Source organism: Xyrauchen texanus, chromosome 8, assembly GCF_025860055.1.
Source record: "Xyrauchen texanus isolate HMW12.3.18 chromosome 8, RBS_HiC_50CHRs, whole genome shotgun sequence".
In the NCBI taxonomy this organism is placed as follows: Eukaryota; Metazoa; Chordata; class Actinopteri; order Cypriniformes; family Catostomidae; genus Xyrauchen; species Xyrauchen texanus.
This window is the reverse complement of record NC_068283.1, coordinates 26,782,072-26,925,796: the sequence shown is the minus strand read 5'-3', so window position 1 is coordinate 26,925,796 and position 143,725 is coordinate 26,782,072. Positions and strand designations below refer to the sequence as shown.

The following is a 143,725-nucleotide window of genomic DNA, read 5'->3' as shown; positions in this document are numbered from 1 at the left end:
TAGGAGCACTGCAAAATACTACAGCAACAGTGCACTGCTGCAAGCAAGAACTATGTGTAGATAAATTGGGTTAAGCTAAGGAGCGGCCAAAGTAATGGTAGCCGTGGTTTAAATCTGTCTATGTTAGTAAATGCTTTAGTAGTTGAGTAATCACAATGACTGTAGAAAATGTGTAAAACTTCATTAAATAAAATGGAAAAGATCTAGAAAGCTGTAAATATTACTTGTTTGGAGTTATTAAACTGTCACATTATGCATATTTTAAATGAGTTTTGATATATTTAAAAAAAAATTTTTTGTATCTTTTATAATTTGCAGCTGTGATTTCTGTGTCATTATTTTGCAATTAACTGTTGCTGAGAGGGTGTGTTTGGAGCAGCTAATAAACATTATGCACTTATAAATCAAAATTCAGGATTGGACCAGCTTGAGTCCAAAACTCTTTTGGGTCATAGCATATTTATCAGTACTTCTTACCATTTCAAATATGTTACTGAATAAATTAATGTATTATTTTTGAGTAATAAAGAATCAGTTCTTTTCATTCTTTTTTTAGGATGTGGCAATCCACTGCAAATACTGTTAATTATAAAAATGCTAAATATTATAACCAAACATTTTGAACTATTTGCAAATAAATAATAATTTACATGTTCTTACATGAACTTTCAATTTGTTTTCAATAAAACTGACTGATTTCTTTAAAGAAGTTCCAAATTTAAGTTTGGGAGACCTGCCAATCATATCCTAAGGATATATAAATAACATCCAAATCCTCATCTCCACATTTATATTTTATAACACCTGTACAAATAATTCAAAATGTTCTTGCTTTAGTCCAATAGTCCCTGAGTATCTGGAGCCCCTCCGCTTGGACAGCACACCAATTATATGCTTACCTTACTATGCATCAGGACTATATATTGTAACTAAATTCTCGTGAAAGTTGTGTGTATGACCATGACAACACAATAAAGCCATGTTAAAATAACACTGACATTTATTCCAAATTCTATAAAACATATATTAAAATTGGTTTCAAGCAAATCTGATCACATTAAAAAAATGTGAAATACTTGAAGAGCCAAATTTGGTCTGCAAAGGCCTGGTATCCCCAAAAGCTTTAACAGAATTCTACATATCTTCATTCTACTATGCAGCTTTTTCATTATTTAATTATTCACACATCTTCTACATGTCCATTTGTACATGTCTTCTCTCATTCCATTCCTCTCTCTCTTAATCTAATTGCTCTCCAGATCGCTTACTCGCTTGGTCAATTGCTCGACCATCTCTCTCAGTTCCTTAACATCATTCTGCAAGGCCTGCACATCCTGTAATAGACAAAGAGGTAGAGTGTAGTTTAGAAAGAAGTTCAGTTTCATGCACAGCTCACCGTGGCAAATGCAAAGGATTCCTCTATTCTCTTACCGCACTGTCAGACTGTCGGTTGCTTGAGGAGGATGTGGACAACAAGCTTTTGATGACTTTTAACTCTTTATTTTTGGTGGTAGCCACAAACCCATCTTTCAAGGAGATCAAGATTGGTTCCCCATCTTTACCAGCAAACCAATCATCTGCCTCCACTGATGGCTCTGGACCAATCGTGTCAGGATAGAGGTCCTCTTGAAACAAGTCAGACTAAGCAAGAAAATTATAATGCTGGATTAAACCAACAGTGTGACACGAGTGGATTCGTATGTGAGCTGATTTTTTACTCTGAGTTAGCTCTCAATGCAAAAAAAGCATTACATTTATCTTACCTTACGAGGCACAGTCATCACAATGGGTTCACACTTCCTCTCATGGAGTTTATAGAACCTGAGGAGAGGTATTATAACAATATTACAATACTAAAAAATAAACAACTCAGGATTTTCAAATCCTACTGCATGCTGAATTAATCACAAATCTTATTGTATGTTTTTGGGTGAAATTAATTACACTGTAGAGCTGTCTGAAGGGCTGCATGTGTATACCTTGCAATCTCACACTTGTTGACCTCCAGGCCTCTCTTAGGCATGTTCCCCATGCCCTTCTGACTCTCTTTACTGCTATACATAGAGAGATAGTGAACGTATGGGGCCTCGTCTGTCACCTCAAAGTATCGGATGCTGCTGTCACCCTGTCAAAACATATTTATAATAATTACATTTTCAACAGCTGAGGTAAATGGAAAGTGATTATATTTAACATGTACAAAATATGTTCTGACCCGTGGTTTAAGATAGGCTTGCTCTAACATTCAATGCCATGTCATGTTTTTGTTGGTGGCTTTCATATCTGTCTAATTTTGTGAAAATTTTTAAGTGTTAATTTGGTTGTGACTTAAGGGGATAGTTCACCCAAAACTGAAAATTCTCTCATCATTTACTACCCTCATGTCATCCCAGATGTGTATGACTTTCTTTCTTCTGCTGAACTCAAAACTTTTAGAAGAATATTTCAGTTCTGTTGATCCATTCAATGCAAGTGAATGGTGGACAGAATTTCGAAGCTCCACAAAGGACATAAAGGCAGCATAAATGTAATCCATATGACTCCAGTGGTTTAATCCATGTCTACAGAAGAGATATGAAAGGTATGGGTGAGAAACAGATCAATATTTAAGTCCTTTTTAACGATAAATTCTTCTCCCTGCCCAGTAGATGGCGATATGCATGAAGAATGCAAATCACTAAAAATGAAAGAAGAATGGAAAGTGAAGTGAAAGTGGAGATTTATAGTTAAAAAAAAGGACTTAAACTATCCATTTTTCACCAACACCTATCTTATCTCTTCTGAAGACATGGATTTAACCTCTGAAGTTGTAAGGATTTCTTTTATGCTGCCTTTATGTGCTTTTTGGAGCTTCAAAGTTCTGGCTACTCTTCACTTGAATTGAATGAACCAACAGAGCTGAAATATTCTTCTAAAAAACTTAATTTGTGTTCTGCAGAAGAAAAAGCCATACACATCTGGGATGGCATACAGGTAAGTAAATGATGAGATAATTTTCATTTTAGGTGAACCATGGCTATAAAGCACTTTAATGAATGTCCATAGGGTTTTGACTTTAAATGCACGGGCCGACACTGGTTCTGACTGTGGGAAGAATTTGTAAGTGGAAGTGTCTGTGTTAGTCCTTCACCTTGCCACAAAGGTAGACAATGCCAGTGTCTGGGTCAAAGAAAGGCAACAGCACTCCACTGCTTGTGTCCAACTCCTGTAGAGTCAAAGGCTCCTCAAAGTTGTTCTGCTACCACAAACAACACACTTTTATTAGTCATTTGCCTGTTACAGAAACACATTTTCTTTATGAGTGCCTCAAATGCACTTCATAATGCACTCACAGGATCCCACAGTGCCACCTGCCGCTCACACATGCGGCTAAAGCCAGTGGTAAGGATCTTCCCGTCCGACACATACACAGCTCTGACTGGCCTGGAGCCTTCATGAGTCTTGTCCTTCTCCTGAGACACATGTAGACACACATCTTCATCAGGTCATTTGAGTAGTGAAAAATCACAACAGCACACATAGTGGCCCCAAAAATATAATTGATTTAGATTACAATACGGCTGCAACAACTAATCAATAAAATCACAAATTATTGATAATAGAATCATCGACAACGAATATCATTATCGATTAGTTGGATATATGCGGTGAGCACAAAGAACGGAGCTCTGTCGATGACATCACTTCACAGCCCAGTGAAAAATGTGTTGCATGATGAAACTCATTTTAAAAACAACGGAGACAAATTGTTTCTACAAATTTGAAAAAACAGACTCAAGTTGTCCAGCACACGAGAGCACTTTATAAAAACCTCAGAGAAGATCATAATAACCATACAGTTTAATGTGGAGTGGTTGCTGCTTCAGGTGTATTGACAGAATGATTGTTCTGTTTGAAGTACTTGAGTTGTTTCTCTCCCGTGCATGACTTACATTTTAAAACTACTTAAAATTTTTCATAATTCATACTTGTTATGAATTCAAAATCAGGCATGTATTTCCACGTATTTTGCAAAACGGTTTGTTTTACCACATGATAGTCCCAACAATAGGCTACCAATATGAATATATGATTAGGTTGAATTGTGTTGATGTGGTGAGCTTAGTGTATGGTAAGAGCCTTTCTCACTGAAGGCAAGTCATTTATTTGGGCTTTAGTGGGGTGGTGTAATTCCAATTTTTTATTTTTAAGTGTATTCATAATAAACTTGGAATTGCAGGTGCGGTATGGCCCTGAATAATGCTAGCTGCTGTTTCTTCATACCTGCATCTTTACATCTGTTCCAGCCTGTTGTTTCATCATAGTCACTAATTTGTTTTGCCAAACATGTTGCACTATGTTTGTCTTGTTTCTGCATTGTACGGCGCAGTGTTAAATTAAAGATGTTGAAAAATACCTAATAAGTAACATAAGTGTGTACTGTATGTTGTTACAGAAATGAAAACCCACCAGACGTATACATACAAACACATTTTTATAATCAGTGCTGTCCAAATAAGAGGGATCTCAAATGAGTTGGGCTCAGGTGCATTCAATAAGGCAGATAAAATACTAAAATGTATGTAATCAGAGACTGTGTATAATCATATGTATTTAACATAATTATGTATTTTTCAGCTGTGTAGAATTTGTATTATTTCTGTTCTGGTGTCAACATTGCCCTCTGCTGGGCTGATATTTTTGTAACACTCCAACCCTGCTGAATCATTTTATTCTTTAACGAACAGTACTTTTTGTTACATTTTACAACTAAAGGAAAGGAACTATTTTGCATATGTCCTGAGAGTAATAATAATAATAAATTCAAACGTAACGTGAGACTATAGAATCATGTATTCAGTACTGTAAATTGAACCAAATCCATATGCCCTTTATTATTTCTGTTGTGTGTGTTTTTTTTTGTTTTTTTTTGAAAAATCATATTTTAATGAAATACAGGAAATAAAAAAAAATTCCAGATTAATCGAAGATTAATTGATTATCAAAATAATCGTTAGTTCCAGCCCTAGATTACAAAATATCAAAACAAGTGGCATTTGCAAACAAATTATTGTAGACATTTTCTCAAAGCAAACTTCACTTTTCCAAGTAATATTTTGCAATTACTTTTAACCAGCTGGTGGTTTTAAGTGGATGTATGTAGTCAGTATTGCTCAGGTATTCACACAGGTTTCCTACAGTTAACTATAAAAAATAGAACTATAGACGTGGTCCAAAAAATGTGACAACCAGAAAGTGTCCAAATACTTTTGCCTCAGTTTTGGACAGTATATACATTATTATAATATATTTAAGTTTTATCATTTAAACATTTGCTTCTGTTATATTTCTTTGAAATGTACGCCACTTGGTTTGGTATTTTGTTATAGAATGCAAAGACATTTATAAAATTGTTGTTTAATGGATAAATTGAGAAAAAAAAATTCTCTCAAGATTTACTTTACCTTATGCCGTCTTAAACACGTATGACTTTCTCTCTTCTGCAGAACACAAACGAAGATATTTTGATGAGATATGGTGTGTTGTTGTCCACACAATGCAAATCAATGGGGTCTTACAATTTCAAGCTCCAACAATAAAGAAATGCAGCATAAAGGTAATCCATACAACTCGACGGGTTTATCCATGTTTTCTGAAGCGATAGGAATGGTTTAGGGTGAAAAACAGACCAAAATGTAACTCTGTCAGTATACTATAAATCATGACATCTGCATTCTCCTTGGAGCAATCATGATTTGAAGCTTAATTAGAATTCTTCACGCTTGATGCGTACGCTTTTATGCTTCCTTTATATCCTTTTTAGAGCTTGAAAGTGTTGGACCCCGTTGACTTGCATTGTATGAACAAAAACACCTCAAATCTCAATCAAAATATCTTTGTTTGTGTTCTGCAGAATTAAGAAAGTCATACAAGTTTGAGGTGGAATTAAGGTGAGTAAATGATGAGATAATTATAATTTTAGGGTGAACTTTTCCTTTAACTGGCCAAATAATTTTATGGCCACTGTAAGCTGAAAGAAGGTTGAGAAGAGACACAAATTAGCTTTGAGGAAAAATTAACGCACATAGATGACGGAGCCCTTGCGGGGGTCTAAAATGCGTAGTTTCTTGTCCTTGCAGGCAGTGAGGATCTGAGAGCCATTTCTGTTCCAGCAGGCGCTGTAGATCAGATCAGTGTGCACTGAGTCAATGCGAACCACCGACTCTCCGCGAGCCACGTTCCACAAGATGACCACATTATCACAGCCTGCAGAAAGAAAACAAAAGAGAGAGAAAGAAAGAGAGGGGAAATAATGTAAATTAAGTTAAATGAAGTAAATGGGGTGTGTGGGGAGGAAAAAGGTGGAAGACAGAGAGAGAGAGAGAGAGAGAGAGAGAGGGAAGGGAAGATGGCAAGGTGCAAAGGATGAGTGTAAAAATAACAGCAATTTTAAAGCTGAAGTGTGTAATTTCTGCACCTCTAGCCTCACCAAACGAAATTGCGGAAAAAAAAGACTGATTTCAAACAGGTTTCCCGAACACTGCCCCATCTGTCATTGGTTAAACAAACAGACAGTCCAAGTTCAAACACACGCCATTGATTGAGCCAATGTTGCTATGTCAAGCTGGTCAGGATGCTTGATAAATTGAACAATGTTTTGATAGAGCCACAGAACCACACTGCTTGCACTTTTTGAGTGAATCAACCTTCATAAGGTTAACTTATTGTTGTCTCTGAATATTAAGATGAGATTGGAGAGAGTATAATAACATCAAAATAAAAAAGCTTTAAATCAAAAATATGAGGCATAATAGTGTGTGTAAAGAACCAACAGAGGGCGCCATCATTCCATTTCAACTGTGTAAGTGACCTTTTTATTGGATGAGTAAATGCATGTTTGCATAATGCATAACCATCTTATTTAGGATTACTGTATGTGAATGCCGTTGGCTACATTTGGGAATGACTGTAAGGTGGATACAAGATGTTAGGTTACCTGCACTCATTAGCACATTATGGGCAGTTGGGTGCCAGCTGAGGATGCCTACACGTTTCGAGTGTCCATCCAGCTTCACAACTGGGTCCTTCAGTGGCGTTACCAGACCCCCGTCTGGAATCTCCCAGATCTATTAGATTGAAACGACACTGACCTTTTTATATGCTTATACATCTTAAACATTAGTGTACCTTATTTTAGTAACTAGTTATGCAAATAATATTAAACTGCAACGTAATAATTGTGGTGATAGTTATTTATGGATGGATAAAGAGGTAGATACAGTATAGGTGTCACTGGGCCTATGCATGTGAATTATATAAGCATTTTCACTTTTTTTTTAATCCCCTTTTCTCCACAATTTGGAATGTCCAATTCCCACTACTAGTAGGTCCTCGACTCCCAGTTGCCTCCGCTTCTGAGACGCATTTTATCACATGGCTCGCTGTACATCACACTGCAGAGACTCACAGCATGTGGAGACTCATGCTACTCTCCACAATCCACGCACAATTTACCACACCACATTGAGAGCGAGAACCCCAAATCACAAACACGAGGAGGTTACCCCAAGTGACTCTACCCTCCCAAGCAATCGGGACAATTTGGTTGTTTGGGAGACCTGGCTGGAGTCACTCAGCACGCCCTGGATTCGAACTCGTAACTCCAGTGGTGGTTGTCAGCATCAATACTTGCTGAGCTACCCAGGCCCCTGCATTTTCACTTTTTAATAACATCTTCTCTCAGTTTGGTTGACAGTAACTGCTGAGCACATAGACATACATTTTAGGGCACAAATGTATTTGGATCAAAACCAAAGGCCTATTTCACTCACCATAACACTGCAGTCTTCAGAACCACTGGCAATGACGTTGTCATTATGTGGGCAAAATTCAATGTCCAACACAGGACCAGTGTGACCACAGACAGTGGGAAGGGACATGTCAATGCGACCCGTCTGAGAAACAGAGCAGGGGGAGGAAACAGATGGAGAAATGGGTCAACATATATGAATAAAAGAGCAGCAAACACAAATTTACACACACATTTAAATAGATACACAGGTAGTTAATTTCAAATTACTACATATAAAATATAAAATCCTTGAAACTTTTATAAATATTCTGGTGGGGCAGAAAGAGTGCATGTAGGGAGAGAGCTCAGGCAGATGAGTGGAGCTTTGTCAGCTGATCCCAATTTTACAGCAATGCCTTCAATTACACCTAATAACGACTAACCCATTTATAGAGGACTGCACGGTGCTAACACTGAGATCATTCACATGGTCAAAATTGTATTGTCAAATAGGATTGTGCAAGTCCTTCAACAAGGAGCGTCCATAAATGATCACTCTCTTACAGGAGGTGTACTACAATTAATAAAAATTGTTAAGACTGTGCTTAAGATGATTTAATCATTTTAATTTGACAGCATGGTGCATTTCTACTTTTTCTATGTCCTGGTAAGTTCTCAAGATAGCTTGGAAAAATAGATATCTAAAGAACAAACTTTCTCAAGTCACCCAAATGAAATGAAAGGGCCTGACTGAAATTCTCGTGTTCATTAGAAAACAATTGCTGCCACTGAGCAATGATTTTCACAGTAGATCAAAGATGGCAGAACTCCCATTAATTTTCTCCTATAAGACCCAGGACCGCAGACACAGCAACTGATAGAAACAGAGGGCCAGAGATGATGGATATATATGATTATATATGATATATATATGTGTGTGTGTGTGTGTAAACAGAACAAAATGGTGTTTGATATATATTGTTCAATACAAAATGGGGGAACAGAAATTTATTAAACACATCTTTTTTTGGAGATGCAATTTTCCTCTGATCCTTAATTTATTAAAAGTTTGCACTTTTTGATCATAACGCTTTATGAAACACAACATGCATATAAAAAGTTTGACCTTTAGCTGATCACATGAAGCATGCATGCACATCAAATGTGTTTCACTTGAAGCCTGAGTGGCAGCTGTCTTTTTTCTCACAGTTTTTTTCACTCTGTCAAACTGCAAGTTGTCACCACATCCTGTGCAGAGCTGACAGCAACGCACTCCAAATATGGCAAAGAACAAGATGTAAGAGAGCAGAAAGAGAAGAGATGCTAGATCTGATGATATGTAACAATGAAACCAACCTTGAACTTCCTTATTTAGACAAATACTTCATTGCATATCTAGAATTCAAATTTCAAATACTTAGAAGAGCACTCGAACGAGGTAACACGTTAAAACTACTGCTCGACTATCAGTCAAAACTGTCTAAGCTTGAAGAGCTTTGGAAAGAACTCTACTGCAGTACTAAACACTAATATACATATTAGCTGTTTACACTTATGTTCTGTATATACATTTCTTGAGGGATTGCCTTTTTAATGAGATCAAAATTTACGGTATAAATTTATATGAGCGTATATGGGGATGTGTATATTTTAGATGCTGTGACCTGTCACCACTTGTTGTTTTTACCATTTTCATTACCTTTTTGCTTGCATTGGTTCATTTGAAATTATTGCACAGTATGAAATTGACAAATATGCATGCCTAATATTTATATAAGCATTAGCATTGCTTTTAAAAATAGTTTTAGATGGAGTATAGGATGTCACATCACAGGACATGTCAACTTCCCAAAAAATACTATAATGTCTACTACCCTAATGCAAATGAGTTTATTATAGCTCCAAGGGCTCACACAATGCCTTATTACAATTCACAGAGTAAGACAATGCTTCTTATCTCCCTGTCATCTCACTCAAACCGCTGTCAGTGAAAGGTTCCACCAAACTCCTGTGCATGATTTAGCTTTTCTAGAGAAGTTCTTCATACATTACATTGTAGAAGATGTACATGCATGTACTTTGTTTTTGCACAAGTATTTTCCCTCTCAGCTCCTTATTTCACTCACAACTGATACTTCTTGAGTTGTCACTCGTTCAGGTTTTGTTTCATAAAGACTTGATTAATTTGAGCCTTGTGAGTGTGACATGTTATCAGGATGCACCTTGTTCAGAGGCAGGACAATGAAGGCTCCTCCACCGCTGGCATCCACAATCATGGCCACGAACTTGGGGTTAACGGAGCAGAAGTTGCTGTCCCAAGTCATCTGGGAGATCCTGATGTCATCATAGCACTGGTCTGCCTTCACCGCCTGGCCAAAGACATGACGGAACTTACTGCTCCTGACCACCTTCCTAGACATGGTGACCTGAAGAAGGGGAGACAAAAGGATGGATAAGGCAGGTGGGGTGACAAATACAGGGAAAGGTGACAAATACAGGGAAAACATAAGCATATTATGGATTTATTGTTCTTTGTTTAGACTATTTTGTCAATTAAGTTAGTGCTTCAGGTTTAGCTATTTGTGAACTCAAATTCTTGCATTTGATTCTACATCCTTGATGAGGCCGATATGTTTGCACTCAAGTTGTATTCTTGAATTTGAATCAATACCAATGAATAGTAACAGGAAACGCCCTAAGAAGCATTTGCTACTAAAGATGGTATACAGCAGAAGATAGAGAGAGAGTAAAAGTGGGAGAAAGAAAGAGAGAATGTATCAGGTCAGTAGTTCTTGTTATTCTTTCTATGTTTAAAACTGCATGTAGGCAATAAGCCTCAAGAAAGAGGAAGGAAAGAGTAAGCTAGTATGAAATGAATCAGAAGGAAATGCTCCGGCTACTTCTCTATGTCTAATGCCATGTTGTATGCAGTTTATGGTAATAAAGCATATACAGTAAAGCACTAAATCTGTATAACCCCCTCTCTTTTTCCATCTATTCCCCTATATGTGGCTCTCTTCTTTCCCTTTCATCACTAACAGTCACATGTCGATGCAATGAACACATGCGATGTGCAGGCTCACAACACCTGGTAAAATAATTAGAAAAAAGAAAGATGCAAAGAGTGCAACCATTACATAGAATGAGAGGGAACACACCACAACAACTGTGGGAGCACAGGAGATGTACAGAACTTCAGTTACACCACATCCTTCCACACAAACATGGAAACCACTGAGTTCCCTTGCGATTCAGTACACTTGACATTGCATCACTAAGCTGATGCTATGGGGGGAATGTCCTTATACATGACCTAATTGAAACCTTTCTACAATAATTCCAGGATTGGCTCTGGTGTTTAGGCACGAAGTTGTCCGGTATAAAAACACCATTCCTCAGAATATTCTTCCTTCAAGACAGCGATTCATCTTGCATCTAGAAGCCTTCTAGAACTTCACCGTCGACATACACGAGTCAGTGGGCAGGATCTTCATCGCAGCAAGGAAACTCTCCGCTCACTTGCAGTATTCCGACGAACATTTACTCCGCCTTGCTTGAACGCTTTATGGGCCACTTCAGCATCCTGATTCCCCTCAGCATTTTGGCAAGAGTTTTGTATCCTTATAAGCTATTGTTGACACTGTGTGTATATATATATATATAAAACTAATGGAGCCACTTACGTGTTCATGTCTTTTTAAAGATGTTGTTTTGTAAGTGTTCCTTATGGGAGGGATACATCCCACCGTCAGATCAGCATAAGAGCTGCATTCACTGTCTGGGCTGCGTCCATGCAGAGACAACTCTCACGGAGACAGAATGCCCTCACTGTGAATCTCCCTCATTCTGAGACATGATTCAGCCTCCCGCGCCCTCCCACCCAAAGAGCACGCTCTCCCCGAGGACAGCTCCTGCCTTCAACTAGCATGGTGTCATGCTGGGGCAGATTTTCAGGTGGAAAGCGGTGACCACAGATGCTTCCAACACAGGTTGGGGGCGGTGTGCAACAGATACCCAGCTTTCAGCACCTAGAAAGGTGCACAGAGGGCATGGCACATCAACGACCTGGAGTTGTTGGCTGTTGTCCTAGCCATGAAGCCTTGAAGTCCGTAATAGCAAATTGTCATGTTCTAATTTTCTCAGACAACATGACAGTTGGGACGTACATAAACCATCAAGACGGAATGCGTTCCCTACCAATGATGAGACTGACTTGTCACCTCCTCCTGTGGAGCGAGCGCCATCTCCACTCCCTGCAAGCAACATATGTCCCAGGCCGTCTGAATTACATTGCGGACCTGTTGTCATGGCAAGGGGTGATGCTGGGCGAATGGAGACTTCACCCTCAGACTGTCCTGAGGATTTAGGAAATATTCGGCAAAGCAGAGATCGATCTATTTGCCTCCGTGGAGAACGCCCACTGCCCCCTCTGGTACTCCAAGTCCCAAGCTCTGCTAGGAGTTGACGTAAATAAGCATTTGCCGAAGTGTGCCTCCTTGACTCTGTCATATGCAAAGTCCGAGAGGACAAGGAAATGATTAAATTATTTGCGGCAAACTAGCCTTAACAGTTCTGGTTTCCAGAAATGTTAGGCATTTTGAACGGCCCTCCATGGGAAATACCGCTGAATAGGGATCATCTCTCTCAAGCGCAGGGCACAATCTGGCATCCCCAGCCCCAGCTGTGGAACCTGCATGTGTGTCCCCTGAACGGGGCATCTAAACATAACAGAACTGACTCAGTCGGTTATTAACACAATTTTACAGGCTAGAGCGTCATCTACAAGACGCCTCTATGCACTGAAATGGAATCCATACATCCATCCATCCATCTTCAACCGCTTATCTGAAGTCGGTTCGCGGGGGCAGCAGATCCAGCAGGGGGCCCCAAACGTCACTATCCCGAGCCACATTAACCAGCTCTGACTGGGGGACCCCGAGGCGTTCCCAGGCCAGTGTGGTGATGTAATCTCTCCACCTAGTCCTGGGTCTTTCCCGAGGCCTCCTCCCAGCTGGACATGCCTGAAACACCTCCCTAGTTAGGGACCCAGGGGGCATCCTTACCAGATGCCCAAACCACCTCAAATGGCTCCTTTCGACGCAAAGGAGTAGCAGCTCTACTCCAAGCTCCTCACGGATGACTGACTCGTCATCCTATCTCTAAGGGAGAAGCTTCTGAGGAAACCCATTTCCAGCCTTGCCTTCCGGCTCAGCTCTCTTTTCGTGACAACGGTGCGATAGAGCGAGTGCAATACCGCCCCCGCTGCCCCAGTTCTTCAGCCAACCTCCCACTCCATTGTCCCCTCACTCGTGAACAAGACCCCAAGGTACTTGAACTCCTTCACTTGGGGCAATACCTCCTTCTGTACACGTAGCTCGCAATGGAATGGAATGTGTTCACTAATTGGTGCATTTCACACGGCAAAGACCCAGTGAACTGCATCATACCTGAAATTCTCACATTTCTTCAAGAGTGATTGGATGCAAGGCTAACTCTGTCAATGCTTAAAGTTTATATGGTAACTATATCTGCGTATCATGGACCTGAAGCCGGCACCTCTATAGGCAAACATGATTTAATCATCAAGTTCCTTAGGGGAGCGAGGCGGCTGAATCCCCCTCGCCCGTCTACAGTTCCAACTTGGAACCTAGCTTTGGTCCTAAAAGCGCTCACGGTGCACCCTTCGAGCCTCTGGACTGGGTAAACAGGTTTTGCAACCTAGATGTAACATCTCTCTCATTGCAAGTTCTCTCTGTCAAGAGCGCTTACTATTTCGTTGGCCAAACATTAATTTATGCCCCTCTTTCAAGTACACGCTCCCTCTTATTTTACACAAACTGCATTCAGGCTGTTGTATCTCCTAAAGTCACAAGCACTATCATTATAAACAAAACTTCCATTCCGACTTAGTTTGTGAAAGGGTTCATTCATACTACATGACCATAGTTCATATATTTAATTTGAGTGTTTCCCTCCTGGTTCACCATAAGGGTCATTCACTTGCTGAATACTTGTGTCAGTCACCATCCCGTGGGACTGTGGTGTCATGTTTCCTCTCTGGGAAGGTTATGTCATGTTGTCTTGATTTGAATCTGTTCCCCATAACGTCAGCTTAGTGATGTAATGTTAAGTGTATTGAATAGTAAGGGAACATCTCGGTTTCATACTGTATGTAACCTGGATTGCCTGAGATGAAGGGAACGAGATATTGTGTAAGTTGGCCACACTACGGCTTTGAGGTACGAGCAATGCGCTCTTTGTCCCTCAGTCAGAAATTTCCAGAAATGTATGGGCCAGCTTCACACCTAAAAGTGCGGGGTTTAAACACCACAGCCAAACCTGCCGTTATTGTAGAAAGGTTTCAACTACGTTGTGTAGAAGAACACTCCCCCAATAGTGGCAGCTTAGTGATGCAATGTCTCGTTCCCTTTATCTCAGGGAAACGAGGTTCCATACGTGACCGAGATGTTATTTCTTTGTTTCACAGGCACTGGCATAACACCCAATCTGCTAATCATGTTATCCATACACCTCCTTTAAGGCATATTGAAATGAGATTTAAGACTCTGTTTTCTAAACTCGAATTTCAATGCAATTTCAATGCAACACTTGCAGTCGTGTGAGTTCAACAGAGTGAAGTACTAGTTATTTCAGCTTCATCTTTATCTGGAAATCCTCTTTAGTTCTCTTGCAAACATGTTGTAACATACTGTACATATCAACTTCCTCAAAAGTTTAACTTTACCACATATCAGAAAAGCACAGTTTGACTTTATAAACAATGACAGTTCTTGTTGAACAATATTAAAATAACTAACATTACTGCACCAAGTAAAAGTAAATGACTGAGGTTAATACATAAGTATGGGGCGTCAGTTTGAAGCCTATTTAGAACGATCCGCAGACTAAGACAAGGCTGTGGCTCAAAATCTAATGAGCTACCTAACAAAACAGCATATTTAGTGATCTGTGTGAACGGCCTAATAGTCACCGGAGCTGTAATTTTCGACGTGCGAGGCACCTTCGAGCACAATAGGTGCGTTTTTTTCGAGAAAAGACAGACCCAAAAAGCTATCTATCACTAGGTATTTGAGACGCAGCAAAAGAGGAGCAAATCAATGCATGATGTCAATGTCATATACTGTCACTGGACTCTTGGCTCAGTAGCATCCTATACACAATTGCACAATATAACGGGACGGGGCACCGTACCTGAGAACTGTGGCTGGGGAGGGCTCTTGAGGTGAGAGGAAATGCGTCGGAGTCTGACAGCGGATAGAGATAGAGTTGGTGAATGTCAACGGTTGTGGCCAGAGCTCACTCTAAATCATGGAGGATGTGAGAGTTTGAGATGTAGATGAAAATGGGAGGTGTCTTCGCTTTATGTTTCCTTTTAAAGCGCTTTACGTTGCATGAAGAAAGCTCGCTGCACCTCACTTCACGTGCTTCCACTACATCAAACGTGACGTGCACGAGGTTGGTGGTTTTACAAACAAGTTTTACGTTTGATTGTTAAACTTCGTTTGTAATGCTTCACAGCCTGTTGCATGTTTTCCCATATTTTCTGTTGTAACATTAATGCCAAAGTAGTTAAATGCTATTATACCCTAACAAAAAAAGTGGTCCATGATAAACTACAGTGTCTGCAAAATACGTTAGCCTACAGATATTATTACTATTATAAAACTTTGGTAACTAGATATAAGCCATCACTGTCATCAAAAAAGAAATTAAACAAACTATTCCAAATATTTGATAAACACAATTTGAAGGAGATTCCATTTAGTTGTATTATTAGTAGGTATTATGATGTGGTAGGCAGGCCTACATGTGGTAGCAGCAGTACGATTGTTTGCATTGTGAAATTGTTTTTAGATGGTTTAAAGGAAGAAATTTGACGCTTATAATTTTTATAAAATCACTTATATTAATAAATCGTAATTTTAGGGTTTGTTGACATAAAGTCGTCATGGCAACACAGTTGTAAAACTGTATTTAACGTTACATAGAAAAGATTAGTAAGCATTGTATCATATTCAAATCACGTTAACATGAATATTGTTTATATCTTGTGGCTATACGTTTAATTGTTTTAAAGTTTTCGGATTGCCCATTCACTTCAAGATAAATGCCTCACTGTAACCCAGATTTTTTTTATTTTTAAAGTAGAAAAAGTCGAAATTAATGTTTATAATAATAAACATTATGCCACAAATGCTGTCGATTGAGCTTTTAAACTTGTATTGAACTCAGAATGTTCCTTTAAGCACTTAGAACGTTTTACTTTTATTATTCACATTGTTTTCAATGATGGATTTCGCCTGTAGAACTGCTGTACACTGAGCTTTTAATTTTTTTAAATAAAATCAGATACAATTATGTCAAATGTAGACTATAAATACAATTTAAATGGCATAACGTTAATGAGAATTGGGTGTAAAATGTGCGTAACTGCCATGAAAATAAAGTCAAAATGTAAAAAACGTTAATGGCCCTAAAAAATAGCTGTATTTTCTATATGCAAAATATTACTTGTTTATTTTTTGGTTTCTTTTGATTTTGGAGTAAATTAGGACAAAGACATTTTCTTGACAGGTTTCTTTAAATCTCCCCCGTATTAGTTGGCAGATTTAATATAGCCTGTTGATGAAGATAATAATATACAGCTTAATTTCAACACATACTCCATATTATTAGCAAGACCGTGTATTAGCCATGTGTTCCCTGAAAATCAACACAGGTAACAGGAATAAGTTGGAGGTCAGAATACAAGTAGGCACATAGACTAGGAATATAAAGACATCCAAGAGACACATTTAAAAATATAAACCTCAATTTATTGCACAATCGCTGCAGGAGACTGTGGGGTTTGGAAGATCTGTCTGTGAACAAATGTTACCGTGGACAAACAAATAGACAGAGAGAGAAATATAGGTCCATAAAATAAACCAACAGAAATATACACTTATAGATAAAACCAATTACAACACGAAATGTTTATGTAATACCAAAGTTATGGCAACGTTTCCAATGAATGAGTTTAGACGACCCAATAAAACAACAAGAAATATAAACAATCAATGGAGCTCAACGAGTGACTTCGCTTGACTTCTAGAAGGTCAGCATGATTAAGCCAAACATCATGTGTGCCGTTATCGACATACAAGAACCACTAAAGAACTTTGGCCACCAGATGGCACAAAACAACTAAATTCCACAGACATTTGCAAGCGTGAGAACAAAAAAAAAGACAGATCTTTCAGAGACCTCCTATCACCCTATGTGCATTAGTATTCTCAGCCTTTGTACGTAAATTAAGATTTTCATTGATAGTGGTAATCCATCTCAGAATAATAGTAATAATTACGACAATATTTCTATTGTCATAATAATGTGAAATGTAACTAATGATGAATAGTTTGTAAATTATATTTAACAGGCTATCCAGCACCTGCATACAATGAAAAAAAAAATGTTATTATAGTTTCGTACATCATGTCATTTTTTTTTTTTCTCAATTTTTTTTTTTTTTTTTACCACAGGACAATAGAATATACAGACAGGAGAACGTCATTCATGAGAACATCATCCATGCTCCTCCTAAGAAACATGTGATGCAATCCATTTCTTTTTGGGCTCCAGTGTAACATGCTCAGCACATTCTCACAACTCTTAACAAACTACATGAATAAACACATTCTTGATTAGTATATGGACACACATTCAGTCCCACAAAGGGAATATGCATCAAAGAAGATGCATGACCAAAATGCCTGATACCTTACAAACATATTACTGTCCGGCCACTATTCTGGCAGTCCTTTATTTTAACCACAATCTATTGAAGAAGACATGACAGGATGAAAAGAAAACTGGCCCAAAATCAGTTGTTGAGGTCACTCAGTACAAGTGTGTACTGACAGGGAACCCTGAGAAGAGGAAACCCCAGGTTGGCATGGTAAAGATACAACTCTGAGCAAAATATGTTGGTGTAAATACACAGATTTGTTTACTTTCAGGATTGGTACATTATTAATTATTATTCACATGTACAAACATGTCTGTGTATAGATATATATGTTCATATTTTGATATGCATAGTTATCCAGTGGGTTTCAGAGGTAATTACATATCAAGACCCCCATTCTCAAACCAAAACATAAATATTGCCAGCTCTCCAAGTCTTTCATTATGTAAAAAAAGAGATTTTGCCAATGTTTTCTAAACTGTCAAAACCAAGACCACATCATAGTTTTAAAGACTGTTATAATGTTGCTGCTGACCCTCCTAGAGATTGTAACAGCATTGTTAGCTAGCTCCCCTGTCAGACCTCAACAATTGTCACTGGCATTGTGATATCACAATTTTCGCTTTTTGAAGAAGACTTTTAAACTGCTCACTGAATAGTCAAATCATGAATCTGTACTGTCTTTGAGAAGAAATTGGACAATTCATATTGAATGTTACCCTCTGAGATGAAATACAAAAACATACATATATTTTCTAGAATATTGTTGCTTTATATAATATACAAAAATGTCAGTATGTATGCTGCTTGCATTTTAATGCATATACAGTCTACATACAGGTATTTACATTACCTATATGGACTTTAAATTCTTAAATGGTTTTACTTCTATTCAAAGCCCTTTTGCTTAAAAATAAACCGTGCAGTTAATTATCTGATATGGTTGTATTGCCTCTGGAATGCTTTCTGTTTCATTCCCTTTCATTAGACATACATTTGATGCATTAGCTCTGTTACTGCACGTTAAGCACACATGTTAGTGGTTGCAATGCACAAGCATTAGAAACTCCTATGTTGTGTTTAAGGGGTTTTACCATTGTTCCATCTACTTACATGCACTACTTGAAGTCCAATGTTTGTGATAAATATTTTTATAACATTTAAGGGGTTGGGGTAACTGTGCCCTGTTCTGAGGGACTGTGTTAAAAGTAAATACCAAAATATGCCGTGTGTGACCCTCATCTGGTAAAGAACAAGACCATCATGTGCAACACCTGAGGTCCTAACACAGTTAATTTGGCATAGTGTGTTTAAGTTTGCATTTGTTTCTCAGATACAACTGAGCAACATGCTATCTAACATGCACTGATTCTACACTAATAAAACTGACCTCTACTAAAGGTTGGAGAGTGCTGTGGTTGTGCAATGTGAAGATATGTTTGATTCAACTGGTCAAAATTAAAAATAGTAGTAGTTGGTCTCTTTTGGCATTCATTCAAATAAAACATTACATTTCAAATAGCAAAACAACATTATAAACATTACCTCATTACATAGACCTCAATTATCTTGATTTTCAAGTTACATTGTGATATGGTGACTGAACCTATCACATTCTGTTGTTTGTTTTTCCACTTGTTAAAAAGGTTGGAAGGGTTGAAGGAGCCATCCTTGGTTTGTTCTACACAGTTGTGCATATGTGTTCTAAAGTAACACATCCAAATTGTGTAAAAAATGCTGTTGCCTTATAATACAGCCCAAAAACATCTCCATAATTGTTCAGCATTAGTACTGTAAACAGCTCTGTTAAACCAGGAGTCTTTAGTCAGCTAAACTTAAATCAGAGAGACCATTCTGAAATGTATTCAATCATATTCATCCCATAACCAGGGGCAGAGATAAATAACACTGAGAAGTTGCTTCAGTGATGTATATGGCATACATTTAGCACAGGTGAGTAGTACCAATGTTATGACAATGTTATGCTAGTCTTAAGTGTCCCCACTTCATAGTCTAATAGTATGGGCAATACTGCCCCATTGCAGAGTTTATTATTCCTCTGCCACATTTGATGATGAGGAACATCAGGTGTGCAGAGTTCGAAGATAACTAGCACAGAATTAACGCCTTTGAGCAAACAGCCCACCATTAAGAAAATAATTTGCCTAGTCTAGAATCCGAGTTTACACAGATAATTGAGGTTAAAGGTAAAAAATAAATTAAATCTATTTTAGAGCAGTACAAAATCCAATCTTCCAAATGGCAGATTAGGATATTCAACCATGAGTGTACAAGATTTGAAAGGACTGTTCAGTAGCATAGCAAAGAACTTCTTCTGCAGGTAACATAAAACCTTTCCATGTTAAAGTCATGCTACTGCAAAAAATTGCATTAAATAAATGCCCCTTTACAGGTGCTAACAAACTTTCCTGACTAAAGTCACTAAAGGGCACTCCGCAAATGTAATCAGCCAGTAAACATATCAATGGCAAGTCTACAAACCAAGGAATGACCACTTTTGCCCATTAATAACAGTTAACGGACATGAATAAATAAAAACACAAATAGAGACACAGTGTGATAACTCATACTCAAGTATTTCCAGTAAATCTTGCTGTGTTACTGGCCCTACAGTACATAGTGTATGTGTGTGCGTGTGTGTGTGTGTGTGTCATTAGTAGGCATTGACGTAACAACTGATATGCTGCATAGTCTGCAATAGAGTAGCTTCTGAAAGTTGGAGGTCTAATTCAGTGCACTCATCATTTCTGCACTGGTTTCCACTTCACCAGCAAAATTGAGAATACAGATAAACTTTAATTCATTTTCACAAAAGACATGCTTTCAAACTACTATTTTGAGCAATTGGTTTTAGATTATGTGATATGGTAAGTCTTGCTTTTTACAGCCAATCATTTGAGGGCTCAATCTTGCCTTTCATGTTTTTTTGTTTTTGTTTGTTTGTTTGTTTTTCAGCTTAACAAAAGGTTAGAGGCTGTATAATAAATGTTTTCAGTGCTGGTGTATATATATGACATCAAATAATGTCAGACCCCGTTTGTGTGTATGCATATAAATGTGAGTGTAAGCCTGTAGAATGTGTACATCTCAAAACAAAATATATTCTGACTAGATCTAAACAGTGCCATGCACAGACAATGTTGTTTTTTAAACACAGATATGTACATTCTGGCAAATGATGGCACAAACAAGCATGTGTGTCGAAGCTGGCACTGGTGTCTCCTAAAAAAACATGTAAAACACTTATTATGGACTTTCGTGCACATTTATATACAAAGCACAACTGCCCCCTCCCTCCAACCATTAATCTACTAAAAGAGGTCCTCATGCCCTGTAATCCAGACCAGCAGAGCCACTGTCAGTCTGAGGGACAATCATGGCTGTTGATCCACAGTAGGTCGTCCAACACCCCCCAGTGCAAGTACAGTATAGAAACCACCACCAGCACATGCATGATCTGATGGCTGTTGCACCAGTAGTCAAAGAGGCCAGGACGAAAACGCTCGGGAATCCGGGTGATATTGATGATCCCGCCTAACACTGCTAGTGCATCCATAGTGACGAAGTGACGCAGTGAGGTGGGACTCCCGCCACCCACACCCACCCAGCGCAGTAGGAAAAATGAGAAGCGGAAAAGTGCCTGCCAGGCAAAGGAACGAAAGCGTCGTACTCTGCTGCATGCTGTGACAGCACAATAGATTGCGTAACTGGACAGCAGAATGTACACCAGCAGAGCCACTGTGCGGGTGAAGGGGTAGCAGAGTAAAGTGATGTACACAATTGGCAGAGCTCCTGTGAACCAAAACATGACATTACTAGGATGACAAACTCTATTATTACCCCACATACAGGCTGTTGCACATCATTCAAATAAGAGTGAATTTCAAGTATATTTGCACATGCCTCACATTGCAAGCTTGAAAAATGGCTTCTAGATAAATGTGCTGTTTACAGTAACAACTAGATGGGTATAGTTTGTCAAGACAAACTTTGATGTTGGCTTGACAATGCCTGTCAGAAAGTCAAAAATAGCTTTAAAAGTTTCAAGTATCATGGTTATACAGAAATTGCATTAAGACAAACAGCCAACTAGCTAGATAGTCAGATAGACTGTTAAATATATAGCCATTCAAGCAGTTACTTACATAGTCAAATAAACTATCATACAGACAGACTGATAGACAGACAGACTGATAGATAGATAGATAGAGAGAGAGAGAGAGAGACAGACAGACAGACAGACACAGGCAGACAGACAGACTGTGGGAAATTGTGGAAAATCAAAACAATCTAGCAAGTAATACCAAGACTGATGTCTAAAATGTCATACTTTCAGCAAAAAAGAAATGTAAAATGCTGGTTAACTATTAGTCACCTTATCTTGCCTGGTGACAAATTATACTTTTAAAAAGACAATTAATGTAATTTTATGGTAAAATATTTTATAGGAAATGTTATTTTAGAAGTAAAAAGTCAGATTTACCTTATAGTTGATGGTGAAAATTTGTATTAGGTTTAACAGGACAATACATGTTTTTTACTGTAAACTTTTGTTAAGATCACAGTAAAAAACAAAAATTGGTTATTTTGTGTCACGAACCCCGCTCCCTCGCTCCGCCCCTTCAAGCTTCCTCACACACGCACACTATCTCCCTTCTCACACACGCGCACTCCCTCGTGCTTACTCGCTCGTTCCGCCCCCTTCGAGTTCTGACGCTCGCATTGCTCGCTCGAGCCCTCACGCCCACTATGCTTCCCCTAGCTCTCTTGCTCGTAAACTATCTCCTCCCTCTGGCGCACTCGCCTCAATCAGCCTGAACATTATGACCACCTGCACTCACGCACTTCCAATCCCCACACATTAGTTTCACCTGCACTCGTCTCGTCACCTTCATTGTTCACACCTGCACTCGCCCCTATATAACTCACTATCCTTTCGTTTGTTTGGGGTTGGTTATTGTATTTAGATTCCCGTGTTTTGCCCCTCACTAGTCTCGCCTAGTTTTGTATTCCTCTTTGATTCCCTCTTAGCTTGCCAGCCCCCTATTCCTCTTGTTCCCCTGTCTTTTGCTCCCTCTAGTCCCCTCTTGTATACATCCTGTTTACCCCGGCTTTGACCCTACGCTTTCCTCGACCATTCTCCCTCTGGATTTTCCCTACTGTACCTTCGCCTGCTTTTTAACTAATAAAAAGCAGTATTTTGACTTCCATTGTGACTGTCTCGTCTTGTGTGTGTGTGTCCTGGTTACATTTTGGTATTTTTGATATCAGTTATGGTACCTCTTTTTAATTCCCTTTTACTAAACAGTAAACTAATTCACACAGGGCAAGCTTATGTTAGCTGGTCAAACTGGTTCTTTTCAAGAGTACCAAAAACAGGCAAATCTAAATGGGCAATTTTGAATTAACCTATTTTATTTAGTTCTCTCTGTCTTTCCTCTGTTGCAGTATTGCTTGTTTAGAGCAATATGACCACTTCTCATGTGGTTAATTGTTGCTATAGTCTGGAATATGACAGTATACTGTATAAAGATAGAGGCGAAACACAAATTTCCCAAATTATTGGGCTATTTTGACTCAGGTTTCTAATGCACTGCAAGGGAGGCTAAATGTGATTTTTGGTGAAAATAGCTAAATAAGTCTTGATGACACATCACTTCATCAGGTGATTCAAAACATGAACAACCTGTACAAACATATCAGATTATTGAGTGTAAAAAAAAGCCTTGAATCAGCAGAGGAAGAGAGAGAACAGAAAATAAATAAAAACAAGATGTACTGAAAATGAGGTGATGGAGCAATCGAATTGATCTGACATAAGTCCGAGATGCTGACCTAGCGTGTTGATCATGCAGATTCCACACATATCAAGCGTGAGCAGGGTTTTGTAGATGGGCTCACCACCCTCATGGTTCATGAAGAGATGGTAGACCACTGAGCCCAGCTGTGGAGATAAACAGGCCAAGAAGTGCACCACGCCGAGCCACGTCACACTGATCTGCGACCAGGGAATGTTGAGTGGGAGCAGCACCAGGAAGCAGAGTAGAGGGATTCCTGCATGGAGAGGAATCAAGGATGAAACAAAGAGGTTCAAGAGAGGCATTGTGTACATAAAACACGTGAAGTGCTGTTGATACACACATTGCCTGAGAAGAGAATGAGAGCGTCATTATTTGCCATTACACTTACACAAGCCCTGCAGTGTTTTTTTATCACTACAGCCCAAAGAACACATGGATTTATGGAGGCCCTGGGTACGGCCCAGTACAATGAGGGTCTCAGTTGGCTTTGCTGTTGCTAATTTTAGAAACAGCTGCCACAATGCAAACTACACACAAAGATCTCTACATATCTTTAGGATTAAATGACTGGAACCACAGGCATTTCACTAGTGGCTCAAAGAACACAACAGGATTATTTCAGATTTACACAAACTCACATTTGTTTTCTTGTTTGGCTATTTTTTCTTTCTCTCTTGGCACCTTAATGTCACTCAGTGTCAAATGATTTGCCCTGGTCAGGTAAAAGTGATATGCACATCTATTTTGAGTGAGTTATGAGTTATCTCTGTGGATTCAACTCTAGTATTATCTGACAGAGACACTATAGATAAACAACATGCACTCTAGCACAGAAATGTGTGTGCATTAGTTTGGCACTTCCAGTATGTACAGTTCAAGTCAGAAGTTTATATACACTTAGGTTGAAGATATTAAAACTCATTATTAACCACTCCGCAGATTTCATATGAGCAAACTATAGTTTTGGCAAGTTTTTAGGACATCTACTTTGTGCATGACACAAGTAATTTTTCCAACAATTGTTTACAGACAGATTGTTTCACTTTTAACTGACTTTATCACAATTTCAGTGGGTCAGAGGTTTACATACACTAAGTTAACTGTGGCTTTAAGCAGCTTGGAAAATGACAACAAATTATGTCAAGCCTTTTGACAATTAGCCAGTTAGCTTCGATAGGTTAATTGGAGTCTATTGGAGGTATACCTGCGGATGTATTTTGAGGCCTACCTTCAAACTCAGTGCCTCTTTGCTTGACATCATGGGGAAATCAAACAAGTATCTATATCCACAATAAAACGAGTCTTATATGGACATAACCTGAAAGGCTGCTCAGCAAGGAAGATGTCAATGCTCCAAAACGCTACAAAAAAAAAGCCTGACTGTCTCAAGACATCAGGTCTTCCAAATGGACAATGACCCCAAGCAGACCTCCAAAGTTGTGGCAAAATGGCTTAAGGACAAAAAGTCACGGTGTTGGAGTGGCCATCACAAAGCCCTGACCTCAATCTAATAGAAAATTTGTAGGCAGAACTGAAAAAGCATGTGCGAGCAAGGAGGCCTACAAACCTGACCCAGTTACACCAGTTCTGTCTGGAGGAATGGGCCAAATTCGAGCAGCTTATAGTGAGAAGCTTGTAAAAGGCTAACCAAAAACATTTGACCCAAGTTTAACAATTTAAAGGCAATACTACCAAATACTAACAATATGTATGTAAACTTCTGACCCACTGGGAATGTGATGAAAGGAATAAAAGCTAAAATAAATAATTCTCTAATATTATTCTAACATTTCACATTCTTGAAATAAAGTAGTGATCCTAACTGACCTAAGACAGGCAATGTTTTCTACAATTAAATATCAGGACTTGTGAAACACTAAGTTTAAATGTTTTTGGCTAAGGTGTATGTAAACTTCTGACTTCAACTGTAAGTAGATGTGCAAATAACTTTTCACATAATTTTTCAAATCACAGACAACAACTATAGATAATTTTTCAAATCAAGATTAAGAAGTGGTGATCTGACCATTTAATACATTCTAATCAAAAGTGTTTGTGGCTGAAATAAATTGTTTAATTTGTGGTGTCTGTGCAAGTACAAATAGTTTTATGGACCAGTTTACTACACATGGCTTGTGGGTTTTAAGAGAGGCCCACAGACAAAAAAAAGAAATAATGTAACGCAGTGGTTAGAACAAGAGCATGTCAGTCATTATTAGTCAACTCAAGTGTCAAAAGTTAGGAATGTGGACTATAAAATCTTTCTCTACACAGTAGTGTATTTTACTGTACAAACTGACTTTACACTCAGGCAGCTAATATATGTATTACCTATAAAGGAAATAAATGTGACTGTGAAGATGGAATGCAAACATGGGACAAAATTGTGCAAAAATATCATGCAAAGTAAAGCATGTTCAATTCTTGTGTTCAAATGCAAGAATGGAAATCCTCCTATTAAGGTCTTGTGAGTGCAATGAACCAGCTACAAGTGACAATGTCTACTTGGAATCTTCATTTTTTCAATCCAAACAATAGTGACAGAAAATAGGCCATTGGGTTTCAGCATACATAAGGACAACCTGGTGAAACATATATTTCTAACTTCCTACAGCAAAGTCATCATTTGGGTCAAGTTTAGCTGTGTCACTCACTTCAAACCCCTGGTTTCTGCTTACTTGACAACATCATAACATTCTCAAATGTACTCTGCACTGTTCCGCTGCTTTGAGAGAGACCACAGGTACAGGTTTTTTTTTTTCATGTTTTGTTACCACTCAGTAAAATGGTCGGAGTTTAATCTGAATGCTCACATAATGCAAACTCCATTCATGGACTTTATGAACTTTATTCTCTTATTTGGACAGTAAAATGTGATTGGAATTGGAAGTGCACAATAATCACGGTTATCTCAAACTGTGCTTAGATCAAATAACCGAGATCAGTCATTTATTTAATGATCAGAAGCCTAATATAATATGCTTTATTCTACATGGAGAGGGTCCCCTCATGGGGGACCAGTCGAATACCACTCGATTATGCTGCATTCCATTTAAAGTCCCAAACTACTATGAAAAGTGCAATGGAACACCTTCTGAAGTTGGACTTCCAACTTGGAAACTCATGTGGAAATCTTCAACTCTGATTTTGCTGAGATGGTGCGTGACATCACACAAACATGTCAGCACCCAGGGCGATTTACAGAGTCATAATGTTTGTAATGTCCATCATGAGTAATAGTTCCTAATGTACATTACATGAAAATAAAAAACTGTTTAGACTTTGCATCACACTTTGAATGGAATGCAGCATTAATCTTTGTAACCCTGTTATTGGACACTTTTACTCATGGATTAAATAATCATGGATTACTGTGAATAGTGAATTTCTACAATTACTTGCTTTGGGAACAATGTCTGCATTTGAATGATGCTGCATCCATGCCCCTAGATGTCAGTGTGATTCCAAGACGACATAAACAAAAAAATTACTGAGTGTACTTTTAACACTTTACAGTTGTGAATGTGTCATTCATCATCAATCATCATCAAACAATAAAACAAACTAGTGATAAAGTTTAACAGTCCACACAAACATTTTTTGAAAGTGAAAGGAATGTATGGCAGGACATCTGCAGGCAACCACAAGACCCAGCATGATGATTCCACATAGGACTACACTTGAGCCTACATGTTTATGAGCGTAAATTCCTTTGGAGCAAACCTTTCCCAACTTTATGCCCGATTATACATTTCTGACATTTCCACTCTGTAACCAGTGCACCGAAATGTTTCATCTATGCCACTTTCGGTAGCTGCAATACAAAATTACATCACACACCAATTCATTATAATACATAGTATTTAATGTAAATAACACTATATTAATTACATAGAGCAAACAGCAGCATTTAGCCTAGTGATGTAAAGCAACATGGTGGGATAGAGAGTGTGAATTGATGGAGATCTTTGTATGTCAAGGTGTCAAAATAATCATTCATTATTAAGAAAGAGTTGTTGATAATGCACATTACTTAAAGGGATAGTTCACCCAAAAATTAACATTTTCTCATCATGTGTATGACTTTCTATCTTCTGCTGAACACAAACAGATTTTGAAAAGAATGTTTCAGCTCTGTTGGTCCATACAATGCAAGTGAATGGTGACCAATCTTTGAAGCTACAAAAAGCACATAAAGGCACCATAAAAGGAATCCATATGACTTCAGTGGTATAATCAATGTCTTCTTAAATTATCTAATTGGTTTTGGGTGAGAACAGACCAAACTGTAACAAATGTTTCACTGTACATATTGCCATTGCAGTCTCTAGGCCTGATCATAATTGCAAGCTTGATTACACTTCCTAATACTTGAAGCATGTGCAGAGCGCTAGATGCCGCTAGGAGTGTAATCAACCTTGAAATCATGATCACCAAGAATGTCAAGATTTATAGTAAAAATGAGTTATATTTTGGTCTGTTTCTCACCCAAAATCGATTGGATCGCTTCAGAATACTTGGATAAACTTCTGCCATTTTATGGATTACTTTTATGCTGCCTTTATGTGCTTTTCTGGAGCTTCAAATTTTGGTCACTATTCACTTGCATTGTATGGACCAACAGAGTTGAGACATTATTCTAAATATCTTTGTTTGTGTTCTACAGAAGAAATAAAGTCACACATTTGGGATGGCATGAGGGGGGAGTAATTTTCATTTTTGGGTGAGCAGGAAATGTAAGCGCAGCGTTGTTCTAGCAGGAAGACTAGCAGCTTTACATCATTGCACCAATAGCTGGGTAATTCCCAGACAATAACATGTAAGCCGTTGCTTTATAAGTCTGCTCACAATCTGTCACATTGCTGTTTCAGTGTGCTAACATGGCAACCTCCACCACCCCACCACCACCAGTTGAGTCCCATCCTGCATGGGGGTAGGCTCCTCGCCCCTGCCTTCTATCTCCGGCAGGATATGACGGTTCCGAGTACAACTTCTTCGGACCGTCAGACGGGGCCTACGCCAAAAAAAAAAATTACTTTTCTGTTTTATATTCATCAAATAAATGTCATCTTAAATTTAACTCAAGTCTGCAAGTCTTCCTGATAGATATATACTCCCTCTCACTGATGATATTGCAACGCTGGCCATTTAAATAAGGTTTAGACTATAACTATGAATGAGTACTACAACTGCAAATATTGGAAATAAGCAAGGATGAGTAAAGCTTGTACTGACATGATAGAAGTAAGGGAAGAAAAGAGTAATATAATGACACCAAGTGAAGCAATACTCCGTAAAATGCATTTCAACATAAAGAGAGATGGGAGTTTCATCTTCCTCTTTTGAAATGAAGTACTGTCACACGTCAGTCCCGGACTCACCATGTGTGTAGATGTTCCCCAGCTCATTGTGCAGATAGAAGAGACTTTTGATGCACTCCTGGACGGAGGAGATGGGTCTATAGCCGGTCAGGACGTATTTGTTGAACTGTAAATGTGGAGGAGAATTCGTCCAGTCCAGCAGTCGGGGGCCGTTTAAAAATGCCATAGCAACCAGGAACTGTCACGACGACGACGCCAAAATAACTCCACTATACATCTACACGTACACGTACGTCACAGACTAAAAAAAGATTTTGGAAACACTATACATTAGTCTGAGCAGTCCGGTCCGGTCATATGCAGCCAGCAACATGGCTAACCGACTTGCTTTTAGCCAAATGTATATATAAAAACACTTTTGTCTCAGCGACTGCTTGTTTTCGCCCGCTGTTTGCTTTTGAAAGGCGCCGGCGGCGGAGGTGTCATCCGCACGGGTTGACAAAGAAGTTGCAGGCTCCGTTCATTGTGAGGCTCGATAATATATACAGTGCTGCACGTAACATAAGGAAGTGCGTTCACAACCTGCTCAACTCTTTCAAACAAACTCCACCAGCTTCTGTCAGCTCGACTTCAGAGGCGATCCGAGGAGAGCTGGCTTTCCTTTGCAGCTCATCAAACAGCCGTTGGGTAATTTCACCATAGGCCTTTGAAGAACAGGGGTTTCAAAAACTTCCTAATTTTTTCCTGTTGAGTGAATCATCAGCCCGTCAAAATGCTTTGGCATCCCCTTAAGTCAGCTAATGCAAATAATTGCCACAAAGACTTTTTGCATTTAACATTTAAACCTGAACGAAGCATGTGTGGTGATTGGTAATCAAATACCAGTATATAGAATATATAATAATGCGTTTATATTGTGATGATATGACTGTTTGGCACCGACCCTAAGTACACTAGTCTTTATCAAAATATACAGTGCAATGCCAGAATCGACATGTTATACTGTGGGTTTTAGGGAGATAGCATTGAGTTTTCTGCTAGCATGAAAAGCATGCAGATGTGATATGTAATATTACCAAACTTTCATATATTGGTACGTCAAGTTTTTTTTTTTTTTTTTTTTTTTTTTTTAGATATCAAGCATCTCCTGGCATTCCTCATACGCTGAACTCACATCATCATCATCGTCAGTGACGAGCACTATTATCCAATGTGGAAGAAGAGCACCGTGCAAAGCTAAAGTGCACACTTCTCACGTGCTTTTCCCTTTTTTTTCCTCCAAAGTAGACATTTAAATATCAAACGCATTCAGTGCGATATCATTTCCCATTCTCGTACTGCCCGCATAGCTCAAGAGCTAACGGGCTAGCTCCCTTCACCTTGATTGCGCTGACTGCAAAAACACATGAGCTCCACAGTCACAGTTTTATCAGAGCAGCTTACACAACCGGTTATCCCAAACAGCAGAAATTGCATTCCTGTATTTTCCGCTACTTCAGCTACTATATCTATATCAGTAGGCTTGGCATTTTTCATCCAGCACATAGAGGAATGTACGCGGTGGTCAGCTCACAGGAACACGTCTCCCTCAATTGCCAAGTGATGTTGCTGCTAGCTTGCAGTGATTTCAACCAGTGGCGTTTCAAACGAAAGCTTTGGTATGGAACTCCGTTTCTGATGAGCGGCAATGCCAAAAAAGGTTAACATTCCCCTACATTGCCTGCATCGGCGCATTTCTTCTCTGCTCTGCGATGCCGGTCCTGTGTGTTGGAATGTGAGGCTGGTGGAGGGGCGCAGCGGCCCGGCGTTTACTCCCTGTCATCCGCTGATGCTGCAGCGCTCTCATCCAGTCTGGACCAACGAGGGACGAGCCGGGGGTGGTGCGAGGACGGGAGAATCTTTTTCTTTTTCTTTTTTTTTTTTTTTTGCCCCATAAACACTCGGTTTATTTATTTTTTGTAATTATGATTATTATGATTGTTATTATTATAATTCAATATATTATAATATTTTTCATTAAAAATAGTAATGTTCTTTTTTTTTTTATGTAATACGCCTATTGTATTTTACAGAAGGAAAAAAAAAAGGAATATAAAATGGCAAAATACCCCCAATTTTATTTTTTGCTTATTTCACGCTTATGGTATATTTAATGATAAATCAGGAAGAAGTCATTGTTGAGCCGAGACCAAAGTCAAATGTACTCGAACAACGTTCGTGTTGGCCACCTGTCTATTTGCACCGATTATTTCACAACAAAGTTAGAAAAAACACACTTCAATTAGTGACTGCAAATCCAGCAAATCTGTATTTGTCATGCATATTGCATCACATCTTTTTTGGATGGCCACGCCATGGCTCAACCAATAGAGTATGACTGAACTGGGCCACACTAACCCTAAATAGGGGTGAACAGGTGGCATATCGACCTAATTGCAGTGTTATTATGACTGATTTTTTTTATAATGGTGCAAATATACAATAAGTAGTGAAGTGGAATTTTACTAAAATGGTTATAACTTTTGAATGGATTGAGATAGTATCAACAAACTTGGTACACTTATGTAGGGGTCATTCTAATGACACACACAAAAATGCACGCCTCTGCCTCTTGGTGGCGCTATAATAATTAAAAATACCACAAATGGCACTAACTATGGAACGTTGGTCCTCTCGACTTGACATTTTGCATGTAGTGTCTTTGTCCAAGGTGCCATAAAAAACTTTGTGGAGAGTCGCATATCTTGACAAACATATCCGCCATCGACCAATCAGCTTTTAGCAACAATTTGAAAAGGTAAAAAAAAAAAAAAAAGCATATCGAAACAAAACATGGTAGGCCTATTTGTCTCTTGGCCCCAGATGTCTATGCAAAATGTTAAAAAGTGGCTACCAAGAGGTGCACTCCACCAATCAGGCCTGTATGGTAGAGTAGCCAGACAGAAGCCACTCCTCAGTAAAAGGCACATGACAGCCTGCCTGGAGTTTGCCAAAAGGCACCTGAAGGACTCTCAGACCATGAGAAACTAAATTCTAGTCTGATGAAACAAAGATTGAACTGCTTGCGCCGAATGGCAAGCATCATGTCTGGAGGAAACCAGGCGCTGCTCATCACCTGGCCCAATACCATCCCTACAGGGAAGCATGGTAGTGGCAGCATCATGCTGTTGGGATGTTTTTCAGTGGCAGGAACTGGGAGACTAGTCCGGATCGAGGGAAAGATGAATGCAGCAATGTACTGAGACATCCTTGATGAAAACCTGCTCCAGAGAACTCTGGACCACAGACTGGGTTGAAGGTTTATCTACCAACAGGACAACGACCCTAAGCACACAGCCAAAGCTGCATCAGGACCCGAACCAGCCGACTACATGACAGTTTCTTCCCCCAAGCAATCAGACTTCTGAACACTTGATCTCTCACGATCAACAATCAGCACTGCACTTTATTAATCATCATCTTGTATCACACACTGGACTGTCAAATATATTCTCCCCAATTCAATGACTGACTGTAAATATTTTTTTATATACCCTTACCCATATTTTTTATTTTTATTGTATGTGTATTCTATATTGTGTGTATTGTTTACTGTACATTGTATATTGTGTTGTGTAAATATGTTGTTTATTGTAATTGGTACTGCTATGTTATTCGGAACTGCACACAAGACTTTCACCTGTTGCACTTGTGTACACAGTAGTGTGACAATAAAGTGATTTGATTTGAAAGGAGTGGCTATGGGACAACTCTATGAATGTCCTTGAGTGGCCCAGCCAGAGCCCAGACTTGAACCCGATTGAACATCTCCGGAGAGATCTGAAAATGGCTGTGCACTGACGCTCCCCATCCAACCTGATGGAGCTTGAGTGGTCCTGCAAAGAAGAATGGGAGAAACTGCCCAAAAATAGGCATGCCAAGCTTGTAGCATCATACACAAAAAGACTTGAGGCTGTATTGTGCCAAAGGTGCTTCAACATAGTATTGAGCAAAGGCTGTGAATACTTCTGTACATGTGATTTTTTTTTTTCTTTTTCGTTATTTATTTTTAATAAATTATTTTTTGAAAGATTTCAAGCAAACTTCTTTCACATTGTCATTATGGGGTATTGTTTGTAGAATTTTGAGGAAAATAATGAATTTAATCCATTTTGGAATAAGGCTGTAACATAACAAAATGTGGAAAAAGTGAAGTGCTGTGAATACTTTCCAGATGCACTGTATATGATGAAGTTCAACATAAGTTTTAGTGTAAGTTTTACACTAGCACACATGTGACCTATGCAGCCGAATATGACTGCTACTGATTAGTGCCGTACTCTCTCATAATGCCCATTTAAACATATAAAAGTGTTTTAAAAAAAATAGTAAGGTTAACACATACACCACAAAACTTTCCAACCACGTATTGGTAAAAAGATGCTGAGTCACATGAGTTCTTACACCCTTCCAAACCCTATGCAGACCTTTTATGAGCAGCTATCAGGCAAAATGGAACAAAGAAATAAGAGTAGGGGGCAGTTGATTCACATGTGCCTGTGTTCAGGGCTTTTATGTTGGAAATCTGCAAACAAACTGGACCTGTCGATTCAACAGAACTGGAATCAGTGCATTGAGATAATAACACTATTAGAATAATTTTTTTTATAGAAAACTGAATATGAGAAAAATACAATCAAGGATGTTGTATTACAACTGAAGGGTGAGGGTCAAAATCCCTTGTCTCTTCAGATATATCAATACATATATATATATATATATATATATATATATATATATATATATATATATATCCTTTTATATCAATATCTATCTGTATTCTGTTGCTTAACTTCTTTAATAAAGTGATGAATTAACTATATGCATGATCACATAATCAATTCTGTTTTCTTATGCATAACTGAAATATACTTTGAATCATATGTGTGTTGAATGTAACTAGTCTCTTTTAGGAACATTCCAGAGTCTTAATCTCTGTCCTGCATGTAGGCTGAAGGTCTTTTGGGGATAAGCTTATCTGTAAGGCTCCAGTCTCTTCGGGGGCAGGGAGAATGCATTAAACATAGGTTCCAGATGTATTCTGTGTTTGATTGTTACCTTTCCATGACTAATTATATGGTTTAAAGTCCTATGTAATAATACCTGAATAGTAGAAGTGTGATTTTCTCTTATTATTTCTTTAGGGAAGAAATGTATGTTATTTCTACCCCTCTCCTCTGCCCGAGGAGTGAATATTTTATCTCTCTGTTTTGGTTTAAATGGCCTGATAATGTGGTGCTCTGGCTCTCTTGTGCCCAGAGAAGAACTGTCGTTCGTCAGTGTTTTGTGTGTGCATTTGACTTTCTACCCAGGTTTTGAACCAGGGGTGCACACCAGGCCGACTCGAAGACGCCCCGCGACCATCTGCGAGGTCACTTCTGATGTAAATCTCGGGCTCGGAACGACAAGTGCGCTGATTAATGTTGATAGGCCGCATAGCTGTCTACATGTTGTGACTTTATGGTCTTTTAGCCAATCAGGAGTAAAATAATGGAATGTACGTCCTTGCAAATGGTATAATTGATGTAAGATTTTGTGTAAGGTACGAGTTGGCTTTCGATCTCCTCGTGAGACTTTGCCGCTGGCTCTACCAATTTCACTGCAGACTATACTTCAGTAAATTTTTGATTCTTTAATTGAACTTCTCGACTCCTGGTCTTCTTTCTCCATATCTGGTCAGGGTCATGACTGTTAAACCCCTAACACAACGCAAAAATGAAAAAGAATGGTAAATACAAAGAACTGTTTTAATACAAGTAAGGGTGTTTAGTTATTTAGTGGAACAATGTTCCAAAGTTTAAAAGCAGAAAAATGCAGTCTCTCCACTATTTCTCTCCATCAACTGTCTTAGTGGTAACATGTTGCATATTATTTCATTGATGTCAGAATATAATGGAGATTCATTGCTTTCAAGTGTTATTTTCATTTCTTTACATGCACTTAAAACTTAACATGCACATGCACTTAGCATGAGTTTACAAATATTATTTTATGTTGTAATTGTTAAATTTGATTTAATCTGTTTAATTTAACGGTGAATCACATCACGGAACTCTTTTCACCCACATTCAAACCTTGTACACATTTTTTCTCGTCAGTGACAGCCAAGTGTTAATGTTCTTTTACCTGTCCATTGCACTGGTTGGACATACGGTTCCAGTATGTATAAATATGAGCAAAGCTTGGATTCTGCATGCTGCATTCATGAGAAACTTAAATTGTAGACATCCTGAAAAGAACTTCCATGTAAGTAAAAAATGTACTACTTTGAGAATCAATAGTTTATGCCTGATAAAAGCAACTAAAAACTTGAATATCTTAATGTATATAATAATATTATAGCTATTTTTTTTGTAAAATTATTTAGATCATGACGAAGCATTAATTGCAGAGAAGTCGACTATGAGGTAGTGCGTATGGATAAGGTCTCGTAAGATTTACCACCTCAACATACTAAAACCATGGAGAGAGGCGGTCCTCGGATCCTTGGCGACGGTAGTTCTGGAGAGGGAGGAGCTTGGTCCGGAGGTGAGTCTAAAAGCCAATCAGTTCACTCCTGTCCCTTGTGGAGACCACCTCTCGCTGTCACAACGTACGGAGGTCAATAGTATCCAGCTGCAGACCCACAGCACCACCAGTTTCAGAACCCCAGTTTCAGAACCCCAGAACCTGAAGTGAGGGGCGGAGCTTACGTTCTAAACCGAGTAGCGACACCTAACGTTTTGGAGAGTAGGCTACACCACCAGTTTCAGAACCCCAGCACCAGAACCTGAAGTGAGGGGCGGAGCTTACGTTCGAAACCGAGTAGCGTCACCTAACGTTTTGGAGAGTACTTCGCTTTTATTACAAACGAAACATCATACTTTATACGTATGTTATAATGAGTCTTTAAGGTACAGTACAATAAGCATTTTAAAACATTGATCTTGTGTAATATAATTGTATATAGTTATCCGTTTCATTGTATTATGAGAGTTATTTCCTGATCATGATGGTGAAAAAAAAATGCTTGAAACTTATGGGCATTTTATATAAAATATACTTTATTTCTTTAGTTCTGGCGCTGGGGTTCTGAAACTGGTGGTGCTGCGGGTCTGCAGCTGGATATGTCTCACGGAGGTTGCCAGATTGCAAAGAATTTCTCTGACATGCTCTCGCATCTCCCCGGCAGAACTAACCTCATAGAACACCACATCAAGATAACCCTGGGGTAGTGGTACGTAGTCGGCCCTACCGCATACCTGAACACAAGAAACAGGTAGCACAGTAATAGTAATAGAAGAATCTCACAGTGATTGGGCCAGCCCATTGGTTCTGTTACCTAAGAGCGTTGGCTCTGTCCGATTCTGTGTGTATTATAGAAAAGTCAACGCGGTGTCAGATTTTGACGCACATCAATGCTTCGTAGCCTATTGATGAACTGCTCAGTCGATTGCTTTTACTCGACACTGGATTTAACAAAGGGTTATTGGCAGATCCCCTTAATGCCAATGTCCCATTGAGAAAACGGCCTTCTCCGCACCGTTTGGATTACACCAATTTGTTAGGTTTGTTTGGGGCCCAGGCTATGTTTCAGCGTTTTATGGACAGACTCTATAGCGTTAAATGTTGGACAAAACAGCGCAAGCGCATAAACAGCGCGCAAGTGTATTACAACAGTGTGAGCACCATGACACAGCTCGCACGTAAAATGTAAACCTGCAGAACTTGCAAATCCCAAACTCGAGCACAAAAAATATGATTGTGCACACAAATTAACAACTTGAGAGCAGAAATAACAAAACCGCGAGTCATGATAGGTCTTACACACGCGCAGCTGAAATCTTTACGCACACAATTCGGCTTTGACACTCGGGCGGGGGCCAATCCTTTCTGTTAACAAATGCTATTGGCTGCTGACCAAATCGTGTATTGATTGGCTGCATCTCGTCGAATCTCTCCTGATTGGCTGTTGTTGGACGAAGACAGACAGAAAGCGGGACGATTGGGAAGCGGATGATGGCAGAGAGTAAAGAGATTATGGTTTCTTTCTAAATTCCTCCTTAATTTCTTGTAGCTGTAATATGTTTTGTGTGTGTATATGCACACATATGTAGGCTATATTGTGCCTGAAACCTTTTCTTCAGGTGAAACTGGGTGGAGTTGTGCAATCTGTGACAAGTGTCAGAACATATATGGCTACTCTGCAGGACCTTAGTACAGATGAGGTCAAAACATGTCTGGACGTAGAGGCATCAGCAAGTGTAGGGCGGATTTCTGTGGACACAGCTTTCCATCACTGAAAAAGACCAATGGTCAGAAACTGAACAAGGACAGTTTTGCTCACAGTTTCAGTGACAGGTTTGTGCAGTAAGAATGTGGTCCAAGACGGGTTTTCAAATTCTCTTGCGAAGGACCCCTAAAGGCAGCTATGTAGCTGTATGTATAAAGGCCCTGTGTTTAAAAAAAAAAAACTGGGGAAAAAAAAAAAAAAAAAAACTGGAAACTATAAAAACTGTAAGTGTGATTAAATATTACATAATGCAAAATTAAATAATTGGCTTTTTTTGTCAACAAATTAGTCAAAATAAATGATTAAAACATTATCTTGAAAATGTTTTCTTTGTATTCATTCGACAGTGTATTTTGTTTCTACCCATTATTAGAGAAATGTTCAACCTTCCATCCAAATCACATGAATTTCTTTATAGGCTCTTCACACAAATTTGGTTCCAATGAAGTGTACAGGAAATATTGTCTTATAACCCCTTGTGAGCATGCTGTAGATGACAGTGGTGAGGAGAAATCACTGTATTGCAGTCAATAGAATAAAATGATTGCAATTAATCAAGTCTTTAAAAACAGATTGAAACAGTAATAATGTCAAATTCAATGTCTTTCAATAAAACTTTGAAACTTTTTATTTAACACGCTACAAATTACATAAAGCACAAGATCTTTTTAGGGGAGACTTTAGAGTGATTTGGAATTGAAACTCACCATGGGTATTCTCCGATGCAACACTTATTTGACCGTTTTCCCATTCTTATGTATTTTGCTAAAGTTTATAATGTTCTAATTACTTTTCTTCTGCACATTGAACTTTAGATGTGATATTGATATGTTGATTCAATGTTTTTTGATAGTTTAATGAATGGGTTACCTTTGCAATATAATGCTAATAAATGTCCTACAAAATGTTTGTAACATGTGAATTGCTTTCACTTTACAAAGAGGCTCACAAATACACACAGTAAAAACTTTATTATCATTATTTATCATTAATGAAGAGTCGGCAAACAGTAACACATTAATTGATGATATTCAAAGGTTTTTCACTTTAAAATAAGGTTCACAAAACTCATAATATATATATAACAGACATGTATGTAATTAATATATATGTAATTAAAGGAATATTGTAGCTCAATTGACAGTATTTGTGGCATAATGTTAATTACCACTAAAATTAATGTCGGTGTAATGTAGTTCAATGCAAAGGAGGAGGCGAGAACCGGCTTGGCAATATAAATAATAGTTTTAATGATGGACATAAACATAAGACAAACACACACATGACGGGCATGTCTGTAAACGATCTTTCTCTCCCAGCCGTCCTCCGTAGTCGGCCTTTATCACTCTCAGAGGCTTGATTAGCCTGATAAGGGAACAGGTGTGTAGAATCACGACCCGGCCCCACCTTCCGCCCTGCCACAGTCGGTTTTATAAAAAGCAAAAATGAGATTACAGTGACACGATTACAATGGAAGTAAATGGGCCCAATTTTTGTAGGAATTAAAGGCAGAAATTTGAAAAAAATTTACATTCATTCTTCTGTTAAAACTTGTGTAATATTTGAGCTGTTAATTCATTAAATTTACATTTTAACAGTTATTTTAGGGTTTGTTGACATTACATCATCATGACAATGAAGGTGTAAAATAGGCTATAACTTTACACAGAAAAGGTTTGAAAGTGATTTTGTTACATTAAAATCATGTTTCCTTTATGTCTTGTGGCTATATTTTTGAAACTGAGTATTTTACCATTAAAAAATTGGCCACATTCACTTCCATTGTAAGAGCCTCACAGTAACCCATATTTTTGCTTTTTTTATAGAAAATGAGGGACGAGTCCAAATGAATTAGTGGTAATCAATATTATGCCACAAATGCTGTCGATTGAGTTTAACTTGTATTGAACCATATTCCTTTAAGTAAAATATCACCCAGGAGCATAGGTGAGTAACCAAGATTAGTAAATGCTGTAAATAAGTGTTGTTCATTGTTAGTTTATATAAACTAATGCATTAACTAATGCTAACCAAGACATCAATTCATTTGAACAAATGCAACCTTATTTTAAGTGTTACCAAAATAATGAATGTTTTTAATCAGATTTTCAATTGTTCACGCCATTAGTCGGACAAACAGAAATCCCCACCCCCATATCATACCGTTGGATGAATGTGTCAGGCAGTCAAGACACTCAAACAAACAGGAAGGTTTCGAAAGCACCACAGAGACACAGTTATAACACTTTTTGGAAAAAAGTAAAATCAGCTTTCAGATATCTTACTACTAGTCTCTGCATAGTAAACTGTAATGGTAAAAATCATTTTAACATAAAAAAATGACACATTTTAGCTTTAATTTACCATTTTTGTTCATTGTTTTATTTTTGTTCCTCTTTATGAATGCATTTGTTATGACGTCTGCAGTTACAAAATTTGCTTGCATAAACTTGTCTAAAGTGATTTCATATGTCAATCTTGCTTGTCAATTTGCCAAACCGTTAAAAGTGTGTAGGAGACTGGATATGTGTAATGCCGCAAAAGGAACAAAGCCCATTGTGAGTAACAGCAATTCTGAGGAACATTAACGGTTTAGTTAAGTTTTGATTTGACTGGTTCTGCGATATAGAGTCAGGGTCTGAAGCTCCCCATCAGACGTGCTGTGAATTTTTTTTGACAGTGCAGGTCAATGTGTAAATTAATGCTCACATGTTCCACTGATATGCTGATCAACCCGCCTGCTTCACCACAGAAGTGGCCATTTGAGACCACATGATTCATCTGAACTGAAACCATACCCTAACTTACGTGTGTGAATGTGTGCCTGTGTGTCAAGCCAGTAAAGCCCACCCACAAATTTACATCTCACATAACCCTCTCACACACTCACAAACGACACTCAGACACAACAAGTAGATCAAGGTAAGAAGATAATTTTACATTGCCTTTAAGAGAATGTGGGCAGTATCTTTGTAGTGTTTTTGATGTATGATGTGCTTGTTATGCTTTTTAAAGGTGATGTAATGCTGTGTAAATACACAATAAAATGTAAACTTTATAAATTGTCTCTCAAATTTTATAATGCATCCTAACTATAGGATATAACCATTCTCCCGTCATGGTCATGCACACCATGCCATTATTAGTAATAGTCTTACAGAACATCAAAGCATCATTTCTGTTATTATAGTCCAGTTAAAATTTCTGAATTAGTCACATTTTAGACCAGAGCTAAAGCATATGTTTACTTGCTTCGGAAATGTCAGCAAAACTTAATTTAGTAAAAACAAGTTACTATCTTTTCAGCTGTATTACAACAATATTAATTTTTACATTATCATTATAATAATGATATCATTGTACACCATTATTTCAAACATTATTATTGTGATTTAATCTTGGAACTCATTGTTTTTTATCGAGATGCAAGAAAGGTGCCTCAGATTGTTCCTGGCCGGGTACTCAGCTTTAAAGGCTCAATATAGTTAGAATTAGGGTGGGGGTGGGGTTAGGGCATCTGCTGCCTTCCAGGAACAAACAGAGTCACCTTTATACAATGGGCATTTCAAATCAATAAATCATTGAGATAATCATTTTCACACTTTTGAAACAAAAAGCTATTCATTTTTTATGGTTTATGATTAATATATTCATTTACCTAACAATTTAATCTGTTTACTTTTTATGTGTTTTCCATAGAAAAGAGGAGCATCCATCCACCTTCAACTCAATCCATCTCAAAATACCTGTTTCAATGATGTGGGCAAAGCTTGTTTTTTACCTCGTTCTACCTGTTGTGCAGTCATGCAGTAAAGGTAAACCGAGTGAATGTGCAGAGGTAAACTTTGCTCCCGGGTCCAACCTGGCTGGTGAGGGATACGATGTGACTAAGATGCAGCGCAAAGGAGCCTTCGTCATTAACACTGAAATCTGGAGGCAAAAGGACAAATCATGCACCATTTGCAAGAATCCCTACATGGATGGGGAAAGGCAAAAGCTTCCGATATCAGTGGTGGACTGGAGACCCAGTCAAAAGTGCAGCATGAAAATATCAAGTTCCCTCTACCAGTCTAGTGAGGAACTGGTCAGCTCGAGCATGTCATCTGTTGAGAACAACTGGGGTTTAAACTTGGGGATTGATGTTCGACAAAATCAGGGTTCGTTGATTATGGCTGGAACTAACTCAAGGCTTGCAGAGTACTCAATGGAAAAGACCAAAAAGGACAAGTTCAATTTTGCCAGTCAGAGTATTTCTTGTGCCTTTTACAGGTAAGATTTATCCCTCCCATTAAATTTTTTCTCAGTATAACAGGAACACATTAGTCATTATGCAAACTTGACAAACCTTGTCTAACACAAATCTATGTTTTCCATGTTTGCCTATAGCTACAGGGTCTCTCACAAGCCTGTGCTCCATCCTGAGTTTAAGCGCTCTATGAAGGAGCTTCCCAAGGAATACAATCTTGATTTCAAACAGCGCTTCTATAAGTTCATCAACACCTATGGAACCCATTATATCACTAAGGTAATTCTTTTTTGACATCCCTCAGAATGTATGAAGTGTTGAGAGCCTTTTAGAACCATTTGTATTGAATCATTTGTTTTGACTGGACTGTAATGGCCCATAATGACTGTTTTCAACAATGGCCGACACATGAATTCTCATTGTGAAAGTGACTCTGCAAAAATTGGTTACCATTTAAATCAACTAGTTTTATTCAAGTCAAAAATATTGTTTAACATGATTTAATCAACCTGAAGACATTAAGATACTCCAAGGAAAATAACTTTAAGGGTTAGTAATATCCTTAAAGTAAGAAAATGCACATATTCACACTTTTTACAATGTGCCTTTTTATTATTCCAGGTTAGTCTTGGTGGAAGTGTACACTCTGTTACCAGTATCAAACAGTGTGAGACCGCTCTACAGGGTTTAAGTGGGGATGAGGTGAAGATATGCTTGGAAGTGGAGGCAAATGCCAATGTTCTTGGCAAAGCTGAAATGAAGGCAGAAACTAAGCACTGTAATGAAGACAAGAGCAAAACAGAGAGCAAGAGCAGTTTCTCCAGCCGCTTCAATGACAGGTGGGTTTAAATAATGATTATGCTGTATTTCATGACTAGTTCTACTTAATAACATAGATGTATTATCCTTGCTCGCACTGATTGCCACACTATTTCAAAACATGACATCACATTTTTTAAATGAAGTTGAACATCTTTCAATTTCAAAAGGTTCACAGAGGTCACTGGTGGTCACACTACAGAGCCTGAGCTTCTTTTCTCCGGAAGTAAAGACCCATCAGCCTACAAAGAATGGCTCAATTCTGTGCCGCGGAACCCAGATGTGATTTCTTATTCTCTGGAATCTCTGCATGAGTTGATCCCCACCAAAAATCCTGTGCGCAAGCACTTACGCAAAGCCATTTATGACTATATTCTGGAAAAGTCACTCTGGAGGAACTGCTCTGAACCTTGCAAGACCGGCATTAAAACCAACCCAAAAGACCCTTGTGTCTGCATTTGTCACAACAATCCAGGCATTACACCAGACTGCTGCCCATCTAAGCGTGGACTTGCTCGGGTCAGGGTCACAATTGTGAGGGCAGAAGGCCTGTGGGGTGATCACTCCTCAGCAACTGATGGATATGTTAAAGTGTTTGACAAAAACAATTATCAGGTCGGACGCACCAACATGATCGTGAACAGCAACTCACCCCGCTGGACGAGAACTTTTGATCTGGGTGATATTGTGCTGGCTGAAAATGACAAACTAAGACTGGAGGTGTGGGATGAAGATAATAAATGGGATGATGACTTGCTTGGAAGCTGTGAAGTACAAATCAAAGCAGGTCAGATTGAGAATTTATGCAATTTGAACCATGGTGTGCTGTTCTACAAAACGGAAGTGACATGCGGCCCAAGTTTGTCTGGCCCCTATTGTGCAAAGTATGTGGGTTCCCCCATGAACTTTCACTTGGAGAAGGCGTATGTGTCACGAAATGCCCGGCCTGTGCCAGCAGAGATGCTATTGAACAAGGGAGTGCTTTTAGATAAATTGTACATACATCAAAAGACAGATTACAATCTTAAAACTATTTTGTAGTAAGTAGAGTTTTGGTGAAGTCTGGATGCTTTGGTTAGGATTTGGACGAATCATTCTTAACGGTGCACTCAGTTTTTGTTCATGTCGTCACAGACTTGGGTGAATGGATGAAGCATCATTCAAATGCAAAAGTTTTCAGTTAAAGATGCTGTTGTAGAAATTCACTAATCGCAGACTGCCATGATTAATTTATTTAATGAGCAGTGGTTACTGAGATTAAGCAAGTAGTATTTGGCTGGACATGTAATCCCACCATGGCCACTCCCATGAGGGGTCCCGCTCCATGTAGAAGAAAACAGCTTTTATCAGGTTATTGAAATGACTGGAGACTTTAGCTTCACGATTAAATATGTATGTTTCAAAATTGCAATAAAATTTTTAGGAGTAAAATCGTATTAATATTTATTGAATAATTATTGAGTGCACTTTTAAAAATAAAAATCTTAACTCTTAACTGATATTTTCTTTTTTCTGTATTAAGGAAAAAAATATATCAATATTTTGTACTTACACCCTGTCTACAGCGGGCGCGAGCTGCGCGTCGCGTCAAAAGCAATAGAACCCCATTATAATCAATGATGCTGTCCACAGTGGAAGCGTCTGTTGCGGCGACATTAAACGGGTGTCGCCTTCCATTTTGCGCTACACGCACTGGACGCTACTGAAAAATTAAACGGTTTAGAACGTTCGTGAAGACGCGTCCAGCGTTCATTTATTAGAAAGGGGTTTTGTTGCTTTTGACGCGACGCGAGCGTCCGGTCCATACGGGGTGTAACACTTGGAAACAATCTTATGAACTTCTTATAATGTATCCTTTGATCTTTCTGATTTTATTTTTTCTTAAAAACATCTTCATGCATCTATCACCTCTAAAGGGTTCTATTTAATCTATTTAGTCTTTAGCATTTCTTAGCTGTAGATGCCATGTTGAATACTTTTTTATTGTGTGATGTTTTTATTGCAGGATTTTCTTAGTGCCAAAAGAATGAAAAAGCAAAGGCATGAGATGTGCAATTTTTCAAAAACACTTAATTAACAATGTAATTGTATTGTTTTATTATACTTTCAATCTGCACACCAAATTAATTACAATATTTCCTTTTTTAAAGTAGCCTAATTTCATAACATCCATCAGTAGTTTTCTGACAGTTACTATATGACGATAATGAATTGTATTCACTAGTTAATATGTGTACACAAGTATTTTATGACTCAAAATGAATGCTTTGCAGCACTGTGATGTAATCATTAAAAGCTCAAATGGCTTGTCAGCTTGTTTCTTTTATTTTCTTTATTCTTATGACCATTCTGCTTTGTTAAAATGAGAATTGTTCAGATTTTTTTAAAGTTATTATTATTGTGTCTGTGTCTGTTGACACAGGATGCTTGTTGTGTGGTCTTCCTGGAAACGGATGAGAACTGAGAACAGTGTGCACACACATATGCAAACTTGTGAGATGATGCACGTGTTGCTATATACTCTACCATATAATCAGTGTCTGTCTTTGAGACATTACATAATAACTTTAATTTGATGAGACTAAAAAGGTTAAAAAATGTTATCACACTACAAATCAAATCATCATCGTGTTTTAGGTTTTGGCCAGTAGGCTACATATTCAATCCCAGATTAGTAGATATTAAAAGTAAAAAACCTGTGTGAATCAGGCCAAGCTCCAAATTGGTCATTTTCTGACCAGTGATAATCAAACCAACCCAGTGACATTAAGCAGGAAATCATCTTGCTGTTTAAATATTTTGAATTTTGTCATATTGATTGGAGAGCTGAAGCTAAAAAGCATCCTCAAAATATCACATATTACATCATACATTTCTTCTGAGTGGTTGAGGTCAACATTTCTTTCTTTAAAGGTCATAAGGAAAAAGGATGCTAGAATAATTTCACTCACTAATGTTTTATAAGAAATATACATATTTCACTCATGCTATTTATCTTTCCTTTTTTTCTCCATGGAACACAAAATGAGATGTCAGGCAAAATGTTAGCCTCGGTCCCCATTCATTTTAATTGTATGGAAAATAGAGCAGCATCAACATTCTTAAAAATGTCTTCTCATGTTCCACAGAAGAAAGAAAGTCATACAGCTAATAAATGACAAGACAACCGGCTTTTCATTTCTGGGTGAACTAACCATCTCCATTTCTTGTAGTGACAAAGGGTAAAGAGTAAGAATCTGTCATAAGACATTTATCATATATTTGTTTTTCACAAGCAAACACAAATGAGACCGATAGAAAGGTGGAATATTTAGTGTTTCATAAGTATTACAAAGGCAATAAAATGCTTAGCATGTTTTAGTAAGATACAGAGATACACAAGGGGCACACAACACAAGGCTGGGGAACAGACTGGGGGAAGAGCAACAACACAATAAGGAACATAACCATCAACATTTAAAACACACACACACACACACACACGGGCAATTCATATAATTAATTATGTTATGAAGTATATGAAGCATTATGAAGTAATGCTAAAACAATATGTCAGACAAAACTATGTCACAAGCTGCACAATGGGGTGAAACATTAGGTAGAAAGGGGCCAAACACAGTGAAGGGGTTAACATTATGGCTTCAGGAATCAACCAAAGAGGATGAGATGGATGAGAAAGCTAAATGAGAGGGGGATGAAACAGTATGAATTAAATAAATACTGTAAGTAAAAGATACAAAATGATAAAGAGTTAAGGGACAGTTCAACCAAAAATTGAAATCCAGTCACTATTAACTTTCATTGCATCTTTTCCATATATTGTATACAATGAAATTGAATAGTGACTGAGACTAACATTCTGCCTTACATCTTTGTGTTTAACATAAAAAAAAGAAACAACATGAAGATGAGTAAATTATGAATCTCTTTAAGAATTCAGATCTTCAGTTACCTTTGTGCCATTCCCATAAATGCCACTAAGGCCTGATTTGCTTCCATCCTTCTTTCCTGTAGCAGAAGAATTGAACATGCTTACTAATCAGAGATCTCATAACCTGTCAACTTGTGTAATTAGAGATGCATCAGTACTCACCAGCATAATGAGCCTGGCTGCCAGTAATCAGTGCTGCTGCATAGTCTGCACCTAGGCATGATCGGTTTGGATTCTATTTATTTGTCTAAGCCATTTATATGAAACGTTGCATCTTGGCATAATAATATGCAATGTGCAATCACAGGTGTGTGTTTATAGTCATTTTACAAGCATTACTAATCTAGTCAAAAGTGTCAGAACAGATGGTCAGATCATAACAGACCCATACTTACAGGTGAATCTTTTTGAAATACGAGGGTTCAGATATGTGGTTTTAACATGCGGTTCAGACCATCAATAAAAAAATGTCAGTGCATGCAAATACTGCATGTATCCTCACCATATATGGCAGTTATCTTTGTTGCATCAGCTCCCAGACTGAGTTGCTCTGCACCATAAGGAAAGCCAGCATCCCCTGTGGGTATACAAATTTACAGCTGTCTCGCAATCAGGGAATCTATGATGTTCTCCATTTCTCTCTTTTTTCTTACCAACTTAGCATTAATTCCACCTGCAATAATTGGTGCATTGTACGGAATCTGACCAACACCGCCTCCCACTGTATGTGATAAAGAAGGTTGCGTTAGATTATCACAAAGTGTGACTATGATATAATAAAAATATTTTTTTACTAAAACACTGTAATCCACATTATTAGCTGCATTTACCTGATAAAGGTTCCCACGCTCCTCCAGTAGCAGCTGAAAGAATGACAGAAGATCCTGAAAGACTGTTATATAGCTATCTGATCTTAATAAACAGCTACATTGCATATACACTTATGGTAGACACTTTCATTGAAATCCAAAGTGCATTTAAGGTATACATTTTTTCCAAAGTGCATTTAAGGTCTATATTTTATCAATTGGGAATCAAACCCAAGATTGCGGCAGTACTTGAGCCCTTCTCTACCAGTTAAGCTCCAGGAATCCATTTGTTTATTCATATACTGTATTCTCTTTTTAAGTTCCTCTCTCTATTTCTCTTTTTCTTACAGGTGTGAGATATTCAAGTCAAATACTCAGGCAAAGCATCAGGAAAGCCAGAAAACTGAGTTTTGCATGTTGCATTTGAATAACAAACATATGCACTGCACGAACCCAGGCCAGTGTTAGGCCCAAGGTTCTTCCCTTGAGGCCTGGTTCTGGCTGTGGCTACAGGCTGGCCACCGTCGGGCAATGATCCAGCAGCACCAAGTACAACACCTGCCGCTTCAGACAAATCATATGTATTACAGAGGTATCAAGTAACCACAACTATACAAAGTGCAGGATTAAAGTGACATTTAGGGTAGATATACTGTAGATACAGAAGAACAGGCATCAGCTTGATTGCACAGAGATCATATTGGTTGAAATGTTCATCCCAAAAGAGTGCATAAACTGTCAGTTGTCTTATTCTTACCATATTTTCTAGACTTGGCAGGAGTACCCAGACCAATGTTCATTATCAGCTCTGGATCTCCAAGGCCTCCAGCTCCAAGACCTGCTAAAGGAACAGTTGACCTTGTGATTTCACTTGTCATGTAAACCTCTTGTTAAATGGTGCCTCTAGTTAAAGGATTTGTTTATCCAAATACAAAAATTCTATCATAATTTTACACCCTTACATCTTTACAAACTCATGATTTTCTGTCCTCAGTACAACACAAAAGGGGAATTTTTGAACAATATCCAGGCCAATTTGATCATAGAATGAAAGAATAAGAATGTCAGGATTTTGAGAGAATTACAACTGAAATATCTCTCTGTTCCTCTTATAAATATTTATGGTTTTAGAAGACTTTAATATAGCTCACTTTGAATATAGCGCAAAAGTCATTTGGATCAGTTTAATGGGGCTTTTTGTAATTTTGGAGCTTGACACCCTAGTCTACAATGCACTTGCATCATATGGAATATAAGTGACCAGGGTATACTACAAAAACTCATCATTTGTGTCCATGGAAGAAAGACATAGAGGTTTGGAACAACATAAGAGTGAGTAAAAATGACAGAATTATCCCTTAAAGGTCTGCAAAAACACTTGGCTTACCATTTACTCTAGTAGTACTTTTACTATCTGCAAATTGCAGTCAAATTAATAAAGTGATAAAAAAAAAAAAAGCATTTGCATGGTAACATCTGTTTTCTCTAGTGGTTAAGATATCTTAAATTACCCAGATAAACCAGTCATTGTCACAAAAGGGATAGTTCACCCCAAAATTTAATTTCTCCCATCATTTCTCACACTCATGCCATCACAGATATATATGACTTTATTTCTTCTGCAGAACACATATGAAAAAAATAAATAAAAAAATATCTCAGCTCAGTAGGATCTTAAAATGCAAGTGAATAGTGATCTGATCTTTGAAGCTCCAAAAATTGCAGAGAGTCAACATAAACGTCATCCATATGACTCCAGTGGTTGAGTTAATGTCTTCTCAAGCAGCATGGTCACTTTTGGTGTGAAAAATATAAATATTTAAGTACTTTATAACTACAAATCATCGCTTCCAGTCAGCAGCAGAATGCTCGTTCACGTCACGAGAGGGCTGAGTTCACACAGATTCTCATGTGACGAATTTGTGTTTGCATGTTATGTATTTAGTAACAAGATGGTGTGTGTGTGTGCGTGTTGTTTTGTTTTGTGTATTAACTGTTTTTTGTGTCGTACCGGGAGCTCTTTCACCAGAGATGAGCTCATGAGCATAAGGGGTACAACTCCAGAGGACTTATTTCCTACTTTTCTTCTCCCTACACTGGAAATTTTGGACATTCTGGTCAAAGGTGCGCTCACCTTTGCTCATGCAGTGAAATGCCGAAGGAGAGGAAAACGGGCTGGTGCGCTTGTGCGTCTTCGCCAGCGAGGATTACGCACACCGTTACCGGGAATATTTCTCTCTAACGTGCGTTCACTGCCCAACAAACTGGAGGAATTACAACTGCTGTTGAGGAAAAACAGGAACTTTTCTTCATCTAGTGTTTTGTGCTTCACGGAGACATGGCTTTGTGGATTAATACCGGACTCTGCGCTGCAGCTGGCAGGCTTCCAAATTTACAGAGCGGACAGAGACACAGAACTTTCCAGCAAAACTAAAGGTGGAGGAATCTGTTTTTACATCAACAGCGGTTGGTGCAACGATGTGACAGTGATACAGCAGCACTGTTCTCTTGACCTGGAATCTTTCATCATAAACTGTAAGCCTTTTTATTCACCCCTTGAGTTTGCTTCATTCATTCTGGTCGGTGTTTACATCCCGCCGCGGGCCAACGTGTAGGTCGCACAGCGCATGCTCGCCGACCAGATACTGTGTGTGGAGCGGACCAACCCAGACTCTTTAGTTATTGTCCTTGATGACTTTAACAATGGAAACCTCACTCATGAACTCCTTAAATTCAGACAGTTTATTAAATGCCCGACCAGAGAGGAGAACATCCTGGATCACTGTTACACCACAGCCAGGAATGCTTATCATGCCGTCCCCCGTGCTGCACTGGGAAAATCTGACCACGTCATGGTCCACCTGATTCCTGCGTACAGGCAGAATCTAAAACTCTGCAAACCTGGAGTGAGGACATCAAGGAAGTGGACCAGTGCGGCTGTAGAGGATCTCCAGACATGTTTTGACACCACTGACTGGGATGTGTTCAGGACTGCTACAAACAGTCTAGATGAGTACACAGAGGCTGTGACGTCATATATCAGTTCCTGTGAGAACGTGCCAACGTGAATATGAGCCATATGGATGACATTTATGATGACTGTCTGTGATTTTTGGAGCTTCAAAGGTCAGATCACCATCCACTTGCATTTTAAGGACCTACTGAGCTTAGATGTTTTTAGATTTTTCTTCAAATGTGTTCTGCTGAAGAAAGAAAGTCTTACACATCAGGGATGTCATGAGGGTGAGTAAATGATGAGAGAATTACAATTTTTGGGTGGATGTAACACGGTTAAGGTTGGGAAAGGAGGAGGCGGGAACCGGCTGATGAGTCAAAATAATATTTAATAAGAACTTAAACAAAAAGACACACTTAACACAAACACACAAACAGGGAGCCCCCGGCATGACGGACACCCCCTGATGTTCTGGCCCTGCATGTCAGCAGGCTTTTACCCACCTCTCTAGGGCTAGGGAGGGGGATGAAGGAGGAGAAAAAAGAGGAGAGGAAAGGGCAAAGTGGAGCGAGAGAGAGAAAGAGGAGAGGGAGGAATAACATGGTTATTACCTGGTTAGCCGGCACCCAGATACGCTGTCGCCCAGCCCTCAGCCACTCCCCAGTCTCTGGCAGACGACAGCCGCTCCTCCCCGGGTGGACCGGAGCAAGTCCTCTGATCCCTGGCAGATGGAATGCCCCTCCACATTCTTGTGGCCAGCAGGGAACTCCTTCGCCCCTGGCAGTGGCTCCACCGCTCCAGGCGACTGGCAACCATTCCTCCGCTTCCAGGCGGTCGGCAGCAACTGCTCCTTTGGGTTGGCTGGTAGTGGCGAGGACTCCACGACAGTGCATCCCTCCTCCTTCCTGGGTTTCGGCACCAATGTAACATGGTTAAGGTTGGGAAAGGAGGAGGCGGGAACCAGCTGAACAGTCAAAATAATATTTACTAAGAACTTAAACAAAAAGACACACACAACACAAACAAACACATGACAGCTGCATGTGTCTCTCTCTCCCGAACTGCCTCATTCGCTGCACTAATCCCGGCCCTGCCCTCCTCCTCATCACAGTGACTAACTAATCCTTTAAAGGTTTGGTGACAAGAAATCTTATGAAATTTCATTGTAGGTACTTAAGCCAGAGTATGATCATTTCAATTATTATCACACAACAGAGTGAATTAAACAGTGGGATGTGTTTACTTTGGTTCAGGTGATTGCATTTTTAGAATGCTTACATTGGCAGACTTCTCTCTTTAATGTGAATGCAATGTTTAATGCATTGGTTAACCTGATAACCATCAGCCTTACCAGCCATGCCATTCAGGCTAATGTAATCAGCTAACACTGATGGGAAGGTAGGCCATGTAAGATACTGTAATTATAATTGTCACTCAATTATAATTATGTCCATGTTAGTGTGTCCATTATAACAGGTCAATAGGACCTGCCCTGTAACCGTCCGCAGTACCAGAAATGTCAGTGCCATATCCATTGCTGTAGCCTACTGAGAATAGAATAAAGAAAATCTAATTGAAAAACTTAAAGCTTTGTTGGAAAACAATGGTGGTGTTTACATGATAAAAGTAACACAGGAAGTGACTTTCTCAGCGAAGGCCGACCACTTTGACACCAAGATGATTTGGTGAAAAAGAGCAAAACAATAGTGTGAAATTAAGAGAGCTTCTTGCACAAACATGCATGCAGATATCAAACTATCTGAAAGACTTTGAGAAGAGCTTTGCCTCTTGAGCTGCTTGTCTTTGTGCTGAACCAGCAGGCTGCTAATCTGACTCAGTAACTTGTTATGTGCTCAATAACCCGGCACCAATGTTAAAAAAGGTTTCACTTCAGCAATAACAGAGAAAAGGATGGAAAATAAATGAAAGAAACATATGGAAATGACTATGGTGATTCATTGTTTATGGATGACTGTTCAATCTTGGGAAAATTTCTTTCAGCTCATTTTAAAAGGAGAAAAAATGCTTTTAAAAAGCATCCAAGTTTTAAAGGATAGATTAGCTAGAGAATGTGTATTGTGCGCTTTAATTACTTTTTCAAAATGTTTAAAGTGTCGAAATGCTGATCACCATAACACGTCATTATTATTGCACACAATAGCAAAAATCCACTCCATCACACACTATATCACACACAATAGCAAAATTCACTTGAGGGCTGATCAAGGCCAAAAGCAGATGATTATTTTAGAATAATTTTTAATTGAAAAATCTTCTGTGTGTATATATATATATATATATATATATATATATATATGAAAAATTACTTTACCAATCTGCTTTCCACCTCAAACTCCCTGTGGATATCCACCTGCCCCAAGACCTGCATCAACAAAAAAGTAAAGAAGGTGTCTGCTATTTGGGGGCCTAGGTAGCTCAGCAAGTAAAGTTGCTGACTACCACACTCGGAGTCGCAAGTTCGAAGCCAGGGTGTGCTGAGTGACTCCAGTCAGGCTTCCTAAGCAACCAACTGGCCCGGTTGGTTGTTATGCTACAAATGCTGTCGATTGAGCTTAACTTGTTTTTAACCCGTAATATTCCTTTAAGAAAAATTTTAGCCATTCAATTTCAATGTATGCAAAAAAGATGCAATGAAAGCGAGGCTAACATTCCGTATAACATCTTCTTTTGTGTTCCAAGGAAGAAAGAAAGTCATACGGGTTTGAAAAAATTATGACAGAATTTTCCTTTTTGGGTGAACTATCCCTTTATTACATAATTTTGTGTATTTGATCATTTAATTCAGTTAAATGCAGCAATCTGAAATAAAGAAGAGATTACAGGAACAAAAGAATGCAGCAGTCCCCCTTCCTGAAATTTAAAGTGGGAATGTAGATTACATTGATCAGTGGAAGGAACCATTTTTTAATGCTGAGAGGTTACATACCACGTCCAGCGCCAGGGTATACTCCTGCACTGTAACCTGGCAACAAGACAAGAGGGATGTCAAGGTTAGATGAAGAAATAAATGCCTGTTTAGCCAGACACACATGGTATTTTATTTGCACTCATAGTCGGCACATAAACTCCCACTCCCACACAACTTATTAAAAAAGTAAGATACCAAATCATGGTGTTGTAGAAATTTTGATACTCATTGATCAGTGATAATCATTGCAGGGGAATGCCTCTGTGTCTGAGGGATGCAGAGGGGGAGGATCTGCTTTTGTTGAGAAACCTTGGGATAAAAGAGTATAAAATACAAGTCAGCCCTCCCCTCTGGGTCCCACTCACGGCACAGATTAACTCCTGTGTAATGACCGGGTCCTTCTTGCAAGAATAAATAATTTTAAAAGACTGTTTGAGTCAGAGTGTCTCTTACACAGTGATAATGGTTGGTTGATAATTTTTTGCCACAACAATGGCAAATGGAGAGCATATATAACTATATGTGAAACAATTTAATCATCGCACAAGGTCAATTTCTGATTGGTTAGATCAGATTCCATCGGCTACACAACCTTCAGGTCAGACTGAGATGGCATTAAAGTGTAATGTGTCATATAATGTTTATTGATTAGGATACACCCATAAAGAATTCATGTTTCTACAGTGCATAAATACTTACCCAGCTGGGCCCCATTGCCATTGTATATTCTAGAAAAAAATAAATTAGATATTAATAAAAATAATTTGCCATGACTGTGGCAAGAGTAATTACTTACGCTGAATAAAAAGCTCCAAGCTTTTTAACACAAACACACAAACAGGGAGCTTCACAATCCACTGCCTAGTCCAAACCCTGTTCCAAGTCCCAGTCCGGTGTCCCCAAGGCTTGGTCCAAGGCCAGTCCTAAGATAGCTGCTAGAAAAAAAACAGCAAGCCCACGGTGATACAAGAATAAATCCTTTAGAGATGATGAAAAAGATCCAAACTGCCATCTGCATCTGTTTAGAAATGACTGAATGTTGTACCTCCATAGCCGAGTGGTCCTCCATATCCTTGTTTTAAAGCTCCTCTGGTCCCAGTGGGTCTAAAAGCTGCCCCTAAGAGATTTCATACTCATTACACACATTGCATGGACAGTGAGCCGTATGCACACAACATTATGCTTATGACATGCTGCTCAAGCATGCAAAATGCTCAGATGTATTTTAAATAAAAAAAAAAAAAATTAAACTCACCTCCAATATAACGGCCTGCTGTTTGGGGAAAATAATAATAATATAATAACATGTTAGTCTGCATAAAATAATATGAATGGACTGTATAGAAATAAACATCATTGCAAATGGTCTTGCTGTCAAAGAAACCCTTTTCCAAGTCAGTTCTGTGTAGTTTGCCATGTGTTTATTCAAAGATTATACATTTTTATTTATTCTAATTCTTATTTTCATCTCAGCTACATCAAAGTTTTATTATACTCACCACCTGACTTTCCCGGCTTGCCCACCCCATAGCCTCTGTGTCCAAGAATACCGCTCCTGGACATACCAGCTGACTGTTGACACTGAGTAAATAATTAATTTAATTCAGTATTTCCTATAAGATTCATGCTTCCTGGCTTCCCACCCAGACCGGGACTTAGAAAGAAAAGTAATGTGCTGATCTGCACTCCTAATATCTCACAGATGCACCACAAATACAGAACATATTAGTGCAATATACCTCGACTTGGTGCCATCCTTCCCATGGCTCCAGTCTGTGGCCTAACTCCTGGTTTTAAACAAGGGACATATACATTCAAACTCAGCTAATAAGAAACTAAGAACAGCAAGTTTTTAACTTACTGTATATAAGATGTTGTGATTTGACCTATTGGTAATCTCAACATTTAAACAAGCTCCTATTATACCATAGTTGAGTTATTTTTGGACACTGTACCATGGTAATACCAATGTATTTATATATGTGCTATGGCAGTACTTGTTTTGGGGCATGTATCATGTTAGTATGGTAATGTAAATACCATGGTTCAAGAATATGGTAATCATTTAGTTCCATGATTCAGTAGGCTATGTCAAAGTATCAAGACAATAACATCTGATACCATTACTGTATGGTACCATGGTATCGCCACATTATATTTTTGTTCATTCAGAGGTCATGAGAGTCGTAATTGCAATGACAAAAAGCAGTGACAGATGTCTAAAAAATATTTCAACAGTAAGACAAAATGGACAGCCTGTGTGCAGGTCGTATAAGTTGCCACTGACAGAAGGTTAACAAATTTGGACCTTCCCTGCCATCTTCAGGCCCCATGTTTTGTAAAGCCATGACTCACTGTTTATTTGTGTTTATTCTCCATTTATCAAAGCTGTCAAAAATGTAACATGAAGTTTTTATGTGCACGGACAACAATAAATCATATGGCAGAATACAGAAACGTTTTGCATATTATTACTTATGTTAGGTTTCTAGACACCTGTTAGAGTAGGCACTTTTAACACAAACATCCTTGTCTGTTGGCTGAACATATGATGCAAGACCATCACCGTCATACAGGTGGACTGTCAAGATAACTAAGATGATGCCGCACTTTAATGCTAGGTTCACAAGGTGCCCTTTCATAACACCTCAGTCTAGGATTAACAGTAATTACTCTAAACACAAATCAAAATGAATCCTAGTTTTTCAGTTAAGGTGCACTCAGTTAAGATTAGCATCACACAAGAGCGAAAGTTCTCAGTTACCAATTCCATTGTAGAATCCACTATTTGCAGTCAGCCATGACTGTTGCTTTAAATTAGGTCATGCAAATAATGGTATGTCGTTATCATTTTAAACATGTTTTTTCAAAGTTAAAAATATAGAAATATTTCAAAAATATTTTTAGTAGCACAATAAAAATGTTAAATCCATAATTTATGGGCTAGGTGAGGTTAAATACAGTAGGTTTGTCAGAAAGCTATCATACTGACAATGTACATACAGTACAGTAGTTTGGACAAGCAATCTCCTCTAACTGATACAATAAGGTGTATTTACTTTTTTTTTATAAAATGGAACTTTTTTCAGTGATACACATTTTTACGTGCCGTACTGTTTTAATTGCCCCTCAGATAACATAAATGACTTTAACACTCACACTATTTATTTCATTCGCCCTTTTAATATTTATCCTTTTCCCCTGGAAAATTTCTCTAGCAGTATATACGAGGCATACATAATGTAATAAAATAAATATATAAATGTCCTTTTCTCATTTTATAATTTTTTTTTATGTCAAATTAGATAATAGGTTCAATATTTAGACTAGAAATTGGTTACAGAACAATAAAAAAGTGTAGTTATTGTTATATACAGTAGTTTTCTAAGATTGTAGAAAATTTACTTATCTAAATGGTGGCAGTTAGTCTAGATTGTTTACCATTCGATGTGATGTTCTGATGGAAAACAGATTAGAAGGTCTCTACACATAGTGGTGCATATTTACTCCCAGCCACTCACAGCTGTACTTGAGTGAGACCTCAGTGACTTCCCATTTCATGGGTCAACCCTACCTGGGATCAAACCTGCAACCTTTGTGTTGCCTGATAGACTCCTTCATTAAAATTGGGCCTGTCTAAAGTTAATCAGTTTTATTTTTCAGTCATAATTTCCATTATGTGACACAACACATCTGCTGAAATATCACAACAGTCCACAGTTTCTCCTGCACGTTTTAATGCATTTTTTGAGTTCACTAATCTGTGAATTCTCTTTCTCATCTGGCTGTGTTAAAATCAGCTCCCTAGTTTAGTAGTCAGGGCCAAAATTGTTCCAGTGACCCAATGCTCAGTGGATCAGTACCCTTGCCCGTGCCCGAATTAGTGCTCATGATATACTGATTCATGACACAGGGAGGAAGGAAGCTGATTAAGAAACACCCTATGTTTCCATCCACCCTCAAACCTCTCGAAAAAAAAGAACTTCAGAAGACATAGCTAACTTACCTTGTTGTATGGTGTTCTGTACTAGCCACAGGACCAGTGAGGTCTGCAGAAGGGCCCGAACCAGCATGTTGGCAGAGAGACCGACAGGCTGACAGACAGAAATGCAGACAGACAAACGGACAGTCAGACAAAGGGAGAGTCAAGTGGCCTAAATTGAAAGCAGCACCACTGGCAAATCTGCCCATCTGGCCTTTAAATATTCTCTAGATGCCCATGTTTTTCCCCAGACCATCCCTGCCTTCTATTGTGCTAATGGTCACCCCCTGACCAAGCACCTGCTCTCTCTCTCTCTCTCTCTCTCTCTCTCTCTTCCTTTCCTCACGCTTTACCAAGCCTGAAGAGGACAGTCAGGTCAATGCAGAAACATCATGCACATTCCAAGCTGTCAAGTACCTTAACAGGTCAACATGAGAAGACAAGAGAAAAAGGGCAGACATGGATTGCAGCCATGAACATAGTAATGGATTAGAGACAGAAAGATGGGAGAGGACTATGACATTGAGGAAAACAATATTTTAATAACATTTAAATTCTGTTTAACCTTTCATTTTGTATTAATGATATTTCGCATGACAGCACTGGGACGCTTCACTGTTGGTATCACAGCGCTTTTACGTGTTTGCAGCATTTCAGACAGGCTATCAGTCTGTGCGTTGCACTGTGAGATGCAGTAGTTGATCTCGCTTTGGCTTACTTTGGAACTATTTTTGTTAGTGGAGCAAAAATGTGGTGTATAAAATGTAAGTTACTCGAAAAGAAGTGCTTCTGTTGTATAAAAGCATTATGCCTAAATCAATAAGACATTGCTTAATTATAGTGTAGATTATATTATCATGTTAAAAAGACATACAAGAACAAGAATACTTGGTGCCTAAATTGCTGAAGGAGACCATCTTTCCCATGCCTGCTTAATCTCAAACTAGGGTTTGTAATGAGAGAGCTGGACAATAAAGAAGATCCTTCTTTGTTCCACAAACTTAAACCCTCGGCATGACCTTCTGAACTTCCGCATAGAGCTAAAGCAGGTTTCCTTTGAAAGGTTTCGTTGTGAGATCCTCATGAAATTCTCATTATTCTGCAAATAGCAGCTAAAAAGGAATGAACACAAAGTTCCAAAACTTGTAATTTAACCCTATAAAATATAAACCATACATAGCCTTGCTAGATAATTCTGAAAATGACTCTATGAACTTTGATCATTTGTATAACTGACAATTTAATGATTATAGCCCGATGTACCTTTTAAAATATGTGTTGTGATTTGTAATCACTTATAACTAACAAATTGATGGTAATCTTGTGTTATTCATGTCATTTTACTAAGAATGGTAACTATTCAGGATAAAACACCTCATGTTTAATATCGTTGAAATTCTTTCTGCATTTCAGGAATGTTTATGTTATTTATCTTATGTTACTTATTAACTATGTGTATTAATCTTTGATATATTCAGTTGTTTCCAAGATATAAAAGTTCATGATTTAACATGCGCTATTTTGAGCGGGAAGTTGTAAGAATCCTCCACACAAAGGATTTTAAATCAACTTTGAAATGGACAGTCGAACATGTGACTCTGAAAAACCACTTCTGACTGTCTCACCTTTGGTGTGCGGCCAATTTCATTTCAAAGCATTCCTATACAAGGAAGAACTCTCTCTCGAATCCTTCTTCTCTCTTGCAACTCTCTCTTGGAACCATCGATCGGTCTCTTCTATTCGCCTCTCTTGCTTCTTCCTAATCCTCCGTGCCATGTAGAGTCTCAGGAAAACTCAGGACACAAAAGTCCAGAGGAAGCCTCTCACTCTCTGCGCTATGGTTCACACACCCAACGGGAGTAGTGAGTCGTCCTTGTGAAAGGCCTCACTTCAAAGCCCACTCATCATTCATCCAGAAAACAACTATCAACGATCATTACAGGGTCCAAATCACAGACGGAATGAACTTTCTACAAATGCCAAAGAACCAAGCAACACCAAGAAATGAAACGCAAGGAAACACAATGACACGCAAGTACGTCTCCAGACTTTTGCTCAAAGTGATGGTGTATTAAATAAATACTTTGTGTAATCCGATTGAAAATCTATTTAGACTCCAAGAAGGATAAATGGTTCTTAAGGCATTGTCACCAGACTCCATAAAATTCATTCTCTCTGTATTGATCTTTTATTTCACATTCTGTCACTCTTCTCACCAACCTGTCTCATGTATATATGAGTTAGATTAGATGTTTAGAATAGCAACAAATAGTTTGTCTGTATTCAAATATAATTTGACTGTGGTATATTTTGATAAATAATCTCATCCCTGTTTCTAAAATATTTCGCTTTAAAGCTGTACCTAAATATGTGTGATGTTATTTTCAATAAGCCATGAGAATAATATTACTCCAATAAGTGAATTAATCATAATTCCCTTATTAAAGCTAATTCCTTACAATAGAAATTGTGAGCGGATACAACAAGACGTTATATTACGATTTTAATGGTGGAGAATTTTATTCCGAAACATAATCCAATTATTTGTCATTTATCTTGCTCATAATGGTTGTTGAACACAACTAATTCCATTATAAATTTCCTTACATAATGATGTAGAATAAGGACAGTTTAAATTAATTCCTAGCTCACACATACTGTTTCCTACATATAATGGTGGAGAATTGTGGCACTCACATCAACTGAAATTTGCTACAATTGTGTAAACACGTCCACACATAATTACAGTTTGCCCAAAGAACAGATAAGGTTAGTGGTGTACAACAGTCTGCTTGCTCTGACACTCAAGACAGAGCTCCACCTCACACTGAGAACCAAGTGTCATAATTTACAGTTGTAAAAACACCACATGAGTCACTGCACTGGCTTTTGTTTGCAATGATTAAAAAAAAAGAATATTTACAAGTTTACAGGAATTCTTTTGGTTTTCATTAACTTTGTCTTTAAATGTTCCATCGCTTCCCATTTGAGCCATTAAGATTCATACTTCAGTTACCCCTGAAGTTTAAACTAGTATTAATTTTTCTTCATGAACATTCATGCGAGTATATTACAACTGGAATGCCAGAAAACACATAAGAGGAAAACTTAATATTGACAATATTACGGGTTCAATGCAAGTTAAGCTCAATCGACAGCATTTGTTGCATAATGTTCATTGCCACACAAAAAAAAAAAAAAAACAGCGAAAAAATCAAGGTTACAGTGAGGCATAAACAATGGAAGTGACTGTGCCAGCCATTGAGACTATCACAAAGTATCACAAAGAAGTTGTAGTGGGCATTTGTCAAACACGTTCTTATTCGCTCGCGGTCAGAAAAGTGTACTCACAAAAGCAACGCGGTCAACCAGGCGCAAGCCAATCCAGAACAAGCTAAAACTAAGTATACCTGGGCCTTAAGCCATTCATGGGTTTATTTCTCCCCACAAAAATGTAAACACTGCAGAACAATCACAATATTGCTGTTTGCTAGAGCATTGCAACAAGCCCAACAGAGCAACATTGTATTGTCCAATGGTGTGAGTTTTTCTTTTTTAAGCAAAATGTTACATGCTAAATATTTCTACAGTCTATAATAGCAAAGAGTGAGTGGGCAGTTCTCTTATGGGTTAGATTATTTAGAACAGACAGTCCATCTCCTGTGGACAAAAGAGGCCTTTGAAGGAAGACCAGTCAAACTCCATTGTGGATAAAGTTAAAAAGTTATTACCTGGCGTTTGCAAAGGCCAGACAGGTCTGCTTATTAGCTTACTGTAAACTTAAGTGACAATTCCCCATTTACACACAATGAAAATATCATGCCAGTGAGGATTTGTAAATATAAACGTGGAATAATACAAACCAGTGTAGGATGTGAGCATGCAAAGTTCCACATTAAGCATTTTTAAAACTTGGTTTTCCAGTGAAGTCATATTTGAACAGCAATTTAGAGCCGCCGCAACCTCAACCACCTCATCAACATTTTGTCAATGTTTTCTGTTTACTTGCATTCATTCTTTTCTACCTTTTTTTTCCAAAAGGCATGAAGTAATACAGAGGACTAGGGCTTGTGTTAGGATCCCAGTAGCCAGGTTCACACTTTCCACTCACCTTCTTCCCCCTTCTTTGGAGAATTCATTTACAAATGTTCATATTAACAATATATACACATAGTGTAGACACCCATCAGAAAAAATACAGACATAAACATGTGTGAAACTGTAGATGAATAGATGGTAACAACTTTTAACCATCCTTTCATTCCAAATGTTACACATTGTTTTGTGTCCATTCTCTGAAATGGGTGTCTGTATGTGTTTGTGCTGATTAAGTGAGATTAATAATAAAATGCTCACAAACTCTCAATATGTTTGTTTGGACAAATTAACTAAGTATCCCACTCTGGAAATGGACTTCAGTCAGGTTATTTGTACAATAATATTAGTTTTTTCTAGTATTAAGCTAAAACCTTTCTATGTAGTTAGATTTCTGCTAACAACAAGAAAAAATCTTTCAAAGATTTTGCATATGCCCACCTTAAATTAGATATATGATACGTATGGCCGCCAGTACAGCGAGGAGGTTTTTGACCCATAACTTTTAATTATACTGAGGTGATGCCTCAGCACTGTTGAGTGAATTGTGATTATTATTATTATTAATAATAAGTGTCCAGAGATTATCTGCACGGAGCAGCAGGAGGCGGGACCGCAACTGAATGCACGGGCGAAATAGACAATTCGACTCAGCTGAGCTACCAATCAGAATATTCGTTTAAGACGCGACTGGATATTTTTTAGCCAATCATGTTTTCCGTTTCAATTAGGGGCGGGGCATTTCTAGTGTCTATACTGCAGCGCTGCAGTCTCCATAACTATTTTGCCCTGTATTTTAACTTTGCTGCTAAAAGTGAAATATAAATATAAATATTAAATAAAAACTTGTGCTATTAAATTTTGAGTGTCACAGAAACAGAGCTAGTTTTTTTTTATCCTCTTTGCAGATGACAAGTTGTCCCGTAATTATATCAAATTAAATGCTGTCAGTGGTGCTTTTTTTTCCTTGTGATATCAAATCATCTTAATGTATATTTTTTAATAGGAAAGATATTTTACAATACACAGATATGAAATTTGTACACAAATGAAAAAAATAGCCCAAAAAGATAAGAAGTAATATAAGATAAGATATAATAAGTAACATACAATAAATGTTAACATGAACATTACTACACTCAGTTTTTACCTATACAATTTTTTACAGTTTATTTTGTATAAGGTTATGTTGGTAACACTTTACAATACGTTAGTTTCTGATGTGGCAATCATTAATGAATGGCGTAGTTAATCATGAGTCATATATTAACTCAATATTATCTGTGCATTAGTTAATGCTTATTAATGCACCTGTATTGTAAAGTGTTATTGTTATGTTTGTATTAGTTTATTAATGAAAGTATAATTTCACTTAGAGGATCCTCGATAAAATCACAGTATCCCTTCAGTCACTACTACACCACTGCCTAGGGGTGCACCGACATACACTAGGGGGGCACCAGAAACTCCACCAGGTGCCCTTTCTCACATGTTATACGTTATTCACAGTCGAATTCTGTGGCAATTCGCCTCACACTCGCACTTTCTCTTCGCGTCTTCGCACCATGCACCACGTTACCAGGGTAAAGCCATGGTACTGAATGATTGATCATTGTCATATTTCATGATAATGTCATGGTACACCAAGGTACTTTAAAAATACCATGGTTTTACTACATGCAAATGGGGTTATCACAGACAATGTCTGAAAAAAAGTGACAGAATAGGCTATTATTTGTGATGAAGAAAAAAGATTATGTACAGTATAAAGCCTACATATACACACACGCACACACCTAGGAAATTATAAAAAAAAATTATATATATATACACTCCCCTAAAGGATTATTAGGAACACCTGTTCAATTTCTCATTCATGCAATTATCTAATCAACCAATCACATGGCAGTTGCTTCAATGCATTTAGGGGTGTGGTCCTGGTCAAGACAATCTCCTGAACTCCAAACTGAATGTCAGAATGGGAAAGAAAGGTGATTTAAGCAATTTTGAGCGTGGCATGGTTGTTGGTGCCAGACGGGCCGGTCTGAGTATTTCACAATCTGCTCAGTTACTGGGATTTTCACGCACAACCATTTCTAGGGTTTACAAAGAATGGTGTGAAAAGGGAAAAACATCCAGTATGCGGCAGTCCTGTGGGCAAAAATGCCTTGTTGATGCTAGAGGTCAGAGGAGAATGGGCCGACTGATTCAAGCTGATAGAAGAGCAACTTTGCCTGAAATAACCACTCATTACAACCGAGGTATGCAGCAAAGCATTTGTGAAGCCACAACACGCACAACCTTGAGGCGGATGGGCTACAACAGAAAAGACCCCACCGGGTACCACTCATCTCCACTACAAATAGGAAAAAGAGGCTACAATTTGCAAGAGCTCATCAAAATTGGACAGCTGAAAAATGTTGCCTGGTCTGATGAGTCTCGATTTCTGTTGAGACATTCAAATGGTAGAGTCAGAATTTGGCGTAAACAGAATGAGAACATGGATCCATCATGCCTTGTTACCACTGTGCAGGCTGGTGGTGGTGGTGTAATGGTGTTGGGGATGTTTTCTTGGCACACTTTAGGCCCCTTAGTGCACACTTTAGTGCACACTTTTAAATGCACACTTTAGGCCCCTTAGTGCCAATTGGGCATCGTTTAAATGCCACAGCCTACCTGAGCATTGTTTCTGACCATGTCCATCCCTTTATGGCCACCATGTACCCATCCTCTGATGGCTACTTCCAGCAGGATAATGCACCATGTCACAAAGCTCGAATCATTTCAAATTGGTTTCTTGAACATGACAATGAGTTCACTGTACTAAAATGGCCCCCACAGTCACCAGATCTCAACCCAATAGAGCATCTTTGGGATGTGATGGAACGGGAGCTTCGTGCCCTGGATGTGGAAATCTCCATCAACTGCAAGATGCTATCCTATCAATATGGGCCAACATTTCTAAAGAATGCTTTCAGCACCTTGTTGAATCAATGCCACGTAGAATTAAGGCAGTTCTGAAGGCGAAAAGGGGGTCAAACACAGTATTAGTATGGTGTTCCTAATAATCCTTTAGGTGAGTATATATATATATATATATATATATATATATATATATATATATATATATATATATATATAAAAATCAGTGCCCTTTTTTATCCTTCCACCCCTGTCCCTGCTAAGGTCTGTGCAAGTCACTGACCACAGGTGTCACGATCCCCTGTTGTCTGCCCCGTGTTTTACTTGTCAACTGTCATGAACTACACCTCCCATAATTCCCTGCCCTCATCACTGCCAGCACTCAGTCATTGTTCTCACCTGTATGTCGTTTAGTACTCATTATCCCTGTGTATTTTAACCCTGTTGTTTCTCCATTCTTTGTCGGTCATTGAATGTGCAAATGAATGTGTATGTTAATGTTATCCTTGCTCTCTGTAGATGTTAATCCTGTCTGTGTACTCCTTGGATGTCTTTCGAGTTTTGTTTTTGTTTTCCCCATCGTGGATGTTTTATTTGTTCCAGTCTTGTTTGTCCTATTATTTCCAATAAACCGCATTTAGATCCTCACCCCTCGTCTGCTTTCGTCTGCCTTCGTAACAGAATGACCGACCAAAATGGATCTAGCGGTGCAACAGGCGAATTATAGACTGCTCTGCCTCATGCAAGAGGACTGTCCTGTGGAGGATCACATCCGTGACTTTCTGGAGCTGGCGAATATAGCGGACTTCCCGGACTACTTCCTGGTGGTGTTCTTCAGGGCAAATCTGACTCGCCGTCCAGCGACTCGCAGCTGGACGCTCCTCGAATTTGTGGAAGAGACTCTACTAGTCTGCGGCTCGCCGTTCACTGTGGGCGTAGTAGAAGAGGGCCTTACCTCTCCTCCCACAGTGGTCACCCCCCCAGCCTTCCATGGCTCATCCTTTCAACGCCCACACCTGCCACGGCCAAAGAGCCAGCGTTGCCAGCTTCATCCGCCCGGAGGAGGAGGAGGAGAAGAGGAAAGGCTTCTGCTCCCCAGTCTCCGCCAGCCACAGTCAGCGAGCCAGAGCCCACGCCTGCCACGGTCAGCGAGCCAGAGCCTGCAGCCCCGACCGACAGTGAGCCAGTGCCTGTAGCCTCGACCGCCAGTGAGCCAGTGCCTGTAGCCTCGACCGCCAGTGAGCCAGTGCCTGTAGCCTTGAACGTCAGTGAGCCAGTGCCTGTAGCCTTGAATGTCAGTGAGCCAGCGCCTGTAGCCTCGACCGTCCCAGAGCCAGCGCCTGTAGCCTCGACCGTCCCAGCGCCTGTAGCCTCGACCGTCCCAGAGCCAGTGCCTCTTGAGCCTCCCAGGGCTCCGCCTCCAGAGCCTCCCACGGCTCCGCCTTTCGAGCATTCTATGGTGCCGCCTCCCTCGGCTCCGCCTCTCGAGCCTTCCACGGCTCCACCTCCTGAGCCTCCCACGGCTCTGCCTCCTGAGCCTCACTCGGTTCCGCCTCCAGAGCCTTCTATGGCGCCGCCTCCCTCGGCTCCGCCTCCATAGCCTTCTACGGCGCCACCTCCTGAGCCTCCCACGGCTCTGCCTCCTGAGCCTTCCTCGGCGCTGCCTCTTGAACCTCCCACGGCTCCGCCTTCCACGGCTCCGTCTCCAGAGCCTTCTACAGTCCCGCCTTCCGAGCCTTCCATGACTCCACCTTCCACGGCCCTGTCTCCGGAGCCTTCTATGGCTCTTCCTCCTGAGCCTTCCATGGCTCCACCCTCCATGGCTCTGCCCTCGGAGTTCTCCATGGCTGTGGCCCTGTGGCCAACTCCCAGACCTCCTGAACCTGTCCTGTGGCCGACTCCCAGGCCTCCTGAACTTGTCCAGTGGCCAACTCCCAGGCCTCCAGACCCAGACCCTACCCTGTGGCCGGCTCCCAGGCCTCCTGAACCTGTCCTTGCCCTGTGGCCGACACTCAGGCCTCCTGAACATGTCCCTTCCCTGTGGCCAGCTCCCAGGCCTCCTGAACCTGTCCTTGCCCTGTGGCCGACACTCAGGCCTCCTGAACATGTCCCTGTCCTGTGGCCATCTCCCAGGCCACCTGACCCAGTCCCCGTCTTGTGGCCCTCTTGGACTGCCTGTCTGCCCCCTGTGCCCCCATGGACTGCCTGCTTGCCCTTTGTACCCCCCCTTGGACTGTCTGTTTGACCCTTGTGTCCCCCTTGGGCTGTCTGTTTGCCCCTTGTGCCCTCCTTGTTCTGCCTGCCCCCCACTTACTCCTTAGACAATTTTGTTTTTTGTGGGTATTTTTATTTTTTACTTTTTAGGAGCGTCTGGAATCCGCTCCTTAGAGGGGGGGTTATGTCACGATCCCCTGTTGTCTGCCCCATGTTTTACTTGTCAACTGTCATGAACTACACTTCCCATAATTCCCTGCCAGCACTCAGTCATTGTTCTCACCTGTATGTATTTTAGTCCTCATTATCCCTGTGTATTTTAACCCTGTTGTTTCTCCATTCTTTGTCGGTCGTTGAATGTGCAAATGAATGTGTATGTTAATGTTATCCTTGCTCTCCGTAGATATTAATCCTGCCTGTGTACTCCTTGGATGTCTTTCGTGTTTTTGTTTTGTTTTCCCCATCATGGATGTTTTATTTGTTCCAGTCTTGTTTGTCCTATTATTTCCAGTAAACCGCATTTAGATCCTCACCCCTCGTCTGCCTTCGTAACAACAGGATAATTAATACCTCATAGCAGTCAGACCAATTAATAAGCAAATTTACCATTCCTAAATTTTATTTTTTTATTTATCCTTTATTTAACCAGGAAAAACCCATTGAGATTAAAAATCTCTTTTGCAAGGGGGACCTGGCCAAGATAGGCAGCAAAATTACATCACATCATTACATACGTACAAAGACACACAAATGAAAGCCAATTATGCACTTACAATGAAATCTCAATAAAAACATTGACATGTGAGGGAGTCCAACTCAAAGCATCTCATTCTCAACTTAAAAACACTCAAAGGAATCAATTTACTAAGTTTTAAGTTGTTCTGCAGCAAATTCCATGTAAAGGGAGCAGAATAAACAAAGGCCTTTTACCCAGCACAGTACTGACATGTGGAACAGAAAACAAGACAACAGCCTGAGAACGGAGAGAGTAATGACCAGCTCTTTTTTTCATAAGAAGTGAACATAAATAGGATGGGAGCACACCAAGAATAGCCTTATATATAAATGTATACCAATGACAAAGCCTCCGTGTGGTCAGAGCAGACCACCCTACACGAGAATACAGCTCACAGTGGTGGGTGCGAGCTTTACAATTAGTAATAAATCTCAGCGATGCATGATAGGCTGCATCAATCATGTGAAGGCATTGAGCAGATGAATGCATATATAATATATCACCATAATCCAGTACAGATAAAAAAGTGGATGCCACTAACCGCTTTTTAACTTTAAAAGAAAAGCACAGCTTATTTCGAAAGTAAAAACCCAATTTTAGCCTCAACTTTCTCACTAGACAGTGAACATGAGGCTGAAATGATAGGCAATCATCAATAACAATACCAAGATATTTATAAGTTGTAACAGTCTGTATTTCACGTCCATCAAGAGTAATCACTGAGGGAACATTCAGTGGTCTTTTCCGAGGTCCTGTGAAAAGCATACATTTTGTTTTGTCTGCATTGAGCACAAGTTTCAACTGTTGCAAAGTGTTTTGGACCACATTGAAGGCATTCTGTAAATGTGCAATGGCTTGTTTAAGAGAGGGTGCACAGCAATAAATAACTGTGTCATCTGCATAAAAATGAAAGTTTGCATCAGACACATGCCGATTAAGATTATTTATATAAATAGTAAATAAAATTCACCATTCCTAAATATACCTCACACTCAGTTTGAGGGAGGCCCGAGGGAGTTTGACTGTGCCACTACCACAGAAGAGTAGAAATAGAGTACAATAAATAATCATGAGTAGATTCACTTCCTGTGAGAGCTTTCACATGAATGTGTGAGACGGTGTGTGTGTGTTTTGGTGTTTTTCAAAACTTTTGAGTGTTTTGAAGCCTTATGTGCTCATGTTACAGAATACATTTTTCAAGTGTAACGCCCGTTTCACACATACTCCGTGTGCAGTACGTATGCGGTGTGTATACGGTACAGGAGCAGCACGCGCTGCACATATGCTGCGTTTGCAGTGGGCTACTGATCCGCAGTTTCTGTGTGCCACAAAATCAAAAATGTGTAAGTAATTCTGATTTTAAATCCAAACGTTAACTCTGAGATTGTTTAAGGCATTGAAACAGTATGAAAATTAATTTTAATCATTGTGATTCTTTGTTTTACATGTAGTCGAGTTGTTGACAGAAGAAAAGCTATCGCGCTATCTGTTGCTAAGAAGGAGAAGAATGGGTTCACTGTCTTTTTTTAGTGTAAAAAAAATCATATATGATGGCATTTTGCAACTTTTGGGACTATGATCATACTTTTTTGTTTTTCTTGACCCTGTAATTTAGTAACTGTAGAACACATTAACTGTAATTATGCGTATATGATGAAATTATTACAGTTTCTTGTCAATCTATGTCTATTTTAATGTGAACAATGCGCTGCCACTTTAATTCAGTGCGGTGCAGCACAGCAAAAATAGACTTGGTCCATAAACCATCGCTGCGCTGCTGTATACGCACCGCAACTGGAACAGATCGACGGACTGCATCCGCGTGCAGTGTAAAAGCTCTAACCTGTTAACATGGGTACGGAAAGAAATACGCACCGCATACGCACTGCAAACAGAGTATGTGTGAAACGGGTGTTAGCCATCTCAACTTAGCAACATAACATTAGGCTGTGTCTTGTTTGGAAGACATCGTCCTACGGAGGTCGCATTTGTCGGCCGCATACATCATAGTGGCTGTCTCGTTCCTACCTGCATTGAGAAATGTGTTATCTTCAGTTCTCCATTTTCAGTTGTGGGCAAAGAGACTGAGTTTATACCTAGCCTGAGTATGCATTTCTGTTTGAGTTTCATTCCTCATTTGAGATTTTCATTATCCCTGCTTCTGAAGAAATTTGATGCGTACCTGTCCTGAGTTCTGTTCTAATCCAAGGAGATGTTGATGATATTAGCCAGTGAATACTTACCTGTCATACGTTTTGGTTTATGTCTTCACCCACTGGTTCCTGAAATTATTGATGGCTGTTATGGATGAATGCTGAGTTGACTTTTGTGAATCTCCTGTGGATATGCATATGTTAAACTTTATCTGTATCTTGTTTGCCCAGTTATCCTGCACTCTTTGAATAAAGCTCCCGCACCTGGTTTCATACCTAATCCCCTCTCTATAGTATCATTACAGCCTGATAGTATTTTGAGATCCTTTTGCTACTGTTTAAGTTATTTAACAAGATCCTTAAACGGGTCCTTTTGAAGTTACTGTCTGCTCCTTTATCACTGCTTTCTGAGACAGTATCAAATAATTATTCCTGTGCCACTGCTGAATCTGACAGGGATACTATCCAGTGAGTCTGAAAGCCATCTGATTATTTTCTACTGTTTTTGAGACATTTCAATGTATTTTGAAGTCATATGCTTTTACGGGTCTTCAAGTGCCTTTATATGTTGTCCCCTGGTATATTTGTTATAGGTGCCCTTTTGGGTCTGCTGCTTTGTCACCCTGTAAATCCAATATTACTTAAAGTAAGCCATTTTAAAAGAAGAATAGTATCTTATCTCTTTTTGTAATATAACATTGAACTGAAAATTTATTTTTCTTTATCAACACACCTTGTTCTTTTATGTTAGCCTTTTTTTAATAAACGGTATATAGTTATGCATATTATGATCAAATAAATATATTGTATATTGCGAGACTAACACACTAATACACTTAGGTTGAAGTCATTAAAATATTTTTTTTAACAATTCCACAGATTTCATATTAGAAAACTATAGTTTTGGCAAGTTTTTAGGACATCTAATTTGTGCATGACACAAGTAATTTTTCCAACAATTGTTTACACACAGATTGTTTCACTTTTAACTGACTTTATCACAATTTCAGTGGGTCAGAGGTTTACATACACTAAGTTAACTGTGGCTTTAAGCAGCTTAGAAAAAACAATTAGCCGATGCCAATTAGCTTCTGATAGGCTAATTAGCTAAATGGCGTCAATTGGAGGTGTACTTGTGGATGTTTTAAGGCCTACCTTCAAACTCAGTGCCTCTTTGCTTGACATAATGGGGAAATAAAAAATGAGGGTGGCAGTATCATGTTGTGGGGATGCTTTGCTGAAGGAGGGACTGGTGCACTTCACAAATAGTTGGCATCATGAGGAAGGAAATGTATTTGGATATATTGAAGCAAAATCTCAAGACATCAGCCAGGATGTTAAAGTTGCAAATGGGACTAACAAATGGAGAATGACCTCAAGCATACCTACAAAGTTGTGGCAAAATGACTTAAAGACATCAAAATCAAGGTATTGGAGTGGCCATCACAAAGCCCTGACCTCAATCTGATTGAAATTTTGTAGGCAGAACTGAAACAGCGTGTGCGAGCAAGAAGGCCTGCAAACTTGAATTAGTTACACCAGTTCTGTCTGAAGGAATGGGCCAAAATTCCAGCAACTTATTGTGAGAAGCTTGTAAAAGGCTAACCCAAAACATTTGACCCAAGTTTAATCATTTAAAGGCAATACTACCAAATACTAACAAAGTGTACGTAAACTTAAAATATTTCACATTCTTAAAATAATGTAGTGATCCTAACTGACCTAAGACAGGGAATGTTTTCTACAATTTAATGTCAGGCATCGTGATAAACATGTTTACGTTTTTTCTCAGTCGCTTTTGTGCATTTTTCAGATCACAACTGAAATTCTCAAAACAACATGTTCAACCTCCACATCATCTAATACCTTGTGCACACCATAAAAGCAATTTCTCATTCTTTTTAACAAATTGCCAATTCTTTGGGACATTCATGCAATTGGTTATGTACAATTGTCTGCTGTTTCCTACATTATCAATTGCTTATGTCATGCTGATCAAAATATATTATACTGGTTCTCTGTTGAATAGGCTTACCCCCCAAAACATCTAGGCATTAGTTAATTGCACAAGTCATTAAAGGCAAAACGGTTTAACCTGTTGTCATAATCTGTCAAGCATATTTTCTATACATTTATATTGGACTTCTTTTTTTTGTAAATGTATCCTGAATTGATGAATTTCTCTCTTGTGTATTTTGACTTGCACTAATGAAGGGGAAGTGTGAAGCGTTAGATCTACAAATGGTTAACTAGTTCTCTAAAATAGCTCAGAGATGCATCTCATGAACCTTCAATTGGCAAGCATATATAGACAGAGCACAACACAGTGTTACAATTTCTGACAATGGCAGGACAACAAGGAAACAAACTGGGTCAACAGCCGGGAAGAAGAGGACTAAGGATACATAGTGGAAGGGTAGGGAGGCAAAACAGAGGAAGAGGTAGAAGAGGCAGAGGAGACAGGCATGTTTCCGATGAAATAAGGGCCACACTTGTGGACCAAGTTCTCAATCATGGCCTTACAATGGCTGAGGCTGGTCGAAGGGTGCAGCCGAATGTTGGGAAAACAACCGTGTCTTCAATCATTCAAAAGTTTGGCAGACAGAACAGATTTGTAATCCAAGAATGTGCACTGCACTGTAATACTACATACTTTTTTACACTGAAATCTTCCTATCCATCTTGTGTTTGGCATCACTGTGTTTTCCCAAATAGGACTGCAAGACTACCTCACAGGGGTGGGAGAGGGCCCTTTTTCATACCTCAACAGCAGGAGGCTATTTGCACTATTGTCAGAGAAAATTATGCCATTACACTAAGGGAGATTCAGAGTGCCATTATAGAAGACAACAACGTCTTTGTAAACATCCATTCTGTTAGCATCTCAACCATCGACAAGGTGCTGAAAAGAAACCACATGAGCATGTAACAGCTGTACCGTGTACCATTTGAAAGGAATGGTGATAAATGGCAATTTTCCACTGCACGTTATGGTTTGATTCGCCTCAACTCTACTCGCTTTACTTTTCTGAGCTTGCATTTCCATTGCAGTTTAGTACCACCTCAACGTGGGTGGGATTATAGGCTGATCGTCATAGTTGTACCGCCTCTACTGCTGTGACATCATCTTAAACACGACAAAACTGACCAAAACAATAACATGACCGCTAGCTGTTAGCTACTAGCTTATTGTGCTGCACAAAGCAGTTGTTGCATGGTGATTTTACACAAGTGTAACAGTTAAATTGGCCTGGTTAATTATAAGCAAGCTTCCAGTAGCTGGTCAGCTAAATAAAGTGAAGCTTTTAAGCAGAGTATAGAGTATAGAGTTAACGTATCAAAACATACCATCCTCCATCTTGGATCAACATCAGTCCAGGGCACTCTCCCTCCCATTGCTTGCCGTTTAGATAGCGTCCATTTGGTTGAACCACTTCCACGTTTCCTTGATCGTTCTATAGTCTCTTTTTGGTTATTTTTTTTACTTTTCCCTACACCGTTGGAAAGGTCTGGTGGTAGCCGTGTGTGGCCAACAGCTGAGACACTTCCTGAGAGACTTTTTCGTTTTGCTCATCGCAAATGAGTGGACCATCTGCACCTCGTTTATTGACCACGGCGTGGTTATTTTATACGGCCATTTATTTTTCACAATTCGAAAATCACTTGAACAAATCATACTGTTATCGCTGAGGCTAACTTTAAAACTAGCGGTTTGATTTCGCTTGTTGGAAATCCAGTGATGCTGGTAGTGACGATTCTCCCTGACCAATCAGTGATCTGCAGGATTTTGACGTAACATTTAGTATCAGCTCGGCTCACTTGGAACCTCGACAGAGGTGATATAAAAAAATTGTCAGGTACCAGATACTATCCACAGTGAGTAACCCCAAAAAAGCGAGCAGAGTCGAGTTGTACCATGCAGTGGAAAAGAAGGAGCTGTGGTGCCAGTATGTACAGGTAAAATATGCGTTTACAGTAATTACTTTACAGTAAGTGTGAGCTGTACTGTATATAGTACATTTGCTTTGGCTGTAGAAAAGAACATGCAATATGCGTATATTTGATGTAACTTTATGTTGTCCAAAATGAAAATACATATAACTCATAAATCTAATTTTGGATCTTCTGGGATATAGCATATAATGGAACTGGAATCAAGTGAACCACCTCACAACTTCATATACCTGGATGAAGCTGGCTTCAACCTGACCAAAATCAGAATGCGTGGTCAAAATGTCATTGGACACAGAGACACAGGGATCTCATACCTGCTGATGAGAGAGGTCAGGTTCATGATGAGTTACCAAAGTATGTGGTACTTTGGGATAATGTGAGTTTCCATTGCTCAAACACCATCAGGCAATGGTTTGTGTCCCACCACAGGATGATTATGGAATTCCTCCCACCCTCTTCCCCATACCTTAACCCAATTGAGGAGTTCTTTTCAGCATGGAGGTGGAAGGTCTACGATCGCCAGCCACATGCTCAAATGACCCTGCTGGCTGCGATGGTGCTGGCAGCACGTGAGGACATCACAGCCAACGCCTGCAGAGGCTGGATAAGACACGCAAAAAGATTCTATCCCTGCTGCATCACAAGAGAAGATATCCGCTGTGATGTAGATGAGAATCTTTGGCCCGACAGACTAGAACTTCAGGACCCCATACCATTCTGATTGTACAGAACTCTCTAAGAAGTATTTCCTATGGTAACCTCTTCTATGATTATATAGTATGTTTTTCCTAAAACCATAAAGTAAAAGCAGAAATGTGAATCCTGTCCAATCTCTTGCAATCCTAATCTCACATAAAGGCATGTGTGACTTTGTACTGTTGAAATGTATAAATGCCATACAGAAAAAGTGCAGCCTTGTGCATTTTCAATCATTGTCATAAAGAATTTAGCCATAGTGTACATCAGGAAATACCAACAGAGTAAATTTTTATATTGACAACACGACCAAGCATTTTGAAACAACTAAGCATCTTGTTTGTGAACAATGACACAAGGACTTGACATTCTGATGGCACTGATATGTTCATTGACATAAAGATTTACTTTTGAGGAATGGACTAAAGATTTGAAGTAAGTTACAGGCTTTTGCAGGTAATCCAAGGATGGATGGATGGATGGATGGATGGATGGATAGATTTTTGACCGTTCTATTCCTATTTACTTCCCCTGCCAATCTGTCTGCCAGAGAGATCTTTGGCAGTACCTTCAGCCAAACTTACAAACTGCTGACCATGTAACAATGTTGATTTTATGAAGTGGTGGTGGCGTAGTGGGCTAAAGCACTAAATTGTTAAGCAGAAGGTTGTTGGTTTCATCCCCACAGCCAACACCATTGTGCACCATTGAGCAAGGCACTTAACTCCAGGTTGCTCCGTGTTATTGTCCCTGTAAGTGTACTGTAAGTTGCTTTGGATAAAAGTGTCTGCCAAATACATAAATGTAAATGACAGCATGTGTAGCCATAAAATACTGGGACAAAAACATGTGAATGACCAGCAGGTGAAAAACAGAGTTGGTAAGAAAATGTCTGTTGGTGAGCAAAAGAGGACAGCAGGGAAGTGACAAGGCAAGAAAGAAAGCTAAAAAAGGTTTGTAAATACTCTACATTCCACTGCAGATATTACTGTATATACATTCATCCCATGAAGACATTTACCCCAACTTTTTCTGGCATGGCCTCCTCTAACCTCACTTAGTTGCTATTATGCAAATGATGATATAGTGTCATGTTTCTGACCCTTTTTATGGTTAAAGTTTTCTTTAGTTTTTACAGTGGATCCAGTCAAAACAAAATAAATCTTTACTACACTCTTAATAAACACATTCGACTCTGTTGAGTCTACATGTTTCCTGAGACAAATAAACGTGCCAAGTTTACAGAAGCAGGTGTATGCAAGATTAATGGAGAGAACGCAGTAAAAACAATTGTCAGGTAACCTAAAAAAATATGATTCATGTGGTGACATCGAAGTCAAATGTAAGTAGCATGACTGCATAAACCTGTATTTTAAGGGTTATATTGAGTACGCATATTTCCTTAATTTACAAATGCATGATACCACTTTGTAGAGTGCAACAGAAAGAAAGAAAAGTAAGTGAGAGCTGTATTCTCAGGTGACTTTCCATAGACAAGTTCCCATAAATATCCAATAGGCGAGAGCCTTACCCTGCCTCAGACCCTGTGTTACACTGATTCCTCATAGCTATTCTTCATAGCTCATTTCTCTAATTCTGTTCACTTTGATTGTGTGCATACATGCAACAAGACAGTGTTTGTGCCCACAATAACATTGGACCAGATGCTCTGACATTCATCCTTGATAACAAACTACTCTAACTTCATGCCTGTTTCTACAAGTCTGTTTGCATTGGAAATGCAAATTGTCCAGACAATGATTGTTAAGACTCCCCTGAGAGAGTCACACTGTAGGCTGCACACACCAAAACTTTCACACACACAAGCTTGAACCAGAAATAAGTGTGGGGAAAAAATATGCACACGAATGTGTTTTTCACACATACTCAAGCACATGTACTCAAACATACAATAACATACCAACCAAAATGCATCAGCCTATATAAATGCACTTTGAAATCCCACCTAAAGTCGAAGAAAGATCACGGCTTGTATTAATCACAAAACAGGCACAGGTTCATGGTGGTTGTCTGCTGATGTATAATACTGTATATTCTTTTCTTTTTTCAGTTACATTTTTTATTGATTCATAGACATATTACAAAGAAAAAACACAACATATATGTATATTTAATTAACATTTAATATTTAACCCCCACTATCACCCCTCCCCCTCCCCAATCACCAACCCCACCCTGACCCATAACTGAACACCCCTGTGGTCACAATAACAATACACACACACACACACACACACATGTATATATATATATATATATATATATATATATATATATATACATAACAATCATATATAATTCAAACTAAACTACTTTCTCCACAGCCCCTCCCTGAAAGTCCCCCAAAAACACTACGTAATTGCCCCAGCCTTCTGCTTGACCCCTCCTTGAAAACAGCCACCCTCCCCATCTCCGCACACTACTCCAGAAATGAGGGCGCTCCATCTGATTCCCATCCCCTTTTATTTATATATTTAATTTGCCTGCCAGAACCCAATTTTTTAAGTGTTTACCCCCATATTTATGACCGCCGCATTGCCCAAAATACAGAGTTTGGGGCAAAATGAAAACCAAGTGCCCAAAACGTCACACACAAAACCCTGAACCTTTAACCAAAATTCTTAAAACACCCCCAAAAAACATGGGTTGTGTCTCCATCTTCTGATTGGCATCAGGTGGGTGTGTCTTTAAGACCAAGCCTATACAATCTAGAGGGGGCCCTATAGAATCTATGTAAAATCTTGAATTGCATAAGCCGCATTAGGGGGTGTGTGCTATTTCCAAAAACAATACAGAGCAGGTGGCACAGCTGTAAATACCTAAAGAACTGAGATTTGGGAATCCCAAAATGTTGAACCAAATTTTCAAAAGTTCTCAATACTCCACTCTCCTATAGCTCACTGAGTGTAGTAACCCCCTCACAATCCACTCTGACCAGCAGAAAGAGGACTTATTAATACATCATTTTGGGTTAAGCCACACGCTTGAGGCAACGTTTAAATAAATATCTGAATTAAACACTGGACACTTTTGTCTGAGTGTAAATGCAAGAAAAGGGGTGTAACTTAACTTCTCAGATAAGTTTGATAGAAAGGTTTTGCAATGACAAATAGGGGCAAGAACTTCCTGTTCAATACAAAACCCGGGAGGGGCTCTCTCAGGTGGAAGCGACCAATGAGCCAAATGTCTGAGACTGAATGTATAATAATAAAACTAAATCTTGGGTAGGCCTAGCCAACCTTTGTCAATTGGCCTATGCAACATCCTGAAATATAATCTGGGATGCTTTCCATTCCAAATGAAGGACTTCGCTATGCTATAAACATTCTTGAAATAAGAGAGGGTGGCATCTACAGGAAGAGACTTAGCAGGTACTTAAATTTTAGAATACAATTCATTTTAATAACATTAACCTTCCCAATCATTGATAAATATAATGAAGCCCACCTGGCCACATCGCTCCAAAACCTTTTTATTAGGGGGTCAAAATTAACTCTGCACTGTCAGAGACAAAGCTTTGGATTTAGACAAATTGGTTCTGTATCCTGAGAACTTAGAAAAGGAATTAATAATTCTATGGAGGCAAGGCATAGATCTAATGGGGTCAGAGACAAATAATAAAATATAATTTACGTAAAGCAAAATCTTATGCGCCCTGCGATGGACTGGCGACCTGTCCAGGGTGTCCCCCGCCTTTCGCCCAATGTTAGCTGGGATAGGCTCCAGCCCCCTGCGACCCTGTACACAGGATAAGCGGTTGATGATGGATGGATGGATGGATGAAAATCTTATGCACCACACCTCCCACCACCAGGGGTGGTCATCATCTTCCCTTCTTATTGTGGCTGCTAATGGTTCCAGGGTAAGACAGAACAATATTGGGAAAGAGGGCAACACTGCCGGGTAACATTATCTGAAATTAATCCATTTGTTTGTACCATTACCGGGTGTGTAGAAAGTAAATGAATCCATCCAATAAAAGTATTCCCGAACCCATATATTTCCAAAATCTTAAAAAGATAATCCCATTCTACCATATCAAATGCATTTTTGGCATCAAGTGAGATGGCAGCGACTGGAGTCTGATCATTCGCCACTGACCACATAATATTTATGAAATGCCTAATGTTATCAGAAGAGCTGCGGCCCCGGAAAACCCCACCTTATCTATTTGTATACCAGATGTCTTAACTTTACATAATCGGTTAGCCAGAATTTTTTACAATATTTTGATATCTAGCAGGATCAGGGAAATAGGACGGTAACTCTTGCAACTTTTTTTGCTTGGATCTTTTTCCTTTTTAAAAATCAGACTGGTCGGGGCTTGTATCATGCATGGTTGGCGTAAGCTTTCCATTCTTTAATGATTCCGTATAAACAAAAGTGGCATAAGATCTGAAAAATTAATCGAAGATTATCTCTGCTTTATATGTCTAGCCAAAAGCTTCCCTGCTTTGTACACTGACTCAAAATATGACTGTCTTGCCCTGAATAGCCAAAACTCCTTTTAGACACTGATTTCAGCCTTTAGCATTTGATGCAATTCAGGATTTTGCAAAAGAGATACATTAAAGCACCAACTATATGATTTATTTTTCTCCATATGTGGCAACACCTCTAAACTCACCAGGGCATGATGTGAGACTAAGATGTTTCCAATTGCACAATCAACATCAGATGAAATGAGGGACTTAGATCTATATATGTATATATATATATATATATATATATATATATATATATATATATATATATATGTATATATTAGTATATATATATATATATATATTCTAGAATAAATCTTATGGACTGATGAAAAAATGTATATCCCTACCAGATGGGTTCAAAAGTCTCCAAATATCTGTAAGACCAATATTTTGACACATCCTGTGAAGCTTCAGTGTTGCTCTAGGGGCCTTACACACTTTTACTTCACTATGATCAAGGACTGAGCCCATCAAATGATTAACGTCTCCTCCCAATATTATATCATGAAGGGAGCCAGTGGCTTGCAAAATCCATTCAAGATCTATAAAAAAGACCTGATCATCAGCTTTAGGTTCGAAAATATTTACCAAAATCAACATTTGCCCCTGAATTTCTGCTAAAACAATAATGACTCATCCTAATTTATCTTTAATCTGTTTGAGACATTTGAATTGTAGATGTTTACTTATCAATGTAATGACTCCCCTGCTCTTAATTGAGCCAGCGCTAAAGAAAAGATGTCCACCCCATATCTTCCCAAATTTTTCAGCTTCCTGCAGGGAAAGATGTGTTTCTTGAAGAAACACAATATCATATTTCTTACGTTTAAGAAAATAAATAACCTTCCTACTTTTTATGGGGTGCCCAAACCCATTCACATTCCAAATGGATAGAGACAATCCACTCATATTAGTATTTGACATTTTGACATTTTAGAAAAAATAGATTCAATTTAAAAATATTCTAAATAAAAATGTCAAAACATTCATGTCAAATATAAAATTATAACGACCACATTCCAACATTAGTGCAACAATCACGCCCTGAACATCTCCAAGAAAAAAAAAAGAAAAATGTGAATATTTACCCTACGCATGAGAGCGGCAAGGAGGCATAAGCACAACGAGCATGTAAATTCATCCACATAACTGTCCCGAAGGTGTGTTATTCCACAAAACAAACTCTAGCCACTAGGTGGAACCATCACAAAAGAAACAAAAAAGGCACTCAGTTTCCTCGGGCAGTGAAACGAATGTTCAGTGAGCCGGCTTATTTGACTGTAACATGAGTACAACAACTGACCTAATCACTCCACTGTCCTGCAAGAAATATTCCACAATACAAACATCAGTCAACAGGAGGCATAAGCACAAAGAACATGCAGATTCATCCACAAACTTTCCCAAATGAGTGTTATTCCACAAAACAAACTCCAGCCACTAGGCTGAACCAGCACAAAAATAAACAAAAAAGCCACTCAGCTTCCAGTCAAGTGAATGTTCAATGAGTCAAGCCCACTTGGCTGCAACATGAGAACCACAAATAACTTACTCACTCCATTGACTTTATGAAGGACATCACTTGCTGTGGGCATGTAAATATTTTGCAGCCATCCTTAGTATCTATTCTCAATTTGGACGGGAACATCAGTGCAAAAGCGTCCTTCCATTGATGTAAGAGTATCTTGCATTCCTTGAATCTATAATGTTTTTCTCTTGTTGAATTCGCAAAGTCTGGGAACAAGAAAAGGTTGTTTCTTCTATGAAAGCCTTCCTTTACTCCTCGCCTCGGGAAACACGATATCTTTATCGGATGATCTCAGAAATTTGGCCAGAATTGATCGGGACCTGTCTCCCTCTGCGGATCTCCGGAACTCTTTTTATGGCCTATTATGTCGAGCAGACTCGGGAATTTCACCATATCTTGTTTCGGCGTTTACGATTCCAAAAGTCTTCCAACTTTTCCCAGATGCGCTCCAAGTCTGCCTTGGTCGCTAGTGTGTTAGCAGCTAATTCCATCTCCGATGACTCCAGATAATCAATCTGTTTCTCAACATCTGCCACTCCCATCTCAATGAATTTTGTCTCCTTGGCAGTGATCGATCAACATAATACAGCAAGATTTGTCAGCATTGCTGATACGTTCATCAATTGACACTGAATTTCCTTCACTTCACCATCCAAATTGACTCCCGGGCTTATGGCCTGCAGCTCAAGAGTTTCAGTTTAAGCACATAAGTGTCTTTTAATATCACCAGAGTGCTAGGATTTTTAATTCTTCAACATATTGTCTTCCTAGAACAGTTAAGAATCAGGATGTATCAAATCTCACTGTTTTATGCAAAATAAGCGTGCAGAGCTCACCGTTCACACGTCCTGTAGAAAGAACTGTATATTCTTAAAGGTTGAGCCCTCCTGAACATTAACAAAAGAGGACATTGTAATATATATATATATATATATATATATATATATATATATATATATATATATATATATATATACCGACAGAGAAAAATATATTTAAAAAAAAATACTTTTCACTCAGCAATGTCAATTTATTCAAGAGGGAGTCGTTTAAATAATACAATAATGAGATGATGTCCTGTGCTATAATGGGCACAGATATATTTAGAACAACAGAAGTACTTATCTTATCATCCTTTTCGTTGTGGTATAAACATGGTCTTGGAGGATGGAATTCTGCCATTAAGATTGCATTTAGACTACAAGAGGATTAAAACCTTTGGCCACATTTGTCCTTATCAAGTGGCTTCCAATTAAAATTAAATTACAAAATGGCAAAACATAAAATCTATCAAGTGAATATAAATTAAATTAGGTTAGAATTGAATATACATTCACCAATTTCCAAATGAGTATATTTTAATAAGATACATTTTCATCCCAATCAAACCATAATACTAGATAACTGTTAAGGTAAACTACTAAAACAAGCATTTCCTATTCTGGTGTACACATCTGAATTGGTGTACACAAAATGGTGTTTTTTCATTGAACAGCTGCCAGCAATGCAAGACTCGCAGCTCCACCTTGTGACATGTAATAATACAACACAAAAACACTTTATGTCATTCGTGTTTAAAGGCGCAATCGGTACTTTTTTATAAACAGTATATGACGTATTGGACACTGACCTCTAGCGGTATGTATGCAGCATCATTCAAATGCAGTAGTTGCCGATGCCATTGTGGAAATCCACTAATCACAGTCGGCCATGATTAATGTAATCCATGAGTTAAAATGTCCGATAATAGGGCAGTTTCTGAGGCGAGTTTCAGTATCAGGCAAGTAGTAATCTGCTGGTCATTTGATCCCAACATGGCAGCTTCCATGAGAGGACCCTCTCTATGTAGAATGAACCTTTGGCAAGGTTACTGATATTACTGGAGTCTTCATTTCAGATGAGTGGTCATGATTTTTTACATATGTTTTAAAAATGCGGTCCATTTCTTAAGGAGTAAAACATATTTAATGAGGATAAAATTACTGAGTGCATTTTAAATTTTAGTTAATTTGGCATTAAACACAAAATTATCCGAACCATAAGAAAAGAAAAATGTACACCTAAATGATGCACCTAAAACGATTTACTGTTCCCATGATGGAAATAGAATAGAATCTAAAGTTACAAATAAAATGAGAGAAAAGGATGTAACAAATACCATCCATCCATCCATCATCAACCGCTTATCCAAAGTCGGGTCGCGGGGGCAGCTGCTCCAGCAGGGGGCCCCAAACTTCCCTACCCCGAGCCACATTAACCAGCTCTGACTGGGGGACCCCGAGGCATTCCCAGGCCAGTTTGGAGATGTAATCTCTCCACCTAATCCTGGGTCTTCCTCGAGGCCTCCTCCCAGCTGGACGTGCCTGAAACACCTCCCTAGGGAGGCGGCCAGGGGGCATCCTTACCAGATGCCCAAACCACCTCAACTGACTCCTTTCGACGCAAAGGAGCAGCGGCTCTACTCCGAGCTCCTCACGGATGACTGAGCTTCTCACCCTATCTCTAAGGGAGAAGCCTGCCACCCTTCTGAGGAAGCCCATTTCGGCCGCTTGTACTCTCGACCTAGTTCTTTCGGTCATGACCCAGCCTTCATGACCATAGGTGAGCGTAGGAACAAAAATTGACCGGTAGATCGAGAGCTTTGCCTTTCGGCTCAGCTCTCTTTTCGTGACAACGGTGCGATAGAGCGAGTGCAATACCGCCCCCGCTGCCCTGATTCTCCGGTCAACCTCCCACTCCTTTGTCCCCTCACTCGTGAACAAGACCCCGAGGTACTTGAACTCCTTCACTTGGGGCAATACCTCCTTCCCTACCTGGAGTACGCACTCCATCGGTTTCCTGCTGAGAACCATGGCCTCAGATTTAGAGGTGCTAATCCTCATCCCAGCAGCTTCACACTCGACTGCCAAGCGATCCAGTGAGAGCTGAGGGTCACGGACCGATGATGACATGAAGACAACATCATCTGCAAAAAGCAGCGATGAGATCCCCAGCCCACCGAACCGCACACCTTCCCCACCCCCGACTACGCCTCGATATCCTGTCCATGAATATCACAAACAGGATTGGTGACAAAGCGCAGCCTTGGCGGAGACCAACCCCCACATGGAATGAACTCGTCTTTGTGCCGAGGACCCGGACACAGCTCTCGCTTTGGACGTACAGGGATTGGATCGCCCTAAGAAGGGACCCCCCCACCCCATACTCCCGCAGCACCTCCCACAGTCTCTCCTGGGGGACCTGGTCATACGCCTTCTCCAGATCCACAAAACACATGTAGACCGGATGGGCATACTCCCAGGCCCCCTCCAGGATCCTTGCGAGAGTAAAGATCTGGTCCGTCGTTCCACGGCCAGGACGACAACCGCATTGTTCCTCTTCAATCCGAGGTTTGACAATCGGCCGAACCCTCCTCTCCAGCACCTTGGAGTAAACTTTACCAGGGAGGCTGAGAAGTGTGATACCCCTGTAGTTGGCACACACTCTCTGATCCCCTTTTTGAAGAGGGAACCACCACCCCGTTCTGCCACTCCTTAGGCACTGTCCCAGATTTCCACGCTAATGTTGAAGAGGCGTGTCATCCATGACACCCCCTCCACATCCAAAGCTTTCAGCATTTCTGGTCGGATCTTATCAATCCCCGGGGCTTTGCCACTGTGGAGTTGTTTGACTACCTCAGTGACCTCCCCCAGGGAAATAGAATCTGATCCCCCATCATCCTCCAGCTCTGCCTCTAGCATAGAGGGCGTGTTGGGATTTAGGAGTTCTTCAAAGTGTTCCTTCCACCGCCCAATAACCTCCTCGGTTGAGGTCAACAGCGTCCCATCTTTGCTGTATACAGCTTGGAGGGTTCCCCGTTTCCCCCTCCTAAGGTGGCGGACGGTTTTCCAGAAGCATTTTGGAGCGGACCGAAAGTCCTTCTCCATGGCTTCTCCGAACTTTTCCCACACCCACTTCTTTGCCTCCCTCACGGCCGAGGCCGCAGCCCTTCGGGCCTGTCGGTACCTTGGAACTGCCTCCGGAGACCTCCGGGACAACAAATCCCGGAAGACCTCTTTCTTCAGTCGGACGGCTTCCCTGACCACCAGTGTCCACCACGATGTTCGAGGGTTACCACCCCTTGAGGCACCTAAAACCTTTAGGCCGCAGCTCTCCACTGCGGCTTCGGCAATGGAAGCTTTGAACATTGCCCACTCCGGTTCAATGTCCCCAACCTCCGCAGGGATGCCTGAAAAGCTCCGCCGGAGGTGTGAGTTGAAGATCTCACGGACAGGGACCTCCTCCAAACGTTCCCAGTTCACCCGCAGTACTCGCTTGGGCTTCCCAGGTCTGTCCAGAGTCTTTCCCCACCCCCTGACCCAACTCACCACCAGATGGTGATTGGTTGACAGCTCTGCCCCTCTCTTCACCCGAGTGTCCAAAACATATGGCCTCAGATCCGACGACACGATTACAAAATCGATCATCGATCTTCGGCCTAGGGTGCTCTGGTACCACGTACACTTATGAGCATCCTTATGTTCGAACATGGTGTTTGTTATAGATAATCCATGACTAGCACAGAAATCTAATAACAAACATCCACTTGAGTTCAGATCGGGGAGGCTGTTCCTCCCAATCATGCCTTTCCAGGTGTCCCTGTCATTTCCCACGTGTGCGTTGAAGTCACCCACCATCACTATGGAGTCCCCTACTGGGGCCCTATTCAGGACTCCATTCAGGGTCTCCAAGAAGGCCGAATACTCTGAACTGCTGTTTGGTGCATATGCACAGGCAACAGTCAGAGTTTTCCCCCCACAACCCGCAGTGGCACTCAGCCGGGGGCTCATGAGTATCCCCACACCCGCCCGTCGCCTCACACCCTGGGAAACTCCAGAGAAGAATAGAGTCCATCCCCTATCCAGGAGTACGGATCCAGAGCCAAAACTGTGCGTTGATGTAAGCCCCACCAGATCCAACTGGTAACGCTCCACCTCCCTCACCAGTTCCGGCTCCTTCCCACCCAGTGAGGTGACATTCCACGTCCCCAGAGCTAGCCTTTGCTGCCCGGGTCTGGTCCATCGAGGCCCACGGCATTCACTGCCACCCATATGGCAGCGCACCTGACTCTTGCGGTTTCTCCAATGGGTGGTGGGCCCAAGGGATGTAGAGGAGGGTTTCACGTCGCTTTTTCGGGCTGTGCCCGGCCGGGCTCCGTCACAAGCCCGGCCACCAGGCGCTCGCCGACGAGCCCTCCATCTGGGCCTGGCTCCAGACGGGGGCCCCGGGCTTCCTCCGGGCAGGGTAACTCCTCCTCGTAACAAATACAATAAATACAAATTATATAAAAATATTGGAATATATATATGTAGTACTACAATTCCTAAATTTGTGCCTGAATGGTGCTTTGATGGTGGTGGCAGAGTTGTTGAACTAAGGCAAAAAAGTGACATGTGAGGTACCAAACAGACAAACATTTAGAACATAAAGCCAACACTGGGGTGACTTTAGGTCACACACACACACAAACACTCAGAAACCCAACCCATGTGTATAAATCCTCCAGAAACTGTGGACTGAATACCTGCAGAGAGATTTTAATGGTTACAAACTATACTCTATGTGTTTCTCTGTAACTTTTCTTTGTTTTTTCTTCATTCTCTTTTAACATATCCAAACCTACACCTGGTCTGCTCAATATAAGAAGTTTGCATTCTGTTCTGCACTCCCTCCCTCTATTTCACCATTCCAGTCCTGCCCATGCACTTGACCACATATAAACTTCATGATTCTTGGCAGACAGACAAATTTCAGTGGGGAGGAGTCTTATGCTTTAGGCCAGGACAGACCAAAGGACAAACAGACTGAACTGTAGAAAGAGAAAGTGGCTGACATCTGAAGAACAAAGAATAAAAACACCTGATTATCCTTTCTGGAAGCAGAGAATGTAAGTGTTCAATGCCTTAGATATATATTTTGGCTTAAGATTGTAGTTGTTAACTATTAAGAGCAATGAAAGGGTATTTCCTTCTTTTAACAGCAGTAACGCAACACATAACACACAAAGGAAAGCATGTTTGCCCTTGTTGACCTAATAAATTGATCAAAATGAGTCTCTCAAATAAACTTTTGGAATTCAAGTTTTTCTATTACTGGATGTACTTCATGTGTATAGCTTAAAGGGGTTCAAGATTTCAAATAACATTCTGGGTTAAAGGACAAGTATAAGCAGAAAGCTACATACAGGGATAAGATAAGCAGCAGGCCAAAGCTTAGGCAATATAAGAAAGCATGTAAAAGATATCAAAGAAAAAAATTATTTTAGTTCATTTAAGCAGTTGGTTGTTTTTTTAAGAACAGCCAGATCTTTCTATAACTTTAACGTTAATGAAGGAGGCCATGAACGTTATTATGCATGTTAATGCGGATTCATGTTAGGAAGATTGGTCATTATTGACATTAGCATCTTTCATCACATTCATAGTATTTAAACCCACAGTAAAACTGTTCTAACTGTCATGCTTCCTTTTTTTACATCATTCAATCCCAGTTAAAGCCACTATTTACATGTGTGTTAACTAACAATTCTTAGATTTGCAAGTTGACATTTCCATGAGAAATTTCTGTGAACTCTTGCTTAGATAGAGTGAATGTACAGTATGCACACAGTAGTTTTACACTGGCACTTTTGCACAAATTCTGTTATTTCTTTACAAAACTTCCTCTTTGATGTTGTGAATGCTTTCATATACATTATATGAAAAGTAACTTTTATTTTAGTTTTTATAATGTCATATCACCATTCTTGTTATTAATTATACACAGATGATCAGACAGATGTCTTAATCGTCTCTGTAAATATAGAAAGGATAATAATAGTAGGCGTTGAACATTCTCTCTGCTTCAGAGATGGCAATGTCTCCCACTGCCATGGTGGCCCGCCGAGCTCTTGCTGCGGCATCGCATGGGAGCCACGAGGGAGGAGGTATGACATTCCCTGTATTGCCATTTAATATGTTTGGTTTTGGGGCTAGATGGGACTCACTCTCAATATATTTAGAGATAGGTAAAAAAAAAAAAAAAAAGTATGTAATGATGAGAGAGTTATAAAATGTTACTTTATTGCATGTTGGTATAAGCTTTTGTTTTTAAACTGATTCTTTAGTTACCGTTTACAGCAGGGTGAAAGAAGTTTAAAAATTGTTAGTTGGCATATAATCTAATAGTTTTGGTAATCAAAATGATCTTGACTTCACAGTGAGTCTCAAAATATTTATTGTTATTATAATTAAACCTCTTCTTGTGAAGCTTAAGAAATGTACATTCCAAACAGTAATACTGAAACAAATCAGTTCACTTTTATCAGATAGCAGATCTTTCCATAAAAGGTCTACAACAGTCATACCTTCTAATGTACATTAATGATGTATTGATAAACTGGTTAATCAGTCAATATTTGGCCATTTTGAGAATGTTTGAAGATAACATGCCTAAATAACAGAGGTAAAATAAGTCTTTATTTGGTTTTAGCAATTTAGTATATAGGCCATTTGCCATCATTAAATGGCACTATGCATTGGCATTATATCTGCCTCCCTGCATTCTAGATTTTGGCATCAGCCTTTGAAAAACCCTTATCAGTTCACAACTATAATACTTCACAAAACAAATGCTTAATTTGGTATTACATTATATAATAATGGAATATTATGTCTGACTTCAACTGTGCACAGCAAAGACCTGGAAGATCCTGTCCTTTGTATTAGCACTGCCTGGTGTGGGTATCTGCATGGCTAATGGTTACATGAAGATGCAGGCCCATTCCCATGACCCTCCAGAGTTTATTCCATACCCACACTTGCGCATTCGAACCAAGGTGAGTCCTGTAGACTTTCATTAGTAAAAGATGACCAGCTAAAATAAGAAAAAAATTATTACCTGCAAAAAATGAGCAAACTTATTACAATTAACTCAAAATCTCTTAAAATAATGGTTACATCTAGCCATTATTTTACAGCCATTATATCGAAGGATAGCCATCATCTAACCAAAATAAAGAAACTTGACTATATTCTTGGATTAAGTATTGCATGACACACTGATGATAGATTTTATACAGTTTGATTTTAATAAAAAAACATTTATACAATAAATGTTTATTAATACATTTAGTTAATAACTAGTTAATAACAATAGTAATTATTTAATAATTTTTTTACAAAAATATATCTTATCTTGATCGTTACAAAATATGTATAAAAAAAACAAAAAGGCAAACAGAATGCCTGTAGCCTCTGTGAGTTAGCAATGTTGATCAACATCAACATGAATTATTTTCAAAAAGCCATCTTTCTCTCTTAGGCATGGCCCTGGGGTGATGGAAACCACTCACTCTTCCACAACCCTCATGCAAACGCTCTGCCAACCGGTTATGAGGGACCTCACCACTGAGAAGGATGCCTTCTCCTGTCTTTGCTACACTTAGTGGTCTGTTAATGGTCTGTCTCCTAGGATGTAATCAACAGGGTCCCCATGCTGATGACACAATTTTTGTGAACACTTTTAACAGAAATAAACCACTGTTTTCACTGTAAAGAGAATTTTGTGTGTGTATCGGAATAAGCAAAAAAATCTGGTCAGACTATCCTCATGCCTAGGCTTCAGTGCCTTGCTAATGGGCACAATGGTTGTAAAGAAACAAGGCTGGCATTGCTGAATATAGAGCTGTGGCAGTAATGACGACAAACAAGAACTGATGCAATAAACCAAAGATAACCCCATAAATGAACATACAGTACATAATACAAATAAAGAAACTCAAACTTAAAGGACAAGTTCACCCAAAACTGAAAATTCTGTTATTATTTATTTGGTTTCTACAAAGGAAAGTAACATGGGCTTGCAACATGGATCTAAAAACTAAATTATTACTTCATTTTCATTTTTGAGTGAATTATCCATATAAATTCTTTAAAAACACAACCTAGACAACATAATGCAGAGCTGATTTATTGAGAAACATCCTCTATGTTCCTCCAAAATTTGGCCAATTAAATGTTTCAATGTATAGTATACACAGAACAACATGGCATACATCAATTAATTCAGATTACTATAAATTAAGTGGAAAATGCCATTTACAAAAGAATAAATATATAACCAACATAAACATTTCTTTCTCTTTGAAATAATCTTATTCACATACCATACTGTACAAAATACCATTATGTGTGGATGCTCCATGAAGAATGTGGTATTGCATCAGCATTAATCCCTTTATTTGGCAAAATAGGATAAAGAATACATTTTAGATTAATAAAACAATACCTTCAAAAAAAAAAAACAGCCATTCTACACCATCTACATAAGGCATAATTTCTTGAAAATAAATTTGCTAAATGAAATGTAATATGCAAATATATATATATATATATTATTCTTTCTTGTCCAAAAAACAATCCCAAATAGACTTTCCTTTCTTTTTTGAGTGAACATTACAGCAGCTTCTAACTTAACCATTTACACCAAACATTCCTTATATTCACGCCACATTTCAATTCCCCATCGATTACCGTTTGCGCTTTCTAGCTAAGGGCTTTTTTAACCAGTTTTAAGATGTCCTGCCTCAACCCCTCAGTGCAGTCGGCCTCTTGCACTAAAAGCAGGAAGCACTCAGTGGACAAGGAGGACTGAAGGGGAAAAGGCCGAAACCTCTGAGGCCGCAGCAGTACAGAGAGACAGACTTGACCAAGTCGCAGGTAAGAGTAGCGTTGTGAGAACCAGTACATTTGTGGCAGGAGAGACCTCAGCCAAGCTCTCTCAGTGTCATTGTCTAAAGAAGTGGAGTCGGATGGAACAACATTTCGAACCTGTTTAGAATTCTCAGAGTTCGGGGGTTTAGACTGTTGTTTGGAACACTTTGACGTCACATTTTGTCCTGTTGATTGGGCCTCTGTGATTCTACCTTTAGACAATTGGGGTAATCCTTCAGGTACTGAGTGTGTGGGATCCTTGCAGACCAAATCCACATCCATTCTGCCTGTCGTCGTAATATTGTCATCTGAAAAGCAAGGTTTGGCCTGAGTCATTAGGACAGATGAGACTGCTGAGTAGAGAAGGCCTACACATAGGTCCTCAGCTGCCCTTTGTAAACCAGGCACTAAAAACATATAAGCCCCAATCATCACATTGGCCAGTGGGGTTTTCCAAAATTCCGTCTCTTCTGCGTAGCATGGCATCAAGTCATCCTGTGGTCTGCCCAACCCACAAGAGACCAGAGAGGCCAAAACAAGACAATTTGCATTTTGTTTTGACTCTTTCCCTTGGTCTTCATTCTCATTTCTTTCAATCAAACGACATCCATGCAGGTAGTGAAGAACTGGTAGCAGCATCCCACTGTTTACATCCTTAATACGAATGACCTCACCTCTAGCTCTTTGGGCCTCCCCAAATCCTCCCATCAGCAGGGCTCTAAAATATGCAGACCCAACATTTTTTGCTCCCTCTTCCCCAGCAACAGCCTCTTGGTTGGCTAGAAGGAGGGTTCCATCATCAAGGAGGAAAGTTAGGTCATAAGTTGCCTCCTGGTATGGGCATGATTGCTTCTGTTGTGGTTGGGTTGTTTTCATCGGGCTTGAGGGTGTCTCCATTCTGGTCGCAAAATCTATGCCACAATTCTTTCTGTCCTCCTTGGAACATGCCAAAAGACTGGAGAGGCAGCCAGTCAGAAGGGAGAAGTATAGGAAATTAAGTTTGAAAGGGGACACTTGCTCAAGAGGATGTAACCAACCAGCCAGACATGTTTTACACTTATTGGACTGTCCATCTTCATCATCCTCATTGCCGTTGTCTCTATGACAGCCAATCAGTTGAAGAGCTGCTGCCAGTCCTCCACTATCCAAAAGGAGCTTCTTCAGAAGAACTCTGTTGCTGCAAAACAAAACAAAGAGTAAGAAGGTGATCAAACCAGTTACATAGCAAACATTAGGCCTCAAAGGGGTAGTAAAAAAATCTTAGTCAGGCAATATAGCATACCTGTTAATCAGAGGTAGAGAAAGAACACAGTACAGTTTGTCAGTTTCTGAGCCTGACAGCATGATATGTGTAAGAACACCAGAGCCAAATCCAGACTCACTCTGAACCCTCAAATTACTGAGCAGATCCAAACCTAAGGAGTCAGAAAACACACATTAGCTTTTTTTTTTTTTTTTTTTTTTTTTTTACAGCCATCTTAAAAATCTGGTAATATGCTGGTAAAATGTTCCAAAGTTAAATTTTAAGATGACATGAAATATACCTAGTTGTGCGATTTTGGCTTTTACTTTTTTTGATTGTCTCCCTGTTTCTCTCTTTCTTCCTTTGCCATTTCCGATCTCTTCTCCTCTCACACACAGTCTTTGTCTGATCAGAGCAACAGCTCCAGTTCTAACCAAATCCTGCAGGCAGTTTGGGTTACAGCTGAGCCTGCCTAGCATCCGAAAGCACCGCCCACTGGGGTCATGGTGCTGTGTGAGGTAGTACAACAGCCCAGAGAAAACATTTGTGTTGATGAGTGATGTGCTAGGGTCTGAGGCATGGGAAAAACGTGACAGAAGCAGAAGAATGGGGGATTCTGGGGCCCATGGCTCAGGGTGATAGGGGTGATGGTATGTTGGGGTTTTTGACATCACAGGGGGGTTGTCCAATGCGACCACATTATAGCATGTAGACGTGGAGGAGGTTGAAGATGTACGTAGTCTCTTTCTCGGTGGAGACGAGATCTGGGTTGGAGACGAGGGGGGAAAGAACGTTTTTGTCACTGAAGGCAGTTTCTCAGATTGAGGCGTGGAGGTACAGTATGGATGTGAAGAGGACGGTGACTCTGGTAAATTTCTCAGTTGTGTGGCTTGAAAAAATACTGGAGTAGACGAAGAGGAAGAAGAAAGCTGGCAAGGTTTATAGCGAGTGGACAGAGAAGAGTGGGGCTGACGCAAGGTCTGTGTTTGGGAAAGCTCAGAACAAGGTGTAAGTGATGAGAGTGAGACGGAGGATTGAGGGCTGCCACAGACTACATCAGTTCCACTTGGGCATTCAGTCAGCTCCCCCTCAGAGGAGATCAGACCCTCTGATACCAGCCAAGACCTGGAAACAAAACCCAGAGAACAAACTGAGCAACACACATTTGTAAAATGTATATATATATATATATATATATATATATATATATATATATATATATATATATATATATATATATATATATATATATATATATATATATATATATATATATATATATTTTATATAATGTCCATGACGTAAACTAAGGCATGATAATATCATATCAAATTACTAAAGATGTTAGTTTGAGCTTGATCAAAAAGGAAGGTGGGAAATTATGGTATAATGCGCATGTTCATTCGGTGGTCTAAAAAGTATATTTAATATATTCCTAATTATTATTGCATTCAGTTTTTTTTCTGCTCTTGGAAGCAGGTCTCTAAAAGACCTAAATAATGCAATTGTAGCTTGGATTCATCATGCATGTACACAAGTTAATCAGACAACAATTGGCCTTGGTGTCATGTGCATGCAGGCAATTCCTCAGTTAATGTCCTTCCTTCAAATATTCAATTATGCATTGTGCCATGTATAGATAAAGACTGAAACTCGACTATGTTGTAGATCGATTATAACTGCACATTGAAACATACTGAGTGACAATAAGGAATTAACCTGAGACTGAGGAAGCTGGAGGATCCCGATGTCTGGTCTTTGCTCATATCCTCCCTCTTGTTGCCTTCAAGGGGAGTAAAGTCAAACGAGTCAAAACATGAGGTCATCAGTTCAGGGCATGAAGAACTAGATGACAGGCTGGCATCCATCTTTCCTGTGGTCAGTTCCTCTCCTTTAGCAAGCTCCACCAAGCGCTTGATAAGCAGTGGCACCAGCCCAAGCTCCTGCAGCTGTTCAAGAGCTGATTCATCATAGACAAAGTCAACACAAGCTAGAAAGGCAAACCGTGTGAGTGTATAGTTTTGATGGTCAGATAAAAAGCCAATCAGCACCTCTAGTCCCCCGCTCTCTTTTACTTTCACCCTGTTCACAGCCTCTCTGCAGCACAGGCACAAGGCCTTGAAAAACACACCCGACTTCAGAGGATCATTCTTCACTTCCTCTGCAAACTTCTGAATGACACCCAGTGAACCAACCAGTGGTCTCAGGCAGCCTTGAGAGCATAAGTTAGCCAGGGTTTTCAAAGCTAGCTCTTCCAGTGGCCGACCACCTTCCCCTAAGGCAAGGGCCCCCAGATCAGTCAATGCCCCAGACCTGGACACTTCCCTGGCACACTCTGCACTGCAACCTCTGGTTAGCTCATGAAGAGCCCGAAGACATGCCCGTCTCAGACATAAAGGGTACTCTGAAGCAATGAACAAAGCGAGAGCTTGTAGAGTCCCTTGTGAAATCAGAAGGAGTCGGTTTTCAGTCGTGTCTGAAAGGTAGACAAAAGCCCTGGCAGCAGACTGGGCACATTCCAGCTTAGGAGTGCAGAGTTCAGGTGTTGGAGTCAGGGAAGAGGGTGAGGATGGGGTTGGAGAAACAGATAGGCAAAGGAGGAGAAGTGGAACCCCACCTGTGTGAGAGAGACAGAAATGTATATAATTTTTTTGCATTGAGTTATTTGCAATAGGAAGGTGGAGACATTATATGATTGAATTCTAATAAACACATTGTAATCTGTTATTGCATCTGAAGATAAAAAAAGAATGCAACAGTATCACAAAAGCAGTCCATGCGACTCATGAATCATATTTTAAGTCATATAAAAATTTTGCCGTCCATTGCTCATTCATGAGGGCTATGAGACAAGCTCGTTCAGAGTGGCTCACGTATAGCATTGCAAATTCTCGCATGAACAAGCATGACATTGTGAACAAGCTTCTCTCATGCACTCATGAAAGCACAACGTACGTCAGGTTTTTCACAATAAAAAATGCCTTGTTTTGCTCCAGAATTGTCACACACCAATGAATCCTTCAGAAGACTTGCAATTTTTATGCACAAGTAGTGTGGATTCTTTTATGAATTTTTTGCATCCTTTTTGAAGCTTGAAAGTAAATCACTATCCACTGCCATTGTATTTAAAAGATGGTTGGGACATTAATAAAAATGTTTTGGAAGATATCTAATAAATATAAACACCAGAAATCCTGGCATTTACCAGCAGAGTGGACATCAGCAGAACCCTCTGGGTCCATGGCGAGATTTCCCAGAGCCCGTGCAGCTCGATTTTGCACTGTCTCCACAGAGACATTCCTCTTGAGGACATCCACTGCAAAAATGTAAGATTATCGTCACCTGAGCAGACTACAAAAATAATTATGAACTTTGATATTGTATATCAGATTTGGCAATGTCTAAGTAAATTAGAAAGTAGACACAAATTGTTAACATGTCTGATAGACTCTAAGTGACGTACCAACAACAGATACACCATCAAGCTTCCTTACCTATGGGAAAAAAAATTATAATAATTATTATTATTATAAACAAGCAAACAAAATAAACGAGCAAATAACACAAAGCTTTCAGAGCATTTATAAATGTTGTCTGACTCTTCCTTACTTCTAGCCTTGTCCTTTTTTCAGTGCAGCAATTGGCCAGGATGCTTAGTGCCAGGTCCAAAACCTTTCTGGAGCTTTGCGGTTGTTTTAGAAGATCCAGCAAAGGAGGCAGTCCTCCCCTTGCTTGGTACCGGGCTATCCTGCCACCTCCCTTGATGTGTTGTGTCCTAATGGCCACCAGCGCCCTCCATTGGCCAGCTCTGAGTCTCTTGTCTGCATCTCTGGCTTTCTCTCCTCCAGTGATAGGTTTATTGGCAGTTACTTCTAGTCCACTGCTGTGAATATCCACTAATGCGCTTGTTTTTGACAGCTGAGTTAAACACCAGGTAAGGGAGGATTCTGGAGAAGCAGGTGACCCCTCCCGGATGCTGGCTGAGGCTTTTGAAATGTTTTTAATTCCTTCTTCCAAAGGTGTAGACATGATGAATCTTGAGTCCAGTTCGCCCGCCCTACCACCCCCCTCCCATGAAATGTAATTATTTTATCTTTTATATTTTTTTTAAAAGGCAATGTTTCGTTAATGGAATTATTTTACAATTTAATTTCAACACCAAACGATGTTATTTCTCAATTAAGAATAATATATATACACACACAAATACATACATACATACAATACGCTTTTGCTATGATTGGCACGTTTCAGCCAAATGAGAAATAAACACCGAAAAACTACGTCGACAACGTCCACCAATCAAAGCTAGAGCAACCCCAAAGCAATTGCTTCTGGGAAATTGAGTCGTTTAACCATGCGACATATTTTATTACGGCCTACAGAGTAAGGTAGTCCGCGAAAAATAAAACAAAACATTGAAGGTGCTGTCTGATAGTAATCTATTTGGGTGTATTTTGATGTTTATATGAAGAGTATGAAGGCTTTATTAACCTTTCATCTTACTCACGTCAAATTTCCTATGCGCTACAAAACGCAATCGCCTCAGATTTGCACTGGCGCCATCTTTAGCAGAACGACAAACGGAAAGGTTTGTCAGAAAGGGAGGGGCGTATGCAGACCCGGCGTCTTAAAGCACGAGGGAGCTGTAGTTGTATTGTAATTCATTCATGTCTTTATATAATAGCTGGGATACCTGAAGCAAGAAACCCCTAAAAAATCACGAGTTAAGATTTTTATTCTTCTCAATCAGAAAACACAAAGAGCGTTTTGATAATGTACCAACCCCATGAATCGATTGTAGAAACATTGGAATACATTTCCCACAATCCTCCCTCACACACTTTGTCCATTTCCGGAAAAACGCCAACACCCTACTCCTACTCCGGGTTGGCGCAAACCAGATCGTTGTTATTATCATCGCTGTTTTTGATGCTCGAAAATAATTCATCGGTGGAGTTGATAAAATCCACGGAAAAACACAATAATTGTGGAGAAGATACATAGAAAATCAATGCAACATGGAGATCATTGAGACAGTTGTCACAGACGCCATTGAGGTGGAGGAATCAACAACTACGGTTTCGACTTTGGAGCCTGAAAAGTCCAAAACAGGTAAGATGTGTTTGTGAGACGATGCAGCAGTGTGTGCAATGGGAATCGCAAGCGAGGAGAACACGATGAGCTTGATTATACAGATTGGCCATCCCATCCCACACTTCAAATATAATTTATATATTCAGGTCGAAGTTGATGCGGATTAATACCCAACATTCATTTTATTTTTAATTATTATTATTACTAAATGCTTTAATAAATTATAATTTTAAAATGTTATGGTTTAAAGAAAAAATTTAAAGTTTACGTAAATAGTTTTAAATGACTATCCCACGTTCAAAACAAGTTACGCTCACTCGACAGCATTTGTGACAATGTTGATTAGCACAAAAAAATTAGTAAATCAACTTGTCCCTCCTGAAAAGAAAAAAAAATGTGGGTTACAGAAGTGAATGGTGCCAATCTATAAACATTAAAATACTCAATGTTTAATAAACATAGCCACAAGACATAAACTATATGCGTGTTAACATGATTTTAATGTGATGAAATATAAACATTTTACTATTTCATTGCCGTGACGATGTAACATCCTAAAACAAATAGTAATCAACTTTACAGCTCAAATAAAACATGTCTTTACAGAAGAATGAATGCTTTTATAAAATTATAAGCTTCACATTTCTGCTTTTAAACCCTCCAAAAATTGGCCCCATTTACTTCCATTGTAAATGCCTCACTGTAACCATTTTTATTTTTTTTAAAAAAAGAAGGATGAGTAGAAATACATTTTTGTGGTAATCAACATTATGCCTCAAATGCTGTTGATTGAGCTTAACTTGTATTGAACACAGAATATTACTTTGTTTTAGAAAGTGTGCTATTAATATCACTGGAGTAAAGGAACATGACATTTAATAAAAAGGAAAATATTACATATCGTTATAACATGTAAACATCTTAGTACAGCTTAAAAAAAAATTGCCATATGTTGTTGTTTTGTTTTTTGCAATAACTGTTATTACCTTTTTCTATCAGAGTTTGTGTGGACACTACAAGCAACATGGCATCTAGTTCATGTTCGTCTGGACATGGACCAGGAGTTTGACCAGCCTGTGTGCAAAAAGAAGAAGCTGTGGGAGACCGTTGCCGAGCGAGTCACTGCAAAGTTAAGGGCTGATGGCTGTACAGATATTCCAGTCAAAGCCTTTGAGTGCGATCTGAAGTGGAGAAACATGTTAGCCACATACCGCAAAAATGCAGAACGAGCCAAAAGACTGGGAATCCATAGTGTACACTGGGAGTTCTTCAAGGAGATGCATGAGGTGCTGGGTAGGAGCTATGAGGAAATTGATGCTCAGCGCAAGGCAAAGCTCAATGGCACTAAGCTGGGAAGGGCAATAGCCAGTAAACGATTTACCCCAATACTCCCCACGCCCACCGGAAGCACAGCTACACAGTTACCCACCACTAAGCCCCCTCAGGATTTGCTGCAGTTGTACCTGGAGCTGCAGGAAAGGAAATTGAGCATGTGGGCTCAGCAGAAAGCTCTGGAGGAGAGGAAGATTGAGGCCATCAATAACTTGGCACGTGCCATTACTTGTCTGTCCCAGGACCTTTGCATGCAAATGCCTAAAGAGAGTGTCGTGCCAGACACCCCTTCTTCCCAACAATAAGTAGTCATATCCTTGGCATAGTCCTATCAGATAAGGGTGTGAAATTGTATTTTTTGAGAAATAACAAGTATGTTGTATCCAGTAAAGAGAACTGTTCTTACTAACATAACAAAACAAACTTAATGTTCTCTTAATGCTAACTGTAAATTATTACAAAATAGGCTCTGTTTTCCTTTTCTGCATTATTAATAGCAAGTATTACCAGTAGTTCACATTACTGATCAGTTTGGATTATCATGTAACACAAGTAAAGAACATGCTATACAATCATCAAAAATATATTTTTGTTTTAATAAAAAAATTCATACAAATAATCTTTTTCATGCCAGTATACTCACAAATTACAGATTGAATCCAGGTTGAAATATTTTAAGAAACTTGTAAATGAAAATTCTGTCATCATTTACTCACCCTCATGCCATCCCAGATGTGTGTCTTTCTTTTTTCCGCTAAACGCAAAGATTTTTAGAAGAATTTCTAAACTATGTAGGCCCATACAACGCAAGTGAATGGTGGCCAGAAATGTTAAGGTCCAAAAAGCACATATAGGCAGTATAAAAAGTCATCCATACGACTCCAGCTGTGTAATTATGTATTTAGAAGTGATACATAATTGTAGCAACATATGGGTGAGAAACAGATACACTTTAAAGTCCTTTTTTTAACTATAACTTCTCCTTTCTGCCAGTAGGTGGCTATTTAAATTCTTCACATGCAAATGACCAAAAACAAAAGAATGAGAAAGAGAGGAGATTTATAGTAAAACAAAATAACTTGGATATTGATCTTTGTCTCACCAACACTTATCATATTGCTTCAGATGACATTGATTAAACCACTGGATCTTTTGTTTCTTTTATGCTGCCTTTGTGCTTTTTGGAGTTCTGGCCACCATTCACTTGCATTGAGCTAAGATATATATTTGTTTGTGTTCAGCAGAAGGAAATCATACACATCGAGTCAATTATGAGATTTTTCATTTTTGTGTGAACTATCCTTTAAATTTTAGCCATACAATGCTTTTGTTATATTAAAGCTTGAAATCGAGAGCAAAACCTACATCAAGAGTTTTATAAACAGTGTCAAATGCTTAATGTGTTTCTGCTTCCAATGCGCTGTTAAGCAGATTCACTACAGTGTCCCTCATCGTCTCACCAGCTGCATCATCTTTTACCTCCTCATTTTCTTTTGTGATATTTCCTTTGTGATATCCCCCATGTCCAGAAAGACATTAATTAATATACAAGCAGTCAGAACCACAGCTCTCGCCCTATTGTAGTTCCCCATATCCAAATATCTCAATGTCCGAAATTGCTCTTTTAGGTCTGCCACGGCCTGGTTAAATCAGCCTAAATGAGTCACCACTGATCTGTTGTTGAGGTTTTCCTGAGGGTTTCGACCCGGAGAAAATGGAGTGAGCAATTGCCCTGTGAGTAGGTATCCAACTCTGGCTATCAGGCAAGTCCCTGGAGGCAACATCTCAGGATGTTGCTGGAGTCTTTCAACTAATGCACTTCCTCTGTTTCTTTACGAGCCTCAGCTGATGTGGCAATAAATGAACCGGCCCTCACCATTGCAAACCAGGTCCAAGTTCAGCTATGAATCTGGATATGACTCGTCCTTAAGTCTCTTTGCTTCAGGAGCGCGCCTTTCACAATCCTGTTTGCCAGTGGTTAGGCGGATGGGGCTGAGCGTGTCACCCAACACCCCAAACACTTGAGGAAGACCTCTCTTCCAGGCCCTCACTGCGAGCGACTCAGCCAGCTGGAGAAAGGAAGCAGGTGTTGTAGAGCCTTCTGCCCTATAGGGAGAAAGCAGACAACAGCTGTGAATATGAGTAATCTTACAAATTGACTGCAGTGAGCTACTATTATGCATGTCTACTCTGGTCAAAACAATTAAGCTAACATACATACATACATGAGGCCCCAAAAATAATTTAGACTCTTAAGCAATACTCAAAATGTTTAGAATTGTTTTTGGTTGGGCCACTACATTTACAATAGCACTTATTTTAAGAAAATATAACACAAACACACTTTTCAAGCAAAAAATTTTTTTTAAATGTTTGTTTGGTTTCAAATTATAATTAAGACCACATAATGTTCAAAATTAAAGCAAAAAAGTATTGAAGCACTTTCTGGTTTTCAAACTTAATGGAATATGTCCAAAGTTAAAACACTCTGATAGGGCGTATGTGCAAACTTAAAGGATATTGAGTTCATAAGTACAATAAAATAACCTTGAGAATAGTTTTTTAAACTGAAGCTGGTTCTTAGAAAATGTCTAGAATAATTTGCTTGCAAATGCTAAAATATTTTTTGTATCTATTGTTATGATATGCAGACGTTTAAAGAAATATAGTGGGTTTAATACAAATTCAATCAACAGCATTTGAAGAATAATGTTGAATATCACAAAATTTAAATGTTGACTTGACCCCTATTTTCTTAAATAAAATAAGAAAAAGGTTTACAGTGAGGCACTCACAATGGAAGTGAATGGGGCCAATTTTGGAAGGTTTAAATGCAGAGATGTAAAACTTACAATTATATAAAATCACTGACATTAACTCGTGTAGTGTAGTGTGAAAGTAGTGTAATATTTGAGCAGTAAAGTAGTTTAATCGTTGTTTTAGGGTTTATGGCATTATATCAGTGCGTTTTGAAATGGTGAGTATTTTAATGTTTACAGATTGGCTCTATTCACTTTCATTGTAAGTGCCTCACTGCAACTCACTTTTTCTTTTTTTAAAGAAAAGGAGGGGCAAGCTACATTTAAAAAAAAATAATAATTGTAATCAACGATATGCTGCACATGCTGTTGATTGAGCTTAACTTGTTTTGAACCTGGAATATTCCTTAAGTGTGACAACCCCAAAAGTGACCAAAACCATTTTAGGAGCCACAGTATATTTAATATATTTGTACATGACATCTAGGATGAAATATACAATGAATTATAGGACTCTGAGGCTGTATTTTAAGCATTTTCATTGACTGCTGATGATTTGAAATGAAAAGGCCCTGTATGAGACAGACATCAGTAAATTATTAACTATAAATACCAGTAGGCCATTGGATGAATTTATCTTGAAGTGTGTTCACTCATTCATAGGAAGATAAGAAGATCCTATGTTTCCCTTCTCCAGGTGGAAACTAGATGACCTGCATTAGCTGATCTGCTTTGACAGGAGGGTGAGACAAGGTTAGTCGAGCTCTTCCAGACAATCGGTTCTTGTTGTAGTATGTGTCTGCGCATTGCAGAAGACTGGTTACACGCTGTAAAATATGTGAAGGAGTTAAGGAATAAAGCACATGTTAATCAAATGTTGTATTGTATGTTAAAAGCTAAAGTGTGTAATTTCTCCATCACCTAAATGGAATTAAAAAAATTAACATTGTTTTCAAACAGCTTTCGAGTACGCCCAAGCCTGCTGTTGATCGAACAAACGGACAGTCCCGTCCCCATCTCACGATATTGGTTGGTCCTCCTGTGGTTCTTATTTGTAAAATTGTTCATCCTCTTTCCTTTCCCTGCTTCCTAGCTCCTAACTTTTAGGAAATGATGCAAGGAAAGGAAATGAGGATGAAAGTATGAAAGCAAGATGGATTCGAAAGTGGAAAATTCTTGCCAATTCATGCATCACTTCAAAGCGCCGTCTCTGTGCTTCTTCATTACCTCGGCGTGCTTGCCGTTATCTTGTTGAAACTAGATTAATTTATATTTTCATAATAAGACCTAACAATTCAAGATGCAGTGTTAAAGTATGACAATTATGGTTAAACTGCAAAGATTCCTCATTATGACCAAAACGTATTCTGCATAGGATGCTACTGTGCTTCCTCACTCAAGTGTCCTCTGAAATCTTCCTTCGTCCTGAGCTCCTTGCAGTGCATTAGACAATTTATACATCCTTAATGAAGGAAACGAGGATGCACAATTTAAGAAATTAGAAGTATCCTGTCTACATCTACGGTTGAATCAGTGTTGTTGTGTTGGGCTGGACCTGTCACTCAAAACAAACAATGCCACAAAGACACATTGTTTACAGTTCTTCAGAAAATGAACCAACAAATGGCTGATTTAGAATTGTCTCTGCATATTAAGCTGGGATATGTGAAAGCATTTTAACATAGAAAAAGACACACACTGCAGCTTTACAGGGATAGTTCACCCATAAATGAAAATTCTCTCATCAGTTACTCACCCTCATGTCATCCCAGATGTGTATGACATTCATTGGCTGAGCACAAATTAAGATTTTTAGAAGAAAATCTCAGCTCTGTAGGTCCTCACAGTAAAAAAGTTTTTTTTTTTTTTTTTGTTGTGTGTTCTACAGAAGAAAGATCGTTATATACATTTGGGATGGCATGAGGTTGAGTGAATTATGAGATAATATTATTTTTTGGTGAACTATCTCTTAAAATATATAACATTTTGCCTACCTGAACGGCGGGGTTTCCTTCACATCAGTAACACAGGGTCCCTGCTCAGATACAGGCTCTGACAGCTGAAAGGTCACAGTTTGCATCTGATCTAGTGTTAAATGCACTGAATCATCCTGTTAAGACACTTGCATAAACACAGAAGACTGTGCCAGCAGGTCGAGTAGTATGAAGCTGCAGACTCGGAGCCTGCATCTACAGTCCCGCACCCAGAATCCCGCATTCTCAACCCCCTCGTTTTTCGAGACAGCGCCTCCTATCAAATCGGATCGGATAAACATGTGAAGAACTTAAGCTGAAACGTGAGTATTTTATTTAGCGAATCATTCGATTTCTTTTTTAATCAAACTACTTTATAGCTCATCGATACACCAACATAGTCCATTTAATATTTATAAAGATAGTTTGTAACAAAATTTGAGCCGTTAATGTATGTTTTTTCGCCTTTACCCCCCGAAAATATTTTGAGAGCTAATACGTTAGCCTTTAACCTTGGACTTTTTGTAGACAAGCCATTGTAAAAATTATTATTGATTAAAATTAGTTGACTTTAAATTAGACCAATTAAATACATTAAGTGTGTTAATATCAAAGAATGTCATCATTCATTATTTAATCAGATTTGCCGTTTGACCTTTTTTTAATTACCGGACCGTTTCTCCTAAAACTATAAATTGAATTAATTAATGCCTGAGTAATTATTTTACTTTATATAATTTACGTAGACTACTTAGATTAGTTCTTATAAAACGTAAGTATTCAAATGAATCAATATTAATTTAACTGTGAAGTTGTTGCCAGCCATTTACAACTCATACAATTGCCTAAAAATCTAATTTACTATGCCTTCACTATGTATTAACCAGTCTATGGTATTAACATGTGAGCTAGAATATGTCATTTGGCCTTTTGTTTGGGTTCCTTGTTTTAATTTGTATTGACTGAAATTTGACTGTATGGGCTCTGTGGGCTAGTCTTAAAATTTGAATTTGAGTTTGACTCTCTCTTTTTTTTAAAGATGGATATTACAATTCAAAGGGAGAATTCACTTCCAGAAATCCAGAAATGTCATAAATGCTGCAGTGATTTTCACTGCCCATTCTGTGACCCCATATATTTCAAACCCACAAAGTTGTCCAAAGTTCAAAAACATCTCAAGGGACACTTCAACAGAGCAGTGCAACATGAAGGTAACATTTGCAAACATCTTTTTTTTGTTTGCTTTTTGAAAGATCATAAGACTGTGTGTGACAGTGCAATCCTTTGCTGTTGTTTTCCAGGGTACACCATACATCGATCGCGGTCGCCCCTGCCGAACCCAGCAACATTATCATTGCTTGTACTGTCAGTCAACAATTTTAAGAAAGCCAGATTTCATTACACATTTAGGTTCCTGCAAATGTAAGAGCGTTAAGAGAGCAAGTGCCACTGATGCCTGTAACATCACACCCACTGCTGTGGCAACTGCTGTTGCACAAGCTACTGCCATTGCTGTTCCAGCTACCACAGCCATCGCTGCCACCTCTGTGCCATCTATCATTGTGCCACCTACTGTTATGCCGCCCTTTTCTGCCATCTCTGTGCCGCCCACTGCTGCGCCTTCTACCACAGCCACTGCTGCCACCTTTGTGCCAACCAGCACTATTCCACCCACTGCTGCCACCTCTGTGCCAACCAGCACTGTGCCACCAACTGCTGCCACCTCTGTGCCAACCAGCACTATGCCACCCACTGCTTCCAACTCTGTGCCACCCACTGCTGCCACCTCAGTGCCAACCAGCACTATGCCACCCACTGCTGCCACCTCAGTGCCAACCAGCACTATGCCACCCACTGCTGCCACCTCTGTGCCAACCAGCATGATGCCACCCACTGCTGCCACCCCAGTGCCAACCAGCACTATGCCACCCACTGCTGCCACCTCTGTGCCAACCAGCACTATGCCACCCACTGCTGCCACCTCCGAACCAACCACCTCTGCCATTGTCAGGCCAGTCACAAAAACTGGCATCCGTGTGGGTCCAAAAGTATTGCAGAAATGCCCCAAATGTCATTTGACATTTTACAGAAAAAATTAAAAAAGGTACATTGAACGAAGACACACAGCAAAAATGATGGACATTTCATCCTCATCCCATCTCAAAAGTGAATGCATAGATCCCCAGAATGGACTGTATGCAGTCAACAAAAGTATTCATGGGGCTTCTACTCCTCTCCATGTTCAAATTAAAATATGGGGGGAACAACATCATGTTTCTTGTGAATTAGGTGAGTGCCAAGCTAATATGGAGTTGGCATGGAGAAGTGGACTGCAGTCATACCAGTGTGTACACCTCCGGTCAGTTTCATACTGCAAAAAACCTCGCCCTCACTCAGAGAAGATAGTCTTAAAGAAATGGTGAAAAGCAAGTGGTTTGGGAAGGAAAAAATTAAACTGTGTGTTGATCGTCAAACCCTAGCCAAAGAAAATAATGTACCACTTTCAGTTCTGTCAAAGATTGGAGCCCCTCCATCTAAAAAATTTATATCGGTTCATGAGCCAACTATTTCATATTACAGCAGACTAGGCAGAGTCATGGTGTCTTATGATACAAAAAAAAAAAATGCATGGCACTGTCCTTGTGCAAAAACACAGAGATCATGCACACATAAATACATTGCAAAATGGCACTTATTCCAAACCAATGCAGAACTCTTTCGGAAGGTCCGGAGCACTGAAAGGAGCGCTGAGGAGTTTCAGGTGACAGCAGTGGAGGAAAGTGATGGAACTCATGTGGGTGAAAGCACTTACCCACCAAAGGATGCTCCAACAATGAGTGACTAATTAAATTATTTCTTGCAGATTGGAAACGCCTGCATGCAGCTTATTATTGAAATGGCTCGGAATATTGTATGTATATAAAATATTACAATGTAAACTGTCAAAGAGTATACATGTGTCTGAATCAACCTACATTTTTGCTTGCTTTCTTTTTCCATAGGGCAAAGATATATACATTGAGAACTTTTATGTTATTCCTACTTGGAAAGGAACCCAAAACATTGTTACAGCATTACCAGTAAGTGGGAGGTAAAAACTATAAAAAGGCATCATTTCTTATTTCAAAAATTTCATAATTTCTAAAATCAATTTTAGGAGGATGCGGATATGAAAGACTTGCTAGTCTTCCCAGCATGGACAAAAGCTAATGGCCCTGACCACTACATTGTCTGTGTAAGGAATTATTTCTTACTAGATATTGAATGTCGCATACATATGTTGATTTACAGCGTAATTGGTGTGTTTCTAAAACTAAACTAATCATCAATGCTTCTTCCAAGAACTTTAAAATGAAATCTTTTTACACCTTAACACATTATAGATTATGAGGCCACTTCGAAGGGAGAATGTCTTTTTAGACTCTCAATATGCAGAGCACGAATCTGGCTTTGGAGATGAGGAATACAGAGCAATTTTTAGGTCCATCTATGAATTTAGACATGCAGTTTCAGCCTATGTTCCTTATTTTGGCTATGTTCCTTTAGCCATTTCTAGCTTTTGTTCTACTATACAATTAGCTTTGTTCAAAGTTTAAAGGCCATGTTTTATTGCCTTTACTCTAATTTTTGGCTATGTTCTCCTAGCCATTTCTTGCATGTTTTGGCTACGTTCATTTAGCCTTTTTTGCATGGTGTGTCTGTCCTCAGGTTAAAGATGAGCTATCATTTAAATTTGATCAATCAGATTCATGTTTTTTTCTACAGACAAATTGCCAACCAAATTGATCCGGGGATCTGGACAGAAATGACTGGAAAGGATTTTTCGGTGATAATTCTACTGCAAAAATTATTATTTTGCATCCGTACCTTTTATCTATTATTAATTTCTATACTGACTTTTTCTCTTTTTCTCAATCATAGGCTTTGCCACGTCAGACAAGAGGGAATGACTGTGGTGTTTTTGTGCTGATGGTAGAGTCTTTAATTTGTTTATAAGTAAGGTCTAGTGAACAGTGTTAACAACAGCTTGTCTCCTTTATTTCAGTACACCCTCTCAATGGTCTGTGACATCGAGTTCGATTTCCAGGAGGTAAGTTAATAAAAGGAATTTTATGTTAATTTTATTTACTTTTTTAAGTTTATTTGGTAAAAGTAGAAAACAGTATGACCTTTAACTGGGCATTTCTTTCAGGTTGACATGCCCATGATTAGAAAATGGTGGTGCCTTGTGCTAATGGAACGATTTCAAATTGATGGGTATGTCAAAAAGTATTGTACATTTTGGTAAAATATTATTCAGAGATCCCATATATGAGTTAAATCATATTACTTGAATATTTTGTCATTACAACATTTTATTTAGCATGAGTAACAAAACACCCTTAATAACTCTCTTAAGAGACCATTTCATTTTTTTTTTTTCATTTTTATTCCTTTAATTGCTCCTATAACTTTTTTTATTTTTTATTATTGTTTGCAAGCTATGGGCGCAGGTTTGCCTTCTGGACAGACGAGGCAAAATGCTTATTAGAGGCAAAAACACAACCTCTGTATAGGCTAAAAAGAAGCACCACACATGATGTCCCACAGCACGTCCAAGCAGTCCAAGAACCGAAGAAACACTGGTGGACTGCATTGTGACTTCAAAGGGAACAGAGCAGCATTTAGTGGTACTGAAATGGTCCTTTTTCACCATTTAAAGATTAGCATTCCTAAATGACTCACCCAGGGCTGTGATCATTGTCAACTTCAACATTGTCAATTGATTATCCAATATGCTATATTTTTAATGGTTATGCCAATTATTCATTGATGGCTTGTGTATATATAAAACAACACTTTTTGTTTGCCCCGCAGGATGTTCTCAATGGGAAACCATCAAAGTGGTTCCCCCTAAAGCCACGTGTGCCAGTCTACATGGACAGTGAGCAGCAGTGTGCCATTCTTTTTCAACACCTCAAAGCTCTGCTGGATAATTCTAAAACTCAACTGAACTTCACAGATGAAGTGGAGTTCATTTGTAGTTTTCTTTTTCCTGAGGTAGGTCCGAACATGTTTGTCAATTGGATTGTTTCTATTATTGCCATATATGCAATGTTTTATATATTTATTTATTTATTTATTTATATGGACAGGCCATCATTCATGGCCTATGTGAGATGCAGGCATTATCCTGGCAGGAAGCTGAGGAGGTTTTCCTCCATGGCCCTACTTATCACCCTAGGTATGCTTGTAATTTGCATTTGCAAAAAAAATATATTATTATACAATATTTTTGACAATGGCATTCATCTTTTATTTTAGTGAAGTCAAGGAATTTGACAGAGCGATTGCAAAAAGAATGAAAAAAGAAGGAACATTCGCCTACCAGAAAGTAATTATTTTACCTTATGCATTTACTTTACATTTTACATGACGCTTTTATCCAAAGCTTTTTTTATCCAACTTCTAAAAGTTTTTTTTAATGCAATTGAAGACGAAAAGTAAAGTCAATAATACAATTCTTTCTTCCTTTTTTCTTTGCTTTGTCCTGTTTACAGCAAGATGATGTTAGGTGATTGTTAAATAAAGTACAGAATTGTTTATTATTGGTGTTTTGTCTATTCTTATTTGAGTTTTGCTTCGCGTTAAAAATATCAAAAAACAGGTTTTGTAATGTTAGCATGGTATAATGTTAATTAGACCATTATAGGTTGAACTGAAAGAAAAATTGGAATTTGAATAAATAAAACATTGTAGCAATATAATATCACATAATATTTTTCAGAAGATAGTTCAATCTGTAATTTTATCCCTTCCATCAGTAATTTTCTTTCAATTACACCCACGCTCAAAAAATAACTACTGAGAAATTTGTTAGTCAGAGAATACAATGAGTTTTTTTGGCACATGCATTAAGCAGGGAACGCAAATATTTATTTGGATAACTTTAAATAAAACATCCTATTGCATCCTATTGTTTTCAATGGCATTTAGCAGGAGGAGCTGTCTCGAAAAACAAGGGGTCTGAGAACACGGGACTCTGTGTGCGGGTGTTATACGATCTTCCGAACAGCAGGAGGCGCTGTCTCTAAAAACGAGGGGTCTGAGAATGCGGGACTCTGGGTGCGGTGCGGGACTGTAGATGCAGGCTCCGAGTCTGCAGCTTCATAATATTGGCCAGGTCAGTCCCATTCAGACTGAACGATGTCCATTATCAATCGTCGATCTGTCCTACCCGCTCAGGATGTACTACCGGTAGTTCAAGCTGTCATATTGTCTAACAAAATGTGCTTCTTTCTTAGAATGAGCTATTATTTATATTAAAACCCGCCTTAATGTATTATGTAAAATCAGGTGTAGCACATCCTTTCAGCTTGAGATATCCCATCAGAATGAACTACCGTCTTAATAAATGTATAAAAACGTGTTTTTTAATGATGTCTTGTCAGTTACACAACTATACAAGTTATTTGTGCTAAATAAAGTTCCATTTGAGTAGATTTCAGATATAGTCCTAGAGTATTTAAAATATATATATTTAGATACCGTACGCTTCAGTTATGTAAAGGTTCTGTTTAACCGTCAAATTCCTACCGCGTATATTTTTATCACAGACAATACAGATTAATTTGATTTTTATATATTTTTTTACAATAAAATACTATATATATAATTGTATTATTATTCAGCAAGATTTTACTTCACCCAAACTCGTGATTTAAGGTAGCAAGGTAGCTCAAAATTATGGGCGTGTCTTCAGATATGCTAGAAAACGTATTGCGCAATCGCAGTGCGTGTTGGTAGCACATTCTGAGAGGTAGGAACACCGCCACAAACTTTCTACGGACCTCCATCTAGATAGAATTTAAATAGAGATTGCTAATGTGATGTCATCGTGACGTATTACCAGTGGTGAACGCAAAGCATTTTGGGAATCCGCGGCACAAACAGAAGGCGCCAGACTTGATTGCATGGAGGGAAGAACGCAGTGTTCAAGATGCCGTCTACCTGCTGTGTTATAAACTGCAATAGTCGTTCTCACGATAGAAGTGGCATAAAGCTTAAGAACGGAAAATCCTTTTATCGTTTTCCAGCTTGGAAAAATAATAGTACAAGCCATGTTTCAGAGGTGACAAAAAGGCGACGAATGGCATGGATAGCAGCAGTAAGGAGGCCCAAGATTACCTTCGATAACACTCCACCACACATGATGGTGTGTTCAAAGCATTTTCACAAAGATGAGTTACAATTACTCTCTGTAAATGTTTTATTGTGGGCAAATAACCAGCGTGTTTTGTTTGATTTAACCAGACCATTAGAGTTGACGTTAAGCCAATGTTAACTGTTAACTAGCATGAAATGGCTAGAATATTAGCTTAAGTTACCAATGTACTAAAGAGTAACGTTAATCAGTTTTAAATGTTGTACATCTAGGCTACATAGCAATTTATTTGGTGACTGTGTTTTGCAGGCTAACCTGCCTATGAAATGTTGGTGTGTAATCCTGACTGGGCCCCTTCTCTGTACCTCGGCCATACTGAGGTCAAAGCTAGGAACACAGACCGGTTCAAGTGGTTTAGGAGAAGATCAACGAGTTCACAACAACAGCAACCCCCGTGGCTAGGCACTGACAACACTGGTCCTGAGGCTGAGTTGGAAGCTCACATGAATCAACCTCTATCGCCAGGCACTGACCACACTGGTCCTGAGGCTGAGTTGGAAGCTCACATGAATCAACCTCCATCGCCAGGCACTGACCACACTGGTCCTGAGGCTGAGTTGGAAGCTCACATGAATCAACCTCCATCGCCAGGCACTGACCACACTGGTCCTGAGGCTGAGTTGGAAGCTCACATGAATCAACCTCCATCGCCAGGCACTGACCACACTGGTCCTGAGGCTGAGTTGGATAATGCAGCACCTTTATATCCAGGTAAATAGTAAAAGAATACAATATATGTTGCCCCCTGTGTATATCTAATCTGGATTAATTTGGAATATTGGTTGTCATATGACACAATGTATTTTTATTGTTACTGTCAGACAACACTACACCTGCAACCAGTAAAAAGCAGAACACCGAGAACTGTGGCTTTCTTCAGAAGCTCTCGCCTGGAGACCTAGTGTTAGCAGACTGTGGATTTGATATTAAAGAAAGTGTTGCCCTTGTGGGTGCTACACTGAAAATACCTGCCTTCACCAGGGGCCATCACCAACTTAATGCAAAAAATGTGGAACAGACCAGGAAGTTAGCTCATGTCAGGATCCACATGGAGCGAGTGATAGGGTGTATGCGCTTTAAGTTTAACATATTAAATGACACAATACGCCTGGGATTTGTGGTGCCTTGTGAGGGGGAGGATAAGTCTGCTGGATAAAATTGTGGTTGTGTGCTGTGCTTTGACCAATATGTGTCCAAGTATTGTTGTGAAGCTGTCATGTTAGAATTAAAAAAAGATTCAAAAGATTTTGTAATGTCACTTCTCACATGTAATGATTTTTAGCCATCTCTGTAAATAAAATACACAAAGACTGAATGAAATTCTGCCTCCTTTATCTGTATTAAGGAAGAATTGTGCAAAATCAGTGTTATTTTGTTGCAAACACAATTAAATAACTTAAATAGTAGTAACAACCAACTTAATTTCAGTTTCTTTACATATTTAACATGTAAATACATTTAGATGAAGACATTTATAAAGAGTCCATAGAAAAGACAACTGGAAATGTATGAGGTAGGTTGTGGGTGATAAGTCACAGACATGTGCAAGCATCGCATTGCCATAACTCTTCTCTGGCTGGACACAAATATAAGTAAACACTTTGCAGTTTGAATGATGTCCTCCTATGAACAAAATGATGGAGTATGTTTTTATGTTTCCACTGTTCGATCGCGCGAGGAGTGTGGTGCTTAAAACATTAGCATACCGTTGAACGGACGAGTTTTCTGCCCCACTTTTACAATCTCCAGGTCCTGGACCCATCCATCTGTAAAAAAGACCTGGGCCTGCTGCAGCGACTTGAAGTTACTGAAAACTTCGTGTGTATGCACTAACATTTAATATCATATAGTTGTATATATATGGGTGCTAAAAGTTGGGCAACAGGTTGACATCCCCTGACCAGTCACAGTCACTTTGATTCCCTTTATTTTCTCGTCTTACCTCGTTTTTGCATTAGGATTTAGTTTTAGGCGGTATGGTCCGACAATGTTTTCTTTAGACCGCTGCATTTTGTAGGTTTATATTCTGTTTTCCACGCTTTTTATTATTTTCATGCCAGAACACTAGCCTGCTATGCGATGCCAGCCCATGGAAACTGGCCAAACATACCCATAATTCTTTGCGTTCTGATGACGTTGCCGCCCAGTTGGTCACATGTCTTAGCAATCTCTATTGTATTCCAGTTGGAGAAATACGATCGAGTCCGCCTACAAATAGCAAGCAGAATAAAGCTGCTAATGCGTCTTTTATAATAAATTCACTATAATAACTGGAATAAATATCACAGTTGAAGCAATAATGCTTCAGTTATGTCAGTTATATACAGCACAAAAACTTTACAGTGTAGATTTACTGCAATAATAAGCTACAAGGCTAGCTTTAGCGTGATTCAGTTCACAAATGTACCGTTTAAATTTGATTTAAGTAGGTTGAGCTCTTGAAACATCAATTACAAATAAATCATCATACAAATAAATAGTTAAAAAAAATCATACATTGTGATTTCTGGATTTTGTTTTTTAGATTATGTCTCTCACAGTGGACATGCACCTACGATGACAATTTCAGACCCCTCCATGATTTCCAAGTGGGAGAACTTGCAAAATAGCAGGGTGTTCAAATACTTATTTTCCTCACTGTATATATATATATATATATATATATAAATCAGTGCCCCTTTTTTTCCTTCTGCAAAGGTCTGTGCATATCACGGTTTCTTTGTACCGTCTATATTGATGTTGCAATTTGTTTAACATGCCTATTGTTTAAAAATTTAAAAAAAAAATTACAACAAAAACAGACATTGAATATTAGAAAAGTTGTGGAAAGGGCAGATTTTAATGTTCATTTCAACGCAGTTACAGATAATGCAGCATGGTTTCTATTCAGTTTATTTGTCCAACTTATGTTGTTGCAAGAGCACTGTGAAGGAATACTGCCATCTCTGAAAATAATTAGGGTAAATTCTCAAAAACAGTAGGTTTTGGGGATGATACACAAAATCAACGTTTGCGTTTTCGTTAAACATTCACTTGTTTAAGCAACTATTGCCAAAGGCTTCATTCGTACCGATGTTTATATTAAAGTGAGTCTTTCCACCATTTTTTAAAAATGCCACACACTATCTTTCTCTCAAACACACACTCACACACACACACACACACACACACACACACACTCTCACTCACACACACGCTCGCTCTCTCTCTCTCACACACACACGCTCGCGCTCTCTCTCACACACACACACACACACGCGCACACACACCTGATCTAATTTAAAAATCAGGGAATTACAAGCTGTCAATACTTAAACTCCAACACAAAATTGTAAAGAAAAGTAAAACATACTTCAAGAAGCAATGACACATGTGGAAAAATGTATTTACAATAAAACCACTGTTTCTCAGAATTCATCTCAATCATGTGCCATGTACTAATATGCAGGTATAATGGGACTGCATCCATGCCCATTCTGATCTTCAGTGAGTTCCACGTCCATTTACACTATAGTAAATCGGTAACATAAAACTGTTCAGCCAGTGGCATTTGCGCCCAGATAAAATTATGACAGATCTAAATAAGAACAATTATATCAATACTCATTAAAACACACACAACAGCATACTGTAAATGCAATCAGTAAAGTGGGCATTTGTATAACCTTACAGCCACTAACACAAATCCACCCCCACCCCAACAGATCAAAATCACACAAACATTTAACTCTCCAAACAGAACATCTGCATGAATTAAATAAGAACTGGTTTAAATATGCTGATATATAACCACCTTAGACAGGTGACTAACAGCTGTCTGACCAATGAGTAATTTATTCATAAATGAGGGGAACACATTAACAAATCAAAATGTGCCTGAAACAAACAAGGGCATTGTGATTGCTGGAATATATGTAGAGGAGCAGAGACTGAATTCTGGAAGGGTTTGCAACAATATCGTGAGAGTAAGCTACTAGTGCTTGATGGGAGGTAAGGAGTAACAGGAAAGCGATTCAAATACTTGAAAAAGTTACAATATCACATGGATCACTCTCACTCATGCGTCCTTCCACTCCCCTTCAACTAAATACACACCACAATCTTAAAACACATTATGCTTGCCGTTCTGGAAACTCTGCACCCCTTCCGCCTTTCTCTCGCCCTCCATCCCTCCCACCCACCCTTTATCGTCCGTTCCTCCTTCACTGCACAGCTTGTTCATTGGCAGTGCTGCCCGAGTCTTGAGGCTTCATAACATCAGGAAGCTCAGGGGGGCTGGAGAAGGGCTCTACTCTTAGAGGCTCAAAAGCATCTTCTGTGATGAAAATAATAATACATTATGCAAATTACAAAATATCTCAGTGGGATGCAAGGCTAGTGAAAGAATAAGGACTCACCACTGATGCGAAAAGCCAGTCCTACTGTGGCCGGAGCCTGAGGCCTGGCTGTCTGGTTTGTGAATCCAGAGTCTCCAAGAGTCTTATTATCTTCTAGCAACATGTCATCCTGGAGGACATAAAGAGAATATAGAATATAGTACAAGTTTGATCTGTTTGAGAAAAACATAATCACTACATCACTACAAAATCTTTGGACTGTACTAGGAGAGCTGTAAAGTTCTTCAGCTCGTCATCAGACTATCTCCAGCCAGGTCTCCGAAGCAACAAAACTGGCCCGGTTGCTAGGGAGGGTAGAGTCACATGGGGTAACCTCCTCATGGTTGCTATAATGTGGTTCTCGCTCTCGGTGGGGCACGTAGTGAGTTGTACGTGGATGTCGCAGGGAATAGCGTGGGCCTCCACACCCACACTATGTCTCCGCAGTAACACGCTCGACAAGCCGTGTGATAAGAGGCAACTGAGATTTGTCCTCCACCACCTGGATTGAGGCAAGTCACTAAACCACCACGAGGACTTGGAGCGCATTGGGAATTGGGCATTCCAAATTGGGGAGAGAAAAACAATTAGACTATAATTTAAAAGTGATGTAAGCGATATTAGCCACTTCCACCAAACTGAATTAGACATACCTCCTCTTTCCAAAACCCTGCCCTTCAAAGACATGCATGCATACAGAGTAGCTTGAAAACGTTTATGATTCAGATTCCTCTTAACGATTCTGGTTCCTTAATGATTCCTGTAATTCTTTCAGTACTTTTTAAAACGTATTATTTAGAAATGAGAAATGCGATTCTTATTGCATGTACTACCCTCTGCAGTCTGTTCCCAAATAATGAGATCATTACAGATTTCATACAGTTCTTGTAAAAGGTGTGTTTGCAGACTTTGAGACATACATACAATCCAATAATAGATACTTCCTCTATTTTAAATAAAGAAATCTAAACAAACACAAAATGTGATGGCACATTTCATTAATTCATATATAATTTTTTATAAAATTCCACTTATTACAACAAAACTTGTGTATCTTTAACTATATATTGTCATATGAACAACCAGTCAGTAACTGCACTGCTTGATTTAGTAGAGACACAGGTCATCATTAAATAAACAATAACAGTTCCAGAGACAGATTAGACTGTGATTTGTAGCCTAATGTTGTACTTCAGGCTTGTGAGACTTCCAACAGTTTTTATTGAATTTAGAGTTGGACATTCATAACCTGTACATCAGAATAAGATTACTTGTATACTGAAAGCGCTGTATGTTTTGCGCTGTTGATTCAAAAGAACCAGCTCCTTTGAATAATTATTTTGTACCAGAAGCACATATGTTTCGCACTGTAAAAAGAGCCAGCTCGAGACTTGTTCGATTGGGAATTAAATACACTTGTAGAACTGCGTAGTTTTACGATGTAGATTAATAGGAAACACTGGCAGAGTATTTGAGGATGGTGTTCCAGCCACATCGGCAGAAAATTGCATGCTGGAGAACCGTTGATGGAACCAAAAGATCATACGATTCCAGTATTTTTTTAAAGAATGGAACTGGTTCTGAACACAAACCATCTTTGTTTCAGAAAATTATAATTTTCTATCAAAATCAAAAATCATGGTAATTCTAAACTTTTAAATAGAATTGTAGGTTTTATTTTATATTCTGATTTCAACTTTGTTTCTCACTTAAAAAAAAAAGGGGGAATGACAAATTAATTGTAAAAGTAAAATTTTCTTTAAATGTCATGAAATTGCATGTACAAGTTGCCACTGTTTGAAATTTCAAGTCAGCTGCTTATTTTATCACAAATTATTCTATTAATAAAACAAAATTCCAAGTATAACAATTAAAGGGATTGTTCACCCAAAAATGAAAATCCTCATCATTTCCTCACTCTCATGCCATCCCAGATGTGTGTGACTTTCTTTTTTCAGCATAACACAAATTAAGATTTTTAGAAGAATATTTCAGCTCTGTTGGTCCATTCAACGCAAGTGAATAGTGACCAGAAGGTAAAATAATAACCTTTATTTTACCAGGAAAGAAGACTCACTGAGATTAAAATCTCTTTTTCGGGAGTGTCCTGGCCAAGATAAGCAGCTTAGTTTACATTTTACATCAAAGTTACAACACACAAACATAATCAGATCTCATTACGTAAAAAAAAAAAAAATGCATCTGGTTAAAAACATTTACACACACTTAATTTACTCAGATGATTATCTAATAAATAGTTAAATTGACTACAAGATACTACATCTTTTAACTTCATCTCAGTCTGGAGAAGATTCCAATCCGATGCTACGGCATATTTAAAAGAGGTTTTACCCATCTTAGTTCTGGCAAAAGGCACACACAAATTGTAGGTCGATTTAGAACGTAATGAGTAATTACCAGGTGACTTCTGTTTAATAAGACAACAAAGATAAGGGGTAAATAACCCAATATAGCTTTGTAAATCAATTGGTACCAGTGCTTTTTCCTTCTAATACTCAGCGACGACCAGCCAACCATTTTATATAGGTCACAATGGTGTGTCGAAAATCTGCAGTCAGTTATAAATCTCAAAGCACCATGGTACAGAGCATCCAGAGAGACAAGAAGGTAAGAGGGGGCGTGCTGATATACTACATCCCCATAATCAAAAACTGGTAAGAAGGTAGCAGACACTAGTTTCTTTCTCACGTTAAATGAGAAACATGATTTGTTTCTAAAATAGAATCCTAATTTTTTCTTAAGTTTTTGCCTCAGATATTTAATGTGTGACCCAAAACATAGTGTGTTATCGATAATGATACCAAGGTATTTGTACTCCAATACTGATGTAATCAGATTACCCTGAAGAGTCAAAAAAGAGATTGAATTCTCAGTAGAGATTTTGGAATTCGAAAATAACATACATTTAGTTTTTTTCTCATTTAAGACCAGCTTTAATGCACAAAACCTATTTTGTATCATATCGAAAGCAGACTGTAAGAAAGCCACAGATTGTTGCTTAGATGAATCTGAACAATATATAATTGTATCGTCTGCATAAAAGTGAAACCTTGTATTTTCAATATTAAAATCCAAACAATTTATATATATGCTAAATAATAACGGGCCAAGCACAGATCGTTGAGGGACTCCTTAACGACCTCCAATGGATCTGACTGAAAACCTTCCACCTGAACACATTGGGTTCTTCCCTTTAAATAAGAACTAAACCATGAAATAACAGTTTCCGATAGTCCTACTGATCGAAGTCTTTTTAGTAACACATCATAATCCACAGTGTCAAAGGCCTTTGATAAGTCGATAAAAAGACATGCACAATGTTTCTTATCATCTAAGGACTCCACTATATCATTTAAGACTTTTAAAACAGCTGTACACGTACTGTGGCCTTTACGAAATCCGGATTGATTAATAGACAAAATATTATGAGTGTTTAAATACTGTGTCAATTGCTCACTTACTAATTTTTCCAACATTTTCGAGATGATACAAAGTTTGGATATAGGTCTATAATTGTCCATTAAAGAAGGATCACCTCTTCAGAGGACAACGAATGCTGACTTCCAGATCAGTGGGATTTTGTTTGTTAATAAAGAAAGGTTAAACAAATACGTCAGTGAGGGAGAAATAAGATCAGCCGCATAAAAAAATGACATAGAGACATAAAAGTAATCCATATGACACCAGTGGTTAAATGCATACCTTCTGAAGGGATATGATAGGTGTGGGAGTTAAAAAGACTGATATTTATTTTTTTACTATTAATCTCCACATTTGACCAGCCCCAACCAGTAGGTGACTGAATGTGAAAGTAAAAGTCACTTCCACACCACAATGTGGAAGTGAAAGTGTATAATTATTTGTGTTCAGCAGAAGAAAGAAAGTTATACACATCTGAGATGGCACGAGGGTTAGTAAATGATGAGAGAACATTCATTTTTGGGTGAACTATCCCAAAGTACTTATATCATGAAGAAAGTACAGTCAGTGTCATAGCTGTCCAAATGTGACAACAAAACACTTCACTAGCATTTTCTAGTATCATTTTTTACCTCTTGGTAAAATTACTTTGCGCTCCCACATGTATTCCATTTTTATCTACTCTCCTCAGTAGCTTCAATACAAACTGGATGTTTGACAAAATCTGAGCTCTGAAAAGGGGCAGGGCTGAATAAAGTCAATAGGCTTCCCTGTGAAAGTGCAGAATGATTGACAGGCAGATTGTGTCTCAAAGTCTTTTGATTGGCCAAGCAAAAAAAATAGGCCGTGGCCTGTGTCGGTTTTTCTCCAATGTTTACAGAGCCTAGGGCTGTCACAGAGAGAGCAGGAATATTTTATGGCACACAATTTGTGATTTCTGACAGGTGTATGGGACCTATTCTGTAAGTCTTATCATAAAAAATTCAAAAATGCTTACAGCAACTTTATTCACCAGGGAACATGAACAATTTTAAAAACATCTTTTAAATGTAAATTGTAATTACGGTCCACAAAACCATCCAAACTTTTCAATGAATAAAACAGCTACTGTATGTCTGATATTTTTCTAACAAATGTTACTTTGCTGACCTTATAAAGCTTCTGATCCTCAGGTGCACGCTTTAAGATGCCCTCCACAATCCGCTTCAGTTCATACACTGTAGTGGACTCCTTAGCATCTGTAAAGATGGTTGTTTTGTGACGTCTGATCATCAAAAACACATCCTGAGGAAAAACAAGGAGTCAATTACTCATCGTTCAATCAAGACTCATCTCATCTCACCTACAGTGACTAACTACGTATGATCAGTATTGGGACCAATCCTCCAGTCTCAACTCATGTGGCATTCAAATCTCTGAATACAGAACATTATAGGTCTCAACACAACACTGATTTCAGTCATCTTTAAACACCAAACCTCTAGAAGGATCCACCCTTGTGTTGCAAACATGAAGCTAATGAAGTTGGTTCAACAGTAGTATAATCTGTAATTTATTTAAAGGTGAAACAGTCATACCAGAGCTGGTTATCAAATTAAATAACGAGGAAAAACGCAGATGGTGAACAGCTGAAACCTATCAGCCACAACAACTGTGGAGATCCACATCTTAGGGGGTCATGACATGGGGAATACAATTTTACTTGATCTTTTTACTTATACAAGGTCGTAGTAATATAAAACATACTGTAAATTTTCTTGTCACTGAAAAAGAGCATTTGTTGAAATCAAGCTGCCAAAACAACTTTGTGATGTTACACTGCGGTAGACATTTGCATCCGACCACCCCCACAACAATACCTACTTTACCTCATCACTTCAATAGCCCTGCCCTGCAGTTGTGAGCAGTGAGATGGCAAGTAAAGAGTGCAGGTCAGTCAAGAGCAGAGAGCCAATCATAACAGTGGGTGTTTACTGTCAGGTCTTACAGGAGAAGCAGCATCAAAACCAAGTGTTTCTGACAGAGGGTCAAAATGAGGGTGGAAAATCATCATATTTTACAAATACATTACTGTTTTTTTTTTGGTGTGCAAATAACTAAACTAATTCTATGAGTGAACCTCAAAGAACATATATATATATATATATATATATTTCAAAAAGGCATGTCATGGCCCCTTTAAGGATAACGGACATGAATGACAACACACGAATAAAAACGCTGACCGCAGCAGTTGTGTTGAGTTGTTGACCAAGTAACTGACTACACCCTAGGAAAAGCAACGCGTTGCTGTGTTGCTGTTTGTATAATGTAAACAGCATGACTGAAGGCCGACCGTGTTACTATTTCTACCATTCAACGTGGCTAGAAAAGGAGAACTATAACTATTGCGTTTCCAAACAGCCTTAAACACGAAGTCAAACCACTTTCTTCTAATAGTGGACCAGTAAACTGGAGGTAGTAATAACAGCCTTTTGCCGCCGCGTTAGAAACATGCAGCAACGAATTGCAATTCAATCGAGTCCACAAATCCATTTACACGCATTACATTTATCATGCGTTAGATTCAATCACTGGACGTCCATTAGAAAGGCACAGCCCAAATGATCAATGACAAGACTAGCCCGCTCCTACATCAAAGGGCAGTCATGAAATAAACACCCCCGTTTGGATCCAGGAGAAGCGCTGCCCAACAACAAACAAAACAAAACAATATAACACTGAAATGAAAGGATCACCCATCGGTTCATGTTGGCTAAGCAGGCCTTCCATAGAGCGCAATTTACCCTCAATCTAATTAATAACACAGCAAATTGGACGGATTTAGCCGGTAATGTAAGCTAGGCTGCTAAACATATTGCGAAACAAAGAACTCTGTGACGCCTGCGTTTACACGCAATAGCTATTTCAACCACCAGCTGGTTTGGTTACAAAACATTCACTGTCGAAATGGCAAACAAATCGCATAAATGAAATTATACGCAGGGCTCCTTTCCTTCCCAACTCACCATTTCTCTGGGTCTGTTGCGCTGACTTCTTCCACTATCCCACGCTGCACTGCGGAAATCAAAGCGCTCAAGCCAGTCCTCCAGAAGCCCAGATGTCTTTGCGGGAGCAGCCTGAAGTCTTGTCTTTGCCGTTGGCCGCCCCCTACTGGACCTGCAAGAGCTGTTCAGGTTGTAGTCCAAAAACACAGAAGAGAATTAGCATTTTCGAGCCATGGGTTCCCTCTGGATTTATCTATGGGTTTTTATAATGGCAGTTTTGGATTTATGAGTAAAACAGGTATGTGGTAAACTTTACTTTAAGACACTTAGACGTTTTGTTTTACAACATAAATTACACAGTCCTTCTCAAACGTGAAGCTGCCATTTTATTGTGTGTGTGTTTGGGTGTTTTTAATGTATGTTGCTAACAAGTTGCTAAAGAAGTACAACGTCTATGCTGCGTTCCATTCATGTCGGATATGGGATATTTACTTACAATCTACAATTTAAAATAAATATTCTTCTTCTGAGACAAAGATTTCTAACACTAACTCCTCCTAGATCTTTCAAGTTACATGCACCAAACTCAGCACAGACCTTCAGACTGATCTCTCGAATAGTGTGCTATATCTTTTCCACAGAGGACAATCAAAAATCGAGAGACAGCAAGCTCAAGTCGGGGCAGCGGCATCTATCAGTGGCATTTCCGGTGTCATGCTCAGTTTATGGATGATGCCACTGAATTTACGAGGCATCTTCTCTTGGACTATTTAAAGGGTCGTTCACCTCTTGCCACTGTCCTTTTAACTAATTCATGCCCATAACATTAACTTTTTTGCTCACAATAAGGGACTATACTGATTTTATGAATGGTTAACCTTTTTTCAATATGAGCAGATGGTACAGAAAGGATGTTTGTTTAGCTACATTTTGTTACTCAATAGCCTATTAAGACTTTGTTTGCTTTGAAGCAGATTTTATTCAATTGGATCAGTTCTTTTCAATAGATCTCGTGTGCAGTTTTCCCAGTGATGAGAGAATAACGTCTGTGATAGGTTACTTTTAAGAACTCACTGTAAGGGACTATCAAGCAATTATGATAAAAAATATTAGGCCCAACAGTATTTATCTATTATCAGTCTTTATCTATTGGCATACTTTTTAGAAGAAGTTTTTATTGTTATTATTTACAATATGAGGTTCCTACATGCAGGTACAAAATATTACATTACCACAACCAATTCGAAAAGAGCTACTTTTTCCCCAAGAATATTTGTCCTAAAATTTGATTTGCTGTTCATAGGTTACATTAAAATTCAAATGCATTAAAAATTCACCAGAATGCAGGAAGTATCGCTGATACTTACATTTTCTAGGGAAAAAGTAAAGTTAAAAAAAAGTACAAATATACAGCTATAAAAGCTAAGTCTGCTGTACTTGTGCTTCTGGACATCAGTTAATATTCTGCCCATGGACTGAGCCTTATTGTGATGACTGTCTGCCACTGACAAAGGATTATGCTGCCATTGACCTGCCTCTGTTTGGGGCAGCTGCCAATAAATTGTGCATTCTATGAATAGGCTGATATCTTTTTAATAAAATATGCAGTGTTATATTACTGTCTTTTAAAAGGTTATTACTTCTCAATGTTTAAAACATTATCATATTAATTATATGCCCTTTACTTTTTTCAGACCCTGATCAGCAAAACTCCAGCAGGTCTAGTGCCACAACCTGCAACACCATCTACAGGTACATTAGATGAAGAGCGCAAAATGACAAGGTGTTAGAGGCTTTAGGCCTTGCTGTTATGTGTATTACAGTTGGATAAAACAGGAAAAAGAGCACACACCAGTTCTGTATTATGTTATTGCTTTGTCTTGCAGTTATTCTGAGTATATAGCCTATTTTAAGATTGTAATATCTTTCTTTAAGTCATGTACTTAACCCCCAGGATTTAGAATTGATATGCTGCCAAAATATGTTTCTTGTAGAGCCCTTGGATCCACAGACTTGCTGATCACAGTGACAACACAAAAGACCAATGTGAACCCACCTTCTGCATTTTTGTGCTCTAACTCTTTAATACAATCTCCTTTTGCATAAACTGTAATAAACATTATTTACACTGTATAAAGAAATTTCAGAACAATTTTTCCAAAATATTATTACTTAATGGTTTCAAATGTTACCATGTTCTTTTAATGTTTTTATACTTTCACTGTTCATTCATTTTCACTTTCTATTTATTACCTTCTTATATTTTACTGTAAATTACTATACATTTCAATGAGTACTGGCTTTGTGTTACTTTGTATGTCAATCAGACATGGACCTCCTCAGGTAAGGGAGAATCACATTACATAAAAAATATACCATGCTTTGGAAAAGTACTGTGATAATATGAACTTAATAAACTATTTCCACCTTATTTTGTAGAAATGTCTTCAGGTTATCTGGTGGCCTTCAAGGTTGGACTGTGACATATCCTCCACAGTGGACACAGCAGGACTCTTTTATGGTTAATTGGGGAGTTTTCGTGTGTTCTGTGAGTTGATACTGAGCTGCTTGTCTTCCTCCTCAGTGCATGTGTGGTTTGTGGGTTGATCAAAGTCTGTTGTTTTGCTCCATAGGCAGCTGAAAATGAAGTGTTATATCAGGGAGTGGTGGTGGTGTAGTGGGCTAAAGCACATAACTGTAAATCAGAAGGTCGCTGATTCGATCCCCACGGCCACCACCATTGTGTCCTTGAGCAAGACACTTAACTCCAGGTTGCTCCGGGAGGATTGTCCCTGTAATATGTGCTCTGTAAGTCGCTTTGGATAAAAGCGTCTGCCAAAATGCATACATGTAAATCATGAGGTCAACAGGAATGACAAGGTCAGTTATAGCAAAGCCACCTATGACTAAAAGTAAAAAAAACAATTAAGAATTGTTTTCAAATGGACAACCTTGATAGTACTTCAAAAGGTATTGTGGAATCTTGGTAAAGTTATCCCACTTCTGTGTTTCAATAGGGTGCAATGCACAACTTGCAAAGACTGGCTGCATTTTCAGTGTGCGGGTGTGGAGGGGCACTTGACTTCAAAGGATTTCTTTTGTGGATGCAAACTTATCCTAGATTTGTGAGAATAATATTACACATGTCAGACCCATGGCTGCCTTTGAAATCAAGTTATAATTGTTATAGTTGTGTTTTGTGTTATATCAATACAATTATAAACAATTATTTTGTAATTTATGGTGTATGTGATATGTAATACATGTACAGATTTAGGTGAAATTTAGGCAATGCTTTTGTTTTAAACAGAGATGACATCCTGGAATCTGTTAAAGTAGAAGACATTCTGACAGATGAAGAGATAAAGGTAATTCGTTATACATTTCTTCCAATGAGCAGTACAATTTATTGTCACCTAGATGATATTCACCAATTATACATACTGTTCATGTTGGTTAAAAACTGAATCCACATCTAAATATACATCTACAATCACAGGATTTGGAAAGAAACCTTCAGAGTGGGCATTTTCTCTCAAACAGAATGTATCTGTGGGAACACAGAGGGTTTGATCCAGCCCTTCGAAAACATTACAGTGAACATTTAACATTATTTTATGAAATAAAGTTATGTGTAATATTCTTTATGTGTATATATATATATATATATAATGTACACAACTCTTGGTCTTTAAAAGATTTAAAACAGTGGTATGTGACAAATGTCTTGAAATCTGGATTTCTAAAAAATTATATACCAAATTATATTCATATTTTTGCCATATTAAGTAATTGTCTTTATATTCCCAAATGTAACTTTTAAAAGTTTTTGGTAGGAAGCATTTTTGGGCAAGGTGATGCTAGTGGACAGGAAACAGTTGTCATTTTGCCTGAGGTAATCTAATGGAAAGATGTACCAAATAAAAAATTAGTACAAGAATTTCATTTACAGCAAAGAAATTGATAAGCGAGTAATGGCATTGAGATGGATTCAAACTGCAGTACTTCAGTAAAACTATCAATTTAAGTGAAAACATAAGACAGAAAACTTTAATGTGGTTAAAATTGTACATTTCTCACATTAATACTGTATTTATTTAGTAGGTTTTGATTCAGTAGTTCTGAAGAGCAAATATTACAAGGAAAAGAAAAGGTACAGGCCATTGTACCTATTGTATGTATTACATCATTAAATCCATTCTACCAGTCAGGACATAAATAATTTTTCAGGTCAGGTTGACATTATTGTAATGACATAATGTGGCCCTGGTACACTTTTTTTCCCCCCAGTGCTGCAGAGATCAGAACAGCTGACTCAGAAAGCACAGAAGAGGTAAGACATTCAACAGTACCAAATTCCCCATGACCCAGTAAGGATAAGCGGTACAGAAATTGGATGGATGGATATTAAAGCAGTAAATATATTGAAGCCAGACACACATGCTGGTACATACAGTAGTTTGAGCCCACTTGACTTGCTCAAGAGCAACATCTGTTGGCAGCTCATTCAGAAACATCAGAAAGCTTTGATCAGTACTTTAGGCAGATTATTTGACATGTATTGTGTGTATGCGATAAAATGAAATGGAGATTAATATAAACCTGGTAGATTAATGAAATATACTTTTTGTAATACAAAAATAAAAAGTGGATGGATAACTGTGGGGTCCCTGATAAATTATATATAACTGTTCACATGCAGCAGGAAGTGCAAAATCAGTAAACAACCATATAAATCTCATTTAGCCTTCCACATATAATATCATAAAGTTATTCATCTTTTTCTTGATCATAAGACTATACAGCATCACTGAAACATAAAGCAGCTTTTATACACTCGTAGGACACATTTTTATAAAAATGATAGGCTATGTATTGATCATGCTCAGGCAAGGGAATTGTTACAACCATTTGTTTTATTTTAAGTGATCTTTTACGAAAAGACTGTGAAACATTCTGTACAGAAGTTGTAGATAAAATGAGTTACAGAGGAATGTTCATCAGATTTGAGGAAGACTAATTCATCCACATGGACCATTCAAATTCAAGGAACTTAAATCAAATTAATATAAATTAAAATTACCCAATACAATTTTTGATAGTTGTTACAAATTGCTACCTATGTTTTTGGGTTAAATATTACATGTCATTTTTTTTTTCAGTGTGGGTTTAATAAAAGATACATTTTGAGTAAACAACAACTGAATAGCCTCTTCATTGCTATGACCTTTTCCCCATGTATGCTACTGCAGCATCGGAAACTCATGGCTGTATTAACTGAATAACAGGGTTTTTAAAAATATATTCACTGAGAGTAAATTATTATAAATCATTGTGAGATAGCCCATATAATATTATTAATTATTTGTTTATTTTGCAAAAGACAATGTCGTTTTTAAAAGTAGAAACCTCGAATCATGTTGCAAACAGTGGCATCATCCATAAACTGAGGCATATAACGCATATGTTATGCAGCATAAAATTCAAATCTGAGCCACATACAGAAGGCTTTAACATTCTTTAGGCTGCTCTTCTATCTTCTATCTAATTCTATCAGTATCTTTTAATACACTTTGGGCCACTCTATCGAATCTTTATCTATCTATCTAACTATCTATCCATCCATCCATCCATCATCCATCCATTGAGTTTAGAGGGATATCTCCGGATCAGAACATTGTAGACACTTCCAGGTTGGCACATTTGACTCAAGCTAGCACAGAGCCTTTTGAGTATCACCCTGGTAACTGCCTAGCAACCAGATGGGGTTGCCTTGGCAGCCAAATAACAAAGCATATATCTCTGCACTAGAACATTGTAGAGACTTCCAATTTCTTTCATTTGACTCAGGGTAGCAAGTAGCCTTTTGAGTATCACTTTGGTAACTGCCTAGCAACCAGAAGAGTTGCCCTAGCAGCCAAAAACAAAACATATATCTCTGCACTAGAACATTGTTGAGACTTCCTTTTTCATTCATTTGACTCAGAGTAGCAAGGAGCCTTTTGAGTATCACCTTGCTAACTGCATAGCAACCAGATGGGGTTGCCCTAGCAGCCAAATAAAAATCAGATATCTCTGCACTAGAACATCGTAGAGACTTCCAGTTTTGTTCATTTGACTCAGGGTAGCAAGGATCCTTTTGAGTATCACTTTGGTAACTGTCTAGCAACCAGATGGGGTTACCCTAGCAACCAAGTAACAAATCACAAATCTCTGCACCAGGAACATCGTAGAGATTTCCGGTTTCTTTCATTTAACTCAGGGTAGCAAGGAGCCTTTTGACTATCACTTTGGCAACTGCCTAGTAACTAGATGGGGCTGCCCTAGCAACCAAGTAACAAAATATATCTATGCACAAAACATTTTAGAGATTTACAGTTTTGTTCATTTGACTCCAGGGTAACAAGGATCCTTTTGAGCATCACTCTGGTAACCGTCTAGCAGCTAGATGGGGTTACCCTAGCAAACCAAGTAACAAATCACAAAGTGTCATTTGACTTGAGTATCACCATGGCAACTGCCTAGCAACCAAGAAGCAAAACACATATTTCTGCATCAGAACATCATATACTAGCAACGCCATGCTAAGTGCCAAAACATGCTATCTATCTATCTATCTATCTATCTATCTGACTATCAGTCTTTCTTTTCTGTCTGTCTGTGTGGAAGTAACTAATTAAGCTTTTAAAACTTTCAGACCAGGCTCTTTCAAGTCAACCTCAGAGTTTCTCTACAAACTTTATTTGTCTAGTCCTATTTGATATCTCAGGTCTCCGACCATTAGTGCATTCCATTGCCAGATGCTTGGCATTTAAGGAAACAAAACTGCAGTGCTGCGGTTGAGATTTATATCTCTGCAGAACAAAAATTGGCTTTTCCCAATCAGTGGGCATATCTAAACCATTGAGATTTTCTAATTTCATTGGATGGTTTGAAAACGCCCACAGATTTGAAAACACCCATTACTGTTCTGCTGCTGTTCGACTGTAACCAGAGACATCTCCTAGCAACCCAACTGGTAAACAATGCTGCAACACTAGCATTTATGCTGCAGGTGTACGGTTGCCAGAAGATATTTACCTTTTTCACACTCAGGGTTTTGGAAGTTTGCAGGTTAAATTTGACATTGGTGAATGGGAGTGTATGGGGGTTCACAGAAAATATTCAGTTGCCCATTTGCTCCTTGACCAAAAGAAAAAATCCACTATTACATTTGAATTACATTCCAGAAGAGGAAAAAACAGAGAGCAGTGGATTAAGACAGATTGGCGAAGATGACAAATTTACTGTCACTCTCTCAGCAGCTGTCATAGAAACCCCTTCGTAGTTGTGGTAATTCAGTTTTTAAAACTAATTCCAGGGTAATTTAACACAAAGTATAATGTTATACATTTAAACTCAATAATGTAAAAATGGCTAATATATAAAATGCGATTTTACGCTGATAAATTAGGCGGAAACGCGTCCTCACAGTCTTTGAAAAGGTCTATATAGATCGGTGTCTGTATACCATGTTCTATACACCTGTTTCTGCAGGCATTTGTTAAACAAGATTGAATATCATGTAATTAAGGACATTTGATCATTTATCGACTTCACTTAATAAAAGTTAATGTTTATCACTAACGTTGTATATATCTTTTTTTTTTTTTTTTTAAATGCTTTATTTGAACATTCAGTTTACAGTGTGGTACAACAAAATTAGTACACAACAATAAGTATTAAGCATAACAGCAATATAAAGAAAAGTTAAAAGAAAACACTTTACCAACACCATAGCTCAAAATAGAAATAAAACTACACAGTAACTAAAATGATAAATGAGAAAGAAAGAAAATAAAAAGAGAAAGAAAGAGGGCATTACTTAATGTAAAAGAAAATTACACATTAAAGTAAAATGTTTGTAGGCCGTACATGTTCTGAGTGCTTTTTTGTTAAGAGAAGATTCAATTGTAATCAAATACTGCTTTATCTGTTGTAAGAATACCAAAAAATAAATAAATAAATAGGCTTACAATTCGAAAATTGACATTTATGAATATAAAATCTACATAGGAAAATAATTCAATTATTATAAAGCAGCATTTGGATCCGCTTCATCAAATCCAAAAATGACAGTTTTGTGATTCATTGAAAAACAAGATATTTCTTGAGATAAACAAACTAACATCTTTCCAACGTTGCAGAGAATAACTGCACAACCAAAACAAATGAAGAGGCGTTTCAGTGTCATTCTGACAAAAAGAGCAATTGGTGTCAAAATCAGAATGGGAATTTTTTCATTAAGACATTTTTGACATTGTAAATATTATGAATTATTTTCAAATATATTTTGTTTACTTTGTGAGGAAAAATATTTGCCGCATGGACCATATATTTTTCAAATTTAAATGATCAAAGAATCAAAGAGATTGCATAAGGAATCTCTTACTTTATGAATTCCCCCTATGTTCATTGGCTTAATGTTTCGTACTCTTCTAAAATGTAATTATCATGTTTTTATGAGTATAAATTAAAGTGAATATTCCCAACACTCTGACAGTGCGATATCTGAAGGAGATCGGTATGTGACTTTTATATTAAAAGTTCTTTAATATATCAAATTTGTCTTTATTAAACTAAAAATGGATGGAAATACACGTTGTATTGGAGAAATTAAATAACAGGAACATTTTCATCACATTTATTTTCATTATAAAGCAATATAATTTAAATAATATCCACTTCATCAGCAACCCATCAGCATCCCGCGATATCTGCATTTGATCTCGAAGGCGTCTGATCTGATCCACTACCAGAAGTGAGAACTGTCCGACTTGATAGCTCTTATTTCACTACTTCCCAGACTACAGCCGCAGTCTACTCTCGTCTACTTTCAAGGCAAGACATTTGGCATCTCGAACAAGCCTAATGACTGCATTTGTTGAAAAACTGCACATGAACATGTAATACAGGAAGACATAGTGTCAAAAGAAGAATAAACACATGAACAAGACCTTGCTGTCTGTGGGCAATGAGAATTTAACTGTATTAGTTTTTGTTTTCTTCTGTGAGTCATCATTCAGTTCTATTGTATGGAAGGGAGAAAAAAAATGCTATGATGAAAGAAGTCATACATGTCTGGATTGGAACAGCATGAGGGTGAGTAAATGATGACCATTTTCATTTTAGGTGAACAGTCCCTTTAACCTGTTAAATCAGTGTACAATCACTACAGATGAGCTATGACATTCAGGAAACTATGTCTTTTCCCCCTTCTTTCCATACAGTTGGTTTATTTTACATCCACGACTCCTCTCTTCAATACCTTAAATGGTATCTATTTGCCATAACATTTCAATATGAAAATCGCTTATCAATAACACCTCAGTCTGGGTATCTATGGACTTTAACTGATCTCTGTATTGAGTTTGTGTTCTGTAATGAGCTTGTTCCTCATGTTTTTCTTCATTTTGAAGTCATACACAGACCTACATTCCTCCGGCACACTAGAAATTAAACAAGAGTTAGTTGTATTTTAGGTAGTATCATATGGTCTTTTGAAGATTTTCATAAGCAAATAAGAGGAAAACAAGACGGGGTGAAAAATATTACCAGTTTTTCAGCTTTACAATACAACAATGCAGTCCGCTGATTCTCCTATATAAACAAAGCAAATCTATAACTTATATGATAATTAGATAAACAGATGTGAAGGAAACAGACAGATAGGTAAATTAATTGAGAGAAGAAAATGGATACTCACTAAATAATCTTTTTAGTGCCTGGAGTTCTTTTAAAGGGTTTGGTTTCTCAATTTTAAAAGTGTACTTTGCAAGGTCATCTTCACTGAGCTTGATTGGACAAAAAAAATAAATAAATAAATAATAAAAATTTGAATAATATAAAGATGTGACAATTGAGACAATTTAAATGCTCTTCCTGTGCTTGCTACATGAATGACTGAGTTAGAGGAACTAACTACTTCTAGTACGACAACTACTAACGACTACAACTGTAAATATCTACAAAAAATTCTAAATAACAGCAAATCCATCCCTGATGCATGACATAATCCTAACCATCAAAGGAACCTCCTAGGGTGTAGGATTATAAAAAAAATATTTGGCCATTGTCCTCATTTTTGGCTGATCTATATTGGTATGACTAAGGCATTTGCACAACACAGATGACAACAACAGTGCACAAAGCTGGCATCTAATTTAAATCTGGTATGCAAAATAATTGGATGTGGGCTGTTAGTATGAGCAAGGCTTTAAGTGCCTTTTTTTTGTTTTGTTTTTTTTCAGTATTTCCTTAGTAAAACATACCGGCTGATCTCTGGGTGATGAAGAAGGTTTAATTCCCTCACAGCGATGGAGGGATAGAGGTCTGTGTTTGGTCTTTGGATGCACGCTGCAATTGAAGCGCAACACACTGACAGGTAGAAAAGCATGCCAACTTTCTGGATACTTCTTCACTAGATTTTCCACCATACTGTAAAAAGCAGGAGAGCATAAATGCTTTTAACAGAAGTTAAGGCTTCGAGGGCTGATTGTTTTTTGTTTTTTTTACTTTGCTCAAGTGACTTTATTTAAATCTGATCAAGTCCAAACATACTTGAAAATGTGGTATTGCGTGTAAGGCTCAATCTGTGAAGCCTGGTGATGCCGAGAGACCAGGGAAATGTCCTTTATCTTCAGAATATTACTGAGTGCTCTGTTAACCTTGACAATAGGAGTGAGCAAAAGGAGAAAGAATAAATTCTCACATCATTTACTCACCCTCATGCAATCCCAGACTTTTTCTTAAAAACACAAACAAACAAAAAAATCATCTCAGCTCTGTAGGTCCATACAATGCAATTGAATGTGATCAGAAATTTGTAGCTCCAAAAATTGCAAAAATCCTTGTTTGTGTTCTGCTGAAGAAAGTCATACACATCTGGGATGGCATGAGGGTGAATAAATGATGAAAGAACTTGAGTGAACTAACCCTTTAATAAAATAATAAGATTAATTCCACATAATACAATTATTATAAATTTTCATCACATTTGCAACACAAAGTAAATTTTTGTTATTATTATCATTTATATTTGCGCTGACATCATCCTGATAAGCATATTGCAGAACTTACTGTTCTGACCTGAATCCCTCTGGCCCCCCACGGTGTGAGAAATCCCAAAGGAAAACCATATCGGGAAATGGCATCACACATGAGCAGAGCAATGGAATCAGAATTAGGCTTTTCTGATGGGAAGATTTCAATCCATTTGGTGTAATAATCACAGATGATGACTACGTGGCTGTAGGGACCTTTGCTTTCTCGAAATGGCCCTGTAACATCTATACTCAGCCACTGCCATCTCTCGGTCACCTGTAAAATGGACACACCAAGGTAAAAGGAGGTAAAAGTAAAATGCGTTTAAGTCACACTTTGAATGACTTCTAAACAATCCTGTTAGGATGGAAGAAATTTCACTATAACTATTTTGAAGAGTTCACACAATAAATAATACCTGTAACAGAGGACAGTCATTCAAACATGTAAAAGATATACCCTGATAAACGGAGTATTGGTATTTTCAGGTGTGTCAAGAGGTTCATCATCATCATCACTGGCAACATCATTTCCAGGATCCTGTAAAAATAAAAATAAACCCTTCTAATCGCCATTCAGGAGACTATTTCCAAATCTGTCAGGCTTATGTATTTATATACAGTTTTAGCTCAAGTATCTCAATGAAAGATTATAAAGGTCTACATACACTGGTGTCATCATCACCCTCTGACAACTTCATCCAGTGAAAGCTCTGTGAAAAAAAGATATACAAGTAATTAAGACACCTTAGTACGATCAAAATCCTAAAACAAATGTGAAAAAAATTATTAACCTGTGGTTTGCAGTAATCATCATGAAAGCTGCCAGGATGAAAGGGGCCACGGCTCGACCCATCAGAATCCAGCTGAGTCACATGAACATACTTCCCTTCAAGACTATCAAACCAATGAAAGAGAGATGTCATTAGTTTGACTAGAAAGAGGGTTTTATTTCTGGCAAAAATGTAATGCAAGGTTAATAAATGCATACTACCATGGTAATACTGGCTTTTGCACTGGTGTTGGTTTTGGTTTGATTGGGACTTCTATTGGCTTACGATTCTGAATCAGACAAAATAAAAAACAAAAATTGGAATTAAAGTAATAAATATAAGTGCTGAAATGCATTTAATAAAAAAATACTCTTAAATTAGTTAATCGTTCCTGATACTTCTGGTCATCTTCATTTTCGCCGTGATGGGGTGATTCTAAACCTTCCAATACGTACCAGAGATCGTCTCTTGACAGCTTGCCCCTAGATGTGGACATATTGGAAAATAAGAGTACATAAAACACCAATGCAATATAGAAATGATGTAGTACTGGTTCATATGGTAGTACTTAAACACATAAAATATGACATATATTTTTGGTGTTCAAGCAACATGAACAAACATCACACACACACAAAAAAAAAAAACATAAAATATATGCAAAAATAGCACAATGAAACACTGGCCTGCTTTATGATGCAAAAGCAAAATGACAACGCAAAACTTACCTTCGACTGGAGATGTTTAGGAAAGTTAAAGATAGTTGGGACAGCGTTGCTCTTCAACCGTTTGTGACTTCCCATTTGTTCAAAACAGTCCTTCTCAAAATGATCCGAGCACAGGACCGAGTTTCCAGTTGGCCACCAGTTCTGCCATCTCATCCGACGAAGCCACTCTCTCACTCTCAATCCATCAGCTAATGGAAATCTTCATACACGTGCATAGACAAAACCACAAACATGTCAATGCATGCTTGACACACTGTAGCAATGTTGGACAACAGCTACAAATGGTTAAAAAAGTTGTTTGCGTATAGTTTATATATGTTAAAATGTATCTGAGACTTCATTATAAACAACAACCATGAACTGAGATCATATAGAAACTTACTTGTGAAAAGAAAACTCGCCCCTGCTGTATGCCTCTTTAAACTCTCTATCTGAGCGTTTCTTGCACTTATAAGCGGAACAAACGGGCATTGTTTAAACACAGAAATTGTTTAGCTGTCCTCAGCAATTTTACACGTCAAATGAGAAACCAAATAACAGCGAGCGTTTTTTGTTTTCACGGAAACACTTCTTCTTATAGATTTAATTGGCGGTTGGTAAACTAGCTCATGGTGCATTACCGCCACCGACTGGACAGGAGTGTGGAGTGCCGACTGGAAGGGGAAACATTATTAATAATAATAATAATTCTTTGATATAAATATCGATTTCTTACACAACGTGTGTGTGTGATATTTAAATAATATTGTCTAAACCTGTTGTTTTGATATATTTTAATAAACCACTGTGCACTTTTGTTTGTCCTGGGGCATTACATTATTTGGGTAAATATTGGAAAGAACACATGCTGGGTTATTTTTTTTAAATCAGCTTGCTGGGTTATTTACTTTAACCAGTGTGCTGGGTTGTTTCTTGACACAATGCTAGGTTAAAACGACAACTTTTTAAAGGTTCTTTATTTTAGATAATTATATACTACTACCACCACTTATGTAAGCATGTTATTCTTATTTAAAAAAAAAAAATAAAAAATTGCTTTCACAAAAATCCAAATAAACAAAACAGTATACAGCCAAGTCTCCTAAGCAACCAAATTGGCCTGGTTGCTAGGGAGGGTAGAGTCACATGGGCTAACCCATGAACCCAAGAGGATCATGGAAAGTAGCATGAACCTCCACATGTTGTGAGTCTCTGCAGTGTCATGCACAATGAGCCATGTGATAAGATGCGTGGATCGACTATCTCAGAAGCGGAGGCTACTGAGACTTGTCCACCACCACCAGGATTGAGGTGAGTAACCACGTCACCACGGGGACCTAGTAAGTAGTGGGAATTTCCCATTTCAAATTGGGAGGAAAAAGGGGATTTAAAAAAAACTTAACCCAGCGAATGGGTAGAAAAAATAACCCATCTTTGTAAGCAGATTTTGCAATATGAGGTTATTTACAGCTGTGCAAACTCATATCTTTCTCTTTCATATGCTGCACATGCTCAACAGTTTCTATTTGACTGCAGTTTGTACATTGTCCTGTTTCACGTTTCCCTATTCTGGATAAAGAATCATTTAAACCAGCGTGCCCTATTATAAGTGATTATGGTGTTGTTTTTCCTGTTATTATTATTATGACCAATTCTTCCAGTACTGACTTATTTGTTGATACTGTATAGTTGTCTCCCCTTTGTTTCTTCTTCCCATAACTCTTGCCACTAAGTATTCATAATCTCCACAGAAGCTCTTGTTCTTCACACAGAATTTTATGTCAGATTAAACATTGACATTACTGTCACTGCCGCCAACTGGACAAGTCTGGCCATGTTGCTGTCAAATCCTTTGCTTTCTCTGCTGGGCGCTCTGCTATTTTGTACACCTCTGTCTCTCCTTAAACAGTTTTATTAGTGGCATTTATGACAGATATTACAGATGTGGGAGAGGTATTAAGTCTCAGCTACTCAATGCAACAATCCACCTGCTTACTTTTTGATGACAACAACAGAAATATTTTCTAATTATTTGCTTATTGACTTAAAGAAATAGATTAAAAAAAATAATAATTCTCTCATTATTTTCCCACCCACATGCCATCCCAGGTGTGTATGACTTTCTTTCTTCAGCTGAACACAAACGAAGATTTTTTTAGAGGAATATTTCAGCTTTGAAGATCCTCACAATTCATGTGAATGGTGACCAGAATTTTGAAGATCCAAAAAGCATTTAAAGGCAGCATAAAAGTAATCCATACAACTAAAGTGGTTAAATCCAAGTGATATGAATCCTGGTTGGAAAAACTATCAATATTTAAAGGAATATTCAGGGTTAAGCTCAAATCGACAGCATTTGCAACAATGTTGATTACTACAAAAAATGTATTTAGACTTGTTCCTCCTTTTATTTATTTAAAAAAAAATGCAAAAATTGAGTGTACAGTGAGGCACTTACAACAGAAGTGAATGGGGACAATGACAGGGGATGCGGAAAAGTTTTGTAGGGTTTAAAGGCAGAAACGTGAAGCTTATAATTTTATAAAAGAACTTACATTAATTCGTCTGTTAAAACTTGTGTATTATTGAGCTGTAATGTTGTTTAAATTGTAATTTTAACAATTGTTTTAAGGTTTGTTGACATTACATGTGGTAATGAACATTATGCCACAAACGTTGTCGATTGAGCTTAACTTGTATTGAACCTGGAATATTCCTTTAAGCCTATAAACATAGAATGCCTCTACATACGTAGTTGCCTCATTCTGCTAGTTTGGCACCTCTCTAATGTGGATCTGCTACTTACATTCTACTGATTTCACTGCACCACAGTGGAAAAGAATCAAAACCATGCCAAATGGCCTGGATCGGCACAGAACGGGACGGTTTTGAATTGTGACGAGAACTGTTTGGCCCGATGGTGGAAAAGTGGCTTAAGAGTTCTTCTCTCTTTGCACATATCACCACCTACTGGGCAGGAAGGACAATTTATAGGAAAAAAGGACCTATAATTTAAATACTGATCTGTTTCTCACAGAAAGATATGAATTTAGCCACTGGAGTCATATGGATTACTTGTATGCTGCATTTATGTCCTTTTTGGAGCTTCAAAGTTCTGGCCACTATTTAATTGCATTGAATGGACCAAATGAGCTGAGATATTCTTCTAAAAATCTTAATTTGTGTTTAACAGAAGAAAGAAAGTGAAACACATCTGGGATAGTATGAGGGTGAGTAAATGATGAGAGAATTTAATGTATTTGTGTGTGTGTGTGTGTGTGTGTGTGTGTGTGTGTGTGTGTGTGTCAAGTACACCTTTAATCCTTACACACACACTATAAATCAGGATATTTATTACACATGCATGCACCGACAAAATATATTTAACACATATTTAAAAAAAGTTATCATCCAACTGTATATTTTTGTGTAAGCGGCTTACTGGAAATGTGAGAATGAACCTAAAACTTACATATGAAAAGAAAACTCGCCCCTTTTGTATGCCTCTTTATAAGCCCCATCAGATCGGTTCTTGCAGTTATACGCTGAACAAACGGGCATTGTTGAAATAAAGAGAAAATATTACTTTCCCATGCAGTTCCACCAGTCAAGTTGCAAATGAAAAAAAACATCTGCTTTGTACTTCCGATTGCTGTTCTTCTTCTCGTGGGATTGTATGGCATGTTGACAGGCGCATTACCGCCATCATCCGGATAACAGCCGATGTTCTGTTCTCTCTTACATTTGATATGTAAAAGTTTTAAATCGTTAAAAGAAAAAAGAAAAATGTATCTTGAATCTCGGAAAATTGTAATTTCAATCAGTTTGGAGCGAAAAATGCTAAACTTTGAATCGCATACTAACCCAGTGTTTAATCTAGCCACGGGTCGTCAGAAATGGTAAGAATCAACTATTCAGAATATTGGAATAAACAATCATGTGCTACTGTTTTTTTCTTTTTAAAGAGGAGAGTGTTTAACAGAACCATTCAGAATGAACAACGAGGAACAAAGAGGTTTGAGACCATTCTTGTGTTTCTTCTTTAAAGACGTATGACAGTAATCCTGTTCTCTTTTGTGCAGCAGACCACATAGGAATGAAGAGCAATTAAACAGCTGACAAAATGGCTAGCAGGCCACAAGGTACCCAAATCTCAATTTGGACAATTATCACATCCTTTAATAAAATTAACAGTGTCAAACTCGTATGACTTTCTTTTTTTCTGCAGAACACAAACAAAGTGAAGTTTAATGGTGCTTCAAATCATGATCCTGCCAAGGAGACTGCAGATGTCAAGATTTATAGTGTTACGTTTTGGTCTGTTTCTCACCCAAAACAGATCATATCGCTTCAGAAGACATGGATTCAAACAATGGAGTTGAATGGATTACCTTTATGCTGAATTTATGTCTTTTTGGAGCTTCAACATTTTGGTAGACATTCACTTGCATTGTATGGGCAAAAACACATCATATCTCACCAAAATATTTTCGTTTGTGTTCCAAGAAAGAACAAAATTCATACAAGGTTGAGACGATATAAAGGTAAGTAAATATTGAGAGAATTTTTTAATTATAATAATAATGATTTGTGTGTGAACTACTCCTTTAAGTAAGGCAGAGGTATAATGGATGGCAGGAAATACATGGCATGGCAGCATAAACTGAACAGGAAAATTAAGGAGAGGTATTAAAGAGCAAGTTGTAAAAGAGCAGTGTGAAAATGCAAAGGTGTACAGTAATTATCTGGAAACAACAGTCATGTATATCAGCTTCAAGCTCCAGTCCACTTGGTGGCGGTAACCAAAAAGTATTTGTGAACCATCATGACGCATCACTAGAAGAAGAAGAGTCCTTTATTCTCACCACCCTAAACTGACAAACGTTTCCAAATAAACAGGAATATCTCAAAACAGCTGAATGCTGCGAGATACAACTGTAAATATATTCGTTAAAGGGAAGAATCTGGAGATGAGTGATCCAGAATTATCCAGAATGAAAAATGAGGAACAAAGAGGTTTGTGTCCATTCTTAATTCATTCTAGTACATTAAGATAATAAAGTTTTTAGGCAGCTCACCATATTCTGTGAATGTTGTAACAGAATCATTGGAGCTGTGAAATAATGTAGCTAGACAAACAATTAAAGACAGAAAAGTATGATTTCAAAAAGCATCTTAATGATTAATGGAATCTTGGATTTGGTGACATGCATGGTTGAATTAATCTACAGCACATCAAAGATCACAAAAGGTTTGACATCTGTTGCTTTCTGCAATTAAACTGAGGTCAGTTTTATTTCTGTTTACCTTCCATTTGTCCAGTTGGTTGATTTATTATTTTCATTTCAGGCCTGATGGAAGTGAAAGTGGAAAGTGAAGAACTGAATGTGCAGGAGACATATCAGTACCTGAAAACTCACATTATCGCTACTGATGAAAAAACCTTGCGTCACTCACAGACTGAAGATAATTTCTCACAAAGCAGCACTGAAAGAACAGAAGTCCTAAAGCCTTTCATCTGCCCTCAATGTGGAAAGAGTTTTACACATAAAGGACACCTTAATGATCATATGAAAATTCATACTGGAGAAAAGCCTTTCATCTGCCTTCAGTGTGGAAAGAGTTTCAAACGCAAAAGAAATCTTACTGCTCACTTCATTACTCACAATGAAGAAAAGCCCTTCGTCTGCCCTCGGTGTGGAAAGAGATTCAAACGTAAAGAACAACTTAATGAACACATATTAATTCACGGTGGAGAGAAAGCATTCGTCTGCCCGCAGTGTGGAAAGAGATTCACACGTCAGAAACACCTTTGTGATCACATGAGAATTCACACTGGAGAGGGCCTTTTCACCTGCCTTCAGTGTGGAAAGAATTTCATTCATAAAGAACTCCTTGATCAACACAAAAGAATTCACACAGGAGAGAAACCTTTCAATTGCCATGAATGTGGAAAGAGTTTCTCCTGGTCAAGCAGTCTCAGAATGCATCTGCTCCACGCTCACTCTGGAATAAAGAGATTTAAATGTGATCAGTGCAGTAAAAAATTTGTTTTAGCATCATACCTAAAAAAACACATGAAAGTTCATACAAATGAAAAACCTTTCTTGTGTTCTGTTTGTGGAAAGAGTTTTTTATGGCGTGAATGTTTTAAAGTGCACCAGAAAATGCATGCAGGTGTGAAAACTCATGTGTGCTTTGTATGTGGAAATGCCTTTATTACAGCCGGCTCCTTGAAAAAGCACCAAAGAGTCCATACTGAAGAAAATACTTAAATTACAAGTGCTCACATTGTAGAGAAAGTACACTAAAGCGGAAAGCTTGAAAGATCATGAAATGGTCTATATCAGACATGGGCAACATACGGCCCGTGGGCCATTTATCATAAAAGTGTGTTTTTTTTTTCTTGGATAATTCAGTTAACATGCATTGGGACCTAACGCATCTCTACAAGCGTTTACAAGCTTAGGGTTGCCAGATAAGAGATGCAACACCCCCAGTTTGAGATTTATACTTGCGCAAATTGGAAATATTCCGCCTATTGTAATACTTATTTTGTGCAATCTGGTAACCATGCACGCGAGTGCGCTTTTTCTATCTCGCTTTCCCCTTTGAACAAACTTAGCGATCTGTAGTGCAATATTCTGCTCAAGGAAAAGTGTTATACGGCTACTCTGTGTCCATTCTTGAGGCTGTTTGTGATGTTTGGTGCTACTAATTTTGCAGGTAAACCTTCAGTGATTAAATTAAATATAACAGTAGATCTCGGCATCATTGACATGCAAGCAAAAGCAAGCGAGACAAATATGTATATGTGTTTTTTATTTGTGCAATTTAGAAATGTTGAAGTCCCTTCACGCCTGTATGTTAATGTAACTCTTACAGTAATCATTTATCATATTCATGCTGCCTGTGTTATTCAGTTGTGTGATGAAAGTCAAACCATCGAGGAGACCCACATCATCACCCTTTTAGCATGTAAACTGGTAATGTTTTAAACTCACCCACTTTGCGACAAATATTAAAGGTTTTTATTAAATGTATTTTTTTTGTAGAGATTCCACTAATGTAGAGATTGTTAAATTGAATAATAAATTAACAGGGAAGTAGAGATGGTAAAATACATTTATAAGCTCAGCCTTTATTCAGTTTTTTAATACCTGATAGAAAAGTATCTACCTTTGTAGAGCAGTTCAATACTTTAGAATAATCTCACTAGTCACACTTCAGAAAATTGAGTACGCAACTATTTCTGGGCTTAAAAGATACAACAAACAAATCAATGCAGAACATTGTATCTCAAAAGGAATACAATGTTCTGTATCTCTTTTTTGTGTCAGCTGTGTATTTTAGCAAAAATGTTCACAACATTGGAACCTAAAAAAAAGTTTTTTTCATGTGTGTGTTTGTGTCTTTTTTGCTTAAGTTTTCCATTAAACTATTATTTATATTGTCAAGCCGGTTCTCGCCGCCTCCTTTCCATTGAACTCCATTAGGCCTACACTCACATATAAAATGGATGTGCTTGAAGTATGTAAAATATGTCAATGTGTGATTTACCTTCATAGGCACATCGTAAATGTATTATCTACAGTGACAGCAAAGTGTTGCGCATGCATTTTCACGTATCACATGAAGGAATGGAGTTAATTATTTCAGCTTGCCACTAAAATATATTGTAATCTGGGCACTTTGTACTTTGCACTGACAGGATGACCACAGCAGCAAACATATGAGATGGTCGTCATGGCAAAATGAAGAAAGAAAAGTATGCACATCAAGATCATTGCTGATTTGCTTAAAAACTACACTGAAAGTATTGGCAAAGTGTATGACATAGAAACAGCCTAAAATAGGCCTACCAGAGATGATAGCTAGAAGGACATTTAATCTAGTATTACATTTCAAATAATAGAAAAAACTCTTCTATTGTTTTCTGTTTTTATTTTACTATGCAACATTCAAATTCTTCTGGAAAATGCTCCTAGACAAGAAAAACTATAGGCTTCGTTTGCAATTAAATTATCTCAAATCAACATGTTTAGATATAGCATTAACAGGATTAGATAACAAGCCCATAATATCATCCTCATCATCCTTTAGGCACTTTGGACTCTAGTCCAGTTGGTGGGGATAATGCACCACAAGCTGATTGCCAACCATTAGTGCTTACAAGAAGAAACAATCACAGATTACCAGGGTTACTATAACCTTTGCACTAGGAGCTGTTGTGGATAGTATACAGATATGATTCAGCTCCTAATTGGCGACGTTTATATGCACCCTCTTAATGTGATTACGGCAATATTGCAATTAAACTGTAGCTCATGTAAACTGATATTATGATATTGTGATTATGCTTATAATCAGAGTAATGATAATCACAGTAAGATTTGTGGAGTACTTGATTTTTAATTGCTTTATACTGGCATGTAAACGCTTTAATCGCATTTCTTCCACTCAGGTTCGAAAACATTGCGAAAAAGAAAAGCCCCATTCACACCGCAGGCGGCATGTCGCTAGGCTCTGCGAACTGTGTAGCGGGGCAGTCCTACTGCTGTTGCTGCTCTAACATTATTGGTGGACTGAACAACTGGCCATAGCGTTTGAAATGCTGTTTACAGATGATACTGCCGATAAAATCATGATATACTAATTTGACTTTTGCCTCAAAAAATTTACATTCTGCAGGGGAGAGTGTTTTATATAACCTGCAGCAGTGCGTAATGGATCATATCATTAAACAAGACAAATGTAAATCAATATATGAATCAAACTAACTCAGAATGCTGACATTGTTTTCCACACAACATTTTATTAGGCCATAACTATGTATGTGGATACAGAAAACATGATATAGAACAGTGAAATCGCTCACAGAAACTTGTAACTTCTCCGTCTCGCCAGCACTCTAGTGGACTCAGTATCTCACACTCACCCTGCCTGGAGACAGATGACGGAAGATCCTCTGTCTTCGCTCTCATTGGTACTCTCACAGACAGAGCGTATTTAGGCCACGCCCACACCGGGGGGATAACAATCCAATCGTCTCCATTGACTTTGCATTGCGAGAGGCTGCCTCCTTGTTATTCATGACTTATAACAAAAAACAAAACAATGTCTAAAAGCTGCTGTGTGACAAGGTGTACAGCAAACAAGCTAAATAATCCAGAAATACATGTACTCACATTGACATTGTTTGTGTATGTGTTTGTTTGGCAGTAGCGGACACACAGCCAACTCTCTCTGCTGTCTCTCTTCCCTTACTGATGTGTCCGTTGGTCTTTTCAGGTCTCCCCCCACCATCACTATAACAAGAGACAAGTGTCAGAGATAATGACAGCCCAGGTGATGAGCCTTCCCGCACTCCCTCTCCCTCAGACAGATACTCGACCATGCCCCCATACCCCACATTATCTTTTGATAAAAGTAATTCTCGGCAGCTCACAATCTGTAGTGAAATGATAGATTTGCTTTGTTCCTATAATGCTTAAAACCGCTACTAAAGTCTCTTTGTAGGTCTGTAGACATACAAATGTCAAAGGATTAAAATTTTCTTTTGATCATTGATTCAGTAAATAACTAATTTCACACAAGACACTCATTTGTCACCACCTTCTGGCATCACCAGAAATGGTCACTGAATCATTAAATTGATCTGATGAATTTTGGTGAACATGGTCAAAACAGTCGAGCCACTTGGATATATTAAAATCCCACAATGCACAAGCACAGAGTAAAAATAAAATTGTGCACATTTGTGCACAATTGTCATTATTGTAATTGATTAAAATATTTATTCAGCACCAGTTTGTGCTCAGTCTTTTATTGTCATGTGTGAAACAGAAGCAAGTGCTCCACAAGATACCCTTTATTTTTGCAGCTAATTTTGCAATTATTTAGCAATACTTGAATCTTTAAAATACTTCAAATATTATTAATACTGCACTGTGAGTGTTGGGTCTGTGTGAGCCACCTACTGACAGCTACGCCCCTGCCAGTAGCACATCGAATATCACATAAAATCTTTTTTTTTTTTTTTTTTTTACCTATTGCTTTCTCATATTACATACTGTATATATTCCATTTGACAGTTTTATTGATTAGCATGATTTAATATTTTAATTTTAGGCCTAACTTTAGGTTAGGTAAAAAGAGTTATGCATGTAAAGTACGGCTTAAAAAAAAATCACATGACAATTCATACTGGAGAGGGCCTTTTTACATGACTTCAGTGTGGAAAGCCTTATACATCTAAAGGTAGCCTTAATTGTCACATGAAAATTTACACCAGAGAGGAGCCTTTCACCAGCCCTCAGTGTGGAAAGAGATTCACTCATAAAAAGTAAACATGTTAAATTTCACACTAGAGGGCATTCTCACATGCCAACAATGTGGAAAGCTTTTATGTAATAGAAAACTCCTTGATAATCACATGGTAGTTCACACTGGAAAGAGATCTTTCACCTGTCCTCAGTGTGGAAAAAGTTTTGCAAATAAGGGTGATGTTAAAAATCACATGGGAATTTACACTAAAGAAAGGCCTTTTTCATGACATTACTGTGAGAAAAGCTTCACATGGTCAAGCAATCTTTACATTCATCTGCGTCATGCTCACTCTGGAGAAAGGGAATTGATCTGTGATCAGTGTGGTTAAAAATGTGTGACGACAGCATACCTGAGGAGACATCAGAAAATTCATACAAATTAAAATTTGTATGTCTGTTTTGATTGTGGAAGGGCTTTTGTTTGGTGTGATGCTTTGAAAAAGCACCAAAGCTTGCTTGCGTGTGTGAAAACTCATGTGTGCTCTGATTGTAGGAAGGCCTTTGCTACAGCGTATGCCTTTAAAGAACACCAAAGAATCCACAGTGGAGAAAACCTTGCAAGTGCTCACATTGTGAGAAAAGTTTCACCAAGGGAGGAAACCTGAAAACACATGAAAGACTGCATACTGCTGTCTTGTATTTGGGATAAGTTTTGCCTCAACAAAAGGTCTATGGTATCATAGAGAATAGTGTTGTCATAAAAGGGAGCATAATTCATGTTCAGCTGGAAAATAGTATTGGACAACCCCAAAAGGGAAATTATCTAAAGGGCAATTTGCTACAATACATGAAGTGGTGAATAAGTTGTTTTCGTTAGTAATATTGTAGGCTGTAGGTAGTTCATACCTTTAGGACTCTGTTTTTGAAGTAAATCTAAGTATTGGTTTAAAAATGTTGGTGTTGTTGTGGATTGATTTCTTGTATGATTGGGAAAAGCATTAGCGCATAAATACGTTAACAATGAAAGTATAAAACTATATTTGTCTCCTTTCAGTTTAGTGATTTTTGAACTTTTCACACTTTAACATGACAACCCAAGGTAATTCTAAACCCTGCATAAACAATCCTGGGATAAGATGCTCCATTGTTCTCGATGTACATACTTATTCGCATATTTAAAAATAACATTGAATGGATGAATACAGCTCAATACATGCAACTTTTTTAAGAAAGATGTTGCATGGAAACATTTTAAGGAAAATTGTTAAGATTCTACTTTTGCTTTGCAAAAAATAATGTAAT

General features: G+C 38.5%; 11 protein-coding genes, 2 long non-coding RNA genes and 1 pseudogene across 20 annotated transcripts; 7 read left to right on the top strand and 7 right to left on the bottom strand.

Moving 5' to 3' along the window:
• Nucleotides 1–60, top strand: part of LOC127647933 (claudin-4-like) — a 634-nt pseudogene extending 574 nt beyond the window's left edge.
• A 906-nt stretch (nt 61–966) lies between these two features.
• Nucleotides 967–15,122, bottom strand: LOC127647927 (coronin-1C-A-like). Of its 2 annotated transcripts, none has more exons than XM_052132457.1 (11): nt 14,984–15,122; nt 9,994–10,197; nt 7,812–7,934; nt 6,977–7,106; nt 6,065–6,246; nt 3,333–3,452; nt 3,131–3,238; nt 1,980–2,125; nt 1,764–1,821; nt 1,432–1,641; nt 967–1,334 (listed from the first exon to the last, which is right to left on the bottom strand). In XM_052132457.1, the coding sequence occupies exons 2-11, from the start codon at nt 10,189–10,191 to the stop codon at nt 1,245–1,247; spliced, it is 1,365 nt and encodes a 454-aa protein (XP_051988417.1). In that variant the 5' UTR covers nt 10,192–10,197; nt 14,984–15,122; the 3' UTR covers nt 967–1,244. The 2 variants fall into 2 exon arrangements, with proteins under 2 accessions (XP_051988417.1, XP_051988418.1); XM_052132458.1 differs by having other exon boundaries at nt 3,131–3,235.
• A 1,484-nt stretch (nt 15,123–16,606) lies between these two features.
• On the bottom strand, nt 16,607–30,582 carry LOC127647929 (progestin and adipoQ receptor family member 4-like). Its single transcript, XM_052132460.1, has 3 exons — nt 28,723–30,582; nt 23,376–23,594; nt 16,607–21,332 (listed from the first exon to the last, which is right to left on the bottom strand). The coding sequence occupies exons 1-3, from the start codon at nt 28,886–28,888 to the stop codon at nt 20,899–20,901; spliced, it is 819 nt and encodes a 272-aa protein (XP_051988420.1). The 5' UTR covers nt 28,889–30,582; the 3' UTR covers nt 16,607–20,898.
• A 9,307-nt stretch (nt 30,583–39,889) lies between these two features.
• LOC127647926 (perforin-1-like) lies at nt 39,890–44,314 on the top strand. The gene is made up of 5 exons (XM_052132455.1): nt 39,890–39,895; nt 40,673–41,242; nt 41,360–41,498; nt 41,841–42,058; nt 42,209–44,314. Exons 2-5 carry the CDS (start codon nt 40,728–40,730, stop codon nt 43,077–43,079), a joined length of 1,743 nt encoding a protein of 580 aa, XP_051988415.1. The 5' UTR covers nt 39,890–39,895; nt 40,673–40,727; the 3' UTR covers nt 43,080–44,314.
• A 40,902-nt stretch (nt 44,315–85,216) lies between these two features.
• LOC127647935 (cytochrome c oxidase subunit 6A, mitochondrial) lies at nt 85,217–88,036 on the top strand. The gene is made up of 4 exons (XM_052132467.1): nt 85,217–85,377; nt 86,338–86,415; nt 87,164–87,306; nt 87,792–88,036. The coding sequence occupies exons 2-4, from the start codon at nt 86,340–86,342 to the stop codon at nt 87,879–87,881; spliced, it is 309 nt and encodes a 102-aa protein (XP_051988427.1). The 5' UTR covers nt 85,217–85,377; nt 86,338–86,339; the 3' UTR covers nt 87,882–88,036.
• A 150-nt stretch (nt 88,037–88,186) lies between these two features.
• Nucleotides 88,187–94,998, bottom strand: LOC127647924 (armadillo repeat-containing protein 5-like). Of its 4 annotated transcripts, none has more exons than XM_052132452.1 (8): nt 94,936–94,998; nt 94,035–94,482; nt 93,889–93,919; nt 93,631–93,741; nt 92,145–93,042; nt 90,727–91,550; nt 90,465–90,597; nt 88,187–90,359 (listed from the first exon to the last, which is right to left on the bottom strand). In XM_052132452.1, the coding sequence occupies exons 2-8, from the start codon at nt 94,452–94,454 to the stop codon at nt 89,015–89,017; spliced, it is 3,762 nt and encodes a 1,253-aa protein (XP_051988412.1). In that variant the 5' UTR covers nt 94,455–94,482; nt 94,936–94,998; the 3' UTR covers nt 88,187–89,014. The 4 variants fall into 4 exon arrangements, with proteins under 4 accessions (XP_051988412.1, XP_051988413.1, XP_051988411.1 ...); XM_052132453.1 differs by having other exon boundaries at nt 94,920–94,991; XM_052132451.1 differs by having other exon boundaries at nt 94,035–94,991.
• A 291-nt stretch (nt 94,999–95,289) lies between these two features.
• On the top strand, nt 95,290–97,438 carry LOC127647931 (uncharacterized). Its single transcript, XM_052132462.1, has 2 exons — nt 95,290–95,540; nt 96,522–97,438. Exons 1-2 carry the CDS (start codon nt 95,447–95,449, stop codon nt 97,157–97,159), a joined length of 732 nt encoding a protein of 243 aa, XP_051988422.1. The 5' UTR covers nt 95,290–95,446; the 3' UTR covers nt 97,160–97,438.
• Nucleotides 97,439–97,619: 181 nt separating this feature from the next.
• On the bottom strand, nt 97,620–101,831 carry LOC127647937 (uncharacterized). Of its 2 annotated transcripts, none has more exons than XR_007971116.1 (3): nt 101,608–101,831; nt 100,227–100,440; nt 97,620–98,960 (listed from the first exon to the last, which is right to left on the bottom strand). It is a non-coding gene; the product is annotated as an uncharacterized LOC127647937 (long non-coding RNA). The 2 variants fall into 2 exon arrangements; XR_007971117.1 differs by having other exon boundaries at nt 100,227–100,340.
• Nucleotides 101,832–102,912: 1,081 nt separating this feature from the next.
• Nucleotides 102,913–104,661, bottom strand: LOC127647932 (uncharacterized). Of its 2 annotated transcripts, none has more exons than XM_052132463.1 (2): nt 103,490–104,661; nt 102,913–103,450 (listed from the first exon to the last, which is right to left on the bottom strand). In XM_052132463.1, exons 1-2 carry the CDS (start codon nt 103,616–103,618, stop codon nt 102,953–102,955), a joined length of 627 nt encoding a protein of 208 aa, XP_051988423.1. In that variant the 5' UTR covers nt 103,619–104,661; the 3' UTR covers nt 102,913–102,952. The 2 variants fall into 2 exon arrangements, with proteins under 2 accessions (XP_051988423.1, XP_051988424.1); XM_052132464.1 differs by having other exon boundaries at nt 102,913–103,411.
• Nucleotides 104,662–109,056: 4,395 nt separating this feature from the next.
• On the top strand, nt 109,057–110,095 carry LOC127647930 (uncharacterized). The gene is made up of 2 exons (XM_052132461.1): nt 109,057–109,501; nt 109,612–110,095. The coding sequence occupies exons 1-2, from the start codon at nt 109,057–109,059 to the stop codon at nt 109,944–109,946; spliced, it is 780 nt and encodes a 259-aa protein (XP_051988421.1). The 3' UTR covers nt 109,947–110,095.
• A 2,870-nt stretch (nt 110,096–112,965) lies between these two features.
• Nucleotides 112,966–119,746, bottom strand: LOC127647934 (elongin-B-like). Its single transcript, XM_052132466.1, has 4 exons — nt 119,616–119,746; nt 117,757–117,891; nt 113,188–113,296; nt 112,966–113,105 (listed from the first exon to the last, which is right to left on the bottom strand). The coding sequence occupies exons 1-4, from the start codon at nt 119,616–119,618 to the stop codon at nt 112,993–112,995; spliced, it is 360 nt and encodes a 119-aa protein (XP_051988426.1). The 5' UTR covers nt 119,619–119,746; the 3' UTR covers nt 112,966–112,992.
• LOC127647936 (uncharacterized) lies at nt 119,648–125,952 on the top strand. The gene is made up of 7 exons (XR_007971115.1): nt 119,648–119,892; nt 121,289–121,346; nt 121,589–122,142; nt 122,228–122,474; nt 122,612–122,719; nt 122,905–122,962; nt 123,094–125,952. It is a non-coding gene; the product is annotated as an uncharacterized LOC127647936 (long non-coding RNA).
• Nucleotides 125,953–128,263: 2,311 nt separating this feature from the next.
• LOC127647688 (uncharacterized) lies at nt 128,264–135,804 on the bottom strand. 2 transcript variants are annotated; one of them, XM_052132102.1, is made up of 13 exons: nt 135,628–135,804; nt 132,177–132,375; nt 131,904–131,930; nt 131,670–131,737; nt 131,470–131,572; nt 131,344–131,388; nt 131,136–131,216; nt 130,713–130,952; nt 130,194–130,300; nt 129,905–130,070; nt 129,340–129,427; nt 129,189–129,233; nt 128,264–129,082 (listed from the first exon to the last, which is right to left on the bottom strand). In XM_052132102.1, exons 1-12 carry the CDS (start codon nt 135,714–135,716, stop codon nt 129,202–129,204), a joined length of 1,245 nt encoding a protein of 414 aa, XP_051988062.1. In that variant the 5' UTR covers nt 135,717–135,804; the 3' UTR covers nt 128,264–129,082; nt 129,189–129,201. The 2 variants fall into 2 exon arrangements, with proteins under 2 accessions (XP_051988062.1, XP_051988061.1); XM_052132101.1 differs by lacking the exon at nt 135,628–135,804 and adding an exon at nt 132,559–132,746.
• Nucleotides 135,805–137,024: 1,220 nt separating this feature from the next.
• On the top strand, nt 137,025–139,527 carry LOC127648396 (gastrula zinc finger protein XlCGF8.2DB-like). Its single transcript, XM_052133061.1, has 2 exons — nt 137,025–137,171; nt 137,505–139,527. The coding sequence occupies exons 1-2, from the start codon at nt 137,075–137,077 to the stop codon at nt 138,428–138,430; spliced, it is 1,023 nt and encodes a 340-aa protein (XP_051989021.1). The 5' UTR covers nt 137,025–137,074; the 3' UTR covers nt 138,431–139,527.
• The last annotated feature ends 4,198 nt before the right edge of the window (nt 139,528–143,725 follow it).

Coding starts and splice junctions, on each gene's coding strand:
- LOC127647927 (XM_052132457.1), bottom strand. CDS start 10,191: ATGTCTAGGAAGGTGGTCAGGAGCAGTAAGTTCCGTCATGTCTTTGGC. Junction 7,107..7,811: donor CTGAAGACTGCAGTGTTATG/GTGAGTGAAATA, acceptor TCAATCTAATAG/ATCTGGGAGATTCCAGACGG. Junction 1,642..1,763: donor TGATGACTGTGCCTCGTAAG/GTAAGATAAATG, acceptor TTTCTTGCTTAG/TCTGACTTGTTTCAAGAGGA.
- LOC127647929 (XM_052132460.1), bottom strand. CDS start 28,888: ATGGCATTTTTAAACGGCCCCCGACTGCTGGACTGGACGAATTCTCCT. Junction 23,595..28,722: donor GGGGAACATCTACACACATG/GTGAGTCCGGGA, acceptor CTCTCCATGCAG/GAATCCCTCTACTCTGCTTC. Junction 21,333..23,375: donor CTGCATGATCAACACGCTAG/GTCAGCATCTCG, acceptor TTTGGTTCACAG/GAGCTCTGCCAATTGTGTAC.
- LOC127647926 (XM_052132455.1), top strand. CDS start 40,728: ATGATGTGGGCAAAGCTTGTTTTTTACCTCGTTCTACCTGTTGTGCAG. Junction 41,243..41,359: donor ATTTCTTGTGCCTTTTACAG/GTAAGATTTATC, acceptor GTTTGCCTATAG/CTACAGGGTCTCTCACAAGC. Junction 41,499..41,840: donor GAACCCATTATATCACTAAG/GTAATTCTTTTT, acceptor TTATTATTCCAG/GTTAGTCTTGGTGGAAGTGT.
- LOC127647935 (XM_052132467.1), top strand. CDS start 86,340: ATGGCAATGTCTCCCACTGCCATGGTGGCCCGCCGAGCTCTTGCTGCG. Junction 86,416..87,163: donor TGGGAGCCACGAGGGAGGAG/GTATGACATTCC, acceptor AACTGTGCACAG/CAAAGACCTGGAAGATCCTG. Junction 87,307..87,791: donor ACTTGCGCATTCGAACCAAG/GTGAGTCCTGTA, acceptor TTTCTCTCTTAG/GCATGGCCCTGGGGTGATGG.
- LOC127647924 (XM_052132452.1), bottom strand. CDS start 94,454: ATGTCTACACCTTTGGAAGAAGGAATTAAAAACATTTCAAAAGCCTCA. Junction 93,742..93,888: donor TGATGGTGTATCTGTTGTTG/GTACGTCACTTA, acceptor ACATTTTTGCAG/TGGATGTCCTCAAGAGGAAT. Junction 90,598..90,726: donor AGCCAAAATCGCACAACTAG/GTATATTTCATG, acceptor CTGACTCCTTAG/GTTTGGATCTGCTCAGTAAT.
- LOC127647931 (XM_052132462.1), top strand. CDS start 95,447: ATGGAGATCATTGAGACAGTTGTCACAGACGCCATTGAGGTGGAGGAA. Junction 95,541..96,521: donor GCCTGAAAAGTCCAAAACAG/GTAAGATGTGTT, acceptor TTTTTCTATCAG/AGTTTGTGTGGACACTACAA.
- LOC127647932 (XM_052132463.1), bottom strand. CDS start 103,618: ATGCCAGTTTTTGTGACTGGCCTGACAATGGCAGAGGTGGTTGGTTCG. Junction 103,451..103,489: donor TAGTGCTGGTTGGCACTGGG/GTGGCAGCAGTG, acceptor GTTGGCACAGAG/GTGGCAGCAGTGGGTGGCAT.
- LOC127647930 (XM_052132461.1), top strand. CDS start 109,057: ATGTTGGTGTGTAATCCTGACTGGGCCCCTTCTCTGTACCTCGGCCAT. Junction 109,502..109,611: donor TGCAGCACCTTTATATCCAG/GTAAATAGTAAA, acceptor TGTTACTGTCAG/ACAACACTACACCTGCAACC.
- LOC127647934 (XM_052132466.1), bottom strand. Junction 113,297..117,756: donor AGGATCAGAAGCTTTATAAG/GTCAGCAAAGTA, acceptor TATGTCCTCCAG/GATGACATGTTGCTAGAAGA. Junction 113,106..113,187: donor ACTGGCTTTTCGCATCAGTG/GTGAGTCCTTAT, acceptor TTTTCATCACAG/AAGATGCTTTTGAGCCTCTA.
- LOC127647688 (XM_052132102.1), bottom strand. CDS start 135,716: ATGCCCGTTTGTTCAGCGTATAACTGCAAGAACCGATCTGATGGGGCT. Junction 131,217..131,343: donor AGGGTGATGATGACACCAGT/GTATGTAGACCT, acceptor TTATTTTTACAG/GATCCTGGAAATGATGTTGC. Junction 130,953..131,135: donor CCAATACTCCGTTTATCAGG/GTATATCTTTTA, acceptor TCCATTTTACAG/GTGACCGAGAGATGGCAGTG.
- LOC127648396 (XM_052133061.1), top strand. CDS start 137,075: ATGCTGCGAGATACAACTGTAAATATATTCGTTAAAGGGAAGAATCTG. Junction 137,172..137,504: donor GAAAAATGAGGAACAAAGAG/GTTTGTGTCCAT, acceptor TTTTCATTTCAG/GCCTGATGGAAGTGAAAGTG.